Below are 142,380 nucleotides of genomic sequence, written 5' to 3' on the forward strand. Positions count from 1 at the left end.
CCCACCCTGATATGTCTCACACAGGAATGGCCTTTCTGCGATCTTCGTCACACTCGCAGACGGATGACCCTTGGCTGGGTTGTATCCTTCATCTTGCCAGACAACTGATTCCCCTAAAATGAGTTCAAACTAAATACTAACAAAATACTACAATGGCAGAACCTTTATCAATTACAAAGGTTTACTCCACATCAAATATATGGGTGGCAAGTGTTTTGAGGATATGTACCAGCAGCAAGTAATAATGGCTACTGAGATGGCAATGAGAGAAAAGCCATTTTCATTGTTTACATTAAATAGTAGGTAGAGAGTGCCGTTTATCTGAAGCCTACTCAGAGCAGACCCTAGCTCATGCAGCCAAGCTCCCGCATCCTCATCACATGACTGTCACATGACCGTCACATGATCACTAAGCCTTACTAAGTGGTCCTGAGAGTTATGTAATCCAGGAGCTATATTAGCACCCCGGCTAAAATGGCAGGATTTTGTGATGCAAAAAAAATAATCAAAGTTAAATCATGTCAGGACGTTTTCCACTTTTAACGTGAAATTGCATCCTATACAAATAAGGTAAAAAAAATGAGGAATTTTATTAAAAACTTACAATAACCTGGTTGTATAATTGTGCACACACATAAATGAATACTTTGTTGAAGCACCTTTTGATTTTATAACAGTACTCCGTGTTTTTGGATTGGAGTCATTCAGCTTGGTATTTTCCCACTGTCCCTTTCAAAAATGTTCTAGATCCGTCAACTTGTGAAGGTGGGCATCTCCAGTGCAAAGCCCTCTGCAGGTATTTTCAGCTGGACTCAGGTCTGGGTTCAGGCTGTCCCATTACAAAACATTGATCTTCTTTTGGTGAAGCCATTCTTTTGCTGATTATGTTTTTTGTTGTTGTCATGCTGAAAGGTGAAATTTTTACATGATTGTAAGGGAAGGTTTTGCTCCAAAACCAACTAATATTTGGAGTAATTTATGATTCTTTCAACCTTGTTCTGGCTGAAGAACAGGAGCCCCAAAGCATGAAGTTGCTACCAGCGAGCTTCACTGTGGGTTTGGTCCTCTATTGGTGATGTGCTGTGTTGTTTTTGTGTCAAACATACCTTCTGGAATTCTGGCCTAAAAGTTCAACCTTGGTCTCTTCAGAGCATAACACGTTTTACACGTGGTTTTGGGATACTGGATTTAGGCAAGTTTGGGCTTTTATTTTTCTGAGAAAGGCTTGTGTCTCACTATCTATCCCCAGTATTGAAGTAGCCATTTGGCTGAACAGCACCCAGACCTGCTAGAATCTTATAGACCTGGATCATGTCCCCCCTTAGTCTCCTTTGCTTGAGGTGGAACAGATTCAGTTCAGCTAACCTCTCCTCATAAGACATGAGAATATGAGCACATTTTTGATGCAATAAAAGGACATGAAAAAGACATTTTTGAAAAATCCTTCATATCATATAGACAAAACTGCAAATCTAATCCAAATGGACGGTAGGGTTAGGGTAATGAACAGGCAGTTTCAGCATGTCAGGGTAACAGAGTCTCATGTAAGCATTTCCAAATGTTCAGAGAGAGACAGCTGGAGATGATGAGCGCTCGTTTAGCCGCCGTTACTGCATCCCATAAACCGTCACACTTGCACCCGTGTCCGTCGGCTGTGTTTTACTGGTAGCTTAATAAGCGAACGCAATTTATTTTGACCAACCAAATCCCCTGTAATGGTAAACAGGATAATTACAGCCAGTGTGGTTCTTTTTTTCAGGTTTAAAACATAGATAATTGTCTTCCTCAAAATGAAAACCAGCTTGTGCAGCATTATTACCAGAAAAAAAACTTGTAAGATGTTTCATTTTGAGCAAAGGTTTAGGAGACCTCTGTGGATAGCAGCTGTGGTGGCATTCGCCGGGTGCGTCATGAAGTCAGGCCGGGAAGAATGATATGAGTAAGAAATCCGTATGAAAAATCTGCCCAGAGCCTTTGCTGGACATCCAGCTGAGCGCGCTCAGTGAGCGATGTTTCAGCGTTCAGCTCTACAGGTCCACGTCATGTTCACCCTCTGCAAAGTGAAATTGTATACCTCTGGATTCCACACACTACCCCCACCCCGCCCCACCAAAGTGTGGGGGCTTGTCGTGTGTTTAACTCCTTCTGTTTAATGTTACCATGAGGAAATGGCAGCCTGTCCTTCTTGAATGCCTGCTTTGCACATCGGCCCTCGTTTCATCGAGACCACCGTGTAGGTCTGGCCAGGTGACGCCTAAAGCAGGGAATCCCCCCCATGCCGCTGACAGTCACGCTTGTAGGACACACCAGCACGCCTCTGCTGTGCTCTCTGTCCACAGGGAGCATTTCCTTAAATTTACAGTGTCTAATTAGGGGATGAGTGTAGGGACAGTATGATAAAATATATAAACATATGAACATGTTGTGTCTTTAAAAGGCAGAGCTTCCAGTTATAAATATAAAGGATGAAGGATAATAGATTGGCTAGAAGTGCCCTCCCCTTCATCCCACCCCCACACACGAAGAAAAGGTAAATCCGAGCAAACAAAAGCCTCGATCTCCTCTGTCTCCGCATACATCACCGAGGTGACTGTCCTGCCACAGCAAATGGCTGCTGACTGCGGGCGTAGCACATCCTGTCTGCAAATGCCTGCTCCCACCCTCCCCCCCCCCACCCCCCACGCCCCAGGAAGTGCTCTTTACATCAGGAATCTGCCTGGATCGTCTCGAAAATTGTCTGCCTTTGGGGAAATCTGCAGTTCGGGCGTGGATAATGTGTTTTCTTGTGGTTTATGCAGATTACATTCTGTCTGAAACCGCTCGCACCAGACTTGGCACTCGAGCGAGTCTAAACAAAGCCTGAAACTCACCGTGAGAGTATCGCCGGGCGGTGAACAGCATGGGCCGCGTTGTGCCGAATGACTGCAGGGAGATGGGAGCTAGCTAACGCACCAACGCTGATCAGCAGCTCCCAGGAGACTGGCTGATCGTCTCATTGGCCCCTAGAGAGATGAAAAGGAATGAACTCTGTGCCCAAATCCTGTGACAAAGGCTCAGTCCTTTAATCATTTCCTGCTGTGTAAGTATGTTCAAAAATCACAAGAACTGCTCAAGTTGGCTTGCAGTTAAACCTCGGAACCAAAACCAGTGGAAAAAGAAACATAAATCTCAGAAACTGAAGATTTACCTGCTCAACAGAGGCAGCTACTGGTTGGTTGATGCCAAACCCATATTATAAATGCACTTTTGGGCACAAGACACAGGGAACTGAAACCTACAAACATAAATGCTTCAGGCAGCTTATGTGTGAGGAGAGTTCGCATCAGTATTTAGTGTAAACTGTAATTTTGCACTCAAACCCGTGATAGTATATCACTGCACGGAGCTCTTCAGAAAATCTAATTACGGGATCTTTTCAGTAGCTTAACCGCGTGGCTATTTTTATATGGCCGTCCACACAGGCAGTGTAAAACGAGGGCGCCATGGATAGAGCAGCACACTGCAGTTATACCTTACAGGAGTTCACTATAGCATGGCATGCTGGGTACGCAGTGGAAGCAGTGACAGTGTCACATCACATGACCTGGTCACCTGCTCTAAACACAGTAGAAATGGTTCTTGAGGAGTTTGACCAGAGAGTGATGGAAAAGCAGCCAATGACTGCTGGTGTCCCATGCAGGGTGTACCCTGACCTGCTGCCCTGCGATGGACTGGTGTCCATCATGGTCTGGATTTTTACTTTCTGGACCTGAAATTGCCACCTCTACCCATCCCATTGTGAAGATGGATGCCTATAAATGTATATATGCTGTATATAGGCATATTCCACTATTGAGACAAACCCCCTGAAATGTGCATCCTCCCACGCAGAAGCGCATGCTGATGTAAACCTCAACTTAGAATGCCGGTTACCCCTCATCTCACTGGCACGCATGCCGGTTACCCCTCATCTCACTGGCACGCATGCCGGTTACCCCTCATCTCACTGGCACGCATGCCGGTTACCCCTCATCTCACTGGCACGCATGCCGGTTACCCCTCATCTCACTGGCACGCATGCCGGTTACCCCTCATCTCACTGGCACGCATGCCGGTTACCCCTCATCTCACTGGCACGCATGCCGGTTACCCCTCATCTCACTGGCACGCATGCCGGTTACCCCTCATCTCACTGGCACGCATGCCGGTTACCCCTCATCTCACTGGCACGCATGCTGGTTACCCCTCATTTCAAATGGTCACATGAGGGCTTCACGGGCACTCAGCAGCTGAGCGAGATCCAGGCATCATGTGGGAGTTACAGGACCGTCTGCGGGCAAACAGGAAATCTAACAGTGCCCGGGGGGGGGGGGGGGGGGGAGAGAGGGTACTCCGGGGTCTCCTTGGCAGCCTGGCGACACTTGTGTGTACACAGTGGATGGTTGCCATGGAGAGACCACCATTTCCTCAGCGCCTGTTTAATCACTTCCTCTATCAGAACAAAAAGGCACCACGTGTCTCTCTGCTTGCAGACGTCATTTTTCTCACCGTGATGCTGCTGTAGAGACCCTCAGCCATGTCTCAGAGGCATTAGCTGGTCCTGCCAATCCTCAAGCCTGACCTTAGCTGCATCTAACTCTACATCATAGTCAGGATGCTTTCTCCACTCATTCAATGAGCTACAAGGTGGCGGGACCGACCCTGGCTCTGCTAGATGAATAGTAGATGAATGAAGGATGTGAATTGTGATGGGAGGTTCAGCTAAAGCACGAAAGAGCCTCTGGACATGGACGTCAGGGGTGTACATGCAGACATGGAACCACATTCCTGGATTCTCCTGGATTAGTGGGCCTTCTGAGGCTGCCCATAGAGCCAGGAATGTGTAACATAGCTGAGAAGGGTGGGAGTCACAACCGCTGATGTTCTGGGATACTGATTCTGGGGGGCATACAGTTTGTCTGACCCCTTCCAAGCTGAGAGTAAAGCTGAGTCACCGTTCCAGACGGGAGTCAAAGGGCTACAAACAGCGAGGAATCACAGATGAAACTGCGGAGGGCAGAGGGCCCTAGATAATGGGCAGCAAGTACGGCTCCTACAGGGAGAGCCTGGCTGACGCCCTGGAATCGCTCTCCTCAGGGCCTCTGGTATCGCTCTCCTCAGAGCCCTGGTATCGCTCTCCTCAGAGCCCTGGAATCGCTCTCCTCAGGGCCTCTGGTATCGCTCTCCTCAGAGCCCTGGTATCGCTCTCCTCAGAGCCCTGGAATCGCTCTCCTCAGGGCCTCTGGTATCGCTCTCCTCAGAGCCCTGGAATCGCTCTCCTCAGGGCCCTGGTATCGCTCTCCTCAGGGCCCTGGAATCGCTCTCCTCAGAGCCCTGGAATCGCTCTCCTCAGGGCCCTGGAATCACTCTCCTCAGAGCCCTGGAATCGCTCTCCTCAGAGCCCTGCCTGAATCCTCCAGGAGTCAACAAAACAGGAACCATGGTGACAGGAAGCTGTACTCACTGTCCATACTCACTGTATATCGAAATCAGCATCGAGAATAAGGGCTCAATAAACAGAAACATAAAAATATTATGTGAATGTGGTGGGAGCACACCCAGAGAAGGAGGAAGTCGGAATTACAGTCACAAACAAAGCACATTTTTTTGAGGACATTGTTTTATTGTTCTTCATGGAAGTATGAAAGGTCCTCCTTGCTGGGAAAGCTACCAGAATGAGTGTGGGACCTTTATGCAAGAGCACAGAGCTGAAGGCCCCCAGCAGGAAGGCGTGCGACTTCCACTCAGGGTACAAATGAAGCATCCGGCTGCCAGTCCATTGTTTAGCATAAAAATAACCTCCCATTCAACAGCTCTGCTCAGAGACCCTTAATACACTTAATACAAGATGCTTTTGGGACTTGAATAGAAGCTTGACAAACATATTATGTGACATATAAGCAGGGATGGACATAACTGGTACGCAAATACGCATTCACCTTTAAAAACGATACGTGCGACAATCGATTGTGCTAATAGTGTAAATGCACACTTATTTTATGTGCATTTGCACTGATATGAAAACAAAATATAATGCATTTTAATCTTTATATGCTAACTCTAGTTCATTTGTGGTTACAGGTTAAAATGCAAGGTATTTTCTTGTCATAGCAGCACATGCACATAAAATAAGTACGCATATGCGCTTTTAAAAACAATCAATTGTCGCATGTATCGTTTTTAGAGCTGAATGCGTACTTGTTTACCAGTTATGTCCATCCCTGCTTATAAGCATGACAGGAGTGGTACTGTTCACGCCTTGTAACTTTAGCGACAGTTTATTAGGGACGGGTTGCGTTATGTAACTTCAGTTCAACTAAAACTTGTTTTCTGTAATGGGGAAGTCAGTAGAAAGGAGATTCTGATTAAATTCACAGATCTCTGGGGTTTTATGTGTGAAATTAACCTTGCAGAGCAGTAGACAATGCTTACATCTGATGTGTTTATATTGTCTTTTTTAAATATGCAAATGAGAGATTACGAGGCAGTATATCTAATAGGAGCGTCACATTTCTATGAACAGTGAAACATAATCCTTACAGTTACACAAGCCCCATATTGCACTGTCAGCTCCTTTACAAAAACAACATTTTAGCTGTCTGTTTTATAACAATAGCATGGAAAAACTGGTTCTCTCAAACATGTGTTTTAATGTAGCCTCAGGCTTTTAAAGGACGGTGATGCCACCTTCAGCAACTCTTCCAGATCCCATCTTGAAATTCATTAAGACTGTTTTACTAACCATGTGCTCCAGTCTAACTTCATATAAATTAAATGAATTCTTCCTGGAAGCCCACGTTCTCTGTGATGACGTCTCAGGTTTCGTGCTGTGGGTCTCCGTCAAGCTGAAGAATTTGGCTTCCGTTCTGTGTCTAGCTGAGCATGAGACAGGCCTGCACGTTAGTTCCTGCGGAGCTCTTCTGGACTCGTGATCTGTAGGCCGGTGTTTCTGCAGCCAGTCGGCCTGAGCTAAATCAACTGGGAAGCCAAGGAGCCTGTGGGATCAATGTGGTTGGAGGTCAGGTTTTGGGCTGTTAATGTACAGACTCCTATTTAAATGGTTTGTACCCTGCAATGTATCAACCTGAGAAGGTTTTTGTTGGCAGAGCTTGTCGGCGTGTAGCTACAGTATAGTCCACCAACAAAGCTCTGGAGGGTGTATTTCTGCATTCACAACCAGATCACCGGAGTTGTTATTCACGGTCTCCCAGCTGCACTTTCGCTGTTTCTTAGTTTCTAATTCAGGGATGTGCACATGAGTAACCGCGAGTCACGCATGGTCAACGCTTTGCAGTAACATAGCAGGTCTAGAGCCAGCCATCCTGCAGTCAGGACCCCTGGGGACAGAGCTACTGAGTTGCCTACAGAGGTACTTACAGAGGTGTTGCCTACAGAATTACCTACAGTTATCTGCAGAATTACCAACAGTTACCTACAGTTACCTAGAGAGTTACCTAGAGTGTTACCTACTGATTTACCTAGAGAGTTACCTACAGAATTACCTACAGAGTGACCTGCAGAGTTACCTAGAGTGTTACGTAGAGAGTTACCTAGAGTGTTACCTACTGACTTACCTAGAGAGTTAGCTAGAGTGTTACCTACTGGTTTACCTAGATAGTTACCTAGAGTGTTACCTACTGGCTTACCTAGAGAGTAACCTAGAGTGTTACCTACTGAGTTACCTAGAGAGTTACCTAGAGTGTTACCTACTGGTTTACCTAGATAGTTACCTAGAGTGTTACCTACTGAGTTACCTAGATAGTTACCTAGAGTGTTACCTACTGATTTACCTAGAGAGTTACCTAGAGTGTTACCTAGAGAGTTACCTAGAGTGTTACCTACTGAGTTACCTACAGAGTTACCTACAGAGTGACCTGCAGTTACCTAGAGAGTTACCTACAGAATTACCTATAGAGTGACCTGCAGTTACCTAGAGAGTTACCTACAGAATTACCTACAGAGTGACCTGCAGTTACCTAGAGTTACCTAGAGTGTTACGTAGAAAGTTACCTAGAGTGTTACCTACTGAGTTACTCTCAGAGTTACGTAGAGAGTTACCTAGAGTGTTACCTACTGCTTTACCTAGAGAGTTACCTAGAGAGTTACCTACTGAGTTACCTACAGTAACCTCTTCCTCCAATCGTTCTCATGTGGCAGCCACACACTTCCAGAAATGCAAAGTACCAAAATAACTCCATAAAATCCAAAAATATCCCTTGATGGTGACAACAGATATATTTAGTGGTTGCTTTAGTGGTTTTTATGTGGCTCTTGTTTTTTTGTTGGGTTTTATGGTGTATTTTCCTTTCTTCCTCACATCAATACCTGAAGATGGAGGTGAACAGGCGAGTCACGTCATCCTACCTCAGTCTTTATAGTGAGCGCCATGAATCCCCAGGAGCTCACTGTCACACATGTGTGACGTATGACTTTCATCACTGTAGATTTTTACATTTCCTCAAAACCATATTAGTCAAGCCTGTGATCATGGAAAAAATGTTATTCATTGTTTAGTTCTACTTACCTCATTTTCATTCTGAATATCTGCTATTAAAATGCTCAGTGACCCCATCAGCATCGGGGTCAGTCTCTGCATTTCTCTGTGAAATCAGTTGATGGAAACAGTGTAATCCAGACATGTGAATGTGCTTTGCAAGGCTTTGTTATCCTTGTAGCTTACTGAAATGGCTTGTGCTTCCCCTAGTGGTGGGGAGAGGTATCACACCCTAACAACAGTATACCAGTTGCTAATGTAATTAGCAGCAGTCAGTTTAATTATTGGGTAACACAAAGTACTGTCATCTCATAAATACTCACAAATGCTCCCACCCCCAGACATGGATCTTCATATTTAGATGATTAAATTGTGTCCCGCCATTATCAAACTCCTACGTCGCTGTGTGTGGTCTGTGCCGGACTGGCATCTCATCGCAGACATACCTCCTCACACCCTCTGCTGCCTTGGGTAGATTCCAGTCCCCCCACAACCTTGCACTGAACAGCTTGTGCAATAGTTTGTGCCTCCAGTGGCCGACATTCTTTCTTCTTTACCTGGCAACTAAACCTTTGAGGTTTTCTGTTATATTCTGCATGAACAGAGTCAGCCAGCTTTAAAATATGCTTGCCACGAAAAAAAAATTATAGACCACAGCACAATTGTTTGTTTGACTCATTTGTCAATTTATGGCTGTGTGACTGTGAATAATATATATTTTTTGTTGCAAACTGCAGTCTGGTTCTTCCCTGTTTCTCATTAATGAAGCGCTTCTTCCTTACTTTATGGGACTTCAGTCCTGCTTCTAGGAGCCTGATATGAACTGTCCTATCAGTGCACTTCACACCTGCACTTAATGTTTCCCATTTCCCATTAACGGTTATGTCTGGCATTAGAAAGTCTCTTCCGTCCTTTACCTGGCTGGTTTCTGGTTGAACCCAGTGTCTCCTGCTTAGCAACCTGCTGCTCAGCGTTGCCTTCTGACAGCAGAACCAGGATTAAACCAGGATTTAAAATGCAGATTGCTTTATATATGTGTATATACAGTATATATCTATCACATTTTACAAAAGTCCTTGGGGCCCTTCCTTTAATACACTGAAACAATCACTGATAGAAAGTGTCCAGAAGTTTGTGTTCGAAGTGTGGGGGTGTGAAGACTTATGTGGAAAAAGCCCAGACATCTTCTGCTGAGGGCACCTCCTCTGAGTGAATTTTGAACGTCTCTCTTCATGCCTACGTGTCTCGATAGCCAAGATTACTGCTGTGTTCTTTACTCTTTAGCAGGGAAGGTTTTTTTAACAACACACTCAATGCCAGAGAAGACGATGCCGTTCCAGAAACACTGAAGGTTCTGGAGGAAAATGCAGTACTGCAGTCTGGTGGCAGTTTCTTTCTAAACACCGTGATCTTCAGTGACGTTTGGAGCTGAGCGTGTATTATAGCAGCTAGCGGAGATGGTGCTGGGCGTGCTTTGCAGAGATTAACCAGATGGGACTGATTAAAGGGACTTTCTTGCACACATGTTGTTGAGATGAGAAGCCGGGTTTGCAGGCAGGATGGAACTTGATACGGCCCTGAAATGGACCTCTGGCTGGCTTGCAGCCCCCCCCCCAAAAAGGTGGCCCTCGTCACCCAGTGGGTCCGTGATTTAATCAGAAGGAGGAGTCTAAGAGTTTGCGATCGATACGAGACATCCTTGTGGTTCCCAGGACATGCAGACCTTGGGCTCTCTGAGCGAAAGTACCTCTCCCCAAAGTTAGAATCCTCGTACATTAGAGCAAGCAGTCTGTCCGATCTACTGCAGTGATAGCTGGTGCAGACTGACTACTGATAAGAGGAAAACATGACCTTCAAGAGGCCATTTGACTTACAGTATGCACAGAAAGGAGAGATCTTAGGAGAGATTTTACTAAGCGTGACTGGCACATTTTGGTCAGATTTATTTACATTATATATAAAGCCATTTACCATGTTTACTCTAGTTTGTTCACCTGTCGCTGATGCTTGGGTTTTACCTCACTGGATTAACACTATCTGAAACAGAGGCTGTGAGTGTTATTCCAGAACCTCAGCAATTAGGATTAGCCTGCTGTAGATCCCCATCACTATCAAAAACAGACACAGTCACTGTCACGGGATTTACATTTGTCCTGCACACACAAAAGAACCATAAGAACTTTATTTAGAGAGTGATGAATGACTGCGTAATTTTTATTGGAACTCAAAAGCAACATCAACCACTGGTTCCAGTGATATTAACACTGAATAATGATGTCCAGTGATTAGTTAGTTTCACCTGAAAAACACTGGCTAAGCACACAAGCCAGTGCAGAAACTGCAGTCTGTTATTTGGTCATGAAAAGTTGAAAGTGACCATGAGTTTGTTTATTCTGCGTTTATTGTAAAATAGTCCAACAGAGACATCTGCTGTTCCTCACAGGACACAACCACGTCTTCAGTTTTGTGAGGTAACATTTAAATCCCTCTTTTACCACAGCAGCTACAGTGAGGGTTAGAGCATCGGCTGGGCACTGTCTAAAAGCTGCTTCACGGCTAGTTGGTCAGCTGTCATTGATGACAATGATGACACTCGGTCACATGGCTATGTGGAGTTTGAGAAAGGTCCCTTAAATCACAGCAGCCTCCAGGGGAAATGGCTTGTACAACAATGGACATTTTTGGCCTCCAGGGTAAGGAGATCAATCCTCAGTGTTTCTGTGTAAGAAACGACAAGCCTGCCATGTTTGTGAACAGTCCAACCCTGCAACCTCTCCGTGCTTCACTTTGATGGCCACGCCTCTCTGTGCTTCACGCTGATGGCCACGCCTCTCTGGGCCACGCCTCTCAATGCTTCAAGCTGATGGAAAGGCCTCTTTGTGCTTCATGCTGATTAAGATGTGCTGTGCATTTTAAGGTGTCACCAAAATAGATACTCTTCCTCAAATAGATATTCTTGCTATACAAGAATATCTCCACAGCATTCAAAGGACACAAGCATCTTGGTTTAAAATGAACAGTTTAAGGTCTATGTGTCTATGTGTGCATGTATGTATACATTACATTTTGTTATTTTGACATTGTGGGGACCATTTTTTCGGTTTTATAAAAATCTAACTGCAATAAAAAAAACTAAAAATGTGAGACCTATGAGGGACTATATTCAGAATATCTCAAACCATATGCTTCTTGGGAAAGTTTCCAAGTCCTCTTGTGACCTTGTTCAGGATAAAGATGGATGGATGGATTATTATAAATAAGATATCCTCTTTTCAGTTTTGTCCTGTCTATGACATTAAACTGTATCTAGCCCTGCAAGCAGTCCTCCAGCTTGATAGATACTGGGGCAGTGACACGGCAATCTCTGAATGAGGAGCGGAAGATGAAGGTAAGGCTTCACATTTTAAGCATGCGGTCATGCCAGGAGAGAAGGGAAGGACACGGCAGGAGCAACGTGCTGGAGAGGAGGTCAGGAGAGAAGGGAAGGACACGGCAGGAGCAGCGTGCTGGAGAGGAGGTCAGGAGAGAAGGGAAGGAGACGGCAGGAGCACGTGCTGGAGAGGAGGTCAGGAGAGTAGGGAAGGACACGGCAGGAGCAACGTGCTGGAGAGGAGGTCAGGAGAGAAGGGAAGGACACGGCAGGAGCACGTGCTGGAGAGGAGGTCAGGAGAGAAGGGAAGGACATGGCAGGAGCAACGTGCTGGAGAGGAGGTCAGGAGAGAAGGGAAGGACAGGGCAGGAGCAATGTGCTGGAGAGGAGGTCAGGAGAGAAGGGAAGGACACGGCAGGAGCAGCGTGCTGGAGAGGAGGTCAGGAGAGAAGGGAAGGAGACGGCAGGAGCACGTGCTGGAGAGGAGGTCAGGAGAGAAGGGAAGGACACGGCAGGAGCAACATGCTGGAGAGGAGGTCAGGAGAGAAGGGAAGGACACGGCAGGAGCAACATGCTGGAGAGGAGGTCAGGAGAGAAGGGAAGGACACGGCAGGAGCAGCGTGCTGGAGAGGAGGTCAGGAGAGAAGGGAAGGACACGGCAGGAGCAACGTGCTGGAGAGGAGGTCAGGAGAGAAGGGAAGGACACGGCAGGAGCAACGTGCTAGAGAGGAGGTCAGGAGAGAAGGGAAGGAGATGGCAGGAGCACGTGCTGGAGAGGAGGTCAGGAGAGAAGGGAAGGACACGGCAGGAGCAACGTGCTGGAGAGGAGGTCAGGAGAGAAGGGAAGGAGATGGCAGGAGCACGTGCTGGAGAGGAGGTCAGGAGAGAAGGGAAGGACACGGCAGGAGCACGTGCTGGAGAGGAGGTCAGGAGAGAAGGGAAGGAGATGGCAGGAGCAACGTGCTGGAGAGGAGGTCAGGAGAGAAGGGAAGGACACGGCAGGAGCAGCGTGCTGGAGAGGAGGTCAGGAGAGAAGGGAAGGAGATGGCAGGAGCAACGTGCTGGAGAGGAGGTCAGGAGAGAAGGGAAGGAGACGGCAGGAGCAATGTGCTGGAGAGGAGGTCAGGAGAGAAGGGAAGGAGATGGCAGGAGCAACGTGCTGGAGAGGAGGTCAGGAGAGAAGGGAAGGACACGGCAGGAGCAATGTGCTGGAGAGGAGGTCAGGAGAGAAGGGAAGGAGATGGCAGGAGCAATGTGCTGGAGAGGAGGTCAGGAGAGAAGGGAAGGAGACGGCAGGAGCAACGTGCTGCGTCTGATCCCCAGGCTGGCTGTCACCTCTCAGCTGACCCCCTTTGTATGTTTCCCCCCTTTTGCCTTAATACATCTCCCCCCTCGGGGTATTTGCCTGCACCCTTGTCTGAGGAGCCTCCTTGCTCTCTACAGTTAGTGTACATACAGACACACACAGAAACACACAGACACACACACACAGACACACACACACACAGGTTTGTAATTATATGTTTGTGGGGACTCTGCATTCATTTCTATAGGGAAAATGCTAACGCTAACTATGGCAACCTTAACCCCTACCCAGCCCTAACCTTAACCATAAGTAACCAAACAAAATAGGAGACTTTGTTTTAGTTTTTTTGATTGCACTCCACAAATCTTTCTGCGGACTAGAAAAATGGTCCCCACAACGTTAAAGCAGGCTTTTATTATTTGGTCCCCACAATGTAATATAAACATAATCCACTCACACACACACACACACACACACTACAGGTAATTTAGAGACGCCAATCATATCTTTGACCTGCAGTAGGAAACTAGAGCAAATTTGTTTCACTTTAATCTCAGTCATGTGAGACTTTTAAAAAGTATGTAGGAAGCTTAAATAATCAAATAATCAATTTAGACTTGCAGTTAGCATGCAGTGCTTGGCAGAGTTAATGAACATGAAATTGATATTCTGTCCAGGTAAAGCACATGAAGGGGTTGCCCTTGGCAACCATCCCTTTATAAACAAGTACATCATCCACTGAGGCGGGCCGTGCCGCTGCGTGTCAGAGCCACAGAGCCGATTGGCTGTCGAATATGGCGCTGCGCTGAGGGACAACGTGCACAAGCATCACACATAGCAGGTGCCAAAGCAGCGCGAGGTCTAAGGACCAGCATGTCGTGTCAGTCAAGGCCACACTGATCATATTGATTGGTTATATCCCTACAAAGAGCTGATTCAAATGTCCAGGACACCTTAAAATATGGATAAGAAACACCTGTGTATTTAATTCTGTACTCAAATTCTGTGAAAACCTGTTAATCAAACTTTGATCTAAATATTAGGTTTTCCAGTTCCAGTCTGGGTCATTGCTGATGTTCTTGCTGGTAATTTATGTCCAGTGGCAGAGCATTTAATGTCTTCAACTCCATTCCTCCCAACACATACCTGAAAACCAGTGCAAGAGCAAAAGGAACTTCTTACAATTACATGGTCAGCAAACTCATCCAGGTGGACGGTCAGACTTGGCTGGGATGAGAACCTCTGGGATCTTAACATCATCTGTGCACAAATCATTAAAACAGAGTTTATTGCCCATTCGAACGCAAGTAACATTGTTATCAAAGTCTGAGGATGCGCTCGGCCGGCTCCATAAGCCGCAAAGTAAAGATGAGGCTTTCTCCTCTCAGACCTCCATGGGTCTGGCTACCGTTCACAGGGAAAAAGACCAAGTGAAACAAGCTGTTCTTAACCACCTTGGCCTCAGTGTAGCAGTAGCAGGTGTGAATCCCAGCTCCACTCCCATGCCGTCCTCAAACCCTCAACCCTTCAAACCCTGGGGGGAGGGGTGGCTCTGAGGCTAGGGATCTGTGCCAGCAACTGGAAGGTTGCCGGTTTAAGTCAAGTGAATGTCTGGAGTAATTCTACCCCATTGGGCCCTTGAGCAAGGCCCTTAACCTGCAATTGCTTTGTCGTGGGTATGATGTTAATCTACATCCTGCCCTATAAGGAGGTCCTCCAACTTACAGGGAAAAACTTGGGGGTTGGTGTCAGGATTGGCACTCCAGTCACTGGAAAATAAACTCACACTGGTGTGGTGTGAGGTATCGCCTGCCACATGGCTGCATTCAAGTTCTCACCCCTGAGGTGGTTTGTTATGTAATGGGTGTGGCAATGCACTGTATTAATCCATGTTCTTCATAGACTGTATCAGTGCATGTTCCTTACACACTGTATCAGTGCATGTTCCTTACACATTGTATCAGTGCATGCTCCTTACACACTGTATCAGTGCATGTTCCTTACACATTGTATCAGTGCATGCTCCTTACACACTGTATCAGTGCATGTTCCTTACACACTGTATCAGTGCATGTTCCTTACACACTGTATCAGTGCATGTTCCTTACACATTGTATCAGTGCATGCCCCTTACACACTGTATTAGTGCATGTTCCTTACACACTGTATCAGTGCATGCTCCTTACACACTGTATCAATGCATGCTCCTTACACACTATATCAGTGCATGTTCCTTACACACTGTATTAGTGCATGCTCCTTACACACTGTATCAGTGCATGCTCCTTACCTCTCACTCCTCAGACATGCCAGCAGCCATGTGTTTTATAGGAATGCGGATTGGATAAGGCAGCCAAACATAACCTTGTTTCCATCTGTCTACCGCTGCCTGACAAGAACTTGGGTGTTCCCCTAAAGAGATTGCAGAATAAACTATTCCAGTGTAAGAAGCTAAGAGCTTCAAAGCTGTCCAAACCGATGTGGCGTCCTGGGCGCACATCGGCAATGGTGCCCCCGTCCGAAGAAAAGTGAAACTGGCTGGCAAGTTGCTAACCTAGGCAGCCGCCTATGTCGCTTATAGGATTTTCCAATGTGCACGTGTATACGTATTTCTCTGCACTGTTTGATTTTGTTTTTAAGACATTTTACTTATGTAATGTATTACGTTTCCTAAACCGCACAAAACATTGTAACTGCTACACTGTAAACACAGTAAATTGTTAGCTTATCCAAATCCTTTGTTACTGCTTTAGTTCGCAGTGCGTTATGCAGCACTAGATGGCAGTAGAGCCCCGTATAGGACGATGGTGTAGCCATTAATAAGTAACTTTAAAAAAAAAACTTACGGTAGCGTAAAAATACATTCAATTAAATCTTGAAATTGTAGCTCACGAAATATAGTTAGTGTTGGATCGGAACTTTAAAAAAAAATCGTTCTTATAAGCTAAAAGTATAATTAAGTATATGGTATTCATATCGCGTAAATATGTAGATGGATATATGTGGAAAAAATGAATTCGAGAATAAGCAAGAAAACAGCTTTACCTTGAACTGCTATGGTGAATACTAACCGTATGTAATTCTGTGACTATATAAATGGATTGTAACTTGTGACTGTGGCCAGTGTCCCCGCGCTGACATTAGGCAGGCCGTCATCCAAAAAGGCAGCATCGTCATTTTAATATCTTATATCAGAATAAATCCATGTTCGCCCCACTTGTCCTGGTAAGGGACACGGCGAAGGAAGCCCATGCCTACACATCACCTTCTCCGGCAGGGTCGCCACCTGCTTCTATACTTCATTTCTTTCTATTTAAAATTTCTGTATAGCAACTTATAAACCTTGTGGCTAAAACAGTGCTATATCAATAAAGACTTGATGTGCTCTCAAGTCTAAAGGAAGATGGGACAGCGGGGGGGGGGGATCATCCTCACAAGGTGCAAGAAGCATGTCAGTCGGCTCATCTGGATTTTACAGAGTAGGGGAGCCAGGGATGGCTGTCACGGGGGGGGGTTAGGGTTAGGGGGGTTTGCTGTCACACTCTACATACGCAGGCCACTGTGGGATACCGATTAAAAAATTGCATGTCACATTGGTCTAAAGTGAGACATCTTTGTTTTTGGGGGTCAAGGTTACACACCATTGACGTAAGGATGATTTTTCTGCTTTTCTCTACCTTAAAGTAAAACTTAAAAATGTGGATTATTTTGTAATATAGGCTCAACACAACCATCTCCTTAATGTGACAACCACATGCTGTCAAAGAGTGTTTGAGCCTTTAAAACTTAAACAAATAAACAAGACAAAGACAAACAGGATACTCAGTAAATAGGGCTTGAATTGAAACATGTGATTAGTTAGGTCTGAGTAAAGCACGTGAGAGATAAAAATGTGACGACCAACCCGGTCTCCCCTAAACGCAGCTTCATACAGGGTCTCAAACATGTCACCATGTTGCATATGGTCATGAAGGACCCAGTCTTACCTGGTCCCTGTAAGATCCAGGTCACAATATTGCTCTGCTGGCCTTGCCCCCCCCCCCTTCCCATGGGGCTTAAGCTGACTAGCCTGGGATTGATGGTCATGATTCCCAAGTATTTTTGTGTATGAACCAATTCATTTTTTGTATGTATGTTGGCTTTACAGATAAATACTGATTTTTATGTCTAACAGTCCAAAATGTTGAAACGTCAAAGTGACCTTGGGGGTATCGTGTCTTATCTGAAGACAACAAATAAACAATAAAGTGGAGAAATTCACAGTCTCCTCCAAGTCTGGCATGAATAATTGCTGCAGCGCGGCCATGCAGAGGAGCACCTTGTGATTAAGTCCTGAATAATTGCTGCAGCGCGGCCATGCAATGGAGCACCTTGTGATTAAGTCCTGAATAATTGCTGCAGCGCGGCCATGCAGAGGAGCACGTTGTGATTAAGTCCTGAATAATTGCTGCAGCGCGGCCATGCAATGGAGCACGTTGTGATTAAGTCCTGAATAATTGCTGCAGCGCGGCCATGCAGAGGAGCACCTTGTGATTAAGTCCTGAATAATTGCTGCAGCGCGGCCATGCAATGGAGCACCTTGTGATTAAGTCCTGAATAATTGCTGCAGCGCGGCCATGCAGAGGAGCACGTTGTGATTAAGTCCTGAATAATTGCTGCAGCGCGGCCATGCAATGGAGCACGTTGTGATTAAGTCCTGAATAATTGCTGCAGCGCGCCCATGCAATGGAGCACGTTGTGATTAAGTCCTGAATAATTGCTGCAGCGCGGCCATGCAATGGAGCACGTTGTGATTAAGTCCTGAATAATTGCTGCAGCGCGGCCATGCAATGGAGCACGTTGTGATTAAGTCCTGAATAATTGCTGCAGCGCGGCCATGCAATGGAGCACGTTGTGATTAAGTCCTGAATAATTGCTGCAGCGCGGCCATGCAATGGAGCACGTTGTGATTAAGTCCTGAATAATTGCTGCATCGCGCCCATGCAATGGAGCACGTTGTGATTAAGTCCTGAATAATTGCTGCAGCGCGGCCATGCAATGGAGCACGTTGTGATTAAGTCCTGAATAATTGCTGCAGCGCGGCCATGCAATGGAGCACGTTGTGATTAAGTCCTGAATAATTGCTGCAGCGCGGCCATGCAATGGAGCACGTTGTGATTAAGTCCTGAATAATTGCTGCAGCGCGGCCATGCAATGGAGCACGTTGTGATTAAGTCCTGAATAATTGCTGCAGCGCGGCCATGCAATGGAGCACGTTGTGATTAAGTCCTGAATAATTGCTGCAGCGCGGCCATGCAGAGGAGCACGTTGTGATTAAGTCCTGAATAATTGCTGCAGCGCGGCCATGCAGAGGAGCACCTTGTGATTAAGTCCTGAATAATTGCTGCAGCGCGGCCATGCAGAGGAGCACCTTGTGATTAAGTCCTGAATAATTGCTGCAGCGCGGCCATGCAGAGGAGCACGTTGTGATTAAGTCCTGAATAATTGCTGCAGCGCGGCCATGCAGAGGAGCACGTTGTGATTAAGTCCTGAATAATTGCTGCAGCGCGGCCATGCAATGGAGCACGTTGTGATTAAGTCCTGAATAATTGCTGCAGCGCGGCCATGCAATGGAGCACGTTGTGATTAAGTCCTGAATAATTGCTGCAGCGCGGCCATGCAATGGAGCACGTTGTGATTAAGTCCTGAATAATTGCTGCAGCGCGGCCATGCAATGGAGCACGTTGTGATTAAGTCCTGAATAATTGCTGCAGCGCGGCCATGCAATGGAGCACGTTGTGATTAAGTCCTGAATAATTGCTGCAGCGCGGCCATGCAATGGAGCACGTTGTGATTAAGTCCTGAATAATTGCTGCAGCGCGGCCATGCAATGGAGCACGTTGTGATTAAGTCCTGAATAATTGCTGCAGCGCGGCCATGCAGAGGAGCACGTTGTGATTAAGTCCTGAATAATTGCTGCAGCGCGGCCATGCAGAGGAGCACGTTGTGATTAAGTCCTGAATAATTGCTGCAGCGCGGCCATGCAGAGGATCACGTTGTGATTAAGTCCTGAATAATTGCTGCAGCGCGGCCATGCAGAGGAGCACGTTGTGATTAAGTTCTGAATAATTGCTGCAGCGCGGCCATGCAGAGGAGCACGTTGTGATTAAGTCCTGATAAGCAGGACAGACTTGTGTACACAGTAAACCCAGGGTAGTCTTACCTGTTGGATTTATCTGCAGGCCAGTTATGTTGGATTTTCCATCGTTTTAAGAGGGCACTGTTTCTACCAGTCAATTTCTGATGCTCACTCCATCCCTTCTGCACACCTCGGTGTCGCAATGATCAAAACTATCCGTGTTTGATCAGTGTATATGGCTCTGCGGGACTAGAACTCATGATTTGTTTCAAAATTACATCCATCCCACTTAATAACCAGTCAATCTTTTTTTCATACTGCATGATAGATAGCCCCCACATAAAGCACTCTATTTCCACTGCCATGTATGATTAAATACATAATATTCTTAAAAGAACTACACCATCAGAAAAAAGTACCAATATGTACCTTTGAGGGTACCTTTATCTCTCACTGAGGCTGTACCCTCAAACACCTGCCAGTTCCACCATAGCTGTTGGTAAATGCACCTTTTGAGGTACAGAAATTGACTTGAACATTTTTGCACAATTGGGGGGGGACGGGACAATAATGCTGTCTGTAACCACAATGGCCAGTATGTTTGTTGACAAACGCAAGTTTCGTGGATAACGGAAGGAAAGCGACGCTGGTGCGCTGCTATAGCGCTGCCTATCGGAGGCGCAAATGAAGGGGCGCTTATGGCCGGGGATCTGGGCGCTGACAGCTCCAGTCTGAGAGTCATTACAAGCATCTCAGCCTGTCGATGGATATCAGAGCCTGTCCTCTGACAGCCTTCCCTCGGATGACCGGCGTGTGCTCACGAAAAACATAATCTGTCGGACAGAAATTCATCATTGCAATCGATAATGGCTGCTGTTCAATTGGCACACCGAATACGGGCTCTCAGAAGCGTTTTGCCTCCCGTGTGATATATCTATATTTAGGCAGGTATGAGACACAGGATCAATGTGCTACCAGGAGCTAATATTTCACGCCGGGGCGAGACCAGTTGTTGGATCTCCCAGCGCCCAGGGACGATCCGTCACGTGGCGGCGACCCTCGCTGTGCCGCTGTGGATGCGCGGGTTTAGCGGGGTGATGGGCTTCTCTGAAAAAACCATGCGGTGGGGGGGGGGGAACTAATACCAATACCGATACTAATTTATTTATAAAGCACTTATAAAAACAACCACTTGGCTGACCAAAGTGCTGTACATCATATAACAAATACAAATATAAACACAACTAAAAAAAACACAAAAACAAATAAAAGCAAAAGAGTAATCAAACACGAAAGAAAACAGTGGCTGGTACATTTGAATACAATCAGCGGGCAATTCTGACCAGTTGTGTCGTAATGCTCATTTTTTTATTGTTTTAATTTCGTGCTGTATATAAAAGCAAAACAACAGTTAAGCAGCCATATAAGCTAATATAACGTTATACCTGACCTTATGCATCGTGCTTCCATTAGAGATCAGCACAGTGTAATGACGCATGAAAGTTTGGAATTTTATTGATGAAGCTGTTTTGCTCATCTGAAACTGCCCATTTAAAAATGTGAATTTGATGGCAACCTTGTGCTCTCACGAGTTACTGAATCATACTGTTAGTCTGCTGCTGTTCATATTCAACGTTCCGTGATGTAATTTGTTTTAAGTTGATTAACAGAAATTGTTTGCAAGAGATGGGACACCACTTGACCTCAGTGTCATAAATAATTAGAGTCCATGTCAATAACGGGATGGCTATGCTTTCCACATCAAAATTAATAGCCATTACAGATGGCACAGTCGCTAATTACTTTCCAAAAGCTGCTCGCGGTTAATGACCCATGCAGTAATGCAGGTTGAAAGTTTCAAAACATCCTGGGCCATTTATGGGTAGGTGTAGAGATAATTTTTAAAAGACATTTCATCGATAGACCTCCGCTGAGTATCTATGCAATGCATGTACTAAATCATCCGCAATACTATTGAACAAATGTAAAAAAAATGATATTTTTAAAATAAACTTAATCTAAATATGAATAATACAAAGCTTTAGTATAAAGCCATATTTGTAACTTGTACAGTTTAAGCAAAATTGAAAGACATGTAACCCTAGGTTAAAAAAGGAAGATGGTTGGTGAAAAATAAAAATAATTTAAAAAGAACTTGGATATGAATTAAGCAAACGGAAGGGTGTCCATATATCAGCTGTCAGGTCTGTGCGTTTGATAATGTCCCCCTCATCATAATGCGTTTGATAATGTCCCCCTCATCATTACCTGCACGTGGCCACGGCACGGCTGCTCTTATTATGACAAAATAGTGTCTGAAGTTCCTGCTTAATCCTCAGCTCTTCGCCCTTCATTTTTTCAAAGGAAGCCTGCAGGCTAGAATTGGCCTCGCTGACTCCGGGCTGACAGTGAGTAAGTTTCTCTCTCCTCAGTTTACTTTTATCTCTGAGATCATACTTTGAGTGGGTCAAGATCAATGGTGCTCTCTACAAATCTGCTGAGAGGGAGGGTGATTCTAATTGACCTTACAACCGGTAACCCTACTTTGCTACTCAGCCAGCTCACTGGGGATTCTGCTTCTCTCGCTGCTGCACTGAAAGTTCTTCTGGCATAGTTGAGAGGAAAATTTCAAATGCTTTTAGGTTTCTTGTAGCGCTGTGTAGTTCCAGCAGAAGTCTGTGACTTAAAGGGCAGGCTAATGTCAAAGCTGTTCTCTTACGGTTTTGGTTTGTTTCTGAATTTGTTTCCCTCAGTGGCCTTCAGCAGGAATAACCTACTCCATTTGAACTCAAGATCCCACAACTCCTCAGCATGGCTACTGTGAAGACACTTCTGGCCAAAGCTATTGTGTGTTATCTGAGAGAGCAGAGTCATCCAGGACCTCACTCAAGAGCCCATTGGTGACATCACTGCTCAACACAATGACTGTCACAATTAAATCACTGTCCACCCAGTTAGACCAGTGAATGAATGGACCAAACCTGGGGATATTTTACAATGCACATGATGCATTTATGTAACTTTCAGTGATGCAGTCAAAGTTGGCAGAAAGGTTATAAATGATATTAGAAAAACACTCAGACTATCTTTGTGGCTCTAATTATAATTTCACAGACTCATCTATTTTCCAAACCACAAATTCGGCGGCTGTGAATTTATTTCACAAAATAGATACATTTTAGAAAAAGATTAATGTGCAGTCATTTAGAACCGACAGTACAGAAAAGTGTACTGAAGTAGTTTTGGTGAAATTCTGATTAACTCACATGTGGGATGGATTTATCAAGCTTTTTGCAGCAGTGAAAAAAACACCAGTTTTTGTTTTCCACTGGGTAAAAAAACATCAAGGAAATGGAAAAAGTAGAGTTTTATTACGGACACCTGCTGTGTAATCCTTCAATTGTGATGGGTGTAAATTTGCATAAAAAAACAAACATTTGATTAATGGGGAATGTAATCGACTCCATCCTAACAAACCGCATACAGTTTTATAAAATGAACTGCATGTAGAGAATAATTTTCTCGAACTGCATACAGTTTTATAAAATGAACTGCATATAGAGAATGATTTTCTCAGGCTAAAATAAAACCAGGGAGTGTAAAATGTGAAGGAATTCACGTGTCTGAGACTAGCAAAAAAATGACACAGGAAAGAACAGGGTATGACAGAATGATAGATTACACACTCCATTCATTGATTAGACTGAATTCAAACACCACTGTTCCACAGTGACACAAATCAATCCTGGCCATAAAATGAAATCAATCCAGTGCAAATTGACTGACCCAGGAAAGACTGTGTTCATAGTGAATGAACAGCTATCTTATCAGCACTATGACCTTCAAGGGGGGGGGGGGGTGGAGTCAGCTTAATTAATGTCACAAATTTACCTATACTTATTAATGTAAAGAATTTTGTCACGTATACCTCGGCAACAAAATAAAAGATATTTGTATTCTAGCACAGTCAAAAAGGTGAGCACACTTGTCTCTTAAATGCCTACTAGAAATCAAATGCAGTGCAATGTGTCTTGTTGAATTGATTGCTTGATTTACATGAACTATTTGCTAGTATTTCACAGAATGCTTGAAGAGGAGACATAAGAACTGTCAGAATCGGAGTTGTGCTCTATGAGACTGAAGATGCCTTCATTTGAATCTTCAAAAAAAAATACTTTGTCTACACTTCAGAGCTCAGTGACTACCAAGAAGTAATTTCCTGGTTGTTCAGGTGACAGAACACCAACAGATATACCAATTTTACTAACATTTAGTGAGAACTGAGATTTTATTTCTGCATGTTAGACTTTGATGGAGGGATGCATGGCATTTGCGCATAAACCATACAGTATGTTTTCCCAACATGACTCAAAGGACTGGAGAGATTCAGAGCATGACCGGAAAGCAGACACATCCCTGCTCCCTGCACATCACGTAGCATGACCGGAAAGCAGACACATCCCTGCTCCCTGCACGTCACGTAGCATGACCGTAAAGCAGACACATCCCTGCTCCCTGCACATCACGTAGCATGACCGGAAAGCAGACACATCCCTGCTCCCTGCACGTCACGTAGCATGACCGTAAAGCAGACACATCCCTGCTCCCTGCACATCACCTAGCATGACCGGAAAGCAGACACATCCCTGCTCCCTGCACGTCACGTAGCATGACCGGAAAGCAGACACATCCCTGCTCCCTGCACATCACGTAGCATGACCAGAAAGCAGACACATCCCTGCTCCCTGCACGTCACGTACACCCCATTTCCAAAAAAGGTGGAATGCTGTGTAAAATGTAAATAAAAACAGAATGAAATGATTTACAATTAATTTACACCGTAATAGAAAATAGAACAAAGACAACATATGAAATGCTGAAACTTAGAAATGTTGTTTTCTGACAAATATATGCTCAATTCGATTTTGACTGTGTGGCATCACCTATTCTTTTAACAACACTGTAAACATTTCTGACAATTGGCACTCCAGACACCAGAAAAACCCCAGACTGTTCCATTCCATTCGGACTCGTGTGGTGCTGAGGTATCATTACGCCATACGGCTGCACCCGGCTTCTCATCCCTGAGGCGGTTTGTCGGATGGTGCGTGCGGCAACACGCTGTAATCAGCGCATGCTCCTTACCTCTCTCTCTCTAACGTTTGGGGACTGAGGAGACAAGTTGCTGGAGTATTCAAAGTGAAATGTTGTTCCATCTTTGTCTGAAGTTACAGGATTTTATCTACTCAGCAGTTTGGGGTCACCTTTGTCATATTTTTGGTTTCATGATGCGCCAAATGTTTTCAATGGGTGACAGGTGGGATTCCAGGCAGGTCACTCTAGCAGCTGGACTCTGGCATTGTCCTGATTAAATACACATTCCCTGGAAGAGACGTTGTCTGGATGGCAGCACATGTGGCCCCAAACCTGTATATATGATTCAGCATTAATGGTGCCTTCCCAGATGTGCCAGCTACCCAAGCTATGGGGACTAACACACCCCCATACCATCATGCTGGCTTTGGAACTGTCTGCTGATAACAAGATGGATGGTCCCTCTCCTCTTTAGCCTGGAGGATGCAGCGTCCATGATTTCCAAAAAGAATCTGAAATTATGATTCGTCAGGACAGGACAGTTTTCCTTTTTCCCTCAGTCCATCTTAGATGAGCTCAGGCCCAGAGAAGTCAGTGGTGTTTCAGGATCATGTTTAGATATAGTTTCTTCATTGCATGTTAGAGTTTCCTCCTGCGTTTGTGGCTGCAGTGATGAACTGTATTCACAGAGAGTGGTTGTTATGAGCCCATGCAGTGATTTCCACTATAGAATCATGTCTGTTTTAATGCAGTGCTGCCGGAGGACCTAAAGATCACAGCTATCCGATTTCATTTTTCAGCCTTGTCCCTTGCACACAGAGATTTCTCTGGATTCTCCAAATATGATGTACCATAGATGATAAAATTCCCAAATTATTTGCAGTACTACATTGAGGAACATTATTCTTAAATTGTTGCATTTGCCCATGCAGTCTTTCACAGAGAGGTGGACCTCTCCCCATCTTCACTGCACAGAGCGGTGAACCAATCCCCATCTTCACTGCACAGAGAGGTGGACCTCTCCCCATCTTCACTGCACAGAGCGGTGAACCTCTCCCCATCTTCACTGCACAGAGCGGTGAACCTCTCCCCATCTTCACTGCACAGAGAGGTGGACCTCTCACCATCTTCACTGCACAGAGATTCTTCCTCTCTGGGAGCCTCTTTTTATATCCAGTCATCTTACTGGCCTTTTGCCAATTAACCCAAATAGTTGTGAGATATTCAGCCAGGTATTTTGTCTTAGTGTTACTAAACTTTTCCAGTCTTTTGTTGCCCGTCTGAACTTTTTTGAAACGTGTTGCTGCATCAAATTCAAATAGAGCATATATTTGTCATACAACAATACAATTTTTAAATGTTGTTTTGCTCTACTTTCAATTAAATATGGGTTTAAATTATTTGCAAATCATTACATTCTGATTTATTTACATACTACATAGCGTCCAAACTTTTTTGGAAAGGGGGTTGTACAAGAGGACAGAAGCCACCCCCTTCAGCGGCCCCGGGGGGATACCTCAGGGAGCTGTGTCATCAAGGTGCAGGCTTGACCTGGAGCGTCGAACAGTGTGCTCGTTTCCAATATAAAACGTCAACACGCGGAGGCATGGATGGATGAAAAAGCTACATCCCACCTCCCTAAGCACATATAAAAAAAAAGGAGCTGGGTATGCCGATGCAAGAGGCGATTAACAGGGAGAAAATGCCACACTGTCTGGATGTAGTGCCCAAACACCCAGGTGACAATAAACTGAAAGATGGGGAACGCGAAGGAAATAACGATACCTTGCTGTGTTGGGTTCTTAATTAATCTACATTTATACGAATGCATTATTCTAGTAGTGTATATGCCCCCCTTACGCGGTGATCAGACACTACGCACAACCATGCATACCACTGACCAGCGGTTCTCACTGTATGAATTATCTTTCACTCGATTGGACGTCTTGGAACATGTGACCTCGTGTCATGCGGAAGCGACCGTACCGACAACATGGCGGCGTCCTTGAAGCACACGGTTTGCCTTCGGTAGGCAGCCAGAGACAGGCAAAAGTCATGGATAATGCGAGGCTGAATGCGAATCAAAGTGTAATTCCCGTTAATACCATGGAAAGAAGAGAATTTACTGCTTCGCTCGTGGTAATTTTCCTTTCGTTAGTAGTTTATTTGTGTGAATGTATGTTTATCAGCATTGTATCCCATGTGTATGTATTTGAGTAACTTTGCATAAATGTTTATAAACCAGCAGTTATTGACAGTGGTCCTCTGTACGATTTATTTTTAAAGCTCCATATCAAATCACGAGTTAGATAGCCAGAGAGGTTTTTCAGTGACACAGTATGGTTCATTTGGGAAAAAAGCAGAAATTGTTCAATTAAAAATGGCGTTAATATATTTCAAATAATTTCACCTTTTACAGAGATTACGCTTTGCAAATCATGTCACTTCTCAAGGGGACACCGCGTTGTAGGTTAATGGGTTACCCTATCAAACAGGTTTCCTAAACATTCAAATTGTTGCAAGCATAGTGGCTGGGATAGTGTTCACATACATATTTGGGTAACACTTTACGTGATGGGGCACTAATAATAGTTTTATACTATTACTTGTATATTAATATACCACAAACTAAGTCTCAGCTACATACTGATTGCATGTTAATTAATAATTAATGAGCCGTGACGCATGATTTATCTTAGGCATTACTATATGTGATGGTTACTTTGTTACTATATGGGTAAATTCTACAAACCTTTGTCAACTACTGAAGGAACAAGTCACGAATAACACGTTAGATACTAATCTCGTATTTGTTTATTAATGCGAGATTTTCAATTCGAGACAAGTCTGCAATTCGAGACAAGTCTGCAAACACATACACACGGATTTACATATATGTAAGAGTTTTATTACCTCGTCAATAGTCTGTAGGATTTGCAAAATACCCCGACGCTTTTGATGTAGCTCATTTTAGGTTTATAATGGAATATTATAATTTCCGTAAGATTGCTCGCGTTAGTCTGAAAGCGTGAGTGTCAGAGTTGCCAGCCGTGAAAACGTACGGTTTTTTGTTTCACCTGAGTTGATTTGTTGTTAAATAACGTAAACTTTGACGAACATGAAATCACCACTCGTAGGAACATCACGGCTTTTCGGTTCAGGCTGTTAGTTTCGCTGCTGGCTCATTACAGCTCCTGATGGCTAACGAAAGGGCTGCAAACCCCGAAGTGCGTCTCGCTTGGGGGTTAAAAGAGTTTGCTGGTCATTGGTGTGGGAAAGGGGCGCTTTTAGTGTTAACTGGGCAGTTGTGCCTTTTACCACACAGCGGCACGTATATATGCTGATTTGGCGAATATACCGTACTTTTTAATTTGCTCATATACATGTGTGGAACTGGGTTATTTTTGTTTAATGTGTGCAATGACACAAAATCTGTTTATTTTGAATTTGTTAATTTGCTGTCAGGACGTGGCGTCAGAGTGATCGATAGAAAATTCACACAACAGCTAAACCGGTTACATATACTACACGTACAAAGCTTGGCCAAGCCAGTTGGACTTAATTACAGTATGGATTGTAATGTGAATAAGATAAATCATCAAAAGAAATCCAAAATACGAAAATAAAAATGTAGTTTCTTATCAGTTTTGTCTGTCCTGCTTAACCTTTCCATTCCACTAGATTGTATGTGAGATTGTACATAACAGCCGCTCATTATAATGATGCATTACGTTTTAAGCTTAAAAAACAGAACTGACAGTACTCTCAAATTTTTGTCTGTGCTTATAAATTTAATTTAGGGGCACAAGTGCTCCTTGGAAAGAAAATCCCAAGCAGTTACTATATGTTATAATATCTATTACCTCTGTAAACATCTGCAAAGTACTGAAGGAACAAGTCATGAATAACACAAGTAACTTAAGTAAGTTGAATACTGATCTCATGTTTGTTCACCATTAATGAGTCGTAACGCATCTTTTATCTCAAGTACGTAGAAACTATATTTGTTCATGTTCATAATTTGTACTTGAGTAGTGAGTTATTACTATTGCTGTTAAGTATTTGTGCCCCGCCAAGTAAAGTGTGACCAGCATTTGTACTGAGCCTGTCAGAGAAGTTCCGTGACCCCCGGAAATTCGACCGTCTCCCTCAGGATTCTTGGTATCAAGATTGTTATTCATGAAAACCGGCAAAAAAAAAATAAGCTAGAGATTAAACAAAGCTATTTATTTAAAACTCTATTGAATCCAAAATACCCCTGTTGCAATAGTTTATATGTATATTTTTATTTTAAAATCTCGACAGGATTATTGGTAATAAAGGCCATCTTTACAATTGGTTTTAAAATGCGTCTTGGGCGATCGGATTACAAGTAGACAGCTGAGACACATCGCTGTTTGCACCAGCGCCTGTCACACGTCTCCAGGGTGTCCGTGTCCAGCTCACCACTTGTGTTCAGATTTCGTTACTGCACTGTTATTGTGAATTCCTTGTGGGGGATTAACCAAGACACATTCGCGTTTAAACTACAGAAGACCTGTAGTCAAATGCGTCCCAGACCACCTCGATGAGTGGTTTGAGTGATCCTACAACAGTGCGTCTTGTTGGTAGTTTACACTTGTATTTAACACTGTCCACTTGTGATCCGATCATTAAAGACGCATTTTAAAACCAAACGTAACGGGACCACAAAGAAGTTATCCTCATGTAGGAACAGGTAGTTATTAGATGGTTTGTATGTGATTTCTTCAAAACCTTGTAAAGAGTGTTTAGTGAAATTCTTCTTTAAAGGACATTAACGGTGTGGTGGGAATTCTGAATATTTTTAACTCCAATTCCGGCCCCCGAATATAGGCCAGGACTGATAGCGTGATGGTAAGGTGAAGTAGGATAGGCCGGGACTGATAGCGTGATCGTAAGGTGACGTAGGATAGGCCAGGACTGATAGCGTGATGGTAAGGTGAAGTAGGACAGGCCGGGACTGATAGCGTGATCGTAAGCTGACGTAGGATAGGCCGGGACTGATAGCGTGATCGTAAGGTGAAGTAGGATAGGCCAGGACTGATAGCGTGATGGTAAGGTGAAGTAGGACAGGCCGGGACTGATAGCGTGATCGTAAGGTGACGTAGGATAGGCCGGGACTGATAGCGTGATCGTAAGGTGACGTAGGATAGGCCGGGACTGATAGCGTGATCGTAAGGTGACGTAGGATAGGCCGGGACTGATAGCGTGATCGTAAGGTGAAGTAGGATAGGCCAGGACTGATAGCGTGATGGTAAGGTGAAGTAGGACAGGCCGGGACTGATAGCGTGATCGTAAGGTGACGTAGGATAGGCCAGGACTGATAGCGTGATGGTAAGGTGAAGTAGGACAGGCCGGGACTGATAGCGTGATCGTAAGGTGACGTAGGATAGGCCAGGACTGATAGCGTGATCGTAAGGTGAAGTAGGACAGGCCAGGACTGATAGCGTGATGGTAAGGTGAAGTAGGACAGGCCGGGACTGATAGCGTGATCGTAAGGTGACGTAGGATAGGCCAGGACTGATAGCGTGATCGTAAGGTGAAGTAGGACAGGCCGGGACTGATAGCGTGATGGTATGGTGAAGTAGGACAGGCCGGGACTGATAGCATGATCGTAAGGTGAAGTAGGACAGGCCAGGACTGATAGCGTGATCGTAAGGTGAAGTAGGACAGGCCGGGACTGATAGCGTGATCGTAAGGTGACGTAGGACAGGCCGGGACTGATAGCGTGATCGTAAGGTGAAGTAGGATAGGCCGGGACTGATAGCGTGATCGTAAGGTGAAGTAGGATAGGCCGGGACTGATAGCGTGATCGTAAGGTGAAGTAGGATAGGCCGGGACTGATAGCGTGATCGTAAGGTGAAGTAGGACAGGCCGGGACTGATAGCGTGATCGTAAGGTGAAGTAGGATAGGCCGGGACTGATAGCGTGATCGTAAGGTGACGTAGGATAGGCCGGGACTGATAGCGTGATCGTAAGGTGACGTAGGATAGGCCGGGACTGATAGCGTGATCGTAAGGTGACGTAGGATCTGCCGGGACTGATAGCGTGATCGTAAGGTGACGTAGGATAGGCCGGGACTGATAGCGTGATCGTAAGGTGAAGTAGGACAGGCCGGGACTGATAGCGTGATCGTAAGGTGAAGTAGGACAGGCCGGGACTGATAGCGTGATCGTAAGGTGACGTAGGATAGGCCGGGACTGATAGCGTGATCGTAAGGTGACGTAGGATCTGCCGGGACTGATAGCGTGATCGTAAGGTGACGTAGGATAGGCCGGGACTGATAGCGTGATCGTAAGGTGAAGTAGGACAGGCCGGGACTGATAGCGTGATCGTAAGGTGAAGTAGGATAGGCCGGGACTGATAGCGTGATCGTAAGGTGAAGTAGGACAGGCCGGGACTGATAGCGTGATCGTAAGGTGAAGTAGGATAGGCCGGGACTGATAGCGTGATCGTAAGGTGACGTAGGATAGGCCGGGACTGATAGCGTGATCGTAAGGTGACGTAGGATAGGCCGGGACTGATAGCGTGATCGTAAGGTGACGTAGGATCTGCCGGGACTGATAGCGTGATCGTAAGGTGACGTAGGATAGGCCGGGACTGATAGCGTGATCGTAAGGTGAAGTAGGACAGGCCGGGACTGATAGCGTGATCGTAAGGTGAAGTAGGACAGGCCGGGACTGATAGCGTGATCGTAAGGTGACGTAGGATAGGCCGGGACTGATAGCGTGATCGTAAGGTGACGTAGGATCTGCCGGGACTGATAGCGTGATCGTAAGGTGACGTAGGATAGGCCGGGACTGATAGCGTGATCGTAAGGTGAAGTAGGACAGGCCGGGACTGATAGCGTGATCGTAAGGTGAAGTAGGACAGGCCGGGACTGATAGCGTGATCGTAAGGTGACGTAGGATAGGCCGGGACTGATAGCGTGATCGTAAGGTGACGTAGGACAGGCCGGGACTGATAGTGTGATTGTTAAATAACAGTGGGTAATGCTGAACCTGCTTTAGGGCTGTATGCTGTTCTCTGACTTGGGTGGTGGGAAGGATTGTGTTTCAGATATGAACCATCAGAGAGCAGTTGTTCCCTTTTGGATAAGTGGGGGTTGATTGTGTATGATTATCTGTTCCTCTGTAATTTCTGTTGTGCTCTGCTGTGTGAGTGTGAATGAACATGCCCACTAGTCTCACCCAGTGCCACGTACGGTTCCCTTTGTCTGGCAGGCTGGGGGCATCGCGGGCATGTGCGTAGACCTCACCCTCTTCCCGCTGGACACCATCAAGACCCGGCTTCAGAGCCCGCAGGGCTTTGCCAGGGCGGGAGGTTTGCGTGGCATCTACGCCGGGGTGCCCTCAGCCGCGGTTGGATCTTTCCCCAACGGTGAGTCCTCGTACCCACGCGAGCGTTAGCCTTTATAGAGCAAGACGAGGAGGAAAGCTTGCAGTCGTATTATGGATAGATCCTAAGACAGTGTGCTATGCCCTGTCCTAGATTAGCACTGTCAGTGACCTGAATGAAATTATTATGATGTTCTGTTAAATTTGGATACTTTTGTAATTCTGTTATAACAAAGCAGATTATCGTATCTCATGGTGGCTGTGAATCTATGCTCCGGTGTCCTGTCCCGAGCCCGCAGGCGGGGCGCCCTGAATTTGATGGATTCCTCGGCCTGTTTTAAGCCCCCGACAAAGTTATTAATGCCTTCGCTTTGACTAATTGGTCCTGAGTGGTTTGGTTCTGCTTGGTTTTCAGCCTCTGCGTTCTTCGTCACCTACGAAGCCACCAAATCCCTGCTTGGGGCATGTGGGCCCCCACATGCAGCGGCCGCCACACACATGCTAGCTGCATCCTTGGGAGAAATCGTACGTCCAGCTGCCCCTCCCTCTCTCTGTCTCTCTCTGCCCCCCCCCACATGCTAGCTGCATCCTTGGGAGAAATCGTACGTCCCGCCGCCCCTCCCTCTCTCTGTCTCTCTCTGCCCCCCCCCCCACATGCTAGCCGCATCCTTGGGAGAAATCGTACGTCCAGCTGCCCCTCCCTCTCTCTGTCGCTCTCTGCCCCTCCCCCCCAAAATGATACAAACGATACATCTGTTTACATAATTCCCAAAGATTTCACAGATAAATAAGCAAAAGGCTCAGCGGGTTTGGCTCGGGATTTTGAGTCTGGTTGGGTGAGTCGGAGACCCCGCCATCTGAAAATATCCCCCATCAGCTGGGTGAATAAGATCTCATTACTGCCTATTGACTTAGCTGTTTCCTCAGCAAGACCCCAGACTCTCTCAATTTAGCCTGAGGATTTGGCTTTAAAACGGCTCACTTTTCCCTCCCGATAAGCCCTAATGCATCCTAGGCCTGCTGTCTGCGGTTCCTCTCTAGACGTTACCCAAAACACGCACGTTTAAGGTATCTGGCCCAGTATCTTTAAATGTGTATCACCCTGCCCCCACCCTGCCCCCAGCTGCCCCCAGCCCCACTCCCAGGGCAGCCTGAGGCTAGGAGGCTGAATGCAGGATGCAGCCTTCCAGACCCAAATCAGCCATCGCTAACTTTTACTTGTTGCCCAGCTGTAAATACTGGCCATTCTGCTTCTCTCAAAGTTTAATGTCCTGCCTGGTTTTTCCTGCAGACCTGTAAGGCTGTCGTCTGTAAGGTTTAGACGTTGCCATCTGAAGTATGCCGGTAATCCCTGTGACTTCTGTGCCGGAAAGCTCCGCTGCAGCCCAAGACCTCACGCGCCTTGCAGAGTTTGAGTCTGGCTGCTGTGTCCTCCTCCTCCTCCTTGGATGGCGGCCATTCTTCTCACCGTACGGCCGGCTGGTCTTTCTGCGGCGCCACTTGGTTTGACGGTTTTGGAGGGTCATGAAATCGCTCAGCTCGGCTTCCAATAAGCACGCCCTTTCCCCCGCCCCGTCCTGAAATTGACGGGAAATTGAGTCTGAGCGCAAGGTGGGTGTTCGTCCCGGCCAACTGGCAGGGAGGAGATTACACGCAGAGACAGGGCCCACAATCCATCTCTGCCTATCTTCCACCCGGCGGCGAATACAAATCAGCTCTTTTCCATCAGTCTATAATGGGATTCCTCTCCTCCTATCCCTTGTTTTGCCGTTGAAGCTGTTTGTGACGTCCCGCTTGGGGAGAGCACGGTGGTAAAGTTAATCGGGTCTCCTGCTCCCCGCTCAGGGCCAGGTCTCAGGCTGGGGCAGCCAGATCCGGACGCGATCCGGTACGCCGCCCTCCTCACGGATACGACGAGAGAGTCGTTTTCAGCCCCGCCCAATCCCATCGGGCCCGTGACGCTGTGAAGATGAATGACCTTTATAGGGCTCGACGAATTCTCCACATACAGTTATTTCCTGGCCCTGTTTTCATTTCGCTGTGGTCTGTGTATATACAGACGTCCCTTTGAGGGTCTGCGTTACATTGCATTTGCAGATTTGCATTTGTTTCTCGCTAGATGTGGGAATTAAATGGGAGGGGGGTCTCTATTCTAATCACATACAGTCCTGTCAGTGGAGTGCTGGTTGCTGCTCTGGGTTCAAGGACCACCCGTCCCAGACTCCGCCCGTGAGCTTCTGTCATTGGTCGGCTGCTGACCCGCCCCTTTCTCCTGTTGTCTCCATTATCTCCGCATGTCTCCCATTTCAGACGAGTCCACAGTGAGGCCCATTGTGTTGCAAATGCGACCCGGTAACGTGTGGACGCGCTGATCGTGGCCGTCAGCCACACCAAGGTTGCTATTCAGCCATTATCTCAGATTTATCTTCATTGCCGTCTGCCTGACGTTTGCTCTGAAAGCTCATTTGTCAAGCTGAAGGAACAGTTTTCTTGCATTTCCAAATGGCGTCTCTCTCAGGGTTTACTGGAAAATGCAGTGACATGACAAGGGAGGGCAACTGGCAGACACTTAAGTTGGCGCGGCAAATAATCCGTGCCTCACCCACAAGGTGACGCTGACTGTGATTTATTGCGAGACACTAAGGAGGACTGCCCCCCCCCCCCCCACCCCCGATCTATCGACGTGCCCCACTCCCCGTTCTGAGAGCCCATTGCTGTTTGTGCTGAAGGGCCAGCATCTGCACAAATGGTTCAATTTAGGAGGTTTTCGTCGTCCTGACAAGAACGCCCGTACGCGTATCAGCCCGGGATGGGGCCACGGTTGCCGGGAGCGACCGCGGGATCAGGCACGGCGGAGGTCATGTGCGCCATAAGCGTTTTTACCGTGCTGAATTATTGCGTTTGTTAACGTTTAACTCGGGGTTAAAAAGCCAGGGATGGAGCTGTACAGGAATATATGTCCTAAAAACGGACCTACATCCACACCAGCGCTCTGTTCTGGGTGATAAATAATTAGCTCATATTTCAGGCTGGGTGTGTATTATTGTGTTTCTTTAAGAACCTGAAGGATTTTGTGACTTCCTGGTTTACTAGACGGAATAAGAACATAAGAAATTTATATTGAAGTAACTACTTGGTTGAACAGCATCCAGACTTGCTAGAATCTTATATACCTGGATCATGTCCCCCCTTAGTCTCCTTTGCTCGAGGCTAAACAGATTCAGCTCAGCTAACCTTTCCTCGTATGACATTCCTCTAAGACCAGGAATCATTCTTGTAGCCCGCACTGAACCCTCTCTAAGGCAGCAATGCCCCTTTTAAGGAACACTGGCGATGGGCATAGTGACTTCTGTATGGGTGTGGTCTCGGGTGATGCGGCGATTTGGGGCAAGGCGTGTGCCCTCTGTGAGGACTTCTCAGACGAGGTGTGGCCAGCAGGTGGAGGTGGCAGTGACAGGTTGCCGGAGGGTGGGACAGCGCTGGGAGAAGCAGTGCTCTGCTTTAGCCATAATTTCTTAGTCTTTCCGTGTCCTTACTGGGTGCGGGCCAGCGTGCTCCGGGCCGGAAATTAAAGCACCGTCATTAGGATCTATGGAGATGAGGCTGGAAATGGGCTCACACTGGCATCTGAAGCGAACCCTAATTAACGCCAACCTTCCAAATTGGCCGTAAATGAAGACGGATGGTGGAGGGAAAGCGAAAGACGCTGCCAGTGCATCCGTGGTGCGACCGGAGGCCGGGCTGTGAGGGTCGGGGTTAGCTCTCCTCTCCGAAGCGTCTGCAGCCCCCACTGCATTTCCCCCATTCATACCGGGCTGTGAGGGTCGGGGTTAGCTCTCCTCTCCGAAGCGCCTGCAGCTCCCACTGCATTTCCCCCATTCATACCGGGCTGTGAGGGTCGGGGTTAGCTCTCCTCTCCGAAGCGCCTGCAGCCCCCACTGCATTTCCCCCATTCATACCGGGCTGTGAGGGTCGGGGTTAGCTCTCCTCTCCGGAGCGCCTGCAGCCCCCACTGCATTTCCCCCATTCATACCGGGCTGTGAGAGTCGGGGTTAGCTCTCCTCTCCGGAGCGCCTGCAGCCCCCACTGCATTTCCCCCATTCATACCGGGCTGTGAGAGTCGGGGTTAGCTCTCCTCTCCGGAGCGCCTGCAGCCCCCACTGCATTTCCCCCATTCATACCGGGCTGTGAGAGTCGGGGTTAGCTCTCCTCTCCGGAGCGCCTGCAGCCCCCACTGCATTTCCCCCATTCATACATTGAGTGATGTATCTACAAGTGGCACTTAGGCTACAACAGAAGTTCCCCTTCTCAGTCTGACTCTGTAATACCTTCTTCCCATCCAGTGTCTCTCTCGACAGTCGTAACTCCCATAAGATTACATTGGTAGTTTATTTTTACTGCTGCGTTTACTTTTTATGGGCCATTGTAGCTCACCAGAGCTCTGACCACAGTCCGAATGAAATTAGTTATTCAGGCCCGCATCCAATTTTCACTTTTCAGACTGTAACTCCAGCTCTTTGGAGGATTACTTGAGGGAAAATGGAACATTTCCAGTTTACCGCGATTGTGTCATAAGTGTTAACGACGCCTACAGGGAGTTAATGATTTAAAAAAAAAGGGATGGCGTTTGATGTTGGGAGGATGGCAATGCAACGAAGAGCAGACCACTAGGTGGCAGTCTTGGCACATGCTTTTGTACCGTGGGCTGAAGGAACTGGGCACCGGGTGGCTCTGTTCGGCGGCTGCCCCGTGGAAACGCCAAGCTGTGATCGTAAGAGATGGACACAATGTTTGTGCAAATTAGGCTGTGCTGCTCTCTTTATCATTTAAAAGCTTTGGCCAAGACAACCTTTAGCTATTGTGCGTACAGTAAGGATGATGAAAAGCATTGTGTTCTGTGACTTGTGTAGTTGCAGTTAGGGCAGTGTTGATAACATGTAAGAATATTACTATTATTATTAAGTGATGTCAAGCCAGTGCTGGACAGACTGGACATTCCTTCCAAACTTTCTGTCGTCTGTTTTTCTGGGCTACAAGCTCCCCAGAGGAATGTCCATTGTTGTAACGCTTGAGACCATCTCTCCTGTTGTGGATCTCTTAATTTTTGCATTGTTATCTTTTCCAACACACTGTGTCGTCTTATAAAATGCCCAACATTTTTCATACAGGCCTGGATATACTACTTAGCTGAGGACTGACCCCTCACGTTAGGGGCTCTTACAGTTTGTACCTTATAAAGTCATACAGATGCTTTACGTGTCAGTGTTAAATGGCCTTAAATGGCCCAAGCTGTCTGATTTGGTTTAAAGGCGTCCTTCCCAGTCACGTGATTGGCGGTCCTACCGGTGCATGAAATGAGGACCATTCTCAGGCTGTGTGCCATGCAGACACTGCGTTGATGGGGTGGGGTGGTGCACGTGGGACACTGCGTTGGCGGGGCGGGGCGGGGCAGGGTGGGGGGGGGGGGTCACCTGCTATGGCTCTGTCCTTCCTCGATGGGGGGCTGTTGACTGAGATGGATGGGCCAGCAGAAGACGTTTCTCTATTCTGTGTTTCTGCTCTGCCACCGGGGGGGGGGCCTTAATGGGACTGTATGGCAGTGGGGGGGGGCACCCTCGAGAACACAAGGCTTTTCCCAGGTGTGAGATGCCATCAATATTAATGTCAAACTTCAGCAGTGGACAATGCATGTTTGTTGGTGTGTTGCTGTAGCGTGTGGCTGTCTTTGGCATTTTTAATTTCTTTTGGAGGGGAGGTGTTGGCAGGATGTTGGGGGTGTGAGGCACAGATGAGCAGAGACAGTAACCTTTCCCTCTTCCTTTAGGTGGAGTGATTAATAGCCATATTATCATCTGTGTGTGGTGGGTAATTAGTTACCTGCTTGGACTCACATTCGCGCTTGCAGATAAAGACACGGATTACTTAAGGTACGAGTCTGTCAGGATGTCACTCCGTCGGGGAGCGGGACACCAGCTCTGAGTGTCGGGTTTCACCACAGCGCTGATTCAGGCCCAGAAACAGGCATGGGGCTTATTTCCGAGCAGCACGGGGAGTCTCTCTGGATCAGTACCGGGTGACCGAACCACCGCACCGCTCTGCTGGGCGACCAGGACCATGTGCCAGCCCAGACTGGGGACAGGAGATGTTCACCTGGCAGTCTGGTTCCCTTACCATGCTCGGACTGGTATCTCCTGCGTGCTCGTAATGCGCTGAATGATCAGGGCATGATAAATTGGGGAATAGTAGAAAGAAAATAACTTTCATGTCGAGGAAATGGTGAGTGCAGCACGAAGGTCATTCATCTTTGTAGCACAAATGAGTGTCAGAATGTCTGGTACGTGGAGGCGGGGGCCTGCTCCTGTGTGTACCGTGCTAAAGCTGGTAATGTTAGCCCCCACTGCACCTGCGTGGGATAACCTGCCCCCCCTCCAGCCCAAACTCGGATCCTGTAGCAATTGAGGTCTCACCAGTCTGCCAACTTTACTTCACAGTAGGAAAGTAAAAGGGGGAATAATTCAAACGTAGACCCCTCCCCCATCTCCACAGGTCTAATTCTCTGCTCCAAGATTCACACAGTGAAGCATTGGATCAAGGCCGGCCTCCCATGGCACCTGAAAGTACATCTCTCACATTTCCGACTTTCCTGCGGACAGGAATTTACATTTTCTACCTGGAATATTTTAGTTGGGTTTTGGCTAGAGCTTCCTGTCCTCTGTAAGGTGGCAGTATGATGACTCTGGGGGGGCATTACGATGGCATGTACTCCAGCGACACGGCAAAGGCTTATTAAATAAATCATCCTCTGGATAAGCTGCTCTAATAGCTGGATCTGCATGAAAATCTCACTTAAACTGAACAGAGGTCTTGTTATGATGATACTTGGATTTCACCTCCTGGAAACAATATTAAACTGAACCCCTTGCTTAGAGGCAGACTGAGATGCTGGGCAAGCGGCTCTCTGCTCTCGTCTCTCGCCTTCGTCTCTCACTCTCATCTTTCACACTCGTCTCTCGCTCTCGTCTCTCTGCTCTCGTCTCTCACTTTCTTCTCTCACTCTCGTCTCTCGCCCTCGTCTCTCTCTCTCGTCTCTCACTTTCTTCTCTCATTCTCGTCTCTCACTCTCGTCTTTCACACTCATCTCTCGCTCTCGTCTTTCACACTCTCGCTCTCGTCTTTTACACTCATCTCTCGCTCTCGTCTCTTTGCTCTCGTCTCTCGCTCTTGCCTCTCGCTCTCGTCTTTCACACTCATCTCTCGCTCTCGTCTTTCACACTCATCTCTCGCTCTCTTCTCTCATTCTCGTCTCTCGCTCTCGTCTCTTTGCTCTCGTCTCTCGCTCTCGCTCTCGTCTTTCACACTCATCTCTCGCTCTCGTCTTTCGCTCTCGTCTCTTTGCTCTCGTCTCTCGCTCTCGCCTCTGGCCCTGACACTTCCCCTGTCATCCTGCAGGTGGCCTGCTTGATCCGCGTGCCCACAGAGGTGGTGAAGCAGCGAGCACAGGCAGGCCCGTCCTCCGGCACGCTGCAGGTGCTGCTGCGGACTCTACGCCAGGAGGTAGCGTCTTATCCTGACTCAGGGGGGTGGGGGACACATCCCAGCATGGCCCCAGGCACATTAAAAAGCCATTCGTCCGGCGGGCGCCTGACTGCAAGAGAAGCTTGTTCACCTCAGACCTTCCTCTCTCCCTCCCCCCCCCTCCCAGGGCTTCTGGGGCTTGTACCGAGGCTACGGGAGCACCGTGCTCAGAGAGGTAGGCCCCCGCTTCCCACTCACCTCTGTGTCTGCCCCCCCCTCCCTCCTGCAAATGGATGCCCTTTGTCAGCCTTATGAGACTCTTCGCCACGGTGATATCTCTCTCGGGCCGTCAGTCGTCCTCCGCTGTGGGGGGGCCATCTGCCCCACCCCAGCAGGACACGTTTCCGCCGAAATCCAGGGCAATTCCTGGGAACTGTCCCCCTATGCCGGCGCACTTAGCCTCATGCTCTGATTAATTGTGCCCCCCCCCGGATGTCGCGTGGACCCTGATGATTTCTGCCCGGGGCATCAGAAATCCACTTACGGATTTTGTCCGTTTCCACTTAAAGCCACGGCGGGCCAGGCTGGTGGGGGGCATTAGAACCAGGGGGGACACGGGACTGGAAGGTGACCCCCGGCTTTTCGTGGTATAGTCTCTCACCGTCATGCTATCCTGTACTTATTTTCCGCCTCACTAAACAGATGTTATTCACGCAAATCCCATCTGGACAGCGGGAGGGAAGGGGACAACAGGCCTCTCTGATTTCTCCAAGGGGTTCAGAATAAATGAATACATTTGGAAGTGTGTGAGCAGCCTCCCCGCATACTAACAGTGTGGGGGGCGGATCTGGGGGTTCTCCGCATCCTCTTTGCTATTGGTTTTGACATGTGTCAGGAAGGTAATTCATTTTCTGGACGCTATCTGATGCCGGGATGCGACCCTGTCGAAATAACTTTGTTTACCCTAAATGCCACTGCTGTGTTCTGCCCTTTAATTGGGGTCCTTTCTGTTATGTACATTCATTAAAGATCCTTCAGCAGTGATTTCTGATGAGACGGCCCAGCTTTGGGGGAGACAGACCCAGGAAAATAGGCCTGCATGATGAGACGCGTGCCTGGTGACCATCACTCACAGGGTGGGCGGGGGGAGAATGAGAGGAAAGGTTTCCTGTGACCTGGTGTTTGGTGGCGGGGGGCAGCATGCAGGAATCAGAGCAAAGATGTTTAAATTCACTGGAGGTCCAGACTACAGAGCAGAAAGGGTGTGTGTTCATGGCTCAGGGAGGGGGCTCCACTCTTCTTTTCCTTTGAGGAACCCACATAAAGCACACATGCACCTACACACGTATGAGGGCATGCAGTGCACACACATACACACACACACACGCACCCACAAACATATGAGGGCATGCAGTGCACACACATACACACACACACACGCACCCACAAACATATGAGGGCATGCAGTGCACACACACACACACACACACACACACACAGAAACACACACATGAGGGCATGCAGTGTGCTCACACAGACACAAACATGAGGACATGCAGTGCACTCACACAGACACAAACATGAGGACATGCAGTGCACTCACACAGACACAAACATGAGGACATGCAGTGCACTCACACAGACACAAACATGAGGACATGCAGTGCGCTCACACAGACACAAACATGAGGACATGCAGTGCGCTCACACAGACACAAACATGAGGACATGCAGTGCACTCACACAGACACAAACATGAAGACATGCAGTGCGCTCACACAGACACAAACATGAAGACATGCAGTGCGCTCACACAGACAGAAACATGAGGACATGCAGTGCACTCACACAGACACAAACATGAAGACATGCAGTGCGCTCACACAGACACAAACATGAGGACATGCAGTGCGCTCACACAGACACAAACATGAGGACATGCAGTGCGCTCACACAGACACAAACATGAGGACATGCAGTGCGCTCACACAGACACAAACATGAGGACATGCAGTACGCTCACACAGACAGAAACATGAGGACATGCATTGCGCTCACACAGACACAAACATGAGGACATGCAGTGCGCTCACACAGACACAAACATGAGGACATGCAGTGCGCTCACACAGACACAAACATGAGGACATGCAGTGCGCTCACACAGACACAAACATGAGGACATGCAGTGCGCTCACACAGACACAAACATGAGGACATGCAGTGCGCTCACACAGACACAAACATGAGGACATGCAGTGCGCTCACACAGACACAAACATGAGGACATGCAGTGCGCTCACACAGACACAAACATGAGGACATGCAGTGCGCTCACACAGACACAAACATGAGGACATGCAGTGCACTCACACAGACACAAACATGAAGACATGCAGTGCGCTCACACAGACACAAACATGAGGACATGCAGTACACTCACACAGACAGAAACATGAGGACATGCATTGCGCTCACACAGACACAAACATGAGGACATGCAGTGCGCTCACACAGACACAAACATGAGGACATGCAGTGCGCTCACACAGACACAAACATGAGGAAACCGAACAAAACTTTATTTCTGTTTCCATTGCAACCCAAATTTATACGCATTTACCGAGATGTACTACTATTGCTGCCACTAGAGGGCGGAATGTCCTTAAAATTCTAACAACTTTACGTGCATTTTCCTTGAGTCATGCTGGCACAGACCATTAGAAGCAGACACAACCTCAAACAGTGTTTGCCAAAAGTTCTCATGGTTATCTCACTATGGAAATAATGTAGTATTGTTTTCAGATGGGGAAATTCCAGCAATGAAAACAAAATGGTTTAAACATGGTTTTCGTGGAGATGCCGCTATTAGAGCCGGTTATATGGCTAATAAGACTCTGTTGTCACCATGATGGCCCCCAATGCGACTGTTCTGCCACCTGCCACGCCCTACGCCCTGTGAAGGGCAGGCTGCCGCCTTGACGGTTCTCCAGTGGCAGTCCCATGATGCCCTGCGGCAGCCCCTCCCTCTTACAAACCTGTCAAATGTTGGACTGACAAGCACAAATACACATGATTTATAGGTTTTGTGCAGGAAACTGGCTCCCTGCACACGCACGACTAATGGCCTGCCAAATGCACAGCAAGCACCGTGATATATTAAAGGCTTGTGTTTTTTTAAAAATATCTGTGTTTTAAATACATGTGTCTGGAGCAATAGAGCGCAGACGCACGCAGGACACCCCCACGCGGGCCCAGTAACGCCGCGTGACGCCTCCGCAGTGTTAGACCGCGGACGCACGCAGGACACCCCCACGCGGGCCCAGTAACGCCGCGTGACGCCTCCGTAGTGTTAGAGCGCGGACGCACGCAGGACACCCCCACGCGGGCCCAGTAACGCCGCGTGACGCCTCCGTAGTGTTAGAGCGCGGACGCACGCAGGACACCCCCACGCGGGCCCAGTAACGCCGCGTGACGCCTCCGCAGTGTTAGACCGCGGACGCACGCAGGACACCCCCACGCGGGCCCAGTAACGCCGCGTGACGCCTCCGCAGTGTTAGACCGCGGACGCACGCAGGACACCCCCACGCGGGCCCAGTAACGCCGCGTGACGCCTCCGCAGTGTTACAGCGCGGACGCACGCAGGACACCCCCACGCGGGCCCAGTAACGCCGCGTGACGCCTCCGCAGTGTTACAGCGCGGACGCACGCAGGACACCCCCACGCGGGCCCAGTAACGCCGCGTGACGCCTCCGCAGTGTTACAGCGCGGACGCACGCAGGACACCCCCACGCGGGCCCAGTAACGCCGCGTGACGCCTCCGCAGTGTTAGACCGCGGACGCACGCAGGACACCCCCACGCGGGCCCAGTAACGCCGCGTGACGCCTCCGCAGTGTTAGAGCGCGGACGCACGCAGGACACCCCCACGCGGGCCCAGTAACGCCGCGTGACGCCTCCGCAGTGTTAGAGCGCGGACGCACGCAGGACACCCCCACGCGGGCCCAGTAACGCCGCGTGACGCCTCCGCAGTGTTAGAGCGCGGACGCACGCAGGACACCCCCACGCGGGCCCAGTAACGCCGCGTGACGCCTCCGCAGTGTTAGAGCGCGGACGCACGCAGGACACCCCCACGCGGGCCTCGGGTGACGATATCCTAACATCCTCACCATCGATTGAAGGCTCTGCAATCAATTTGTTTCTATTGGACTCACTTCCTACATCAATCTCCTTAGTATCTTTTCATAGGAAAAACAAATTGTCGGAGTGATAAATGACAGTGATGTACACAATTTCTTCTGTGTATTCATTAAAATAGATAGGCCCTCATTTGTTGAACTAAAAGGCCTCTTCTTTGTGCTGTTTGGCTGTATGATCTGTCATTAAAATCGTAAAGTGGTAAGTGTCCGCGTGCAGCCTGCCTGAGATGGTGCTGATGTCATCGATATGGCGTCCTTGCAGTCTCACCTTTCAGCAGCACAGACACACCACTGCACCTCACTGACCCATTATGGCTGCATTTCAGCTGGAGCCTTGTCCTGAAAAGGTCTCATTTGCTGGCTTCAAGGGGCTACCTGGGTTAGCGTGTTCAGGGGAGAGAGGGGAAAGTGCAGCCACAGCGGGGGGGGGGGGGGTTTGCCTTCAGGCTTGCAAAAAAGTAACATATAGAGATAACAGTACTCAGTGTAAAAGTATAGGAGGAATATTGCACATTAATTACTGCACGAGATAAATATACTGCACTTGAGAAAAGCCTCAGAGTGCAGCAAATGATCAAGAACAGCCACATTGCAGAGGATAATGGATTACATGGAATACAGTGGAGTACAGTGTCTGATTTGGTGCAGGGGGACCACAAGGACGCCGGCTGCTGCCTGAAAGGTGCACTGACATTTTTGAATGTCCTCTGCTGAATAAGACAGCATTTTCATTACAGCGCTGCTTTGGACCAGAGTTGAACACGACCGGCTGATGTGTGACTTTCTTGCTGCGTATCACCCCTAGTGAACTACTGTTATAAGTCATCAGCTGCTAGTGATGATTTATGATCAGTGCCCAAAAAGCAGCTCTTCATGCTGAAGCTCAGAGGCGGTGTGCTGTCCGTGTAGAGGAGTCAGCCCAGGCGTTCCATGACGGGGATTTCCCTATGCAGGGATTTCCAGTGACGTCCAGTCGGGGCTAAAATTAAACCAAATTGAAAGAAATAGAAGTGCATAAAAATTCAATGTAACATTTTGTAGGACTTGCATGTTAACTATCATATTGGCACGAATTTAATATCTTATGGACAATGTTGAGCATCATGATTGGCGGTGAAATGTGTAAATGTAACAGTTTTTAATAACGATTACATTCTTCCTGGCGTGACTGGGGGCTGTGCAGGGTGACTGAGAAGAGCTGCAATGCTGGGTCACTCATTATCTCAGCCCCTTGTTACTCATCAGTTCCAATCACCCCAGCCGCCTCGCCCACGAGCCCACAGTTGTAAAGGGGATGTTTGGGGAAGCCTTATGAAAGTGCGCACGACACTAAATCACACTGAGGTTAACCTCTAATTAGACATTGCGTACCGCCTCCGTTAGCTGCCTCCCCCACAGCCTGCTCCCCCCCCTGCTGCCTAGTCCCCCATTAGCTGGGGGTCCAGGGCCCACAGATGTGACTATTCTGCAGAGGCCCGTGATTGAAAGACTTGGGCTGCTGAGCTACACATTATTGTTGTTGCCATTGTTGTTTTTTTCCCCAGGATTACTGATTTTAAACAATAAACATGGTTTCAATTGTGCAAAATTGTCCCGATTGTCTCTGAGGTACATTTGTAGACATGTGCATGTCTGTGCATCAGGGCTTTGGCCCGGGGTTTGATGTCTGCGCAGCAGGGCTTTGGCCCGGGGTTTGATGTCTGCGCATCAGGGCTTTGGTCCGGGGTTTGATGATGTCTGCGCATCAGGGCTTTGGCCTGGGGTTTGATGTCTGCGCATCAGGGCTTTGGCCCGGGGTTTGATGTCTGCACCTCAGGGCTTTGATGTGTGCACCTTAGGGCTTTGGCCTGGGGTTTGATGTCTGCACCTCAGGGCTGTTTGTTTCTGACATTCCTGTGTTTAATGTATTTTAGGGCTTATGTGCAAATATTTGTATTTTTTTTTTTTACCTGAGTCAGGTAGATCATTTTGGTACTTCTGCTGATGCTCTGACACCTGAAGTATGATGGGTGGGGGGTCTGTCTCCCCTGTGGGAAGCGTTTGTACTTAACACAGCGTTCAGCTTCAGCCTATCCACACGCGGGACACAAATGGCGTCACGCGGATCGTAGAAACCGCAGCCTTGGATCGGTGCCACAGCGAAATTCCCCAGAACAGGTCCTATTTTGTATAAAATTCTGCTGGCTCCTGCCAAAGCTCATGGCCCCCAGGGGCCCCGCTTGCCTAAACAGACCCACTGCCTCGCTGTTTGGAGAGTGGCAGGTGGGTTTCCTCAGAGTGGTCATGTGTCGCACCCACCACCGCCCTGACGTGATACTCACCCCCCCAACCCCCCCCCCGGTTGCAGAGTGCATGTGTGTGGCAGGTGTTATAAACCACCGCTAACAGGACTGTGTCCCCAGGGCGTCACTGGGGAGAAATGCAGAGCAGATTTTAGGTCTGATATCCCCCCCGCGCCCCCCAGGAAGCTTGCAGTTTATGGGGTGTGTGCAACAGTTAGCCATGGGAAACTATTAAGAAGAGTTAATATTAAGGATGACTTTAACGCCCCTCCTAGGCAGCAGGCAGCATAGCTGTTCATAGCTTCCTCCTCGTCACCGCCATACCCCCCCCCCCCACCCCCACCCCCACCCCGCGAGCCTCCTCCTCCTTCAGCAGGGACCTGTGATCAGACATCTGCTTCCTGTTCAACACCCCCTTTATTCACCCTGCATTTGTCAATGTGGAGCTACCATTTCACACGTTTAGAGGTGCAGGTGATGAGCCTGTTCACACAGAGTGCGGCCCACATCACACTCTCAGGGTGAAGCGGGACACCCACCTGCCCCACGCCGAGCGTTTCCCACTCAGCAGTGATGTGGACCCAAAGGGCACCTTCAGGGACAGTTACTTACACATTTCTTGTGATGTGATCCTATTGCTGGGGGATTCAATGCTCTCCTGCCATGTTCTGAGTGTCCCAGGATTCCTGTGGCATGTGGGTCTCTCTCCTTCCCTCTCTCCCCCCCCCCCCCCCCCATCTGTTAGCCTGATGGATCTCTCTCCCCCCACCGGGGCCCCCATCTCTCTTTCTCAGATGGGGGGTCCTATCTCTCTCTCTTCCTGGCAGGGGCCCTTCATCTTTCTCTCTCTCCCCCCATCGGGGCCCCCATCTCTCTCTCAGGCGGGGGGCCCTCACCTCTATCTCTCTCAGGCGGGGGGCCCTATCTCTCTCTCTTCCTGGCAGGGGCCCCTCATCTCTCTCTCTCTCCCCCCATCGGGGCCCCCATCTCTCTCTCAGGCGGGGGCCCCTCACCTCTATCTCTCTCAGGCGGGGGGTCCTATCTCTCTCTCTTCCTGGCAGGGGCCCCTCATCTCTCTCTCTCTCCCCCCATTGGGGCCCCCATCTCTCTCTCAGGCGGGGGCCCCTCACCTCTATCTCTCTCAGGCGGGGGCCCCTTACCTCTCTCTCTCCCCCCACCGGGGGGCCCTATCTCTCTCTCTTCCTGGCAGGGGCCCCTCATCTCTCTCTCTCTCCCCCCATCGGGGCCCCCATCTCTCTCTCAGGTGGGGGCCCCTCACCTCTATCTCTCTCAGGCGGGGGCCCCTCATCTCTCTCTCTCTCTCCCCCCACCAGGGGGCCACATCTCTCTCTGCTGAGGTTATTTCTGAATGATATAATACTTCCCAGGCCTGACGTGGTCGGTCATGTGACGTCTCCTCTCGGGAGCGTTGGATGGGTATCGCTGCAGTCATCTGAAATGCACGTCTCTTACGTAGCCAGGAGGGGGGGGGTGTTTTTCCACACCCCCAGTTTGTGGTCTTGGCTTCAGAGTCACTGATAGATGTATGGGTGTGTGGTTTTTTAACCAGCTACGTAAACAATAGCTAAATATTCTTACCAGTCCTTGCCCCCCCCCCCCCACTGCGGAGTCACACCCCCCCCTGAAGATTAGTTACAGCAATAAAGAAGAAAAAAATAAGTTATGATTGGAGGCTGTATCACTGGATGAATGGTGCACTTTTAAGGGAAGCATGTCAATTGTGCAGTGACAGTCAGGATCCTTCCTGATGATGCCTGTAATTGTTAATGGTCTGTTCTGGCTAGAAGCGTGTCATGGGACTGAAATGCTGTCCTAATACGTAGCCTAACCCCCCCCCCCCCCATGTGAGTGTAACCCTAACTAATCAGAGCGGTTTGTCTGATTATGTCAGAGGGTTGTATAAACATTTGAACAATGCGCTGTGCCGTGCAGTCTCCCAGCGCTCTGCATAATAGCTTAATTCATTTTATAGTGCTTCGATAAACTGTCCTCTCAGGGATGGGCCAATATGATGAATTGGGATTGTTAAATAGGTTAAGACAAGCCCCCCCCCTCTCTTTCTCTCTGTCCTGGAAGATCAGCGATAAGGGGACTGTGTCGGCACTGAATGAGCACCGACGCCACAAACCGAAATGGGTCAGGGACCAGCTTAGATCCCAGCGCAGGTGGCTTGTCTGTAAGCCAGCTGACAGTTGGGGACGCAGCCTTTGGATTTACCCCAGTGAACAGCAGGCAGTTGCCTGGAGATTCCGCCCCCCAGCAGCAGGGGGAGCCCTTCTGTACCAGCGTGCACTTTACCTGATGCGGGGGGGGGGGGGTCCTTGCCACGCCCATCCTCACTTTGGCCTTTTTCCAGGCATCAATGTACCAGGTGGGGTGCGTAAGTCAGACTGTCAGCATGGATCTGTGTAAGTGACCCCCACCCCACCCCTCCCCTCCCCTCCCCTCCAAAGTCTCAGAGTAGTTCAGAGTCCGTTTGGAGCCCCGCACTGGCCACTCTCTCTCCTTGGCCCCCCTTCCACCTGCCCCGCTTCATTAGCTCCTCCTGAACTCCTCTCTGCCTGTTCTCCTCAGGCTCTGTCTGTAGTTCAGAGTCCATGTGGAGCCTTCGCTGGGCGTTTTCTCCTCAGGCCCCCGTACGGCCACAATGCCTCGCTCCTCCGGGGCTCCTCCGGGGCTCCTCTCTGTCTATTCTTGCCCTGTCACGGCCTGCAGAATGGAGACAGCCTCCGGCTCTGAGGGAGCAAGTGTCTGACACGTACAACAGCATAAATTCCATCTGTCTCCGCCGGCACCGTCATCTCGATCATAAATCAGTGTCGGCCCCATAAGGCCTGCCAGGACCTCTTTCACAACAACTCAGAGAAGTTGGACATTTTCAAACCGTTGATGTGTAATACTCGTGATAAGCTGCTATTTTCCGGCTCTGCTTGTTCCCTCTGCTCTGAAAGAGGCAGGCTTGGTGCGACTGTGCCAGGGAGCGGCCTGTCGGCGCGACTGTGCCAGGGCGCGGCCTGTCGGCGCGACTGTGCCAGGGCGTGGTCATATGGATTCACCCTGTGCTCTCAAGGTGCAGTTCCAGTTTGGTCGCCCCCATGCTGATGTCATGAGGAATTCTTGAAAACTGAAAGAGGAAAATAGGTCAGACTTGAGCCCTGCTGTGCGTCACCGTGACTCAGGCCTGTGCAGGGGCCGTCACTACCTGGGATGCCCCGCCTCCCCGGGATGCCCCGCCTCCCCAGGGCCTCTGCCAGGTGACGGGGGAACAATGCAGGGTGTTGGGTGCTCACACCACTGGCCGGGATTGGGGGGGGGGGGGGGGGGTTCTTGCTGGCCTCCAGTGACTTTTCTTTTTTGTGGATGGTAAGAAAAGGGTCTTTGTCTGGCCAAAGTGCAGCTGGGTCACCGGCATTCAGACTCCCCGAACGGGAGTGACATCGATTTCCGCTCCGTGTCACTTCCTGTCTGAGGACAGTGTGTCCCCAGTGGCAGGTGTCCGTCACGTTGCCCTTGTCCCCGGACCCGAACCACAGGCCTCTTCTCATCAATTAGTCATTGGGCATCGGCTCTGGGGGATTCCGGCGGTAGCCCCACATGGCCGTATTTGGGAGTGATCTTGTTTAGGTTTTACCCTGCCTTTGACCTTGTTTGTCAGTGACACTATGCCCAACCAAAGGGCAAGCAAAAAACCGGAATCCTCCACCCCGTTTATCTTATGAGTATCTCATGAGAATCTTATTTCTTGTGTATATGACGGTACATGTCAAATGTAGGGTTACAGAAGATGCAAAGCTGTGGACCCCGGATACTGGGAAATGGACAACAATGTTCCCTTCTTCTGTTGCAGATCCCCTTCTCCCTGGTGCAGTTTCCTCTCTGGGAGTACCTCAAGGTACGTGGAGCTTCTGTTGCCTGTGTTTGTCAGACCTGTAGTGAAACACGGCAGCACCCCGAGCCCCCGTCTGGGGTTTACGCCCGTGCCCGTCTGCATCACGACATTCAATCAAATAACGGAATTGTAGACTCTGGTTCTTAATGGTCACCACCTCCGTGACTAATGCTGACATCTGCCCCCCCCACCCCCATCCCCATTGTTCTCTCTCGCTACATAAAAGTGAATTTAATGCAGCGTGTGTGAGAATGACATCATGTCTCTCCGCCGAGAGCAGAAAATCCCATCAGACAGGAGGCCGGGCGGCCAGCCCCCCCCCCCCCGGCGATGGGGGGGGACAATGGGTCTCGCAGCTGTGGCAGACACAGGCCGCTCTCTCACCGAGACCAGAAGTGTCCTTCACAGTGGAAGCAGCCTCTTTCAAAGGCTGTTTTGTGAGCTGGCCTCTTCTGGTTCCCGCGCCCAGCACAGAGAGCCCCCCCATGCCCAGCACAGAGAGCCCCCCGCACCCCACGCTCTCATCACAGCTCGATTCTCTGGTAAAGGGTGTGGAGACTCGAGGCCCCTGACTTTTCAGCTAAGCTGGGCAGGGCTGAGGGGCTCTGCCCGCTGAATGAGTGTTTATTCCCAAAATCTGCCAGTCACTCTGGGGGATCGATGTTTGTTTGGCATTTCTGAAAGTTTTGTTGGTGGGAAGGTGATTTTGGAGCCGCCCCTGCCAGGTGTGTGTGGGCACGCCCTGTCCCGTGCGAGGCTGGCCCGTTATTTGCCAGGGGAGAGCGTGCCCATAGCCGTCACACAGCTACTGCCTTTCGGCCTGCAGACTGCCACCGTACATGACTGCCCCCCCCCCCCCCCAGCCCTGGGCGGGTGCCGGCTGCGCCCAGTCCATGCCAGGTCCAAGACTAGCGTGCTCACACTCGCCTTTGAGAGATGGAGTAAATGACTTTAAATTGATTTTGAAGCTGTGTGTTAGTGTTATTGCAGCCGGCCCAGACCGGGACAGGCCTCCGCTGAGATAGGCCTTGTGAGCCGGCCTGCCACACGCATGTAATCTGCTCCCCTTGCTGAGGTGCATGAATATGTGGCCCTTCGGCAGCCATGCCTCGTCAGCCCCCCGCTGCCCCTCCCAGTGCATGCTGAATGGACTGGCTGAATTTCCCCCCCAACACAAATGGTCATTTGAGTGAACATTCTAGCAGTTTCCCCGTGAGCTGGCATCTCTACCCCCACAAGAAGCTACCAGGGGAAATAAAAAAAAAAAGAAAAAAAAATGGAAAAGTTCAGTTCAGATTCAAAAATAGCCGCGTCGCCCTGTTCCCATCTCGGACTAGCCCAGCGGGCCCTGCGATGCCTTTACATGAGCTTAATAACCCCCCCCCCCTCTCTCTCTCTCCCTCCACAGAGCCTTTGGTCACGGAGGCAGGGTCACACGCTGTATTCTTGGCAAGCTGCAGTATGTGGAGCGTTTGCAGGTGCGGGGGATTATACGCTGCTCTGGAAATGGGGGCGGGGGGGGAGGGGGCGCGGGGGAAGAGAAAGGCCAGGAGTCTGCAGTTTACAGGATCTACATTCCTGCAGAATTCCTCACAGGTCGCTTCAGTTTCCACAGGTTTTCTTGTGTGTAACAAAAGGCCCAGACAAGGAGAGGCACTCCTCTATAAACTAACTGCGTGTGTATTTATTCATCCTGCATTTTCACTGGGCGGTCTGTGGGACAGGGCCTCGCAGCTGTCTGACCAACAATGCTCTGGGGCTTGGGGCTGCTTCAGCACAGCGGTCATAACTTTGGGTCTGCGTGACAGCCCGGACGAGAGGTCCAGAATCACAGCGGGGGTGGGGGGGGCGGATACAGGCCCCCGAGGACCGTCTGCGTGGTGGATCTGGAAACCGAGCAAGACGGTGGACACAATGTTCAAGGCGGGGGCCCTTACTCCACATACTCATATTCAGTACGTTTACATGGTGGGGGCCCTTACCCCGCGTACTCATATTCAGTACTCATATTCAGTACATTTACACGGCGGGGGCCCTTACCCCACGTACTCGTATTTAATACTCATATTCAGTACGTTTACATGGCGGGGGCCCTTACCCCGCGTACTCATATTCAGTACTCATATTCAGTACGTTTACACGGCGGGGGCCCTTACCCCGCGTACTCATATTCAGTACGTTTACACGGCGGGGGCCCTTACCCCGCGTACTCGTATTCAGTACTCATATTCAGTACGTTTACACGGCGGGGGCCCTTACCCCGCGTACTCATATTCAGTACTCATATTCAGTACGTTTACACGGCGGGGGCCCTTACCCCGCGTACTCATATTCAGTACTCATATTCAGTACGTTTACACGGCGGGGGCCCTTACCCCGCGTACTCATATTCAGTACTCATATTCAGTACGTTTACACAGCGGGGGCCCTTACCCCACGTACTCATATTCAGTACGTTTACACAGCGGGGGCCCTTACCCTGCGTACTCATATTCAGTACGTTTACACGGCAGGGGCCCTTACCCCGCGTACTTATATTCAGTACGTTTACACGGCAGGGGCCCACTAAGACAATCAAATTGATTTATTAACCTGGAAGTAACAGAAGAAGCTTGGAGCATAGCAGGAGCCATACGAAATGTACAGCACTGTAAACCTGCCCAATCACCGCTCAACTAAAAGGTGCTTTTCCACCACACGAGGTACCAAAACTACGGAACTTCAAGGTGTTGGTTTTCCACTGGTGTGAACACCGGTACTGGCGCCAAATGACATCACAATGCGAAACGGGGTATTTTGTACTGAAGTCAAAATGTTATGCACATCCAATTCTTATATTGCTAGTCAGCTAGATTAAGATCAGGCCTTTTCTTACCTCAATTTTGTACAAATAGTATAGCACAGGGAGTTTCTCGCTAAAACATTTTTATTTTGGCATAGGGAAAAAGGATTGGCACTTCAGCCACTGAAAAAAAACTCACACTGTTCTGTTCGGACTCGTGTGGTGCTGAGGTATCACTGCCTGGCTGCACTGCCTGGCTGCACTGCCTGGCTGCACTGCCTGGCTGCACTGCCTGGCTGCACTGCCTGGCTGCACTGCCTGGCTGCACTGCATGGCTGCACTGCATGGCTGCACTGCATGGCTGCACTGCATGGCTGCACTGCATGGCTGCACTGGGCTTCTCATCCCTGAGGTGTTTCGTCGGGTGGTGCATGCGGCAACGCGCTGTAATCAGCGAGCACTACTTCACTCTCTCTCTATAGGGAAAAACTTACCTAGCTTTGCAATTTTAATTATTATTTCTTTTCAAGATTATCTAGTATGTGTTTAAAATCAGCTTAAAGTTTACCTCCGCTGTTTTTGCATGAGCGCTGCATGTGTTCTCCGAGGCAATCAAAACACCAGCCGACATTTAAAAAATTTTTGTTAGGTGATTTAACCATCATATCACCAGTAACCTGTCATGGACTAATTTCTTGTACAAACTAGTCTGCAGGGTTTACAGGCAGCTTGCAGTTATGTAAACTTACAGGTCTGCTGCTGCAGGTCCACTGAAGCCGACCTTTGTATGCAGAACTGTGGTCCACCTTCCGGTACTGAGTTCTGCATGTGGGCCTTCCGGAATTTCCTGAATTCCCCAATTTTTATTACAACAATCGCAATATTTGAAATATTTCCAATTCCGTGCTGTCATAGTATATTATACAAAATACTTTATTTCCTATGCTATCTTCATCTTGTTGTATCTGTTCTTCTGACCAGATTGTAATTAAAGCTTGTGTCACTTCATTTGTTAACGCATCCATTATTAATAATTGTATATATTTTTTATGTCTATGACGTAAACGGTCGACTGGGAAACACCCAATACTAACAAGCTGAAAGGAGCCATATCACCCCTTATTGTTGCGGAGTCAGACATACTTTGTTCAATAAATCGATTCCCTTCCCATGCATGTATACTGGGACAGGGACAGTAGTCCGATTAAATGCCGTAGTCGTGCTATAACCGTAGCCTGCATGGGAAAATCAACAGCGGTGCATGTAAACGTACCGATTGATTTTTACAAACCTCATTTAACAGCTCTGGAGATATCGATAGCTGGATCTTGGACTATAAAGAGAGAGAGAGGCCCGTTTACATGCCAGTGAGGTACCAACGTCAGAGGTGATTCAGCTGTGGGGTGTTACAGCTCAGGGGCACGTAGCCAACCTGCCGTCCTCGGCAAACACACACGCAGCGGCCCTCATCTGCTCGCTCTGAACTGGAAGCCGCAGGCGCTGGACAGACGGAATGCCATGTGGTGCTGCATGTGGTCTCCATAGCAACCTGGAGCCCCGCCCCCCTCATTTGTGGGCGGTGCTTATTTATCCTACCTCATACACTGACAGCACACAGGGACCAGGTGAGTCAGGAAGCCCCGAAATGTGATCTGCCACATATGTGTGGGAGCGCTCTGATTATTTTTTCTGTCTGGCGTTTCTCCTCGTCCTGCAAGTCAGTGTTCATTGGACGCTGTTACCAAGGGGTGGGGGTAGCTGACATCACGCCCAGGGTGTCAGGAGGTGGGGGCTGCTTGGCCCCTGTTTTCCCGGCTCAGGAACAGGTCCTTGGCCCCTGCCTCAGACCCTGTGTCCAACTTGGACTGAACACAGGACTGTTGTTCCAGCTTGTCTGGACCAGAACACATCAATTCTGGATCGGGGGAGGGGCCTGGACTGTTTGAGCACCCCCCCCCCCCTTCTCGTGACACAGCTGGGATGATTTTTGGGAAGGCGGGCTGAGCTGCAGGAGTGAACCAAAAAAAGCATGAGGTTTTAATATATGTTTGCTTGTGAGATGGCATGGGTCTTTTGCACCACTTTACAGTCTTTACGGCTGAGCTTTCAGCCATGTGCAGCCTCTTCATTCTGGTGTTTTCCTGCCCATGACGCATGACTGTGTGTGTCGCCGTGTTGCTGCAGGGGGGGTGGCTGCGTTCGTCACGACGCCACTCGACGTAGCGAAGACCAGAATAATGCTGGCCAAGGTAAGACCCACGTGGGGATGCCGACTGCCAGCGAGGGAGGGGCCCATCCATCACCCCCCCACTCTCTGATCCCTCCCCCCTTGGCCCACGCAGGCCGGGACGAGCACAGCGAGTGGAAACATCCCCCGGGTCCTGTACGAGGTCTGGAAGAGACAGGGGCTCCTTGGGTGAGTGTGAGGGCGTCCAATCGGCCGCAGCGTCCGCCATTAGCCGCGCCATGACCCGGTCTGGTCACTCTCCAGGAGACCCGGATCAGCTGGCAGGAAGGCAGCATGCAAGCAGCTGCTTGTACTTACTGCACGCCCCCCCCTCCCACCCCTACATTCAGGTCCTCCTGACCGCCAGGCGCATTTTGATTGCAACTCAGTGTGTCTCTGCGCATTGTGCGCTTATAGAAACTCCGGCATGAAGGAAGTGTGAATTATACAATGCACATGAACTGATGGGACCCAGACGTCCAGTCCATCTGTCGTCACACTTGATACTTGATGACCTGAGCACTGCTCTTCTCGCAGCTTTAATGCCTGCAGGTTCAGCTGCTGCTGCTTCATGATGGGAGTCAGACCAGGCAGCCATAGAGGCTCTGGATTCTTCCAGTGTCAGCCACTGCATTTGCTTTGAAGGCCTCTGTTTATCCTCCTTTCTCAGCTGATGGTGGGGGGAGTCACAGAGGGCGGGGCTATGGCTCATGGCCCAGCCCGGCCACTTGTGGAAATTTCCCTCTGCTTTAAAGCTGTAATTGTGGTATTAGGCCCAATTACAGTCCAGTGAATTCATCAAGTGCTTCCATCTGTCCACCCCCCCCCCCCCCATGTGCCCCTGTCTAAGCCCCACCTCCTGTAAGCCCCACCCACATGGCAGTAGCCCCTTGCTTAGTTGTACCTGCAGCAAGCCCCTCCATAAGGCCTCCCCACAGTGGTGGTGATATTACCATGAGTCAGAAGGGTGGCTTGCTGTCTGCAGACAGGTGCACCTTGGGCTGTTGGTTGTGGGAGGGGGGCGTGGCCTTGCTGCGACCACACTGCACCATGCAGGCAGTGTCTGTGGTGCAGCCGCATGCCGCAGATCCCCGGCATGCTTGGCACCTTGTAGAGAGCCGCAGTTGACAAAATTGATGCATTAGCGGTCAGCCCTTCATGACCCTGTTCTATATGGAGAGCCGAAAAAAAAAAAAGAAAAACATGAAAAAAGCCACCTGACACAGGGAGGCGGGGGCCTGTGAAGTGCGGTGACATGAACCATGGGGGCTGGCAAGCTCGCAGCGCTCCTGCGAGGGGGGCCACTTGCGGGGGTGTGCGGCTGTCATCTGGCTCTTCGTCATGCCTGCCGGTCCCGCGCACCGGGATTAATATCGAAAACAGCTGCGCGGAATTTGGCTCGGGGCAGCGGAGCGCACGGTCGGCCGGCTGCACCCGCCCCCCTAAGCCCTCCAACATCAACAGCCCCCGGGCCATGTTCCGCTGGCCCAGAGAGCTGACCTCTCACAGAAGGGGTCTCACTGAAGCGCTCAGAATAGAAACCTGAACGCTTACGGGAAGCAGGGTGACAGCTTTCCAAGTACATTGTTTTCCACGTACGAAGGCCGGCGCTTTTCCCTGCTCCTTTTCTGACACCATGGGTTATTCATACCTTTGTGTTCGCTTGCTTTGCCTGTGCGGCCAGCTGGAAGCCGCTCCGGATCGGTGGCTCTGCCCAGCGCTGCTTCCCGCCAGCCTTCCCGTCTCCGAAGGGGCCCCCGGCCCTCCACCATTAGCGCCTGTAGATAAGAGTAACCCTATCTTCTGCACCTTCCCTGCCTCTCCCCAGCCTGTTTGCTGGCAGCCTCCCCCGGATGGCCTTCATCAGCATCGGGGGGTTCATATTCCTGGGGGCATACGATAAAGTCCGCAGCATGCTGCTTTAGGCAGGAGCCACCCCCCCCCCCCCCCGAAACAGCGACGAACCCCGAAGTGCTGACGCAAGACGCGAGGTGACTGCAGAGGAGCGACGGAGATCACGTTACCCAAAGACCTGCATTCTTGGTTCACAGCTGGCTGCAGATTGAGTTTAACTGTCCTGGTTGTAAAATCACTGGAGTTGAGTCTGTTTTCCAGACTGAAGCCATAACTGCTGTCTGAATCATTCAGGCCCAGGTCTAATACAGACATGTTCCTTTTGATGGTCTGAATGCTCATCCCCTTCATCGGCATCTTCGTTCTTCCAAAGGCTAATGAGCAGCTCTAGTGGTTTTTGAGTCTCACCTGAAGAGAGGGGGCTCTCCGTCGACCCCCCAGTCTTAGGAAATCACAGACTGGACACGTATTAAAAGCCAGGAATGTGACTGAAGCGACGGGCTGGTTAGTACGAAGATCGTTAGCGCAGACATGTTTCACGTGGACAATGTGAATGAAGTAACAGCTTTTTGATTATTTCTGTAATATTTAGAGTTTGTCAAAATAAAAAGTTGGTGATATCAGATTCTCCCCTATATGATGGTCTCTGTCAAATGAGCAGCTGGAATCTCGAGTAATAAATGTGACTTTAATGGACACAGTATCTTTTGAACATTGTCACGGTACAACAGCTTTCAAAGTTCACATAAATAAATAGATTTGTACCGATAGAGAACCAGATGGTCACCTGATCCCTTCACCTGAAGAGGACCTTCCCAAGCTCATGCTGGTGTCCAGGCTGGGTGGGGGGGGGCTTTGAGCGGCTCAGGCGGGCACGTCTGCACTCCCCTATCACTGAAGGGAATGTGCCTCACGAATAGCCCCCCCCCCCCCCAACACAAAAAGTGGCACTAGCACCTACTTCCGGCAAGTTCCGGAATGGCACTTCATCAGTCTGTTTCCTTTAGGGTTCTGAATCAGCGTCTCTCTTGCCCTGCAGGGGGCGCCACACACGCCGTCCGGGGGCCCGAACCACGGGTAGCCGGCCCCCACCCCGAGGTGAAAGATCCTCCAATATTATGTCATGGCATCGAAAGAAGCAGGTTATTCCCACACCAGCACGGTCTAAAATACACTCCCAGTACAGTACCCTTGCAGTATTTAAACCTTTGCTTTTTTATGTTTTTAGTTTTTTATCCTTAGTACAAAAGTGCTTGAGACACGCAGCGTCGCTATTGGACGATCCCACCTCACCACGTCTTCTGGGTATAAGTATCAGCTGAGTCCGTCCTTCATACACAAAGCTGAGAATGGCAGCTGGGACGTCAGGCCAGGCTGAGTGCTATCAAGTGCAAATAAGAGCTGGGTGAGGGAGCAGGGGTGCTGGGGTGGGGGGGGGGGCTTCACGGTTTTTGTTCATGCAATAAGGCACCACAGTTGAGACACTCGATAAACCAAAAAAAGAGCCGTTTAAAAAAAACTATCACCACTCCGTTCTTTCACATGCACTGAATAGACTCAAATACTCTCTGTAAAAGTTACATATATGAAAAATCATATGTACAGGCACATCTGATCCACTGCGCCCCCCGCTGTACGCCACCGGCCACATTCGCATGCTTCAAATGCAGGTCATCTCCATCTGGAAACGGCGCCTCCCATGGGAAGATCTCGGTAAGTATGTACAGCAGGAACGCTCAAGCGGGACGCGGCCCACACAAGCTCGGGCCTCAAGCTTCAGCCGTGCCCTCGCCAGGCCACCAGGGGGCACTTCGAAGTCGAGGTAGCAGTTCTCAGTGCAAAAGGGGGGGGGGGGGGACGACAAGGTGCCCCCGTGTCCACATGCTCAGTCCATGGCACGTCTGAGGGGGGCGCTCTCGTCGCCGGGGGAGTCGCACGACCGCACCGGGCGTCCGTTGGATATCAGGGCCTGTCTCAGGTCCGACTCGCCCCCGGGATCCGGAGAACTTGGGGCATCTGGCCCTAGCATGACCGGTTTATGAAAGGACTCCTCAATAGGTGTGGTGCAGACAGTGGTCAGGGGCAGTGAGGCCGTCACCCCATTCACAGGATGGCCTGGAAGACAGAAAATAAAGGGTTCAAGCCTGTCAGGGGTAAACTAGACACCTCAGCAGCCAGGAAATAGCATCTTAACACAAACCTTTTCTGTCACAGTATTGGCTGATTGATGTCATTCTGTCGTGGTTGCTAGGAAACACCGAAGTGTGAAGTTCCCTGCTGCCTCCCGGTTCTCCATTACAGTGCTGGCCTAACAGGGGCCCAGCATCTCCCCGCCTGGGCTGCCCGCACCCCCGGCCGTGCTGGTCCTGCAGATACCCCATATCCACGGCTCTCTGGCCTTCAGGCATGTAGCTCGGGTCTTGGGAGTAACTGTTGATGTTTTCTAGGAACTCTGGGCAGACGACGGGGCTAGTAAAAGCTGAGGAAGTCGAAGGGAAACGAAATGGCTGCTGTCGGTGTGAAGAAAAACTGTCGCCCCCCCCCCAAAAAAAACGATGAAGATCGCTAGCTAGAGACAGGAAGAGTTCCATTCAAGAGGCTTGATGACAAAATTACTCAACTGCCAGATTGAGTTAAAGAGTCAAATAACCAGTTTCCTCAGTTCTAAAGCAGATTTTGGGGAACCTCCCCACAAGCTGGGAAAAGGGGGTGCGGTTAGGGTTCCTCACCAGGGCCATCAAGGTGCCCGTTGGGCTGGGGGCCGCTTCCAGGCTCCACACGGATGCAGACGTCCTGCCGGTCGGACAGGGTGCCCTGCGAGGACAAGTAGCTGGGGACGTCTGGGGGCACAACAGTCTCATCTGTGTGAGGAGGAGGAGGACCAGAGACTGTCAGACGCCCGACATCCAGAGCCTCTTCACCGTTCCAGCCTGGGTTTGTGCTTCAGTGGGACAGTATTGTGTCCCAGCTCAACACTAAGAGCCTCCGTCTGTACCACTCGCAGGCAGTCTGCAGTCAACGTGCCCCCAGTCAGGAGCAGGTAGGCAGTCTGCAGTCAACGTGCCCCCAGTCAGGAGCAGGTAGGCAGTCTGCACTCAACGTGCCCCCAGTCAGGAGCAGGTAGGCAGTCTGCACTCAACGTGCCCCCAGTCAGGAGCAGGTAGGCAGTCTGCACTCAACGTGCCCCCAGTCAGGAGCAGGTAGGCAGTCTGCACTCAACGTGCCCCCAGTCAGGAGCAGGTAGGCAGTCTGCACTCAACATGCCCCCAGTCAGGCGGGTGGCTACAGGGAGGCTGTGACACAGCTGCAGCCAAATCAGAAATACTGCCAAGTCAAATACGGCTCTTACACCTCAAATTACTGTCTGACATCAGGACTATTCTACAGCAGTACTGGTTATGTTACCGAGCAGGACACCCGAGTGTAAAATCATGTACATGCACGCACACCCCCCCACACTAGGTGAGTCAGTCTGTCTTCATTCTGCGTATACGTGATTACATTACTGCCTAACTAAGAGTGGATTCTGAGTATTGTGACTAAGCATTATGTGCCATATTGATCAATATCCCTGCTATGAGTATAGTGGACTCTGAGTATTGTGACTGCATGATTGGATCGCGCATGTCAGCCCCCAGCCCCCACCTGTGTTGGTCACACTGCACTCCTCGCTCTTCTTCCGCGTCTGGTAGATGATGCAGACCCACACAAGTGAGGTAACGACGATGCTGGTCACCACGGCGATCACGATGATGCCCACGGCGACGGCACTGTCGGGACGGCTGGGGTGGACGCCGCAGGCGGCTGAGTGGAGCACGGTGAGCTGGCTGTGGGCACGCTCGGTGCCCAGCGCGTTGGACATGACGCAGGTGTAGCGGCCGGCGTCCTCTGGCACCACGCCGCGGATCACCAGTAGTTGGTTGCCAGGCGTGAAATGGTGACGGTCGGTGACCCGCAGAAGCTCCTCCCCCTTCAGCCAGGTGACCTTCGGCGGAGGGCTGCCCAGTGCCTTGCACTGCAGTGCCACTGTCTCCCCAACCACAGCACTGCGGTCCTCCAGCTCCTGAGCCAGGTGAGGGGTCTCTGCACGCAAACACGCAGGGGCTCAGAACGCACCCCCCCCTCTCGGTTAACTCTAGACAGATGCTACTGGGGAGAGGGACCCTAACAACAGGGTGAGTACAGATTGTGTCAAACCCTGCGATAAGGTTCAGCGCCAGACCACTGTAGTGCGAGAAGCACGAGCAAAAACCCTAAAAGGCACTGGATGGAGGATCTACACCTAAAAGGCACTGGATGGAGGATCTACACCCAGAACGAATTCCAGAGTCAGCCATTCTACAAGCCAGGGAACAAACAAATAATTGCAATAAATAATAAAATCCCTATAAGACTGCTTGGAAGTAAAAGACTTCACAGGCTGAGTGCGAGGCTTAGTATAGACATCAAATTAATGCCCTCCCGGCTCTCCAGGGCAAAGGTCGGCTTGGTGGGGGGTTTATAGGGGGGGCTGAACCAGGACTGAGCTCGCTGCGAGGCATGGACCTCGTTCAGGAAGCCGAGACCCACAATAGTCACTCCCCTGCGAAGCCCCCACCCCAGTGAGCTTTCACCGCAGGGCCCTAGACATGAAAGAGCAGGCCATGACCGCACACGGGACGGGGGGGGGGCACTTACCCAGCACGGTGAGTGTGGCATTGGCGGAGGCAGCGCCTGCCGTGTTCTGAGCCGTGCAGCTGTACACGCCCATGTCCTCCGCCTTCACGCTGGTGATGAAGAAGACGTCGTCGTCGGGCATGACGTGCATGCGCCGCTCGCGTGCCGCCGGGAAGTCGGTGCCGCCGTCCTTCTGCCAGGCGATGACAGGAGCCGGGTGGCCCCGCGCCGCGCACTCCAGCCTAGCCGTGGCCCCCATCCGGATGGTGATGTCCCGCGGCATCTTCACGAAGGACGGCAGCACTGCGCCCGAGAACACACCGTCACACTCTGGGCCTGGGATCACCACGTCCCCCCCCTCCCACGCCCCCACGTGCCGGACAGACTGACAGGGTGTCATTTGCCGGTAATGTCAGCAAAGGCTCCACCGGCAAATCAATTTGTTCCAAATTCCAACCAAATAAAGAGCTTTTTCACACAGGGGGGGCGATCGGGCCCAACCCGGCCGCAGAGGCAGGCAGCCTGGGGCAGTCCGGAAAGGCTTAAATACGCTCCTCACACAGCTCAATAAATCACAAGCTTTAAAGATACTTCTTTGGGAAAAATGTGAGTTATGTGGAATAAGTGTAAACCACACTAACTGACACACACACACACACACACACAGAGACACACAGATACCCACATACACACTCAGAGACACACAGATACCCACATACACACACAGAGACACACAGATACCCACATACACACACATACACACACAGAGACACACAGATACCCACATACACACTCAGAGACACACAGATACCCACATACACACACAGAGACACACAGATACCCACATACACACTCAGAGACACACAGATACCCACATACATGCTCAGAGACACACAGATACCCACATACACGCTCAGAGACACACAGATACCCACATACACGCACAGAGACACACAGATACCCACATACACACTCAGAGACACACAGATACCCACATACACACACAGAGACACACAGATACCCACATACACACACATACACACACAGAGACACACAGATACCCACATACACACTCAGAGACACACAGATACCCACATACACACACAGAGACACACAGATACCCACATACACACTCAGAGACACACAGATACCCACATACATGCTCAGAGACACACAGATACCCACATACACGCACAGAGACACACAGATACCCACATACACGCACAGCGACACACAGATACCCACATACACGCTCAGAGACACACAGATACCCACATACACACACACAGATACCCACATACACGCTCAGAGACACACAGATACCCACATACACACTCAGAGACACACAGATACCCACATACACGCTCAGAGACACACAGATACCCACATACACACACAGAGACACACATATACCCACATACACACATACTGACACACAGATACCCACATACACACACACTGACACACAAACAGACCCATACCCCCCCCCACACACACACACACACGCAGACAGACTCTTACTGCGGGTCTGAGACCCTTTTGCCAGTCCGCACAGCCATTCCCGACATGTTCCCCATTCCCGAAGGCTACACACCGTTGACGGTGAGCCGGGCCTTGTTGGAGTAGGAGGAGCCGAAGTGGTTGGTGATGATGCACTGGTAGCGGCCCTCGTGTGCCAGTGTGACGGCCCGCAGGTGCAGGATGGTGGTGTACTCCATGACGGCTCCGTCGCGGGCCCGCACATGCGCGAAGTTCTCCACGTCGGCCTCGCGCAGGAACTCCTGGTCCTTGCGCCAAGCGAAGGTCATGGGCGAGCTGCTGCTACTGGCCGCCGTGCAGGTCAGCCGCACGTCCTTCCCGAGGACCGCCACCGTGGTCTCCGGCTGCACCGTGATCTGCGGCTTGGGTAGGTCCACTGCGGGGGGGGCGGGGGGGCGTTATCGCTAGCCGTACACCCCAGACTCGCTGGGGTCCGCCCGCCAAGTCAGAGGGCGCCGGCCCCACACTCACCACACACAAAGCTGTCCGCCTGCACTTCAAAGATGCTCTTGCCCTTCAGGGACTCTGGGTGGGCACAGACGGCCTCCACCCCCGCCTGCAGGCCCCTCGCCGCCAGCCACTCAGGGAACCAGCGCAGCTGGCAGTCACACAGGAAGCTGTCGCTCTGGATCCGCCTGGGGGGGTGGCAGGCAGAGTAAAGTCATGAGGAACCCCTTGAGGAGGAACCAGACGTGCCCGACGCAGGCAGCTGGGATCTGGGCTGGGAGAACTGGCTGGGGCCCGCAGGCTGGGGTGCCCCTATGTGCTGAGCACCGTGTACCCAGCCCCCCCCTCAGCCCCACCCCCAGCAGAACGACCACGCCTCCCCCCCAGTAACTGTAAACCTATGAGGTTGTTGCCCCCGCCACAGGAAGTCACAGATGGTGAGAATAACTTGACATGGAATTACCCCCCCCCCCCCCCCACAAACAGCTTAAGTTATTATGAAGCAACATGTTAAACTGTTCAAAATGCAGCGGCTTGCAGTGTCAAGGAAGCCAGTGCCATCCGCTGGCAGGATAACCCCCCCCCCCAGGACACCGACTGCCCCCTTTCTGGCCAATCATCTGTGGGCATGCTCTACGACGGTCTACATCGCCTCGCCGGTCACGCACACAGCCAGGGAAACTACAGAGAGGACTCACAATTCCCGGAGGCTCTTCATCTTGCCGAAGGCTTCCGGCTGGATGGAGCGGATGGCGTTCCTGCCCAGGTTGCTGTGGAGACACCAAAACTGTCATTTTCAGCCATCAGACTAACAAAAACTGCACCATTAATCTCTACATAACATATTCAGACGTGTCAAAAAACACAGGAAGGGTCTGCAAAACACCTAATATATTGTGCAATTCCTCTATGAAAAAATACAGACCATACAGTCAATAACACTGTTCCCTGCACCCGGGGGGGGGGGGGGGGGGGTTGTCACTGTAGAGGCCGTGTTTAGCAAAGGAGGAAAGCAGCTGGTCCAAGAAACCGGCCATCTTCTCATCTTACAAAGACGCTATTAAATTGCTAGCAGCCCCCTGGAGCAGCCGCGAGCCATGCTGGGAAGCGAGCCATGCTGGGAAGCGCGGCATGCTGGGAAGCGCGGCATGCTGGGAAGCGCGGCATGCTGGGATACTCACAGGTGCTCCAGGACCTCCAGGCCTGCCACTGCCTTCTTAGCCACCGACTTGATCTTGTTTCCAAACAGAGTCCTGTGGTTTCCAAACATTTGGGTCCGAGCAAATATGGGAGAGAGCAGGAAGGGGGGGGGGGGAGGGAGGAGAGGTTTGGGGGGGGGCAAGAGCAGAGAAAGAAGCACAATTAGTTGGTCTGAATCTGATAAGGGGTCTGAGGTATTGGAAATCCGAACTGTGTGGAGATTAGGCAGCCGAGACCCGCGCCGGCTTCAAAGCCCACTTTTATCTTTATTAGAATTTAACGGCGACGACAGGGAGGAGCCGCGGGTCACATGGGCCACGGGTCACATGAAACAGCACGGCTTCTAACTTAACGAAAGTGGCCTTGTCAAGTCCAGCTTCAAGCAGGGAACAAGCCTTCTTGGGGTCTAATCCCTACCACGCTAATGGGACCCTCAGCAGGCCAGGGAACAGGCCCCTGATTCAGGGCTGTGTTCGGGGTGGGGAGGTCAGGCTCCCAAAAACCACCCATGGCTCTCCGAGAGGATCATGGGGCCAAGCCTGCCCCCCCCCCACACAAATGCCTCCATTCATCCTGACTGGGCTGACCCCACCTCCAGCAGAACATCTCCCCGCTCTGCACTGGGTTCAACGGTCTAATCTGTGATGTCATCAATGCCCCCACAGATGTGTCCGCTTGTCATTGAGGCGAACGACCAGGCGAGAACGGCCCTAAGCACCAGCCGTCAGTCAGCAGGCATGTGCGACAGGAAACGGCAGCTTCAGCCAGGACACCGAAGCCCCCCACGGCTGCACCCCGACCACTGGGGCAGGGTTAGCACTCTGAGACAGCGCCCCCTTCTGGATCTCAGCCCCCGATTGCACATGCCGCCCCATCAGGATATAAGCTGGTATATGACAAGCTAATAAGCGGATCAGTCACGGGTCACCAGTAGGGGCCACTGGTCTCCTCACCCGAAGTCCCCAGCTGGCCCACCTCCACCTGCCCTTACCCTCCAGTACCCCCCACTAGTACAGCGCAGGTAGGCCACACATGGTAAAACAAGGGCGTAGGCATCGTTACCAAGGTTACAGTCACCATACCAACCATACCATGCACCAACATGAGGTCTGCAGACTACTGAATTGCCTTTATCTTAAATATGCCCTTTCATAACAGCAAGACCTGCACACCGCCTGCCTAGGATGGAGAACAGCTCAATGGAAACAAAGGTGGAGCTCTGAAAGCCTTTTCAGCCTGTCCAAGCAGAGGCACCCCACAAGTGTGAGCCCCCCCTGCACTCAGCGAGATGCTTTTGAATAGCGTCCCAAACTCTCCCCGGGAGACAGAGGGCAGGAACAATGGCAGGCCGGCAGCGGGCAGAATGGCGTGAAGAACGGGGAACGGCGGGACACTCACAGCTTGGTCAGGCTGTCCAGGCCGGAGAAGGCCCCATTGGTGTCCTCTATTGTGCCGGAGATGTCATTGTGCTCCAGCTCCCTGCCGGCAGAGAAGAGAGAAGCTACTCAGCAGCCGCCCACTGGCTTTGGATACATTCCTGGAAACTTCGAGACGCAGATCGGTCGGGGCAGAGACGGCCCCTCCCTCGTTCCCGAACCCGAGCTTCTGACAGGAGGCCTCCCAGCACAGTGCATTAAGCACACATGATTACCAGACAGGAGAGAAGGCAGGAGCTCACACCGCACACAAACACCCAAGCACTGCCCGTGTACCAAACGGAGTGGGCCAGGCTCTCGCCTTCCCACTCACATGCTGGAAACCAGTGTGGACACAGCAGAGTGACAGAGAGGCTCTGAACCTTAATCAAAGGCACCGGCCCTGCTGAATTATGGGAGCGTTTCAGTAGCCTGGGACCAGGTCAAAGCAAGCGTCTTCTGCACAGAGCAAGGGGGGTTTGAATGAGCTTGGGGTCTGTCAGCTTAGCGTGTTAGCAGTGCGCTAAAGCCCAGAGGCGCTTCGCATCCACCGAACATCCATCCGACCGTCATGGCTCAAAGCATGCAGCAGCTCACGGTCTTTCTGGAACCTTTTGCGGGGCAGCCCTAAGGGGCGCGGTCTCTGTATCCCTGCCCCATTTCTGGGCAGAAGGCCTGATCCTGCCAATTTCCTATTCCTGCCGGCCGGCTGGGCGTGAATAGCTGCTGGCCTGTTAATCAGTCCCCTCCCCCATCTGAATGCCTTGCCATTTCGGCAGTTTAGCGCCCAGCCACAGGATCCCGCGGGTCCAGCCAACAGCGGGGCCCGATTAAAACTTGCCGGGCTCCCTTTCAGCAGGTGCTGGAGCCAGCCGCCCCCCACCCTTGCCAGAGCCCCTCGGAGGGAGAGATGGCCAGGACAAGGGGGCGAGGGACAAAGCCAGGAGCACTGGGATAAAGGTGGGGGAGAAGGTTAAACAGAGGGGCCTCTCAGATGCTGGCCCCTCCCACCCCATATGCCCCGCCCCCTCTGAGACAGTCCATATAAGGCTCAGTGTGTCGCCCCGCTGTGAGAAAACCTTCACAGCACAAGCAAAGGCCTCATTCTTTTCTCTTGCTGGATCTGCGGCCAAAAAGGCGTGAGGACTGACTCTCCCCGCCTCGACACAACAGGCGTTGGGGGGGGGGGGGGGGGGGGGGGTTGGGAGCTCGGGAGAGGTGGGGGGTGGTCTGGGAGCTCGGGAGAAGGGGGGGGGGGTCTGGGAGCTCGGGAGAGGGGGGGGTGGTCTGGGAGCTCGGGAGAAGGGGGGGGGGGTCTGGGAGCTCGGGAGAGGGGGGGTGGTCTGGGAGCTCGGGAGAGGGGGGGGGTGGTCTGGGAGCTCGGGAGAGGTCCATTTAGTCCTTTCACTCTACAGGACAGGAAACACATATGCGTTCAAGTACAGTGGGAACCAGTGACTACACAACTACACAAAAAAGTGGGTGATAATGACACTCTTTCCAGGACATCTTCCCAGTTCCCGCACTGATCTTTGCTGGTGTGGGCGGGTGAGCGAGCTGGGGACTCACAGCAGTCGCAGGGCCCGGAGCCCACGAAAGGAGCCCTCAGCGATGTGGCTGATGGAGTTGTGCCCCAGTCGCAGGGTTTGCAGCTCTCCCAGCACGGCCAGGCTGCCCTCGTCCAGCCGTGTCAGGTTGTTGTGGGACAGACTCCTGCGAGACGGAGAGGCAGGCATTAGGACCCAGGGGGGCACTTTGGGGCAGTCCGGCTCCCTCAGCCCATGCCACTGGCCCGGCCTGCGTGCGCCGTAAGTCACCCCTGAAGCTCAGCCTAATAAAGCTCAGGGTCATATTCTGGGGGGCTATTCAAAGGGTGGCCCCTGGCCATGCCCCCCCCCCCTCCAGAGATGGCCCTTGGCCATGCCCCCCCTTTCCCAGCGATGGCCCCCCCGGCTCAGTGCGCTTGGGCAGCCAAGGGCAACACGCTTCTGCCAATCAGCTACCAGATCATCTTACCGAGAATGTAATAATGGGGGCTTCGCTGAGGGAGGGGTCCTGTCTGTGTGGGGGGAGGGGCTAGCAGAGCTTCCTCGGGCAGCATGTCACAGGTGCCCCCCCACCCCCACACCGCGTGCGCTGAGCAGAGAAGCGGCCCCGGCACTGCCCCCAGGGCACTGCACACTCCTGACTGTCCCGCCTCCCGCCCGTTTAAGAGGAGTGCACCCCCGCCCAGCAGCAGATGTGGGAGCCCCCACCGCTGACAGCCGAAAACCACTGTCTGGCTGTTTGGGCTCCAGCATCTAGTCACAACACAACCAATCACAGTTCCGTGCTGCTGGGGGGGGTTGGGGGGGGGGGTTAATGAAAGACCTGACTTACAGCTCACGGAGGCCAGGGCAGAACTTCCAGCCATCAGGGTTGATCTGCGAGATGGAGTTGTGGTCGAGGAAGAGATGGAGGAGGGCAGAGAGTCCGTACAGAGAGCCGCTGTTCACCTCCGTCAGGCTGTTGTTTTGCAGGTCACTGGGGGTCACATGCTCTCACAGTTAGGACCTGGAATCGGCATGCTGTACACCATCAGAGTCCGGTCACAGCCCAGTGGCCTGTACTATGAAGTGGGGTTACTGGCTTATCGGGGTAACTTGTCGGATTTAAGGTACCACAGTTTAAATGGACTTCATATTTGTTGACTGATATTTTGCCCAGACTACCTATCCAGCAAGTTACCCCGATAAGCCAGTGACCCCGCTTCGAAGTACAGGCCCCAGGAGTGCCACTGATTCAGGCAGCAGTGGAATGGGGCAATCGGGCAATGGGGCAATCGGGCAATCACTCACAGCACTCTGATTCGGGCCAAGCCCCAGAAGGCGCCGTCCGTCAGCTTGCCGATGACGTTCCTCTGCAACCTGAGGACCTCCAGGCCATCCAGCCCCTGGAAGGTGAGGCCCTCGATCAGGCGCAGCCGGTTCCGGTTCAGGTCCCTGCACCAGAGAGACGTGTTAAGCAAGACAGACACACAGAGCAGCAGGCGCCCCCCTCAACCCACCCATCACACATGCCGTCACACGCACCCCCCTTCTCTCGGTGGCCTGTCAGGCTGGGAAACAGTAGCTAGTGTTTCGCCTGACGGGACGACGCGTCACGCCAGGGGACTGAATGGCCAGGGTACGTATAACCAGTTCTTAATACCCGCTGGTTAAGGACGACCTTACGGTACAGTTATAAATAGACATCAGGGCTGAGCGGTTCAGACCATTCGCACACAGGATGGCTGACAGGAACCATGTACGTTTCTGCACAGGCTGAGGGCCACACGTGCCAGGGGAACTTGGGGGTGTGGGGGAGGGGGGGCTCAGAGAACAACCTCCTGGGAAACGTCCCCTAACCCCGATGTTTACAAAGGTGAGGCCCCTGTTGGCTCTGGGAGCCCCGTGTGACTGCAGGCACTCGGGGGGGATGTGACACTTACAGTTGCGTCAGCTGGGGCAACTGGAAGGCCTTGACAGGAAGCTGTGTGATCCTGTTCCTGTTCAGTCGCAGCACCTGCAAACTGCCCGACAGGCGGCTGAAAGCACCAGGTTCCACATAGCTGATCCTGTTGCTGCCCAGGGACCTGCGTAGAAGAGAGTGTCAGTCTGGGGGGGGGGGATCCTGAATGTATTAAAGAGGTAGAAAGCTTAGAGTGTCAACCGTCATCATCATTGAAATCTAAAGATATAGGTACAGCCATGTTTGTGGGGTTCAAATATTCATGGCAGCTACTGAAAGCAAGCGGAAGGCTTTGGTGACCCCATGGGAGGCCAGAGAATCCAGGAGGGGCCACTTACAGGTCTCTGATCCGCAGGCCGGCTGGGAAGCAGTGAGCGCGGACCTCGGAAACCTTGTTGTTGCTCAGGTCCAGTGTCTCCAAGGCACTGAGGTTCTGCAGGCTGGGGCCGTCGATGCTCTGGATTTTGTTGTGATTCCTTGGAGAAGGTGAACAAGAGCCGGTACTGAATAAAGGCAGACAGGTGGTCTGTCGCGGACCTTCGCCGATTATTGGAACGTAGAACCCGCAGTCCTGGGTACGGCCAAATTACGATTCCTGGTCTGAAGTACGAACGGATAAAACCACCAAGATCAGTATTATCGTACATCGAGAGTGGTGGAGAAGAGAAACAGTCAATAACTCGAGACCATTGGTCTGCCTGCCTCAGGCTTGGCCTCGAGTCAGAGACACACACTGCACTGCACGACTGTGTATGGGCAGCTGGGCTGTGACTTATCACTGGTAAATTATCTGCACGTTTTATGCAGTGCGGCAGAAGAATCAGCTCGGTAAAGGAGTGGCCGGGTTTGGAGAGCAACAGTGATGAAAAAACAGAAGAAGAGAAACTTATTTACTGTTCAGATGGTGTACATCATGATTTACTGTGTGCTAATATCTGCTAACAAGTCTGTGAGAATACCCATCTTATGTTAGCCTCAAATGCTTGCAGAATTAGCATATACTTCCATTACGAATCTATTCTGTTCAGGTGCATATCAGTCAGGCTAGCATCAGCAAAAGCATGCCAGGTCAACGTGGACGCCAACCTACTTCATACTGTCAAACATGGCTCTCAATCTCCTGCCACTGCCCTTCTGGCACACGGTGTAAAGAATGTCTTTGCTGCTGTTTTCCATCAAGTCAGTTATCCCGCATCAACTGCTCCAGGGACAGGGAATGGCGGAAACCATGCCAGAGTCAGAACAACAGATGGGGTCCCCAGGACTGGATGGGAGACCTCCAGATCGAGTCCAGTTTTCCAGACACATCCCATTTTCCAGAGTCGTGTCGATGGCTTTGTTCAAGAACCTGGATCTCAATTCCAATTCCAGGCCAAACTGTCCTCATGACCATGGGAAGCGAGGAAAGTAAAAATATCGCGCCTGTATTTACGCTTCCTGCTCACACAGGGCCGTGATCCCCACATCTGCCGGTTATTTTGGTGTTACTGATGATGCACCACTGAGGACGCGATGGGAAGGAGCTGATCTCTTCCCCTCCGTGGAATTCCCCTCTGTGCAAGGCACACGCTGGCGTGAGTAGCTCCATCACGAAAGGTCCCGAAGGTCGATGTCACATGGCCCAAGATGAAAAGCCAGTGCCCCTTCAGAGCAACATGACCCAGCGTTCACCCCCCCATGCAAACGACCTGTAACTCCTGGGTCGCTTCTCTGCCAGGCCAGGCCCAAATAAATGCTTCTACAATATATAGCTGAATGCACGCACATACGCAAGCACACACACAGACCTGTAATCATATCTTTGTGGGGACCGCTCATTCATTTCTATGGGAAAAAATGCTAATGCTAACTGACAACCTTAACCCCTACCCAGCCCTAGCTATAAGTAACCAAACAAAATACAAAAGTTGTATTTTTAGTTTTTTGATTGCAGTCACAGATTTTTTAGAAAAGTTTTCCCTTATACTGGTTCCCATAAGGTAAAAAAAAAGGGTATTCATCACGTTGCGGGGATGATAAGGTATTGATTAGCATTCGCCTGGCACACACTGCCATCTGACTCCGCCTCCCATGACTCTCCATATTTCACTAATGAATCACCAGCTAATCTGTCTCACCATTTCTGGTTGCGCATTCTGGGGTCTCAGCCCAGGCCCACCTGAGTCAACAGCTTTATTTTATTTGTGGATTTATTTTAAAAGGGGAACCTGACCGCAGACGTCAGGGGTTGCGGGAACTTGAGCCCGACAGAATGTTTGTTCCCGCACACAGTCAGGGTCCTGACGTCACACTGAACTGCAGGGTCGGGCCGGGGGACAACAGCTGCGGCCCAGCCTGGGAAACTGTACCATGTCACAGTACTTCATACTGTCAGTGTGGCCAACAGGGTCTGCTCACAACTGCCCGAACTCGTCTGATACACGTATCCAAAGCAGATGCCTTTAACCAGTTCAACTTCACCCGCTACTGCACTTAACTTGGGTTAAGCATCTCGCTTAAACCACACAGCACAACCCATTAAGGGGACGTGAATCTGCTTTAGCCAAACCTTCCACGACTATGTTAATGGCTGAAAATGCAAGAAAGCTGCAGGTGACAAAATGCAGAGGAAACCTGTGTGGTAAACAGAACATCTTCCCCACACTGGAATTTATTAATCTCCTGAACCCCCACCTCCCATGCAGCGACCAGATGAACAGACAAGTTGATTGACAGTGTGATCATCTGCCAGATAAACCACACAACCACCACATCAGAAGACCCGCAGTCGGACTGGGGAATGGGGGGCCACTCCTGCTCATGTTACTTCCACAGGAGTGTCCCCGAGTAACAAGCTGGCACAAATGTGGGCTGTTTCACAGGCGGGCCGTGGTGGGCCCACCTGACCAGCTGCCACTGCATCGTGCACAATGCTAATGGTTCAGTCGGAGAGCTTCTGCTGCCAGTGGGACCAGGCAGGTGAGGTCAGGCCAGGCCAGACCGAGGCAGGGCCACTGTCCAGCTGCCATCCCACTGCATACCAGCCAGTGAGGCAACACCAGCAGGACAGATTCCACCAGTAGGCCCCGTGTCTGCTTCTGATGTCACCCTGACCCAGCAAACCCTCCCCCCCCCCCTCCTGACTGACAGGGCCAGCTGTGGTCTTTTCAGGGAAGCCGCACCTTCCTGCCTCGAGGCGGGACCTCCGCACTCCGTGGCAACAGGCATCCAACCAGTCCTAAAAAAGCAGCGCGTGTCAATACACCGGGACCAATGTCGGGAAGTGATATTTAGGCCAGTTTATTTATACCGGCTTTCTCACGCGTCAGCCCACGTTTAAAGGCAATGCCGTCTCTCTGTGCATAGCACCGATGTAGCAAGTACACATACAGGAATATACAATACTGCAAATTAGTATGCATACTATCTGTTATTTAGTATATTCAGTCTATACTGTCTTAAATTGTCCTTCATATTCAACTTTGCCTTATTGACGATATATACGCACAGCTTATACAGACCTTCAAACTCACCTTATTTACGGTATATACTCAGGCTATACTGTCCTTCATATTCACCTTATTTACGGTATACACACACACACACACACAGCCTATACCATCCTTCACATTCACCTTGTTTACGGTATACACACAACACAGCCTATACCATCCTTCACATTCACCTTGTTTACGGTATATACACACACACACACACACACACACACACACACAGCCTATACCATCCTTCACATTCACCTTGTTTACGGTATACACACAACACAGCCTATACCATCCTTCACATTCACCTTGTTTACGGTATACACACACACAGTCTATACCATCATTCATATTCACCTTATTTACGGTATACGCATATACAGCATAAACCATCCTTCACATTCACGGTATACACACACACTTCATTTTTACCTTATTTATGGCACACACAGTCTGTCAGTCTTTTAGATTCACCATTGCTATACATGTCAAACCCCTGCTCCAACCCCTGACATGTGATCTGTTACGCACAGCTCACCTTGCAAAGCTGACCAGTCACCTCAGCCTGCACAGACCATGACTGTCCTGACAGGCCCACAGGCTGTCACCGTGACAGGACCCTACCCTGGGGCTCAGCTCCGCTTGACTGAGATGCCAGAATTCCCCTGGAAGCCTCTGGCTGGGAAAGACTGAGGCATAGATGAGGTATGTGCACTCCCGCTGGAGGGGCTGGGAAACACTTAGCAAGGCTGTGGGTGAGTCAGGTCTTCAGAAGACATGAAACCACAGGTGTCCCAACAGGTTCCTGGCCAACCAACCAACTGTAGGTATATAATAAAACAACGGAAGCAGCAGAGTGGAATTTTAAAATGGCACCTGGAATTACAGGGAGAGGAGCTAACTGACCACAACACCCTCCTAACTGACCACAACACCCTCCTAGCCCCCAAAGATGAAGCATGCCCTTCCACGGAGATGTGACAGAGGCAGCTAAGACCTCCCCGACCAGTGATTGTGGCCAGCCATCTTCACACACACACACCCCACCCTGGCACAGTTTCCCTACCAGGGTAATCCTTTCCGGTTATTCCCGGCGCATGTAATTGTGAACTGTGATACCTTTTGGATATGGGCCCATCTTCATGCACAACCTAATTCTACTAATGCACAAGTCTCCTTTACAAGTGGTCAGAGTTCTCCAAGCTTGGCTGTACCATATGGACTCCCAAGCCCTGTTCACACCACAGCAGCATTTACATTTACTAAAACCAGCCCTCTCACCAGTATTTGTATACCTGAGCAACTCAAGAAATAACCAATAAGAGAATTCACAAAACATCAGGATAAAGGTGCAACACTTGCTGTGGTTACATGTATCAAGTGGGGGGGGGTGTCACGGTTGATATTCCCCAAAGAAAAAGCCACACGCACAGCGATCCATCAGCACCAATGCTGACCTAGGCTCAGCTGTACTTACAGATAAAGGGACACAATGTTTTTGGACACAGCTCCTAGCGATGGGATCGAAGAAATTTCATTGTGGTCCAAGTGCCTGTGGAAGACAATGAGGGAAAATGAAGGCCAAGGTGACAGAGCCACAGCTTGACAGCAAAAAGAACAGACATGCAAGAGGAGGCAGGACACGGCAGAGGAGGCATGAGAAGCGCGCTGGGTTCGGCGCGAGAGCCGGCGCTCCCAGCCCCAGATGGACCCGATCTCGGTATAAAATATTTACAAGACTGGTTTCTGACTGGTGTCAAATGGCGATGAGGGGAGCTTAAAATAGAAAAGTGCTTCTTTACCTCCCAATTGGTTTCATTTCAAAGTGACAAATGCATGAACGAACGGTGATCCACTTGCCCGCCCCTTTTAAGAAACAATATAATTAAGCAGGAGAGACGGAGAGCGAGGGGGCAAATTCAAACAGGCGCCAGTATGAGTGCAAATACGCCTCCAAAAGCCATCCATCCTGCAAGGAAAGCTGTTACGAGGACTTAGCCTGGACCCTACTGGTCACTGCTCTTTTTAAAAAGGGCAGAACGCTCCTCTGGGGGGGTACCATTTGAGCAGATGTTTGCCCCCATACACCAGTCATTTAGGATCACTTTAAAAAACCAATAAGGAACTCCATGAAGAGGAGCGTCAATGGATTAGTTGCCCATTGTTGATCGATTCGGTAATGAAGATGGGCAGGTAGGCGGGGCAACCAAAGCACCGGCCGGGGGTAGAGAGGGAGGGAGAGATGTTCTGGATACTTACAGCTCGCGCAGGCCAGAGAGCTGGGAGAGGGCTTCCGCATCGATTGTCCTCAGCTTGTTGCGGCTCAGGTTTCTGTTGGATGGGGAGAGGGAATAATTAGAGAGCTGACGGCTTTCCTTTTCCTCCATGAATCTGCCAGCCTAGGGTTCCGTTGCCCCCATCTTAGGCAAGCTAACCCCCACCCCCGTCTCTGGTGCGAGGGGGGCTGTACACTTCAGCACAAATGCTCACAGTGAAGTAGGCAGGCCCGCTCACACATGGGACCACAACCGCCCAATATCCCCATCTGGCCTGGTGTGGGGGGGGGAGGGGGGGGCTTCGATCAATAGCAGCACTGCAGCAGCACGTATCCATTTCCAACGGAGCCGAGAGCCGTTTGTCTTTATGAAAAGCCATCAGCAATTCAGCCCAGTGGTGCATTTAACAGCCAAGTCTGCATCCATACTGTAACTGGAATTAAAAGTGCAATTTGTCTGGAGATTGTGTTACTGTGGGAAAGGAGGCCTGGGCTGGGCTGCAGGGCCTATGATATGGAGCCGCAAGTCAGGGGCTATGATAGAGGAACCATCAGCTTGCTTCAGGTGAATACAGAGGGGCCTCATCTTACAAGAGTTCCCCAATTTCACGCTCAGCACTCTCGTAATGAAATTTGCATTGCACGTCCAGATTGGACCCAGGGCAGTATGAAAATGGGCAATTTTCCATGACATGAATTATTTGACACATTGTATCATGCTCCTTTTAGCCAGAATGATGCAAGACAGGAGCCGGTCCATTTCATCACCCGGCAACAACCTGAACTCACAGCTTCTGCCACTCAGAATGAGGTACAACAATCATTTTAACCAAAACACCAGCTTAGCCAAGAACAAAGAAAACACATCACTGCTGCCACCCAGCTAGATAGCAGATACCCATGTTTATCTGCTATCTCAGGTCATATTCACCCTTTTATGGGCAACGGCAGTGTGGTCCTGCCTTCTTCCCCCTAGTGAGCACTGGCTGGTTCATACACCTGTTCACCAGGCGTCCCTTGGGAGCCTGCTACGGAGAAAGCCCATCACATAACCTGAAGAGGGACAGTTCCTCTTAAAGACGGACCACAGAATGACCTGCAGTTTCATTCTAGATGTGGCACCTTTGATTCCAGAGACTTCACCTGAAAACGAGCCAAAACCTGAACACACGGGTGCATTCAGGGCTGTGCTTTGGGGACATCAAGTGGCTTGAGACGGCATCCTCACATCCAGCTGAGCGTCACCGATCTACTGTGGGCACACCTGATCTCTAAACTCCCCCTTACATCTTCTATCCTTTTCAACCATTACTACCTAACTGCATAGATGGAAGTGGCCCAGAGGTTGGGGAGGGGGGGGAGGTTTCACAGAGACCACAACGGAAAATAAAATAACCACACTGTGCTCTGCTGTGATTTCTGTAACCAATGGGAGCCACCAAGGGCCCCCAGAGACCAGTACCTGTGTCGCTCAAACTTGCATATGAAATGTGAAACTTGCATATGAGGCTGCTAGCTTTGCTAGACCTGCAGAATTAGACAACCCCACAAGTGACGCGGGATCCGCTATCCAGGGCTACTAGGTAAACACAAAGTGCAGGGTGGCCTCTCATCTGAGAGTGTTTTTGGTCACACCTCTGGCACTGATCCTCTGAGCCCAGCCCCTACCATGTACTTTCTTTTAAATAAGAATCTAATCTGAAGACGTTTCCTTCCTATGATTGAGACAAGGATCAGCCAGGGACATCGGAGAGTAGGTGACACACCAGCTCCCCTACAGCAGTTACCGTCTGCCAGCCAAACAGCCTAACTGTCAAGGGACACATCTGCACTACATTCTGCTTAAAGAGCAAAAAAAAAAAACATTTGTAGTGATGGTGAGCACCTCTGAGGCACTGCAGGCCTCACTCTCGCTTGGCAGACGTGCAGCAGGGATGGCGGCCCAGGCCGTGCCCAGTGTGCCAGCCAATGCCGCCACCGCGCCAGAAGCACAAACCAGGGGCTGTCAGAACACACAAACCTCTCACCTTTATTGGGGCAGGAAGGAAAGCCCCTCCCGTCCCGGCGGTGACGGCCCAGCACCAGCGATGTTTACACAACTTTTTCATTTTTTATTCACTTCCCTTCCCTTCGGCTTGGCTTTCAAGGCCTTATCGGGAGCCTTGCTGTAATTGACACCTACGTCGCGAACGCAAGCTGTTAACGCAGCTCACCTCCCTCTGGTGTGCCGCTGAAGTCCGCCGCTGAAGTCCGCCGCTGACTTTAACCAAGGACGTCATGCCCAGAAACTCACAGGTTCTGGCAACGCCGAGGGAGCGAGGGAGAGGTGGAAGGAAGGAGAGTGGCGTGGGGCAGTGAACTCTGGATTAGAATCAAGTGTCCCGGCAGCCCGATCACAACAAAACACACAAGGCAAACAAAAACGGAAGGCATCTCGGATCACTCAGCCGGCAATTAGTCCAAAAATGCTGCTTTGCGTAACAGCCGAGCGACTGTAGAAGGAAGAGGCTGCCTGTCACCGCAGCCACAATCACAAACCAGCAAACCCTGGATTGTCTCACAAAATCTAAACACCCGTGTTTAAAAATGCAGCATGATAAACAATGGGAGCTCCTCAACTGCGGTCTTCCAATCATCTCTCAGTATGCAGCTTTAACAGAATAGATTCCTGAACATGTTAAATATTTCAAGAGGTGAGCAAACAGCATAGAAATATCGTCCAAAAGTGGTCCTTCCGAATTCCTGGAGGGGCATGTGCAAATTCTCAAATCAGCTCAATGCTAAGAGCAGAAACAAACTACCAGGACCTGACCCGACCCAACAAAGAGTCAGTCGTCTAACTCATTTACTCATCTGAGCTACAGTTGAAGGAAAAGACATTTTCCTAATCTAAAACACAATACATGCAAGATATGCATCCATCTTTTACCTGCTTATCTGAATCGGGGAGGCATGATGCAAGATAACAACGTGTAATCACAAACGTGTAATCACAAACGTGTAATCAGCAAGTTAACTGCCTTAGCATGAGGTCAAGCAGTTTGCTAATCAGGTCACGACACCACCAGACCACTACAAAGACTTCGATTAAAATTGTAGCCCTTTGTAAAAGCCTATGATTCACTGGGAAAATAAGCATTTTTGCCGCCTCCCCTCAGCTTCTCGGCTTCCTATTTGAACAGAAGTCCCAGTTTCACATTAATATTGGATTTCTGGCCACTGACTGGCAGGCAGAATGTGTGCTGAAGGAGAGTGTCGTAATACTTTAAAAACAACCCAGTGAAAATGCCCAGCTGTGACCGGGTCGAGCGAGCGGAGGCAGGGTCGGTGCACGGCCCTCTACTCCGAAACAAGGAAATGGTAATAGAAATCCTTAAAATAGCAGCTTTTCTCATTGCACCACAAGCCTGGAAACCAGCTGGGACAGAACATAGAGGAAAGGCAGGCAAAAAGCATAAAAAAATATGGTTTCAAAATTGTTTAAAATTTGTATTTTTAAGTGGAGTGCAAAGTATCCAGCCCCTACAAGCAGAGTCAGGTTCTCAGTCTTGTAATTACACACATCTTCATAATTGACACCTATTCCATGCTTCAAATTTCTGTCTGCGGCCACCAGGCCATGCAGATTTGCCTCTGAAGCGCGGCTCTGTGAAAGTGAAAGTCAAAAGCTACCTGAGGTTTGTTCCACTACTACAGTGTTATTTTATTTTCATGGCCTACAAAGCCTTAAAGACTCCATTTCTGAAGGCCGAGCTGTTTTGGACCGAAACTAATCCCACCGTACGCCATAGAATCCGAGGGGTGACTGTAACAAATTACCAAAACGCGCCACAAATGAGAAAAGGGCTCGTGTGTTTCCCATCGGGGATCGGATCCGGCTGAGTGCCGCTTACTGCGCCAGGTCCAGCCCTCAGCCCTCAGCCCTCAGCCCTCAGCCCTCAGCTTTGCGGTCCCCGAAAACGGGACCTCTCGGATGCCCCATCCCCCATGCCCAGCGTGACCCCAATCTGCCACTATGCCTGCCCCCTACCCCCGCTTCTCAGACAGACAAATGAGCTGTTCACACCTCCCTACTGTAAACCTGCCCAGAGCAATTACTCTGGCCCCCTCTGGATGGGTGAACCCATTGTGCAGAACACATGCCGGGGACGGCCGCCTTCAGCATCCACCTGCACCTCCTGGGGTCAGTGCAGCAGACGTTTCTTAGAAAATGACAAGCAAAACAAGAAAATTCCTCCTTAATCCACACTCAAAACACTGGACACGGTTCAACACAGGACCCGACAGCTGCTGCAAGTCCACCCGAACGAAAACGAACAACAAGTGAGTGACGGATCTATGCTCTTAAAGCAAGCTAGTCCTGTTTTTCTAGAGAAAGTTATATCTCTCGAGAGACTTTGCATGGAAGCGTCTCCGTACATCCCCCAGGGCAGGACACGTGATGTGAACAGGCAGAACAGAGACTGTATGGTGTTTGGCCCTCACTTTTACAGGACACCCAGGCTTATAAATTTGCCATTGTCACACGACTCAAGACAGGCTACAACCTGATTAAACCTCAAGTCCTTTTTGGTATGTGTGCCTGTGGAGGAGGTCAATATGTTAAAGAAAAAAAAAAACAGGAATTTCCAGAAAAATGTTTTCACTTTCAAGTTCATACAAATAAATGCCCACAAAGGCTACCATCAACACCATGTCACTCAAACACGGAGGGGGAGGGTCCATCCATTCCCTTTCACCTTTCATTAAAGAGATGTTGTCATACATCACAATGCTACAACTCACAGGTAGGGTGCGGGTTGGGGCCTTCAGAGATAAAGGTTATCTGATATCACTGATAAGCGATGCGTGAACTTCAGTCTTTGAGGGTGTGAAATGATGTCGGCAACAGGACCTTACGACAGCCTCCGAACACGGCGGCTTCTTTTATGCCTGTACACACCCCCAGTTCAAACAGCAATCAGCTAGTCAAAGAATAACCCTCTGCAGGAAGCAGGCATGCCCGCTCAGCCTGGGAGGCCCCTCCCCCGGACTTCAGTTCTTCCCATCATTAAGTGACATTTACCGAATGGTGACGTGACGGGACAGGACACGTGACCACAAGAACACGCTTCTCTCGCAGGCAAAACGATCCAAACACGTCAAATGTAACAGAACCAGGCCAGACGAGAATTAAAAACTTAATACAACACGACCAGCTTACCCGAGTGTAACTAGTTCCTAGAAACCGTTGAAATAGCACAGGCTCGGGTATCAGGAAGCAACTGACATTATTTCTTATGGGGAAAATCATAATTAGTTTTAGGTCCATTCAAAAACCTCCAATTAATCTTATTAGAAGATCCCTAACACTTTAAACACACACTATAACACCAAATTATGTAACTGAACAACTAATCACTTCATTAGCAAATAGTTCTGTGTTTATATTCAATTCCTGCAGTACTAAAACACAACCTTTCATAATTATAGCAAAGGACATTCAACAGTCACATGTAAAACCGATATGAGAAAACCAGTAAAATGCAGCTCGCGTCATGGCGGACTCGTGATTCAGCCATGCGCAGACATGCAGCGCATTAAAATATGCGGCTCATTCAGGCGGGAAGTTGAACATGCATATGAAATCATGCATTTACATTATGCATGCATACATACATAATTAAAAGATATATTTGACTAAATCCAGAAACAGCAGAGTAACATGTTGAGAGCACGTGTGCCTTTGACCCCCAAAGCCGGTTCATTACAGAAATGTGCGGTCTGAGTAAATGGGGGGTGGGGGGCAAAGGGGCTGGGCTCGCCTGGGGCAAGGTGCAAAACACAGGGGCCACTATACTGGCCTGGGAGCCCCCCCCCCCCCCGCAAGGAGGGGAACACCAAAAAGCAGCAGACGCTCCGCTACCGTCCAGATGGCCTGCTAGATCCTCTCACGCAGTTAACAAAATAAAAGACTTTGTTTAATCAGTGACAAAACCACAAACTGGCTTGACCAAAAAAGGCTCATTTAAAACACCCCAAGAACAAAATATTCTTTGTGATGAATGTAGCTTAACATTCTTCAAAAGGCAGTTAACTAGTTCTGACTTCCACTAAATACACTTTTCAACTGCAGATAAACACACTAAATAATAATTAAGTGTATCAAAGGAAGCCATGAGCCTAATTAGCTGAAACGCAAAGTATGGGTTTGACCACCGAGAGCCGCATCTTCTAACGATGCGACAGCAGAGAGCAGCAGTTAGTGGCACTGCCACTGCGCCCGCTCCCGATCGGTCCCCAACTGGGCCCGCTCCCGATCGGTCCCCAACTGCGCCTGCGCCCGCTCCCGATCGGTCCCCAACTGCGCCTGCGCCCGCTCCCGATCGGTCCCCAACTGCGCCTGCGCCCGCTCCCGATCGGTCCCCAACTGCGCCTGCGCCCGCTCGGTCCCCAACTGCGCCTGCGCCCGCTCCTGATCGGTCCCCAACTGCGCCTGCGCTCGCTCCCGATCGGTCCCCAACTGCGCCTGCGCTCGCTCCCGATCGGTCCCCAACTGCGCCCGCTCCCGATCGGTCCCCAACTGCGCCCACTCCCGATTGGTCCTCAACTGTCCCACTGCTGGCCGTGTGTTTGCCAGCCAGATATGACTGGGCCTCCCCGCTCAGGGCACCCCGTGCTCCCACCCCCACGAGCTTTAAATGGCTTTTCCAGATTTCAACTCTTACCAGATGTACAGAAATTACGGATGATTCATCTATTTGGACTACCTCAGAGACACCCGATGAAACAAAGGCAGGGGCTTTGAGCTCGAGAGAGTGAGAGACACACACACACACTTTTGTTTTCAATTACCAGATTTCTCAGGAATGTCGATTTCTGGCTCCCAAGCTGTCAGCTATGCATCAGCCTGTAAATCAGTATTGTCTGGGCCGCCTGCAGCGTCCAGGACCTGTAACATGTTCTAATACTCATCCGTTCTGCAGTCCTATACCATAATTTGTCATCCACCATTTTTTGAATCAATCAGTTATATTCAAGACTTAGGTCTTAAAACTTTGCTTGAGGACGTCCTGATATGTAACCGAAACCCGCCTTCATCGAGCCTCGATCAGCAATGATTAATAGTAACCGGTAAGAGCGGAAAACACAAACCATCACTGACATCAGTAGGACAAAATTACTGAAAAGCCTGTCTGTCACCTTTGTACCTACATGCATGACAGCAGAAGCAGCTCTGCTTGGTCTACTAGGACTGACCAGAAACCCTGCTTTGAGTCACTTCCTCCCGAAACAGGCGGTTTCAGTCAGCTTCGTACAGGGTTACCTTAATCAGTCTTTCCAGGCGGCTCATCCCCTGCTCTTCAGTGACTGCAGATCACTGTGGCCCCACAGCCTGCCCACAGTTAGACGGGGCCTCAAGGGCAACGCCACCCCATGCAGACAGAGACCCAAAGCACTCGGGCCCAGTCCGAACAGGAAGAGAACTGACATAAAAATCAGAGTCAGCTCATTCAGGAAAACGTTCAGTAAGTGTCCCATCCGGATGGGATTCGGCCCGCTTCCTTATCCTAAGTCACCGCCTGGCACGAAGTCCCCTACAGTCTGAAGACGACGTCATGGCAAACCTGCCTGCGTGTGGCTTATATCTGACAAAAAGCACACAAACAGCCGTATGAATAAGCTCCTGCAGTATATCACATTATCTAAAAGGCGGCAGGGGGCACATCTCACCTACTGTGTTCCAGAAAGACATGTTACTATTAAAGTACTATCAGGAGACACCCCAAGCAGCATGATTACAAATTCATGGGGACTGTTAACCTACTTGTTAAAAATACTGAAGTGCCTCTCCATAAGATGAGGTCAACCAAAGTGGTGCATTTTGGTTTTAATAAATAAAAAACGAACAGCTGCCGGTACTATAATGGCTTCCTGTCCTTTACAGTACGTGGGGAGTGTTTTTTGCACCAAGACAGTGTAAGTGAAAACACGGTACATGGATGACTCACTACCCTGCAGATTTATGACCCTGCGTGTGAACAAAATGCCATATAGACTATAAAACAAAACAAATCCAGTAATAACTGGATTATCAATCAGTGTGTATTACAGTTCTGCTCTGTTCGCCACATTTAAAGTGCACAAACACTTCAGGACATGTTGGTTTATTAAAAATAAAATTAAAGAAAACTCTTTAATGCATGTACAGCGGATTTAAAAACTGGCAAAGTAAGTTAGGGCCATAATTTTCCTCCAATCCTTTACACTGGCATTTCCCATTCCAGGGTCTAAACACACTGATTGCGTGAAATATGCCAACACCGCCTCATTTCCTACAATCCCCCAGAAGCTATATTGTCACAGGGGAGCCGTTAATAACCAGGGTGGAGGGAGAAAGCGTGGAAAGTATTTTGACAGTATTGTGACAAGTACAGGGCGTCTGAGCTTCTTCGCCCCGACGGTTTGCTCTTAAAGCGCTTTTCCTCCGCTGATTGATTCGGAGCAGATGCGCTCCCAGCGTGACCCGCCGCCCCCCCGCGGGGGCATATCAACCCTAAACCCAATACTCGGGCAAATTTACAACGAAACCAACAGTTACGGTTCCTCTCGACATTCACCCACGATGATTAAGGGTAGGACCGCAAACCCCAATAACTGGTTTACATTATCGGTGCTTAATAAATACCATTCGGTCCTATAGTCGCATTGCCAGGATGCGAGGGAAAATGTCAGCGTGTTTTCATTGACACGGAGCATAAATATCCCCTCAGTCACACGGTTTGACTCAGTGCTGAAGCCACCAGTGCTAAACATAACAGGGACACTTTATGCCCTTCAGTAATTCGCCTGGCAAAATGTCAAAGGCCGCCGGCAGTAAAGGGAGACCGGGGGGCCAAGGCTGCTGCTCCGGCGACCCTAAAATAAGCAGCCGGTCCGGCGCTCGGTTCGCCGAATCAATCCGAACCAGCAGAGTCCATTCCTCCTAAGCCAGGCGGGCGATGCGGAAAAACGCAATCATTTATTATAAGACCCCACCCTGTGACACAAGGCTTCACGAGGGGCCGCAGCAGACGGAAGGCCGCCTACATGACGGGTAACGTCCGCGATACGCAGGGAGAGTCCGCCTGCATCCCCTGCGAACTTTATACTCCATCCGAAGTGCCGAATGGGGCAGAAAAACAGCCCGGCTGCCCCGGCTCCCTCCCCGGCCGAGGGACACGATCCTTTCCCCGTTAAATCCCGGGACCATTCAGGCAGGAAAGGGGGCCCGTCTGCGGGTCACACGGAGCGACGCCAATTAGCAAAACACATTACTTAATATTACCGTATGCAATTCGCCCAGAAAAAAACGAGCATTAAAAGTACTGCAGATATAGACTTGGCCGTAAAAAAGACAAAAAAAAGGTCATAAGTTTTATTGCCAACAGATTACTGTAAGTTTTAGGCCTATTCAATTCAATTTAGGCCTCTAAGCAGCAAAGTGACAAATTTATATTGCCGAGGACGAAGTGCAAAAGATGCCGAGGCGACTCCCGTGTAGCTCCCACCGGGGGTCGGTACATGGACCTGGTTACTCATTACTGCCTTATAACTACCCGGACAGAGGCCGTATTCCTGACTTAAGGGGCATTTTGCATGGACGTCTGCCCCTAAGGAGTAACATTAAACATCGAAACATTCCAATGTCTTAGTTTTAAAGGGACAGAAGAATGAAAGAGAAACTTATTCCAGGAAAATCATGTCATGTCTGGGTTTGTCAGGCCAGGCATAAGCATTTAACATAAGCATTCACATTTTATTTAAAAATCAGTTTATGTTAAAAAGAGACTTGCATTGTCAACTTCCATGGAGGAAAGCGATATCAATTCAAAGCAGGCTGTAGTTTGATAATATTTTAAACGCAGGTACACTGACATTGGGAAATTTCCTGGTGCCCCCTCCCCTCCCCTTCAAACGGGTTTACCTTCAGCAGGGCGGATGACAAGGCATCAGATAATCCGTAAACTAGTCCAACAGACTAATACATTTACAAACTCACATCTTAGAAACAGTAATGTGTTTTGTAATTGTATTTCTGACGCATTGAATCTAACAAAATCGGCACAGTTTCTGGGTAAAACAAAAAGTTACAAAAGCCACAAGTGTACAGTGTGCATCTACGGCGGAATTGATTTATTAAAACAACTATTTATGGTACCATAATGATTTACCAAAGAAATTCATATCCTTAAATTATTAATCCATCATCCACAGAAGCCGGCATTAAACATTTAATTTGCCAACAACATTCAATTATGCGCCTCCTTCTAATGTCGGACGGAAACCTTGGCGGATAGACGATGTACTGTTAGACAAATTGATTAAGTCAATTAAACTCTACCACGGTTTATGATGAAACATCTGTAAAGGTATATTATGCCTCGATTTGAGGGCAAAATTAAAAATGAACCTGGGACCAAGGCGAGGTGGACTCATCCATTAAAAACCCATAAAACATGAAGAAATTACATCATCACACCCACACCCCTTGCCCCGCACACGGTCCATACTCACAGGGAGCGCGTCCGGACCGGTAGCTCCTGCGGCGTGTCCGTCAGCCCCAGCCCGCTGCAGTCCACAGAGTCCCCTTCGCACGTGCAGTTCAGGGGACAGAGCAAAGCGGAGCCGGACCCGGCCAGCAGTCCCAGGGACGAAAGCAGGTACAAGACACACCAAGACGCCGATCCCATGTGTCCCGGCCACGCCGCCATTTTGTATCCAGTTTTATTAGCGCGGCCACTGATTGCTCCTTGTATCCACGGATGGATGGGTAGCGGGGGTGTCCGGCTAACCACAGTACCACTTATGGTCGGTGCACTTCAACCCGGACGCGGGACATCTGCATGGCGAAGCAGCCGGTTGCGATCAAGCGTTGCAGGCGGCTCCCATGCCGGTAAAAGTTACTTTTTAAACTTCCCCCTGGCAGAGTTTGCGACCCCCACCCCGCCGGACTGAATCAAAAGGTGAATCACGATTAACGAAGCAACACAAGAAGCTGTCCGGACGCCAGGTCTCAGTGCAAGTTGCAGGCAGTTGCCCTTAAAAGGCTGAAAAGGAGATCTGTCTGCGAGCCTGGGCTCCCCGTCTTGGGGAGGATTTATCCCCCGCAAACGGATTTTAAGATATTCCCATTAAAACGTTATCGAGTGTAACTTTTTAACATTTCTTTCTAACGACATGCTACGAAATAACTAGCTAAATAGCCCTCGCCCCAAGCATAAGTACGGACGTGCTCTACAATTGTCCATGCAGGCGACCTGAACGCTGTCACCAAGATGCAAAGGGCTTTGAAATATTCACTCCTCCACTTTTTAAATGTACTTTTAATTTCAAGTTTCCGCGGAGCCTAGATCTTCAGGGTAAAGACGCTGATTTTTCTTGCGCTGTAATGCTGCAAAACGGCAAAATGAAACGCCTACTAAACGATATAAACCCAACTTTATCGCAAACGCATCTGAAAGATCTTAAGGGCTACTTATCAGATGCATGCTGTGACTAGCATATCTCAGCGATCCGGTTATTATAGCTAAATCTGCCGCAGCTCGGACAGGATTCACCACGGCACTTTTCCTTCTTTTCCCCTTTAGTTTTTTTCCCCAGAGCAATTGCTCCGGATCCCCACGCTGGAAACATTGCGGAGTTAAGCATCGCCCACCGAGGATTGCAATTGGCTCTCCACTTTGAGTGACGCGCGTCCTCCCAATGTCATTGGTCGATGCACATTCTTCTTGCGCCGTGTGGTTCGATTGCCATTGAGAAGCTGTCAGTCATGCCGCGCTGGCGCCGCCCACGTTTCCCACTCCTGGTGTGAAACCTCACCGCCTCCTTTCACTCTCAACGGTTCTTAAAGGGCCACTAGTCAACGTAATATTACTGTACGACGCTAAAACAGCAGAATTGAATATAATAGCAAATACAATAAAGATGCGATACAATACTTTAATATGCACGCACTTCAGAGTTTTTGAACTCTCTGTGTCTTAAACTGCAGCCCATTAATCTCAACAACAGAGCATTTTGTGACGTGGAAACTGCCATCATTAAAATGGGTTAATTACATAGTACGCGATTCATTTTTAATGACTCCCCGATGTGATACACATTCCTTAATGATCTAATTGTATTTGGTTATAGGCCTATTGGGTTAATGAATTAGGATGTTAGTTAGAGTGTAATAAAACAGTAAATGAATAAAGTATTCCTCGTATATTTTGGATGATAATAATTTATAGCGTCGCCGGGAGCCTAGCACAGGTTACAAGACAAGGGGACTCCCTATGCGGGATGGCAGTCCATAGCAGGGCACGCGGCACGCACCACGCACACCCTGGCACGAGGTCAGCCTATAAAGGCCAATTCAGCTAAATGCATGGCTTCGTCCCGCAAGAGGAAAGCTGTGCTACGCGAAGGGATCACGCAAAGTCCTCACATACTGAGCGGAGAAGTATATACTAACCTGCAACCATACATTTCGCTACACCGCCTCTGCAAACGATCGGCATTATTTATTGTGTTGTGTTACTAGCTGTGCAAATAATGCGTACGGCATTAGGTTCGATGCGTTGCTATTTCCCTACAATATCATGTTGTTAAGGCATTTAGTGGTTAAGCATTTCATTATAATGCTTTCATTATGTGACTAAGTAAGGAAGCTTTCTGGCGTGACTCCTGCCAGGCTAAAATTATTGATGTGAAATTGCGCAAACCGTTGCGATGGTGGAAAGCTGTCAAAAGGCTTTCCGTGCCGTTAATCACGAATGGTGAGACGTCAGGATCGCACCTGTATATCTGGAGGGTGCTGAAGCGTCATCTCTTTGTCCCTTTAGCATTCAACGGCAATAGCTATGCTATCACATCATGACTGGAGGACAGCAGAGCCACGGCGGTTATTACGGAGACACATTTCTGTAGGCGTGGTGGTCGGATGACCTTTTTACGGAAAATTGTTTAGAACGGCTGTCAAAGCCACCGCCATGTAAACTATCCTCCTAATTTCAAAATGCTGTTGCTGTCTGTGTAGTTTTGTTAAGGCCTGGTAGAAAAAAATTGAAACGAACTTAATTCTGAATATAATCAGTCAACCTTTTGTAAATTTATGCATGGTGAAATTAATCAAAGAAGACTTAATAAATAAAGACTAGACACTAGAAAACAACGTGCAAAATTTAAAACGTGAATGTTTGAAAAATATTAAATATTACTACAGTCAGGATACACTTGTATAAAAGGTGTCTTTTAAAAGTAACTAATTATTAATTAAATGTATTTCTTTATGTTTTAGCCCCCCACTGCTGTTGGCATGAACTGTAGACAGATCTTGAGATATTTACTTTATAAACTTTCTACAGTGGTGTGGTAGTTTATGGTCAGGACAAATAGCACTATTCTCTGTGACCATGTGTGGTTGAAAATTTTGAGGCAGTTAATCTTCCAGGAAGAATGAGCAGAAATTGCATCAAGCTGTTGTACAAAGTGGCTGCAGACCTATGTAGAAACTGCGATAATTGCTGCCATAGGCGTGTCCACCAGATATTCAGGTCAAGGGGCCAGGAACCCTTTGGGACATACATCACCCTTCAGCTTCAGCCTGTGCACTCTTCTATACCAGCTGTGCTGTTCAGGCCTTTTTGAGTGATCAAGCATTTGCTTTTAAGTGTTTTATCGAGCCGGGGTAACGGGCATAGCAGATCGGCAAGTCAGCCATCCCCAAGCCCATTCTCTGCACTCGCCAAACCTCCTGAGCTTGTCTGGATGGAGATGAAAGGTCGACAGGGCCTTGAGAAGGTACAAGGTATTGAGATGTTGACTTGGTCGGTGGGGGTGTGGATTATGCAGGGTGAGGTTCTGGTAATTTATCATTCTTGTCCTCAAGGATCTTCAAAGATAACAAGCCATCCGGTGGAGCAATTCATCAACAATAAAGCGGAGAGGCGTGAAACGGGGCCGCCTCATCGCAGTGCCGCTCGATGGCTAACGGGTGGAAATACCTTCCTAATGGGAAGCAGGGTCGCTCAGAAAGCAGGCCTGGAGCCTGCCAACGCAGTGCGTCCGCATGCGATGGGGAAAATGTAGGCCTCTTCAGAGGCAGGAGGCCTGCATTGGAAGCAACTTTGGCTTCTTGGATGGATGGATAGACAGATGGATAGAAACAGAGACAGATTGTGAGAGAGAGAGGGAGAGAAAGAGGGAGGAAGGCAGAATGAGATGGAGGGAGAGACTTTATTAATCCCGAAGGAAATTGTTGGAATGTAGGATTTTGGTGGTTGCATAGATAAAAGATAGATTGAACATTGTCCCAGACACAATTAATCACTTTCTGATTTCACTCTAAAGAAAACCTGCACATATTTTCCCAATGTGTTGTATCGTACGTGGAAGAGTAGTTGACTGTGGGATTATTAAGAAAGCCGTTCTGGGTTCTCAACTTTCCCAGGTGTCCAAACACAATGGCGCTGAATTTCCTTCAGTGTGCACACCGACATTTACATTTTGCACCGCTGTTTGTTTAGCAGAGCGAACACCCTCCCTGCCAAGTTCCTTTCATTTCTTCGGGGCCTAACTGTGGCAGCGGCCTAAAGGTGCTGAAAGACACCTGTGAGCTGTCAGTCGAGCGGGGGGGGGGGGCGCCCCTCGTCCTGGGCCTATTATCCAGGCTCACGGCAGCGCCACTGCGCTGAAGGTATGCATTGTTAGCAGAGCCCTCTGTCAGCAGCCAGTTTCCATTTTCTTTCAGAAAGTGTTTTGCTCATTTGTACCTTTTCACTCACTCCGTACATCGGTGGGGGGGGGGGGGGATGTGTGACACTTTGTTTGCTTGGTTATGGGTGTTTCATTAGAGCTTGGGGCTCAGCTATGTCATAGCAAAAGCAGTGGCCCAGAACCTTCTGGAACAGTCGGGAATGCTGGAAGCTGCGTCCTTTTAAAGGTGGCTGCTTTGTATGGCAGCTTTTGTCTGTTCTTTTTTTTTTTTACCGCGAATGTGACCCTGCCAAGCTGTTCACCTTCCCTGTGGGTCAGTGCTGGCTGGACCACTTTCTGTCGTGTTTCGGGACGCCATATCAGAGCCCTTATCACAGACCAGTCTTTTATCAGAGCTTGATAAATGAAACGTATAACTGCTCTGTGGCCTTTGGAAAGTCACTCGATAACAAATTTCAGTGATCATTTCCGAAGTTGATCAAAAGACCAAGTTTACTTACTTAGATTATAGTCTGTGCTGAAGTAATATAGCACATTTAAGCTCAAGATAATCATCATGGTGTATAGCTTACATATTTTGTACAGTTTTGGCATTTGATCGAACTTTATTTGTCAAGGGAATTCAAGTCTCTTATAAAGAACTGATTGGTGCACAGCCACAAGCTAACAAGTTGGAACTAAATAAACAGAGAGTGTTTTGAAAAGCCTGTAAGGTGTTAATGAGTCTGAATGAGAGTGAGCCAGCTCTGTCAGTCTGATTATGCATTCAAAAGAGGCCGACAGCCTGCTGCCTCAGGTGGAAAATTCAGTTTATCTCCGAACACTCGGGCTTTGTCGTTGCGCTTTGTACACAAAAAGACAAATACTCTTCCTTCACTCTGTGACGTGTGCAATTAAAAGTGCAGAGAGAAGTGTTAGAGTGTGCTATGCATCCCCTGATCAGGTCACCAGTGACACTACAGGACATTCCACACACTAACTGAATCCAGTGAAGCGCCGTACTGGTCTGTGTCGCCCTTTTCTTAATCTGTTGGCATGTTACCAGCTGTAATAAGTTGCTGTGATGTTTTGCTTTTATGTCTGTAGTGTTTTACCGTACACATTTTTCTCTTGACCGTTATTATAGGGTATTATCGACTCTTGTTGATTTCCCACTTTGAAAACTGATGCAGGAGACACTTTCATACCAAAGTTCTGGAACCTGGTCCCAGTTTACGGTTCCCTGAGTGTCTAAACTGAGGAGCTCCAGCCCACTTTTACGTGTCGCTTTCACACCACACAACAGGAACCAGGAGCTTTATGCTGAACTTGGGAGTCAAACTTCAAACTTGTAGGTCAAACTTCGCACATAATTTAATACGAAACTATACCGCCACCCTGTAACAATGGAGGATAATCATATTGTTAGTTATTGGGAGGATTAATCATAATGAAAACCAGACAAGGTCTTTTATTTATGTTTTATTCATGTGATCCGTAACAATGTAATGTTATCCTGCTAATACAATCTGCAGGTTTCACTGCCAGCACCGGCGATATCAGACAAAAGTATATTGGTTATCAGTCAAATATTCCAATGCAGAAATATGTAGTCGCAAGCAAAAAAAAGTATTCATGAAATGTAACTTAAGTACAAATCTAAGTCCATCGGATTAATTTTTGCTCTGCTAATTATATCTTTTTCATGCCCTTCTGCCTCACTTCCTTGTTAGCGGCAGTACTTGTGGTCAATCAATCAGGAATCCATCACTGTAACCACATCTCCAGTAGGTTGTGTTTGAACAAAGTCAGTCTGGAGTAGGTACTAAAGACGGCTTCCAGAACTGCCTCCGAGGAACTACAATTGGGCCGAGTTCCTGCGGTGTGAACGCAACGAAAATTCCTGGTTCCTGAAAAAAAGTTTCTGCAGTGTGCAAGTCCCTAATATACAAGAAAGACAAGTATGGCAGCACACGGGGCACATACTAGAGCTGGGGACACCTTTTAAAAAGCAGGGGAAAGTTCCCTGCAAAGGTCACCTTCGACGACGGGGTAGAGGGGGAGGGGGTGACTCTTCCCAGATCCTGCATATGCGATGCGTCTGAGGAGGGCATCCTGAAAGGACGGCAGGGAGAACCCCAGTGAGGACTCGGGGTCTCTTCCAATCCCCAGTCCCCCCGGCCACAAGCAGTTTCAGCTGGGCTCACCGGCTGTGGGCTCCTTTTCCCCAGCTGAATGCCCCCCGCCCTGATCAAAGGAAAATACTCGTGAATAGACTGAAAGGCGAGTTGGGTGTTTGGGGGAGCCCCCCTCCCCCCCTCGAGTGGAGCTTTATTTGATCACTGATAATAGAAATTAGCATTCTGAAATGAGCCTGTATTTGGGAGCCAGTCCCAGCTCGGCCCAGAGAGGGCGCAGACTTGGTTCTGCCTGCGCTGCAGCGCGGCTGCGCGCTAATCCGCCGCAGAGTCCAGCCGAGGGCCGTCGGCTCTGCCCGCCCTGCAGCCCGGCTGCGCGCTAATCACGCTTCGCCACAGAGTGCAGCCGAGGGCCGTCGGCTCTGCCCGCCCTGCAGCGCGGCTGCGCGCTAATCACGCTCCGCCGCAGAGTGCAGCTCAAAGGCCTTTAGGGAGCAGTTATCCTTCATAATTTAATATAAGTCTGGCCGCTCTGCATAATTCATGCTATTATCCTCCCTAATAATGTAATCCTTGGCATTTAAATGCAGAAAAGGGGGATGTTAGTCATTTCTATAATGGATTGATTTCTGTTCTCCTGAAATTTCTTCTCAGGGCACCAAATGACTCCAAGGCCACACATGACCGGCCGTAAGTAATGAACTTGGTCCTCTGGTCCGCCCTGAAATTGCCATGATTTCAGCAGGCCGTTGATGCAGCTGTGAAGCCTATTACCACCCGCACGTCGGACCTTTTCCCGTGTAATAGCGTAATGATTGCCACCTTTCGGAGCCTCGTCAGCCTGGGCCCTGCTGGCAGTGGGCCGGGGAATCGGTGAGCTCAGCTTTACGCCGCACGGCGATGCTCACGTCCGCTCACGGCCTTTAATGATTCACCCAACTCCACTTTGGAGTTTCATGCATATTATCCCACGTCATTTATATACCTGTCTGCTGATTGGATGTTTACTAAGTAATAATGACCAGAAAATGCACGGATTTGGAACAAACAAAAAAAGATTTGGAACAATACAAATAAATAATGATCAAATTTTTAACTATACAAATATAAAAATATATAATAAAACAGGATTTATAAATATCAAAGAGAAGTAACAAAGACATGGAAACAAATAGTAGCCAGTGGCTGAAACAAGTAAAATTTTAATATTTCCATAAGCCTGTGTCACAATGGGGTAATCTCAATCAAATCACACCTGTTAATTCTACAGCATATGAGTACTAAAGTACATAAGAATGTGTTTGCTAATGAACCTTCTTATGGAAATCCTGGTGCCAAAATTCATTTTTATGTTGGGGGAAAAGCCTCAAATTCTGTCTATTAATAAGTGTACTGCTTGTTTTTTCCATTAAATGTTGCAGGATGCTTTGTGGAGGAGGAACACCCAGCTGGTGAGATTACAGAGAGCAAGATCACGGCCTTTTATTCGTTTCCATCCAGGTTTTCTTATGCATCCTTGTTAATGGCATCATATTTCCATTCTGTAGTTGGGGTGGTCCCTTCCAGGATGTGCCCTCGTACCCTGTGCCTCTCAGGATAGGCTCCAGCGTTACTGGGAGACTGTGCTGGGGAAGCAGTTGTGGCAAAAGGTGTGATGGATTCTGGGAGACGTGTGAACGCAGAAAAAGCGCTCGGAGTGGTAGGGCTCATGCCGGAGCGATACGGCGCGCTCTTCCAGGCAGAAACAGTTCCCTGCCACGTCAGAGTTTCAGTGGTGAAGGTTACAGGTCGGACCACATACCGCAAGAGTAAGGGCATTAAAAAGCAGCCGGGCAGCTTTATGCCCTCGGACGGGTGCAGGAGATGAGCGGATGCAGAGAAAACATGCCTGATAACATGAAAACTCCATAGTAATAATAACAAGACGGTAAACATAGATGCAAATACAGAGAGAGCATCTGCAGGCTGTCAATCAGCAGCAGAACCAGTGACTCACAGGTTCACCACCCGATATTCCCAGCACCTGCATCAGTGTGGAGTTATTGACCAAGGCTTCCTTTGCCCTTCCTGTGCTTTTCCTTTACTCTTCCTTTGCTCTTCCTTTGCTTTTCCTTTACTCTTCCTTTACTCTTCCTTTGCTCTTCCTGTGTTTTTCCTTTACTCTTCCTTTGCTCTTCCTTTGCTTTTCCTTTGCTTTTCCTTTACTCTTCCTTTCTCTTCCTTTGCTTTTCCTTTGCTTTTCCTTTACTCTTCCTTTGCTCTTCCTGTGCTTTTCCTTTGCTCTTCCTTTGCTCTTCCTTTGCTTTTCCTTTACTCTTCCTTTCTCTTCCTTTGCTTTTTCCTTTGCTCTTCCTTTGCTTTTCCTTTGCTTTTCCTTTACTCTTCCTTTGCTTTTCCTTTGCTTTTCCTTTACTCTTCCTTTCTCTTCCTTTGCTTTTCATTTGCTTTTCCTTTGCTCTTCCTTTGCTCTTCCTGTGCTTTTCCTTTGCTCTTCCTTTGCTCTTCCTTTGCTTTTCCTTTGCTTTTCCTTTACTCTTCCTTTCTCTTCCTTTGCTTTTTCCTTTGCTTTTCCTTTGCTTTTCCTTTAAGAACATAAGAACATAAGAACTATACAAACGAGAGGAGGCCATTCGGCCCATCGAGCTCGCTTGGGGAGAACTTAACTAATAGCTCAGAGTTGTTAAAATCTTATCTAGCTCTGATTTAAAGGAACCCAAGGATTCAGCTTGCACTACGTTATCAGGAAGACTATTCCATACTCTGACTACACGCTGTGTAAAGAAGTGCTTCCTTAAATCCAGTTTGAAATGTTCTCCCGCTAATTTCCACCTATGGCCACGAGTTCTTGTATTTGAACTAATGCTGAAGTAACTATTCGGTTGAACAGCATCCAAACCTGTTAGAATCTTATAGACCTGGATCATGTCCCCCCTCAGTCTCCTTTGCTTGAGGCTGAACAGATTTAGCTCAAATAACCTTTCCTCGTATGACATTCCTCTAAGACCAGGAATCATTCTTGTGGCCCTACGCTGCACCTTTTCTAAGGCCGCTATGTCCTTTTTAAGATATGGTGACCAAACCTGTACACAATATTCTAGGTGAGGTCTCACCAAAGAATTGTATAATCTTAGCATTACCTCCCTTGACTTAAACTCCACACACCTGGAGATGTACCCCAACATCCTATTGGCCTTTTTTATTGCTTCCCCACACTGGCGAGAATGAGACATGGAAGCATCAACATACACACCAAGGTCTTTCTCATAATCAGCTACCTTTATTTCAGTAGGTCCCATAAAATACCTGTACTTTATATTTCTGCTCCCTACATGGAGTACCTTACATTTGTCTATGTTAAATTTCATCTGCCAGGTGTCAGCCCAGTCACTAATTAAATTAAGATCCCGCTGTAGCTGCTGAGCCGCTAGTTCAGTATCTGCTACACCACCCACCTTGGTGTCATCTGCAAATTTCACCAGTTTACTGTATATATTGGTGTCTATATCATTTATGTAAATTAGGAACAAAAGTGGTCCTAAAATTGAACCCTGCGGTACCCCACTATGAACGCAGGCCCACTGTGACATCGAGCCTCTTATAACTACTCGCTGCTTCCTATCCGTTAACCAGTTATCAATCCAAGTCGCTACAGTTCCTAAAATACCTGTCGCTTTGAGTTTAAGTGAGAGCCTCTTGTGGGGAACAACATCAAAAGCCTTTTGGAAATCTAAATAGATGACATCATAGGCCTTCTTATCATCAACTTCCTGAGTAGCTTCCTCAAAAAACTCCAACAGATTTGTTAAACAGGATCTACCTCTCCTAAATCCATGCTGGCTATCCCTCAAAATGTTATTTGAGTCCAGGTAATCTACCATTTTCTCTTTGATTATAGCCTCCATAACTTTACCAGTTATACAAGTTAGACTGATTGGCCTATAGTTTGACAAATTACTTCTATCCCCTTTTTTGAAAATGGGCGTTATGTTGGCATGCTTCCAATCAGAAGGTACCACACCTTCAGATAAGGATTTTTGAAACAGTAATGTTAAGGGTCGGCAAATAATATCCCTCATCTCTTTTAACACTATAGGTAAGATGCCATCAGGGCCCTGTGATTTATTTATTTTGAGCTTAGCTAGGCTTTGCAAAACATCAGCTTCAGTTATATATATATTAGTTATAGACGATGTTGAATTAGTAATAAGAACTGGTAAGTTACTAGTGTCCTCGACAGTGAATACCCGTGCAAAACTATCATTGAACTCATTTACTATGTCAATGTCGTTTTCAATTATAAGACCCTTACTATCCTGCAGATTAGTAATTTCAGCTTTTAGAGCTCTTTTAGAGTTAAAATACTGGAAGAAACTTTTAACGTCATCCTTAGCCTCCAATGCGATCTTCCTTTCGACATTCCTTTTAGCTCGTCTAATGTCATTTTTTAATTCAGCCTGTAGATTTAGATACTCTTGCTTTATTATGTCATCATCAGTTATTTTCCATCTCTGGAACAAAGCCCTTTTCCTCCTTACTTTATACTTTATGTCCCTATTAAACCACCTAGGTTGCAATTTCCTAGATTTATTCTTGCTAGAAACAGGTATGAAGTCCTCTTGTACTTGCAATAATGTGCTTTTAAAAAATTCCCATGCCTCTTCAACAGTTTTGTTATTTAACTCCATCCAGTTCACGGTTTCTAGTTTTAATCTCATACAATTGAAGTTAGCCTTCCTAACATTATATATTTTTGATTTGGACTTTGCTCTTCGGGCACTAAACTTAACCTCAAATTTAACCATGTTATGATCGCTACTGTCAAGTGGTTCTAAAACATCTAATTTACCAATCCTGTCCTGGTTATTAGACAAAACAAGATCAAGAATGGCATCTCCCCTGGTAGGGGTGTTAACAAACTGAGTAAAAAAACAATCCTGTACTAATTCCACCATCTCAAGTTCATTTTCAGAAGAGCCAGCAACAATGTCCCACTGTATCCCCGGTAGATTAAAATCACCCATAACTACCACATCATTTTTATTGCTCATAATCCTAATATCACTGTATAACAATCTGCTTTCCTCAGCAGCTACATTGGGTGCTCTGTAACAAACACCGACAATTAGGCTATTTGAGTTTGTAGCATCTAATTTTACCCATATAGCTTCCGTACTTTTACTTATATCAGTAAGCTCCCTTGCCTGCAAGATTTCCTTTACATATACTGCAACACCACCTCCCTTCTTACCTATACGGTCTTTACGGAACAATGTGTAACCATCCATATTATATTCTTGTCCATCCTTATCACTCAACCACGTTTCAGTTATTGCTATAATATCATAAGAGTCCGATGAGATAAGAGCCTCTAAATCATGAATTTTATTCCTAATACTCCTGGCGTTTAGATACAGACAACAAAGGGTAGGCTTATTACAGTGCCTACTTATAATATGATTTTTTTGGGCTTTCCGTTTCCCCCCAGTTACATACTTAACTAACCTCCCTGCCCCCCCAGTCCCTAGTTTAAACATTCCTCAACTACTCTACAAATACGCCTTCCCAGTACACTGGTTCCCCTCCGGTTCAGATGCAACCCATCCGGCTTGAACAGGTCCCACCTGTTCCAGAAGGTCCTCCAGTGCCCCATAAACCTAAACCCCTCTTTCCTACACCATCCTTTTAGCCACGCATTTAATCTCCTTATCTCAGCTAACTTAGCCTCACTTGCGCGTGGCACGGGGAGTATTTCGGAAAATACCACCATGGACGTTCTGCTTCTAAGCTTATTGGCGACTTCTATAAATTTATCCTGCAGAACAGCCCTTCTACCCTTGCCTATGTCGTTGGTGCCAACATGCACCACGACAACTGGATCCACCCCAGCTGGGGCCAAAAGCTTGTCCACACGATCTGGAAGGTCTCCTACCTGGGCACCAGGCAGGCAAGACACCGTACGGGACCCTCTATCACGCGTGCACACATAACTGTCTACTCCCCTAATAATTGAATCCCCCACTACCACAACCTCCCTCTTTCTGGGGGGAGGGGGCTCCTCAGTGCCCAAGGGCCCACCTGCTTCCCCAGTCCCTTCCAGCTCTAAAGCTGGAAGCACCTGAAACCTGTTAGACACAGACACCTCAGGTGATGCCGCCTCTGTAACGTGTGTACGCCTTTTCCTGCGTCTACGACCTACGGTCACCCAGCTCTCTCGACCTCTCTGCTCTTCATTCTCCCTCCCCCCCGTTAGTGGCGTACACACCGTCTCCCTAAACGGCGTATCAACTAGCTCATCTAACTCACTGTTGCATTGGATGCGAGCCAGTTGCTCCTCAAGGTCGCGAACCTTGACCATGAGTGAGTCCACTAGCTTACATCGCTCGCAGATGAAGTCCGACTGGACACTAACGTCCAGAAGGGCAAACATCTTGCAAACGCAACACTGAGCTGGCCCCATAATTAACTAACTCACTATGACCCCGTACTCCCAGCCCAGTAAATTTATATAGTGTATTTAACTATAAAGATTAATTTGCGTAACAATAAATGCAGTAACGTGCGGAGTACACTAAAATAAGTTATTACTTGTGTTAAAACGGAACTTAATTATTATTTTATTAAAAATTTTAAACCTGATAAACTTACTACTACTTACCAGAAGAACTTCTGCCTGAACCAAGTATGAACTAAAAACAAGGCGAAATCGAAGTTGCTCTTGGGAGGTCGAAAAACCACAAAAACCCCCTCACAGCAGGCTACTGCCGGAGCGGGAAAAAAGTGGAAAATGTCCTCCCGGCCCCGACTGGCGACCGAGCAAAGCTCAGGAGCAACTGTCCTTTTCCGACGCTTGGTAGCGATACCGACGTTAGATGTTATTAGTTATAATCGCCCCGCGGGTGTTTGTTACGGAGTTTAAACGCGGACAGAAAAACGCCGCGCACGCGACACCCGCAGCTCTCTGTCGGTAATAATCGCGCTGTTGATTAACAGACAGGACAGACAAGCACTCACGCTGACCGAAATAAGAACAATAAATAGAAATAAACAGCCACCCACGTAAACAGGTAAAGCACACAAACACTCAAAACACTCCAAAAAAAACAATCCCAAACAATCGCTGCAGCTCAACACCACTCTCTCGCAGCAATCCCAGCAATCCTCGCAGCAATCCCAGCAATGCTCTTCCTTTCTCTTCCTTTGCTTTTTCCTTTGCTCTTCCTTTGCTTTTCCTTTGCTTTTTCCTTTGCTTTTCCTTTACTCTTCCTTTCTCTTCCTTTGCTTTTTCCTTTGCTCTTCCTTTGCTTTTCCTTTACTCTTCCTTTCTCTTCCTTTGCTCTTCCTTTGCTTTTTCCTTTGCTCTTCCTTTAGTCTTCCTTTCTCTTCCTTTGCTTTTTCCTTTGCTCTTCCTTTGCATCCTGGTGTGCATTTGGCATCCTGGTGGCAAATCGCCACCGGCTGTATCTGCTTCACAGCACACCGGCATGTATGAAAAGGTAAGATGTTATCGTTTGTAACGCGACACCGGCCTTAGGACAGAGGACCTGCTGTAGATATCAATGTAAAAGCACAAAGTGGGACAACTTACGGAAGAGTATTAGGGCGACCTAAAAGGAAAACAAATTATAAAGCATTTTGAGACTAAATTTGAATGAAAATTTCGAGAAAAATTCAAAAGTTAAACAGTAGAAACCTGTGAGTAACAGTTCTGTGAAAGACATTTCACATTCTGCTGCTTTCTGAGCTTATTCCACATGAAATGAATGTTTAGGGCCTCCCCATTTCATAGAATGGTGAGTTTACAGCCGCTAGGTTTACAGTAGTGATCTCCAAATTTTAGTGCACTGCTAGCCAACCGGTGGGGGTGGGGGGTCAGATAATCTGTTTGCAGTAACAGTAGAAATGGTATATTTCCCACGTTGTGTTTATAGACACATTATGCAAATCACCTTACGGCCCCCCTACTCTGGGAAGTGATGTCTCCTCTAAAATAACACATAAAATTATGACTTTATTCACATACTATTATGACATTTTTCTAGTTAAATTTATTCTTGAAAAATCACATTTTTTTTCTCAGAAAATTGCAACTTTATTCTCGTTGTGACTGTAATATTATGACTTTATTCTTGAAATTCTCAGTGTCACCCCAGTACAATCATTATAGGATTATTATAGGAAATAATCCTATAATGGAATATTATAGGAAATCATTATAAAATCATTGAAATCAATTGTTATCCTGGATGAATCGCAGTTCCCCCTGGGCAAAACATGAAGCTTTCAAGGTACTCAGCCTTGGGACTTGCTCACTAATTTTGTGTTATTTCATGCATAAAAAAAACTTTTAAAAGATTCTGTCACTATATTCTATGGCCTGCTTAAGGACAACAAGCAGAAATTTACACCACCCTACTGCCACCAGGACCAAGAGAGGAGCAGGATAGAACCCAAGTGGGATAGAACCTGAGTGTGACAGAACCCAAGCGGGATAGAATCCAACTGGGCTAGAACCCGAATGGGACAGAACCCGAGTGGGACAGAATCCAACCGGGGTAGAACCCGAGTGGGATAGAACCCGGGTGGGACAGAACCCCAAGCAGGATAGAATAAAACTGGGATAGAACCCGGGTGTGACAGAACCCAGGTGGGACAGAGCGCCAAGCGGGACAGAACTCGGGTGGGATAGGCCAAGCATTTGTTTACGGGAGGGCCCAGCTTTTCCTGATCGTTCTGCCTTTTTATAGTTTTACTCTTCATGCTTTGTTGCGTTTCAGCCGAAGAGGCTCTGTAGACGAGGTGATATCAATCAGAGGCCATTGTCCTCTTTGGTCTCGGTTACTGGAATCTTCTAACTAGGGGACATGAGGTACCTCTGGCCAGGTCTCCTGTCATAATTCTGCTTTGGCAATGTGAAGGTTTTTAAACAAAAGTTGCAGTCAGGACTGGAGTAAAAGCAGATCTGCTTTGTGTTGGGTTCTGTGACTTGTTAACAGTGTGTTGACCATAAGAATATTTTAGATAAGGCACAGCCTTATTTGCTGTTGAACCTGAAGGAACGGCGATAATCCCCACATTATTTGATGTGCTGAGAGTAGAGATAAACAGCCGCACTTCCTGCTTGCCTGCCCTGCCAGCCATCCGCCCACAAACACGAGTGCGAGGCATGTACGCTTTAGTCTGCTCTGTATGAATGGCACGAAAGACCGGTTCTTTGAAACTCGTCAGGTACACTGCTCAGATCAAAAAAGCTCCCAGAGTTTTGGAAAATTTTACACGCTTCACCGCAGTACCAAATATGCCAGTTGGTCATGGAGCTGCACAAATTTGAAATAAATAAATAAGTTTGCAGAACTTTGAAACACTCCCAACGTTCCTCTCATGAAAGCACGGGCATGTCTGAATGCTTGTACTGGTAAGGAAGGGGGTGCAGCCGCAGGAGACGCCGGGAGAGCCAGGGCATTCTGCCTTCGAACTGAAATCATTTCATAAATGATGAGAACGTAAGCCGATCAGTATATGCCTAATCTCTGCAAGAGGAGTATTTGCTCAGCAAATAAAGAGTGGCTTAAATCATACCGGGAGGTTCACTTGTGCACGTTAATGAATATTTCAGACCTCGCAGTGATTTTCAGGCAGTCCCTGGGGTAGTAATGCAGGTTGCCCAAACCTCCCCCCCACCCCCCTGCTTCATTCAACAGATGTGCTGCACTCCTGCAAACTCCAGGATGCCAGAGGGCGGGAGGACATCTGCCAGCCACACCCTCTCCAGAGTGCACACCTCAGACCACAACTGGAACATACCTGTCATACCTACTACTTTATCACGCTCAAGATCACTGCTCTAGATTTAGTTTCATTGTTTCAATGAATAAATTTGATTGAGTTTCATTGATTTACTTCAGTTTCTCAACTCCAGCCCTTGAGGGTCCCTAACAGTCCAAAATTCTGCATCCTCCCCTAACAGCCCACAGTTCTGCATCCTCCCCTAACAGCCAAAAATTCTGCATCCTCCCCTAACAGCCCAAAATTCTGCATCCTCCCCTAACAGCCCAAAATTCTGCATCCTCCCCTAACAGCCCACAATTCTGCATCCTCCCCTAACAGCCCACAGTTCTGCATTCTCCCCTAACAGCCCAAAATTCTGCATCCTCCCCTAACAGCCCAAAATTCTGCATCCTCCCCTAACAGCCCACAATTCTGCATCCTCCCCTAACAGCCCACAGTTCTGCATCCTCCCCTAACAGCCCACAGTTCTGCATCCTCCCCTAACAGCCCACAATTCTGCATCCTCCCCTAAAAGCCCACAATTCTGCATCCTCCCCTAACAGCCCACAGTTCTGCATCGTCCCAGCTCCCAATCAAACCTTTTCCAGGTTTGTGGAGTATCTGAGGGTCCCTGCAGACTGGGTTGAAAAATACTGATGTAATGAATGGATTTTAATGATATTTACTCAGTCATTGTATGTCTTGTACAGCCCCTTCATTCCTCTGAAGCATTGGAGGTGGAGTATAAGCCTCTTTGTGCACCTAAACCATTTATGTCCACCATCCCGCTCCGTCTGCAGCTAGCTGGTCAGATAAGATGTCAGAGTCTGATATAAGCCAGACTTCTCCTTGTATTTAGAGGGAGAGTGGGAAAGGTAAACGAACAAAGGTCTGCTTGGTCCAGACAGTGACAGGAAGCCATGCAGCCGACTTGCAGCTCGTATGCATTTCACATGCGCCTGATTCGCATGGCGATTCTGGGAAAGGCTGCATGTTCTCCAGAAGGACGGGCACGTCTGGTGTCAGGCCCACTCTCCAGTTCCCCGGCTTGCATCTTTGAACTCGCCGCCGCTCTGGGAGCATTTCAGACGAGGTCGGAACGGCTGCAGCCTGCACGTGTCCGCAGATATGCGGGAGACATCTGCCCCAGCGTGGGCAGCATCGAGGGACCCACTCTCTGCTTCGACCGGCCGGACGATGCCCGTTTGGAGGGCAGATGTCTCCTGTCAGAGCAGAACCGACAGGAAATGCCAGGCTAATGTGCGGATTAGTGACGACTCTGCCAGCTGTTGGCGAGGGAATCGGGGGCCACTCATCTCTCCGCCTTTTAGCTCTTAACTCTTTCCTCTGAATATGGCTCTGCTTCCTCTGGGGGCCACCTGCCCCCCCCCCCCCCCCCAGGGCTGCCTGCAGAAGGAGTTAAACTCCACCGGTGCAAAAAAAACAGATGCTTGCCTTGTTCTGTAGCCCCCGCACCACAAAGCCTTCACAGGCTGAAACACGAAGATGGGGGCCAAATGTTAGGCACAGTCCAGGCTTCCCAGAACCACCGACTCACAAATTCCCCAGCAATGTGGGACACTTTCTGACTCCCCGCCACCTTGATGAGGAGAAACTTGAAACTTGAAACTTGTATACGTTCCGGAGTTCAAGGGAACCTTTTATTCATCTGCCAGAAGGCAAGAAAAAGGCATGAAGTCACTGGGCTTTGCAGAGGCAGATAGTGCATAAGAGCAAGTGTTGGTTATTGGTCGGGCGTTTTAGTGCAACGCCGTAGCGACCCGCTGGCTGGGCTATGGGATGGACTCGGAAAGGCCTTACCACAGCCATGACTCAGGAGAACAAAAAACAGACAGATGAACCCATGGTTCTGTGAAGCCAGGTGGCCCCTATCATCACTGTTGTTACTTTGTTATTCTTCACATGGTGAATATGTGGTACGTCTAGCAAATTGGAAGAAGACAAATCAATAGGGCCTTTGCATGGGATGGACACAGGTCCCGAATGGAGCAGGATACAGGAGCAGCCTGGGATCAAACATTAGTGAGATTCCCAGCATGCATTGCGAAATGCAAACACTGCTGTCTGATTGGTGAATCTTTCTATTCCAGCATAAAAATGCTGGTTTATCGATTTTGGGGTTAATTACAAGCCCTTTTTTAATTTACTCATTATACATTGTATAATTATTGACATTTACTTAGCAAATGCTTTTAACCAAAGTTCCATACAATGACAGCGATTGGGGTTCAGGGCCTTTGCTCAGGGGTCCAAGGCTGAAGTCACTCTGCTGACCCTGGGATGGGAGACGGCAGCCTTTCGCTCGCAGAGTCCCAACCTCATTTAATTAATCGCTGGACAGTTTCCTTAATTTCTAATGATCATCAAACCACAGATTCTCTGAATGCGCAGGTGGCCATTTGCTTTCGAGATGCATCTAACCAGATGTTTCTGGGATGCATTTTGGGCCGTGTTTGTGCTAGCTGACGGGAGTCTCGCACTCCCTGCATCGCAGAAGACATGCGGCGAGCTGCGCGACTGCTGGCTGCACTCCTCGTGTCGCTAAATCATAAAAGCGCATGTTATTTTTTATGGAAATGGAATAAGGCACATTTGGTGAAGATTCCTGCTACAGTAACCAAGGGAAACAAAAGAAAGCTATGGTGTGTGGGCGGGACAGGGATGGGGGGGGGGTCACGAAGGGGCGTGGCCAGGCAGGGATGGGCAGCGCTTTTTCCACCGCAGCTGGAATGTCGCCGTTCTGCGTGCGGCACAGGTAATGGGGCATAGGTGTTTATGACTTTGGCTTTAAAGCACCCTCCCACCCCCCCAGTTATTTAAGCCCCCCCCCAGCCCACCAGCCCTTGGCTTTCTCCGGTGCAGGTGTGACTTTGGTAAACGCCGTCTGCAATAAAAGAAAAAAACTTTGATGTTCAACAAAAACAAACAGGATGCTTAAAAAGGAAGCATAGTTATGTCACAACACGTGTGCTTCTGGTCACACATTCTCACCTCCCCCCTTCCCCCCCTCTGACCTGTTTTGAGAAGCCTCCAGGCTATGCCCGTGAACCACCCCCACCCTCGTCTGATCTGTTTTGAGAAGCTCCCCCTCCGTAAAAAACAAATCACTACCATCAGGGTTGTGGGTGACCTCTGACCTTTCCTTTCAGCTGAATTGCAAAAGAGCACCTATATCTGTTAGTGTTTTTTCTTCATTCAAAAGCTTGTCCCTTCAGGCAGAAAAGATTCTGAGCAACTTCACACCTGTGACTCAGTCCCCCAGCCTTCGATTGACAGACGGGCTCCTTTCCTTCTTTCATTGCTCCATCATCAAGTGCATCTTTCAAAAATCTGCACTGCCCCTTTCTTTATGTCCGTCCAAAGCCCCCCCCCCCTCACGACTCTCATGACTGCTGGCTGAAGGATTTTCTAATTTTGCATATTAAGCAAATTTATGTGTGTTTAACTTTTTCATGCTGCAATTCTCATAAATGACATTTTCTGCAATGAAATGTTGTTTTGAAATGTGGAGCAAATTCCTCATATTTCCTATTTAGACAGCTGAGTGCTGACAGATGGAGGAATATCCTTGAATTCCCTGAAGAACTCCAACATGTTTCAATTAAATACTCCGAATACAAGAACCACTGGATGCCGAATACAACCGAAAAACACGTTTATTTTTCCACAGATTTTTTTCTCTCCAGATTGACCCCGAATATCGCATTTCAAATCACACTTAACCAGAGCTGCCATGATCTTTGCCCATGTTTACATGCATGCAAGGCCACACAGGAAGCATTACGGCCCACTATCTTCATGGAGGATCTGCTGCGTTAGTGACCAGACAAACACGTCAGGATCCACTGCACAGCCTCAGGCTAAACGAACAATATGCATGATTTTCCTGCTCAGAAGAGTCTAGTGTCAAGATGTGGGGCCACTGCTACTATACTTTAGATTTTTAATTGATTTAGTTTTTATTTTTACATTGTTTTCATTTTCATTTTTAATCCAGTTTAGTTTTAGTTAGTTTTCAGTGTGGTTTTATTAGTTTTTTAAAAGGTATATCTCAGTTTAGGTTTTATATATTTTAGATTTACAATTTCTAGCGATGGACTGAAAGTTTTAGAGCTATTTAAGGCTGGGAACTTGTTGCAGAGTGGCTGCTGACTGGGGGGGGGGAGGGGGGTCACCCTCGGTACATCTTGCTGCTGAACGGCCCTCATTACATTTCCCGACCTTCCCAATGGCCAGTCGATGCCTGATCTTGCACCTGATCTTTAGAGAAGCTACTTGAATCACGGTGCCTGTTATATACTAATGTCATCAAAATGAGCAAAACATCTTCCAAATATTATCAACAGTAATAAAACATGAGCAAATCATTACTTTAGCTGAATATCATTAAAAAGCAGTAGTGGAAAGTTTTTTTTTTTTTATTTCAGTGAATTTTGGAAGCAATATTTATGGATGTTATGTAAAGGAAAGCGTGAGGGAGCTCAGGGCATGGAGGACAGCATGTATCAGCGAGTATGACGGAGTAGACAGAAGCAGCCGGCGGATCGTAAAATCTCCCTGGCAGGTGAAGCCCCCCCCCCCCCCCCCGCTAAATTCCTGAGCTAGGCTGCAGGGAGCAAGTTCTCAAGCGCTTGCCTACAAGGCCTTGGAGAAGGTCACTGCAGATGGTGACCGGCTACGTGGTGAAGGATAGTGGCAGTGAGGTAGGATCCCACGTTGGAAGCGGATTTCGGTCAGAGTCACACCTCGGATCGTCGGACGATCTCCCGGCCGCTGAAGGTTAGACCAGAGGGCGGATCGGGTTCCCTGATACCATTACAGGGATGATACTGGGGCTGGGCGTTTCACTGCGGCTCAGAACACCTCAACAGCTGCTCCTCTGAGAGCTGACAGCTCCATGGGACCACTGGGGGGCCCGTCAACGCAAGGGGGCTAGGAACAGGCAGCCACCAAACAGGGCTGGGGGACGAGGGGAATCCCGGTGGGGTGGACTACAGAGGGTCTGCAGGACAACCGCTGCCATATTTAAAATAACCTCTTTCTTACACAGCCAAGCAGGATACAGGAGAGAAACAGCTGACAAGGTCACATGGCCCAGCAAATTCATTTGGGATGAGCAGTGATTTTCTTCAGCAGGACAGCTAATTTGTCTATTACGTGCTGTGGGTTGATCCGAAACAGATTCTGCATGGGAATCATTGAATTATAGTGTTGGAGGACCGTGAAGCAGATTCAAGTTGAGGCTGTCCTCAAATGTCACGGTATTAATGTTCAAAGTCGATTGAAACCGAGTGTTTTCCTGTCCTTCCCCTGGTTAATGTACATGTTGCCTTGGCTGTAATAAAGTAATATTAATCATAAAAGCTTCAGCAAGTGAATGAACTCTGTATACTCCCTGAATTAAAAACATGATAATAAATCAAAACAGCCCCAAATCGTGCACTGCAGCTTCCAGAAAAGCAAAGCGGAGCTCATGTCAGGATTTTGGTCACATGGTTGCCTTCCAGAGCCAATCGATTTTGAGCACAGCCTGCTCCAGGATGGGACTGTACACGCCGTCCACACTCACCCGGACCGGGTAGCAGAACTTACGGAAAGCCAGACAACAGGCACATCGTGAGCTGTGTTTGGTTTCCGCACTGGGTGAGTTTTAGTAACACTAACAAGTCGACCTCCAGTGTATTAACAGAAGGTCACTGCACATATTCTTGCACCCATTTACCAAGTGAAAACATTTGTGAAACTTTTGTGAAACGTGACCTCTGGGCTTCTGCATCTGGGGCACAATAAAACAAGCTGACACACCTGAGACTTTCTGTCCCGAAAGTGACAGATTAAAAGAGGTTTGTGGAGGGGGGGTCAGAGCCCAAAATCGCCACTCACAGGTACTGGAATTTACAGCAAGGGTGGGCAAACACAAACCCAGTACTGTGAACCCATAAAACCACTCAGAAAAGTAGTTACGGGAAGAGTTATTAATGACCAGTCACGGTGCTGTGAAAAAAGCACACAGAACATTCCGGAGAATCCAGCAGCTTAGTGAATGTGGGCATCGGTTGCTCTCTTGGCAGCATCCCCACTGGAGTGAAGGCCCCACCCTCAGTGACTCACCCTGGCTTACATGTCACCCCATCAAAAGACTCACCGTCACACTCCATTCCCCGTCATGCAGACATTAACAAGAAACACAATGGAGAATGGGATCACCCCCGATGACACCATGACAACATCCACCTTTATTAGTACCTATTGTCCAAGACCTAATTCTGAAGTTCCAGAGAATCCACCTTCACCCCACACTGCTGTCTACCTGCTGCACTTACTAATTCCCAAGATCCTCCTGTTTCACCTACTCTGCTGCTATCAGGAACGTTCTGCTCTCAGAGCCTTAATCTCTCATTAATGAGACAATCTTTCCCCAACCCTCCTGCCTGAAAACACACCTCTTCAAACTCACATTCTCCTAGTTAAACAGAAGCATTCTGTTTATTTTTTGCAGGTTTTTACACCTCCAAAGGCCTACAAAGAGCCATGTACACTTTAGCAAGGGCTTTAGCAAAGCTTAGCATTCCTTGCATTTGTGTTGACGATGATTCAATCGAGCACAGAGGGCATATTATACTGCGCACTGATCCGCCGTGTGGTTTGGCGGATGGCGGCTGCTGAAAGGATCGATGTAAATCCAAATGCATCTTTGTATACAGACTGTGCCGTCCAAGGGTTCTTCTAGAATGGCAGTGCGTTAGTCCGAGAGCCGCATGTTGTCAGTGGACTAGGGTGACCAGATAATCCATGTCAACCCGGACACCTTGAGCTAGGACAGGATTTGTAAGCTACCATTTAAATTAAAAGGACCTGGATCTCACTTAAGCACCGAGTTCTTGCTGTGTGCTGATTGGTCAGTCTCCTATAACCATGCACGTGTCACTAATGTTAATGTGAAACAGCTGGATGAGTCTTTCAGTCAAGGAAACAAACCAGTCAAAGCACAAGAAGAACTTAACAATTTAGCCGAGCGCAGGAACCTTTCGGTTTTAAGGTAGTTTGTAAAACCTGAAGTAGCTCAAGGTGTCCGGGATGACATGGATTATCTGGTCACCCTACAGTGGACGAGCTCAGCAGTGAAAGCTGCTTCTGGTTCTTTCACAGCACGTCCGTTCACCCAACTGCGGTCCTGGTGTACACATGCGGCACAGCTGTTTCCGTTCTGTTAAAAACCAGCATGAACTGGAAAAAACTCCCCACAGGCGATTCCTCCCTCATCGACCCCAAGGGGTGCAGAGTCGAGCCGCCCGTGCCGGATCGCACTTCGCTCGGGCTCAGTCATTTTTAGGCCAAAGCTGTTGCACCCAGTGCGAACCCCAGACATAACAGGCGTCTTTATTTCTCGACAGCTAAAGGCTAACGCGCAGCCGGCAAAGCGCCGGTTGTTGATGCAGTCAGATAAGCGGTATGGGCAGAGAGTGTACTGCCCGATTTCCTCTCCTCTTTCCCATAATGTCCTGCCAAGTCTCAAAACAATTGGGTGCCATGGATCATTAGAATTTAGGAACATGGTCAAATTTAGATAAATTACACAGATGTACTGAAACTAAATGCTAAAAAATGAGTTGAAGGGATTAAGGAATAGGCAGCTGCCCCAGGCCTACAAAACCCTTTGCCAAAGACGAAACAGACACAAACAGCACCTGGATGGATTTGAAGAGCATATGAATACGAAGCCGAGGACATGCTGGTGCCAGATTCCATTAGCTCATCTATCTGATTATTTTTATTTGAATACCTAAGAAAGCCAACGAAAAGCATTCAACACCTACAGACAAGATTATTACAGAATACATACCAAGAGAATCAAGACGTGATGCTTTTAAACAGACCTTCGATGACAGACTTTAAAATTTAATACTTGTTCTGCTTTCTAAGGTGGGCTAAATAGATTTCCTGATGCACGTGCTGGATCTTCAGCACTGCACTTCCACAGGCTAGAACAAGCTTTTCATTTTCAAGGATGGCTGAACGTTTGCTGGCACTGATGGACATCAAGATCCTCAGCTGATGATCCATCCAGCATTCTCACATTCATCCAGAAAAGAACCTTTTGAACTGCTTAGCCGATGTGTTTTCAGAATGTATTTGAAGTACACAGAGTAAATAAATATTTCAGGCCAAAGCCACCTTTCCCCACCGCCGTGGCTCGTGTAAGCAGATCAGGCCCTGACCTTCAGACACCTAGAACCAAATGAATAATTAAAAACAAGTCGTCAATCATCCTGTTTGCTCCAGGTGGAATAAGCAGTTTATCTGCGATCAGATCTCACTGGAGCATCAATCACGCCGTAGGGGTCCCATGGCACGTGAAAGAGTCCCCTGAAAGCCTCGTCAAGCCAGCACCCCTACTGCCATTTCCAGTAACACCCATCTTCAGTAATGTAAATGGAACGAGTATGATTTTTACAGAATTTAGCCAGCAAATTCGATTCAGTTCTTTCAAAACATGAACCAAGGATTAAAATTAAGCCCATAATTCACGTTACCGTTCCTTTAAGAAATGTTCGATTGATAGAGACGAGGACAGTTTTGTTTGGGTGGGTCTCTTGGTGCTTAGATGCTTTTTGGGTCAGGACCCGCTGATCAGTATGTCCGGGACTTCGCTTGGGCCTGGGATTGTCACAGAACTCCTACCACTTGCTGATCCCTGACAGCAGACCACAGCTGGACCTCAGTAACCTTCTCACATGAAGGTGTTGCATTTGATACTTCCTAAAGCCCCCCACCTCCCCAGCGGATCTACACCTTTCTTCCTGTTGATTATGACTCTCCTCCATGCCGACCGGCACGGGAGACGGGTACAAAAAAACAAAGCCTTCCTGTTTGTTTGTGTTTCCACTCGCTTTCATTTCCATGAGTGAAACAGATGCTTTTAAAGACCAGAGACAGGAGTCTTTCCCACAGTAATTGCTGGCAGATCAGATTTATGAAAATAGTTTAGAGGATGCATGTGTTTTGGAAAAAGCAAAACTTAGAGTGTTGTCATGAATGAATGAATGAAAGAATGAATGAATGAAAGACGAAACCTCCTTCCCTGATGATTAGGAGGGCAGTGCAGTCAGCTTTTCCCTTACCTCCTTAGGTCGCTTCAGTTATGCTGTGTGACGTTGGTAGGTAATGGAATGTATCTCATTTTCCCCCCCGTGCAGACACACCGGCACTTTGGGGAAGCCCTATTCTTAGCGTGCAGGTAAGAGGCGCCTGGGACTCTCCGTGTTCTCCTCTGCACGTTTGCAGGGGGCCTGCGCCCAGCTACGCCGGGCAGGGATGTCGAGCCCGGGAGGCGACCCCCAGACCCCTGCATTGTGCCACCCCCCCTCCCGGTGTGCTGATGAGACTGCCAACGGCTTTTCCAGGTGCAAATAAGCTGCCTAAAGGGAGCAAACACATTACCTCTGATTCGCTGAAATGAGCTGAGTGCAGAAAGACACAGTCCTCCACAGCACAGGTCTGCATCTGGCATCTGCAAAGGAAACTCTCAGAGTAGGAGTGAGGACCGGGTCAGGGTCAATTTCACAATGCAGAGATGGTGAACCGTGTCCAGTGTGGCCCCTCCCTTATGCCCAGTGCTTGCTGGGGGAGACCCCAGACTCACCAGCACCTTGGGCTGGACAGTCATCTAGTAACATGAATGGATGCGATGAAACTAGAAAATCAAAATTGCTATGATTAAAAAAACACCCCAACTCCATCCCTGCTGCTCTTAATGTCTTACGCAAGGTGACCCCCCCCCCCCCCCAACGCCAGCCAAGCTTCGACACCCTGGATCAGCATTCAAGCCTGACAGAGAGCGGCTCGTGGACCAGTTAGCCCCTGCGTCTCAAGTTCCTACATGCTGAAGGAGAAACACTTATTTCACAATTAAACAAAGTGGCCCAATTACCCCCCCCCCCCCTTCCCCCACTTCGATCACTCTGTGTTAGGTGGTGACACATTGTCATTTGAACGGGGACCTGGGATGGCGCAGGACCCCAGGAGGACCTGTTCAGCACCAGCTGGCCAGAATCCTGCCTGTAACGCTTCCTTTCTCTTGGCCGCGCTGTTCTGGAAAGCTGTGTGTGTCAGAGGTCTGAAGTTAAATAACACTGATATGTTTTAATATTTACCATAATCAAATTTAATTTAATGTCATTCAAATGTCATCTCATTCATATTTTTCTGTCAGGAAAAACTGAATTGGTTTAAATAATCAGGTTGGACTGAGCTCTTTGTCAAAGCTCATGAAAAATAAAAATGTAAACGGAAAATATGTATTTTTGTCAAGGCCTGATCATCCAGTACAAGGTCTTAGTCAGGCCCCAAAATGTAAGTGAAACCCGGAGAGGAGACTTTGCGTAGGAAGTGTTTGTGTCAGGGGGGCCTTCGCTCAGCTGCTGTCCAGTTTCCCCGTTTCAGCTGGCTGCAGCTGCGGGCCCTTCAGCTCTGCGGGCCCCTGGGAGTGGCCCTCAAGTGGAGTGGGTGGGGCTATTTGTGAGTGATTTCACAGGCAGCTGCTTTCATCCCGGCTGTAACACAGGCACGCCACAGACGGCCCAGTCAACGGCCAGAAGAAACACAGGCATGCAGTGGACGGCCTGGTCACGGCTCCACTGTAACACAGGCACACCACGGATGGCCCAGTCAACAGCCTCGAAGAAACACAGGTACACCACGGACGGCCTGGTCACATTTCCATGGTAACACAGGCACACCATGGACAGCCTGGTCACGGCTCCACGGTAACACAGGCACACCACCGACGGCCCAGTCAACGGCCCCAAAGTTACACAGGCACACCACCGACGGCCCAGTCAACGGCCCCAAAGTTACACAGGCACACCACGGATGGTCGGGAAGGGGGAGCCCATTTGGGGGGGGGGGCATTCTAACTCACAAGGGGGGGAGGGGTGACTCCAGGGGACGGGAAGTCACAGAGACACCTGCGATTCTCATTGCGCTCCCCCTGACCCGGCACATTCCCCACCACTCTGCTCGCCTCAGAATTCCACATTTGATACATCTGTGACCATCGGGACCGGACCCTGTGCCAGCGTGGTCTCACTGGACCTCAAGCTCACCTAATCAGAACCGCAGAGTTCTTCATTTGCTGTCTCTGCGGCAGTTGTGAAGGCTTTCCCACACACCCCCACCTCTGATTCCTCAGATAAGGTCTTACACTTTTTTTTCTCACTCCTCTCTCAGTTTCCCATTTGTCCCCCCCCAATCTCCCACCCTCCCTTCCCGCGACCCCAAAGTCAGCTTTTCCCTTACCTCCTTAGGTCGCTTCAGTTATGCTGTGTGACGTTGGTAGGTAATGGAATGTATCTCATTTTCCCCCCCGTGCAGACACACCGGCACTTTGGGGAAGCCCTATTCTTAGCGTGCAGGTAAGAGGCGCCTGGGACTCTCCGTGTTCTCCTCTGCACGTTTGCAGGGGGCCTGCGCCCAGCTACGCCGGGCAGGGATGTCGAGCCCGGGAGGCGACCCCCAGACCCCTGCATTGTGCCACCCCCCCTCCCGGTGTGCTGATGAGACTGCCAACGGCTTTTCCAGGTGCAAATAAGCTGCCTAAAGGGAGCAAACACATTACCTCTGATTCGCTGAAATGAGCTGAGTGCAGAAAGACACAGTCCTCCACAGCACAGGTCTGCATCTGGCATCTGCAAAGGAAACTCTCAGAGTAGGAGTGAGGACCGGGTCAGGGTCAATTTCACAATGCAGAGATGGTGAACCGTGTCCAGTGTGGCCCCTCCCTTATGCCCAGTGCTTGCTGGGGGAGACCCCAGACTCACCAGCACCTTGGGCTGGACAGTCATCTAGTAACATGAATGGATGCGATGAAACTAGAAAATCAAAATTGCTATGATTAAAAAAACACCCCAACTCCATCCCTGCTGCTCTTAATGTCTTACGCAAGGTGACCCCCCCCCCCCCCAACGCCAGCCAAGCTTCGACACCCTGGATCAGCATTCAAGCCTGACAGAGAGCGGCTCGTGGACCAGTTAGCCCCTGCGTCTCAAGTTCCTACATGCTGAAGGAGAAACACTTATTTCACAATTAAACAAAGTGGCCCAATTACCCCCCCCCCCCCTTCCCCCACTTCGATCACTCTGTGTTAGGTGGTGACACATTGTCATTTGAACGGGGACCTGGGATGGCGCAGGACCCCAGGAGGACCTGTTCAGCACCAGCTGGCCAGAATCCTGCCTGTAACGCTTCCTTTCTCTTGGCCGCGCTGTTCTGGAAAGCTGTGTGTGTCAGAGGTCTGAAGTTAAATAACACTGATATGTTTTAATATTTACCATAATCAAATTTAATTTAATGTCATTCAAATGTCATCTCATTCATATTTTTCTGTCAGGAAAAACTGAATTGGTTTAAATAATCAGGTTGGACTGAGCTCTTTGTCAAAGCTCATGAAAAATAAAAATGTAAACGGAAAATATGTATTTTTGTCAAGGCCTGATCATCCAGTACAAGGTCTTAGTCAGGCCCCAAAATGTAAGTGAAACCCGGAGAGGAGACTTTGCGTAGGAAGTGTTTGTGTCAGGGGGGCCTTCGCTCAGCTGCTGTCCAGTTTCCCCGTTTCAGCTGGCTGCAGCTGCGGGCCCTTCAGCTCTGCGGGCCCCTGGGAGTGGCCCTCAAGTGGAGTGGGTGGGGCTATTTGTGAGTGATTTCACAGGCAGCTGCTTTCATCCCGGCTGTAACACAGGCACGCCACAGACGGCCCAGTCAACGGCCAGAAGAAACACAGGCATGCAGTGGACGGCCTGGTCACGGCTCCACTGTAACACAGGCACACCACGGATGGCCCAGTCAACAGCCTCGAAGAAACACAGGTACACCACGGACGGCCTGGTCACATTTCCATGGTAACACAGGCACACCATGGACAGCCTGGTCACGGCTCCACGGTAACACAGGCACACCACCGACGGCCCAGTCAACGGCCCCAAAGTTACACAGGCACACCACCGACGGCCCAGTCAACGGCCCCAAAGTTACACAGGCACACCACGGATGGTCGGGAAGGGGGAGCCCATTTGGGGGGGGGGGCATTCTAACTCACAAGGGGGGGAGGGGTGACTCCAGGGGACGGGAAGTCACAGAGACACCTGCGATTCTCATTGCGCTCCCCCTGACCCGGCACATTCCCCACCACTCTGCTCGCCTCAGAATTCCACATTTGATACATCTGTGACCATCGGGACCGGACCCTGTGCCAGCGTGGTCTCACTGGACCTCAAGCTCACCTAATCAGAACCGCAGAGTTCTTCATTTGCTGTCTCTGCGGCAGTTGTGAAGGCTTTCACAGATGTCGGCCAGGTTCTCCTGAACCCACTGGGCCCACGCCACGCGAACAGCTGTCATTGGACTGGCACAGAAGCGGCCGGGACCTCGCGGCTCCGCCGGCGTACCGCCAGCTCTGTGTCCGGCTGTCCATATTCGGCTTCCAAGCCGAGCTCCAGCCTGTTTCGGTCCACCTTGGAGGAGACGTCATGGGTTTTGTCAGAAAGGTTTATAACGTGAGTGGAACAGCTGTGAGCCGGCAAGAATCGTATGGCATGCCTCTGGGGGGCTGGGGGGTGTGCAGCTCGGTGTCACACGCCACGGGTCACTGGACGGGTGACAGCACCTCCAGCCAGGTTGTGGCTGTTGCCCCCCCGCACCCCTCTTCTGACACCCCGGCTCAGAGCGTGGGAGGCGAACAGGTGCAGAGTTTTAATAGCACCATATGCGAAACACATTCCTCTGTGTCCCACAGGGGCCACAATGAGAGGTGCTGTGAAGGGCTAGTCAGATGGGGGGGGGGGCTGCTGCAGGAGGAAGCGATCAACACAGCACAGCTTATGAAACACCGACCGAAGACCTGCAACCCAAAACAGCCTTGCTTGGTGTATGATGCTAACGTGCTAAAAGCTAACAAGTAAATGGTGAGTAAATGAAAACACTGGTGCCCTCTTATGAAAGCCAGACAACATGCAAAGGCCTTGATCTGGGGCAGGGGAACAGTAAAGAGAGCCTACTGCCCCCCCCCCCCCCCCCCCCACAGTGAAAGGGGCGCAGGCTGAAAGCTATGCTACTCATAGAATGCTTTCAACACTCTCAACCATCGAGTCTTGAGTGGCATCTTCTGACACCTGTGCCCAGACACCTTCGTTCCCATGGCCGTCTGCAGAGAGCGGGGACCCGGTTGGGGGGGGTGGGGGATGGGTATTGTCCGGCCAATCACAAAGAGGCGGCCACATTTGGGCTTGAGAGTGTAAGGAGAGTGGCCGTCTGCGTCCCACGCTGTGTAGCCCGGTGATGGTATCTGGGCTCTCTCGTGTCGGTGTAGCGCTGATACTCCTCATGTTCCCAGCGCTCTGCACCCCCTCACGTTCAGCCAGGGGGCTGCGGACGTGCTCCGATGGTGCCCTCTGATACAACGAGAACACCGAGCCGTGACGGATAAGCCTGCACCCCCCAGCCCAGGCTTCGTCACTCCACAGGAGCCTCGGAGCAGATCTGATGGGGCTCTGCCCCCTTCCACCCAATGCAGGGTCATCTGGTGGTGGAGTCCCCCCCAGGAGTGATCAGACCTGGCCAAACAGCAGATATCACTCCCTGATCCTTTCACCGTGTGGAGGGGGGGGAGGGGGGACCACCCTCTATATGGGCAATGAAAGCGTTTCTTTCAGGCCCCCTTGTAGCCTGTCTGAAAATGCAATCTGTGGGCTGAGTAACAGGACACACCCCCACCTCTGATTCCTCAGATAAGGTCTTACACTTTTTTTTCTCACTCCTCTCTCAGTTTCCCATTTGTCCCCCCCCAATCTCCCACCCTCCCTTCCCGCGACCCCAAATCCACAGAGTGCTGATCATTTACAGCGCAGGTGTCTAATTTTCATTAAAATTGCAAATTGAAGTGGATGCCCTATCTGATAAGGCGGACCGCCTGAGACCCTGTGTCCCCTTTCAGCCTATGAAGGTGTGCGGGGACCGTGTCGCCCAGCAGGGGGCGGCAGAAGCTCCAGGCCTGAGGCCCTCACTTCAGGCGTGGCAAAGGCCCCCGTCAGCCGGAGCCCCCTTCAGACAGCAGCTAAAGGCACACCTCATTGGGCAGACTCATGGAGACAGAAAAAACACACGGCACTCATGTATGCTTGCAGCTGTCCTGCACAGTTCTGTCCTGCGTGGTGTAAAAAGGCAAAGTTACATGTGTTATAACCTTTTATCCTGGGAGAAACACTTCTGTTCCACCTCACCTGCCAGCCTGCCTTCGGAAACCCCGCCCTCTGTTGTGATTGGCTGTCAACCAAAGTACCAGGATGTGGCACCTGCAAAAGAAGATGCCAGAAGAAAGGAAAGTACTTTTTGCTTACGCGTGTGCTGTCCGATGCAGGTAAATAACTGCTAGGCCTTGCTTGTTGGCCTGGTTCAGTCCAATTATAAGCTTTATGCATTACACCCAAACATTGTAAATAAAATGGTAAGTAACTAGTAACTATTTCTTTAACATCAGCAGTCCCCATATTATTCAAAATCCTATTACCTATTAAGCATTAAATTATCTATCTATTCATCCATTTTATATACTCACTTTTCTATGTAGGGTCGCGGGGGTCCGGAGCTTATCCCGGAGGCTACGGGCGCAAGGCAGGGAACAACACAGGATGGGGCGCCAACCCATCGCAAGACAATTAAATTACGTTAATTTTAATTCTACAGCTTCATGTCATAATGTTTTACTAGCAATACTTTTAAACTTTCACACCAGAACAGAATACAGAGCTAGATAAAAGTCTCCGGGCTGCTGGGCAGGCAGAGACAGCGACAGACAGTAAACATTCAGCCGAAACTCGCCAACAACTGCGCTTCACAGCTCGCAGCACGAAGTGAAATTTCACACTGAATACCTGCACTGAATACCTGCACTGAAACTCCTACCTGATCAATGGGATTCACTCAGTGATTCGACCTCTCAGTTTGGGAAGCTGCTGATTCAGGTTGCTGGCCGTGAAAATCTACGGCACAGCTGTAAAACCCTGGAAGCAGGGTTAACCCGCTAGTTATCTGGAAGGTCCCGCAGGCAGCCTGCGCCTCGAATGGCGAGTCTTCCTGCCTAGGTGAGTAGCAGGTTTAAAAGCACTGTAGGAGTGAGGGCCTGCCAATACACGGTGAGAGGTGTGTTCCCAACATGCCGCTGGGTTTGTTTGTAAAAGGACAGACCAGAGAATAGCAGCAGTTATATCAATATAGACAAAAATAGACAGACTAACATTATCTGGAAAAATTTTAACAAGGGATGGTCACCAAATACAATTGGTGTCAAATTTCAAATACCTAGGACTTCTAATTGACGACCATCTGTCTTATAAGGAACATTTTAAATATTTAACAAAAAAGCTGAAATCCCTTTGAGGATTCTATTTCAGAAACAAATCATGCTTTTCTTCCCATGTAAAACTAAAACTAGTTCAATCAACTTTTTTACCTATCATCGATTACGGTGATGTATTATACATGCATGCATCTGCTCATTGTCTTCACATGTTAGATAGCGTTTATCATGGAGCACTGAGGTTTATTTCAAACAGCGGTTCTCTAACTCATCAGTGTGCTTTATGTCAAAGTAAATTGGTCTTCTTTACAAGCTCGTCGCCTCACTCACTGGCATATGTTCATCTATAAAACCATCAGGGGTAAATTTCCTTCTTACTTATCCTCATTCCTATCCTGGAAGCAAGGACGTCATAACCTTCGCTCGAAGAACTTCTTAAATCTGGTTGTTCCTAAAGTAAGAACCGAACTAGGAAAGAAAGCCTTCAGGTTCTCAGCACCTTACTCATGGAACAGACTTCAAGTTGAACTCCGTTTGCACAATTTAATACCCCTCAAGGAATTTAAAACTCTTCTAAAGACTCTGGAATCGAGGTTTTCTATATGTAATTGTAAATTCTAACTATGTTTTCTTTTCTTTCTTGTATTACTTTGTAAGACTCTGCATTGTCACTGTGTTGCTGCCACCTTGGCCAGGTCTCCCTTGCAAAAGAGATCTGTGATCTCAATGGGACAAACCTGGTTAATTAAAGGTTAAATAAATAAATAAAAAATAAAAAATATGACTAATATGACTAAACTATATCAATATGACTAAACATGCGACCGTCACAGACGGTTGGGACGTCCTGACAGGCCCGGGATGTGCTGGTCCTGCCTCGCTTCTGTGTAGTTTAGCACTGTGTAGCTTTCTGTGTAGCTCAGTCGTCTGCAGCTGCAAGGCGCCATGCATTAGGCCTGGTTCGGCCCATCCTGGCAGTTGGTGGTGCTGGCACCAGGTTCCGCTCCAGATCACCTGCAGGGAGCACATCTGCAGCTGACGCTGTTTCCAAACCACACTGACACGTGCATATCGATTAGAGAGTGACTCCAGATCTCACAGCAGCCCTGCCGCCGTTCTCCTGCTGTTGAATTCCTGCCACCCTACTCCTGCTGCCATACTCCTGCCGCCATACTCCTGCTACCGTCTTCCTGCCGCCATACTCCTGCCGCCATACTCCTGCCACCGTCTTCCTGCCGCCATACTCCTGCTTCCATACTCCTGCTGCCATACTCCTGCTGCCATACTCCTGCCACCGTCTTCCTGCCGCCCTACTCCTGCTGCCATACTCCTGCCACCGTCTTCCTGCCGCCATACTCCTGCTTCCATACTCCTGCCACCGTCAAGCTGGCAAAACACAAAGACAAATGCCTCTGCAGACAGACAGGGATGTGTGTTCTCGCATCAGGGCATATGCAAACCCACTCTTCTTCACCATCTAAGAAAACCACCAGAAGATGTGAGGCCATGACCAGACCTCTGCTTTATCCTTAACTGTGTGTGTTCTCACACTAGGCGAGCTCTACCATATGCCACAGCACATTTTACCCCCAAAGTCAGTTCATTTGATTAGTGTGATTGCTCCTTGCATACATTAAAAAAATCTGTCCAGACACCAGATTTTTGGTACTATATTAATAAAATATTAATGAGAGGTGTATTGTGATGCCCAAAAGTTAGTAATCTGTACACATTCAACCAGGCCAAGTGTGAGTACGCCCTAAGATTCAAATGTTGTACTGTTACAAAACCAACATTTGATTTAGGTTGCACAATTTCCCTAATTGATACTCAATGACAAGCCTTTTATGTGTGTATGTCCTTTTATTCTATATTTATTGTTATGAGTGAATTGTTGCTATGCTACTCCATGTGCCTTTTTAATTGCCCCTTGGGGATAAAAAAAGTAATTTGAATTGAATTCACTTGACAAAACCTTTCTTTTGATTGGATAACTGAGGAGATATGTATTGGACCAATCAGAGAGAGCCCCTGAACCCATATTACTTAGCTATTGGTCCATTTAAACTTGAAACCTATCTTGTAGCTTTAAGAAGGTCCATTCACTCTGGTGTCATTTTGAACTATTTAAAAATGTGTCTTACATTGTTACATTTTTTCTGTTTTACTTTTAATAATAAAATTGTTTTTCTTGAGACTTAAGTCCTTTTACCAAAATTTCCCTGAAGAGGGGATATTGGGAGGGCAATGAAACTGCTGGCCTCTTGGAATTTCAAAGAAAAGCTGAAGAAAAAAAGAAAAGATCCCACGTCTTTGACCATCATTGTTTAGCGACCACAACGCCTTGCTTTCACGGGGCACAGTGCAGCTGTACTACCCAGGCACAAATGGACAATTAAGGATTTTGGTTGCCGTAGCAATATTGTTGCCTACAGAGCAATGTCTTTCCCAAACACACTTGAGCGATTCGAACAAAGGAGCCGCACTCAACAAAAGGCCATTGCTGCTCTCTCTTCCTAAAAAATGATGCGTTCTTGCCGAGTGACTTCAAATAGGTTGGCTACAAAAACATTATTGTATATTTTGCATTACAGTTTTTTCATTGGGAATCAGGCGTTCCGCAGGGACGCCCTGGAGGGCGACCCGCTGATCTCCTTGCCATTGTGAACAGCTGTGAATGGGGCTTGAGTGGGCCGGTGTCGAATCGTGACACATCCCGCGGACACTGTTTGTGTGGGACCACGCGGGTCCATCTGTTTATTGCCAGACTCGGTCTGGGAAACTGCACATGCTGAAGGACTAACAAGCGACACAAAGGTCCGATTATGGGCCTACAAACTGAGAGGAAGAAGGAACTTGTACAAAGATAATGGACGCTTGTCCATCTCAGACACAAGTAAGATGGCTTTTTTTGCCTCTTCCCCCTTTTTCCACCCCAAAGACAAAAACACAGATCTGTTGAAAATGTGATTTTTCTAAAAAGTAGCAAATCCTGAGAATTTTTTGGAAACTAATGGAGACAAAAACAGTATAGTTAGATTTCCTACACTATTTTTTTAAACTATTTTTTTCTCAATAAGCGCCCTTTCAGTTCAAGAAATCTTATAATGCTATCTTCAGACTTAAAAATGTATAGATACTCTAGGTGAATATCCACATTTGAAAAATAAATATTAAAAGTGTTATTATAATCCTAAAAATTAGTTTTTGTTTCGCAATGGGGTGTTTAAAGAAATTAAGTTATGGAACAGTATATTTAAAATACAAAATGTAATGTAGTAAAATGCTAGTAAAATTTAGGTCAACTATCACTTTAACTGTTTCTGGTAATTTTGTTCTGCTAGTGTAAATGTTAGACAAATGAGCTTCCATCTAAATGGCTTGTGTGGTTCTGGGTCATGGTGAACCAAGAGCATAACCCAGGAAACACAAGGAATGATGGGACGCTAATCCTTTGCAGAACACAGGAAGTACAGGGCATGATGGGACACTAAACCATTGCAGGACACACTCATATGCTAAAGGGAATTTAGACAAACTGAGGCAGCAGTATGTTTTTGGAACATAGGTAAAAACCTGCTGAAACAGAAGAGGAACTCGCCCAGAGGAAAAACGTGAAAAATATGAGCTTCAAACATGACACTTTTACAAATAAAAAAAATGTTCATTTTCTACTAATGAGGGAAACCAGAGAAAACCCTACAACAGCACATGGAGAACATGCAAACTCCACACACGGAGAGCTGGGGTGGCAACTCGAACCCGGGTCTCCAGGCGACCACGCTAAGCACGGCACCACTGTGCCACCTCGCATGTCCATACGTCACATGGCATGAGGTCCAACATCTTGAGGATCAAGAGAAAACTGACAAACTAGAAAATGATCAACTTTACTACTGAATGTAGCTGCAGCAGTTCATATCATAGCTGACACCTGAATCAGTACTCCACTTGTATCTGAATCAGTAACTGAAATATTTAAAATGGCATAGTACAAACATTTATGAGCATAAGTCATATTACTTTCTGATCATTCACAGGTACCAAACCTGGCTGGGATGAGAATGAGTTCATCAAAAGAGCTCTCTAATTTGTCCACTGTAGATCAAAATGAGATGCAAAGTTTAAGACAACCTGAGAACGATTTCAGAGCTTGATAAGATCTCCTTTGAAACGTAAAAGGAGGCTGATATGAGATTTCATGTCTTTTTTCTCTGGAGAGACAATGAGAGACAGGAGAAATAAGGCAGAATCTCATTTTGGTTTCATGTAAATCTCATAGATGTCTAGGAAAAATAAATGATACAGTTTTGAGATCTCTTTTCCAATTTTCTTTTCCTCTTTTCCTCTGAATTCACATCGACTTAAATCCGATTTGTAACATTGTGTTGTTTATTTATTTTGTAACATGAAAAAACAGCAGAAAATAGAGCTTTGTTCATGCATTTGAGGTTCAAGGTTTTCCAGCGTGGGATCCTGAGGTAAAGTTTACTGCCCTCAAGCCAAATAAGAAGATAATTGAGCTCAGCTGTGTGAATGCTTCAGTAAATAATCAGCTCTGATTTGGGCTAACTTTGCTCTGTGTAAATGGGAGAAGGTTTGCCGTTCACCTTTGGCACCTTCTCAGCAGGCAAGATCTACAGACACATCAGACCACGATCAAACAGAATTCCCGAAGCCCTCTGGGAAGGGATACAAAGCCATTTCTTGAGCTCTAGGGCTCCATCAAATCACAGTTGGAGCCAAATCGTCCAAGTGGAGAAATTTTGTAACAGCGGAGTCTCTTCCCAGGAGCTAAATCTTTGGCAGTATCTCTGGAAGAGCAATGTGCAAAATTGTCCAGGACGTCACAGAGAGCCCCCAAACCGACATGCAGGGGTCTGCAGGTCGCTCTTACTCTGCGGGGACCAGAGACATCAGGAAAAAACACTACGCTGAGGAACAAGTGAGAAGATGAGTGCTCCCCTCTGGCTTTGTCACCTTGGTGATCCTTAAGAGGCATTAGGACAAACTTCTGTGTACAGTTTAGACTTTCTGACGAGTAGCTAACTCTTTGTTTTACCGTAAAAACCTCGGAGTGGCAGTCAGGCACAATGGCAGGTGCTATGGTGATTTTCTCCATCAGAATCTGGGCTTCCTGCCATCGGAGAAGGAACTGTGGATTCTGCTCTATATGGGAGGATTATAAAGGTGAACGTCGGGCCATCCGTGCTTTAGGTCAAAGATAAAGCACTCGGGGTCCTGCAGGTAGACGGCGATACATACCAGTGAGTCAACATCCTAACCAGGAGGAATGGGAAGGTGGTCGGGATCCAGGCTTAGTCCCTGTCAGGTGCTGAGGGAAGCCCCAAATGAGCATCTCAGGCTTGTAATCCTGCAAATGTCTGGGACAGGAGTGAGTTAGTATGGCTGGTCTGATGTTCCACCATAGTACTGTGAGAATCTGATCACACTAATGGACGCATCAAAGTTATTCTAAGGGAGCAATATAGCTTTTTCACTTTGGCCTTTGAATGTTCTTTACTAAATAGTAAAAATTTAATCAAATTTGAGACTTCTTCACTTTCCTTGTAATCCTTCACGTATAATCATATTTTTACATTTAAGATACAGGAAATGCAAAAAGTCAGAAAGGGTGATATGTTTTTATGTCGGTATTTGTGCGAGTGCGTGCATGCGAGTGTTGTATCTGCACAGCCAGTTCATATAAACGCAGCAGAACAACTTTAAACAACTAACACGTTCACCATTTAAAACGTGCACGGGTGTTTGCTTGCACGTCACGTGCTCCCAGACATCCACCGTTTGTCTTCAGCTGTTAAAATACTCGGCGATGGAGAGAAATGGCACATACTATGGCGCGTGCTCGGACAGCCGTGTGCGCGAGGCCGCGCGCCCCCGCAATCGTCACTGAAGCGCAGCTGGTAAAGTTACTGCGCACCAGGTGGGAGCCGCAGCCTCGCGCGCTGCGTCAGTACATAGCCCCGGCAACATGACACCGTTTAACCAAACACATATGCACATATGTGCATGCACACACACGGAGGAGCTCCTTTATAAGTACAAGCAGCCATGCATCTTTCAAAAAACGAATGATAAGCAATGTCCACTCTTCCGCAAGACGGCATTTTCTCCAAGAAATAATTCAATGTAGAGTTCCTCGCTCTCTGCTTGTGAATTTATGTAATGAATCGTAGTTTATTTACATGTCTTTACCTGAATTCAGCTTTGAGATCGACCTCTAATCAGCGAGAAGCAAGAAAACCGCCTGATGCGTGTGTAGCATACGGAGAGTGATGGGGGGGGGGGGGTGCACAAGTGGCAGAGGCAATACGTACTGCATTTGGCTGCCATCTGTTTACGTGGCTTTATAGCAAACGGCCTGTCGCCTGCTCACATTGTCGACACCATGAACGCATTTTTCACAACCATGTACTTTTTTGCAACCACTGAAAACTTTCTTTTCAAGGGGCGTATCCGCTACGATGCTAAATTCAGTTCCTTTACCCCAGAAGTGCGATTTGCATTATGTGCATTATTATTTTTATGCTCGATTTAAGGCCTCGCTGTTTAGCAGCAAATTTTGGAAATTATCACAATTCTGCTTCATTTTTATACAAACAGTTTACACAAATTCATTTTAGGGGGACTTTTACCCCCTGCTGCCCGGACACTGATTATTTTAAACTGTGTTGTCGTTTCCATCAGACTCCCCACGCAGTAAAGGCGTAGCTCCTCTTTTCATAAACCTCCAGTGAGGATCCTGCGAACCTCCTGCTATAGTTTTCAGCTTTTCAGACCGTAAAGCGGCGCAGAGACGAGCCCGTGTGCTGAAACCATTACTCTCAGGTCTCATTTCCAGATGTTTTACCTAAAAACATGAAATTGGCGAATTAAATACAAATCTGTCAGGAAACAGCGAAGTGTAGCTAATAAAGACGCGTCTTATGGCAGTTCATATTGTTAAAAACAAGGTGCTTTCCTAAATGTAGGAACAACTACAAATAAAATATAAAATTATAAAGATAATATATTTAACTTGTATACTATATGATCGATATGGGAGTAGAGTATAACTTCACCGGTTAGAAGCGGCTAGTTATTTTTAGTTGTCGCTGATTGTGAGTAGTAATTCTTATTACGAAATATACTATAAATTACGTGAATGTCTGCAGGTTATTTAAGCCATTGACATATCAATGACAAATAGCAGATTTTACTACAGTTGTCAGCCATGATTCATAACGTGCTGTTATGAATTTTGCCAGGCTAGCCATTTGGGGAATTCATCGTAATTACGCACAGAAATCTCCACAGTGGCTTTTAAAAGTAAACCCCTCCAGCTATTTCCTTTTGCATTACTGCAGAAAATTCATATATGACGTAGAAGGCAGATACAAATTGGTTGGATTAGTGGGCATACATAACGAAAACATAAGAATAGGAAGGCTTCTTTGGGAATCTCCGGGAATCCCCTAAAACCCAACATATTAATGCCAAGAGGCTGAAAACCCAGAACGATCAAGCAGCGCGGCAGTACAAACCAGGTCCGTGTTGAACAAGGGCAGATAGTGTCTAAAAAAGAGAATCGTTGCTGTATCCACCCTAACCAGCACTCTGTCTTACTGGCTGCAATCCATAGTGAGACAAGGCAACCACTTTTTCCAATTACTCGTTAACAGTAAGTACTTTATTGAACCACGATAATCTGCAGAATGAATCTCTTTTTATAAGGAAAACAGGCCATAGTGATAGGAGGCAGCGCTGACAGATGCAGTAAGACACCAGCGGCTCTCACATGGAGCCCCAGCACTGATTTCCCAATCGTCTCCGAGTTCACATAATCCCGGCAGGAGGATTTAAGGGTTATGGTCAGTGCGGTGCTTCTGCTGTATTCTTTGTTTTGAGGTCAATCGCCAAGTATGGGGTAATTTAGAAGTGAAAATTGAAAAGATGTACGGAGCTTGGAAATATAGTGTGATTACGGTATTTTTTTGAAAGGAGCGACCCCTTTCTGTGACACCTCCTTGCGGGTTTATGAAGAGGCTCCTCATGGGTGAAATGTTATTGACATTCCTGAACCGGCACATCGTGAGTTATGAAGGCTTAACGTCTGAAGTGTACTGCTTGCATTTCAACAAGGCACTAAGATACGAAAATTGCAATGGAAGATAGTATAGCCGTTTGTGTTTAAAAGGTCATAAGCAACACTTGTGCAATTTTAAAGAGGCGGCCTGTGCTCTTGCATTTAAATATATCTTTATTTCTTTTCTCAAAATGAAGGTGAAATATTAAAAGAAATGAAGTACAGCACTATATTTAAGATGCCGAAACACACAGCCCTAGATATTTTAATTATGTAGTTGCTTGTTTATGAATGTTTTATTTTATTATTATTATTATTATTATTATTATGTTTGTGGGCTGGTTCGCTTTTTAAATAGGCCTACATCTGCAATTATCAGTAAAATGTGAAATTAGTCATTTAAAAATTAACTAGCAAATGTAAACGGAGGAAGCACGCCCCCTAGTGCCGCCCAGATTACAGCAGCTTTCACTACAAATTGGCGGAGATTTATTATTCTCTTTCTTCTTATTATTGTACTTTTTCCATGAAATATGAAACGGAACACTCATGTGTATCGAAACTTAGCATCTTTGGGTGGAACAGCAAACATTTTCATTAGACTATTATCCTGGTAGTATGTAGGGTGCAATGCGGTTATATAAATGGCAAATGTTAAATAAATCGAATAATAAAAAGACAATTCAGATCTAATTTCAATTCTTGCGGCATTACAATACGCAGAATCGTTAATATTCTGTTTAAATATATTTAATTTCCTGCACGCGTTAACAAGCGTCTGCCTGCACTGTCTATGATAAACAGCCTAAAGGCGGGATTGCTTTGCAAGTGCATAGAGAAAGAAGAAAGAAAGAAAAAAACTCGCCCCCGCCCCCTTCTTTATTACTTCTTGTTTCTCAGCTGAGTTGTCGGCAACCCAGGCGTGAAACAGCGACTTGTTCGGCCGGGCCGCGTCGCAGATGTGCGGTGACTTGCGTGGTCTGACCGCTTCAGCATGCTAAAGCACTTACATGCCCGGTTAAACATGCATTTCACCCGGATTTGTAAACCAGAAAGTGCGGCGTGTGCTTAACGTGCTCACGCTACTTTGTTTGAGGGGCACACCGACAATTTTCAAAGAGATGATACCATTCTACGAGATAACGCGCTGTTCCTCCTCAGATTACACAAAATTACTCTTTAATTCCTCATCACTTGTCAGCGATGGGAAGTGCTGAAAACCCATATTCGATGACGATTATTTTACTTTGATTTCACTCAGCGCGAGCTTTGTAATCTTTAAATAAGCCAACAACATGCGCCGTAATAACAGCATTGCAGCGTGAATACAGGCTGAACTAAAAAGCCGGACCAGCCTGATCAGCCTGATCAGAAATCGTGTCATTTAAGCCTTTAAAATGTAGCACCTTGCCTTTTATGTTTATGAAAAAAGATACAGATAAGATCAACATCGCTTTGTTTGTTAAACTTGAAATTCACGTAGGTTTGTTTCTTTTGCTGGTTACATTCATCCCATGCATAATTAAAGTAGTAGTTCATATTTATTGTTTTAAAATTACAGCCCTTAAAACATTAAAATTAAAACCTATTAAATGGAGCAGCATGCTCACGCTTTTAGGGTTATGAGTTTGACTCCTGCCCCTGTGTGTGTGTGTGTTCTCTCCAAATTTACGTGGCTTTCCTCTGCGGTCTCTGGTTCCTTCCCACAGCCCAAAAACATGTGGTTCACTGAACTGCTCTCTCTAAATGCTCCACAGGGTGTGAATGCAGGTGCTGTGATGGCCTGGCGTCCCATCTATGGTGTCCCCTCTGCTACCTGGTCTCTGTATGCAATCATGCACAATAGATAGATATGTCTTACAAGTTTACACATGTAACATTTTGTTCCGCTGAGCTATTTAATCAGCTTCTCCTAAATCAGTATTTACTACCTGTATTCTTAAACCTTATATCTACATCTATATCTATATTTTTTTGTTTATCAGTTCCTGGTAACCGTGGTAATCTGTGCCTGGCCACTCTGTCACCTGATGCTATGTGTCATTTGTAGGAATGTGGCTATAGGATACGGGTTTACTCTGCTCTCACAGAGGCCTGTCACCCTGGAGCGGGAACCCAGCGGCATCCTGCCATCTCCATATTGTGCCCCCCCCAGAACACCGTCACACATGGTCCACATACTTCCAGATGTGTGTAACCCCCCCCCCCCCGCAGAGTGGCAGCCATCACACAAGCATTCCGATGGGCCCACGCTCTGATGTCAGCAACCCATTTCTTGCTGGTGAAGTCAGTCTTGAACGTGGGCCAGGTGGGGTCGCGGGGGAACGTTTACTGTACTGGTGACAGCTGCTTGGGCTGATTTGGGTCCTGACACCAAACTGGCCATTGCAGATTCTCTGGCTAGAAATGGAGCTAAAGATTGTGGGATAATGAAAACTCAGACCCTCTGTGGTAACTACCCATGTGCCCTTGTGCAGGAGGTGATGTGTCTAGGTCAGAAGGTGAGGCTGCACTCTTGCTGTGTGTGTAAAGCTAAGCAGATGTTTCCCGTCATTTACACAAAGGAGCTCCTTAGCCTGCTGGTAGATGCGCTGTCAGACTTTAGTAGACATCTTCCTGGAAGCCATAGTATCTCTGTTGCCAATCATTCAGGCCCATATAAAATGTGAATGTAAGATTGTGAGTCTTGTTTTGAGAGCTGGGGTAGCTCAGTTTGTAGAGCATCAGACTTTTAATCTGAGGGTTGACGGTTCCTTTTTGGAAAGTCACCAGTTCAGGTCCCGTGGTTCTTGCACAAGGCTCTTAGCCCCAAAAGCTCCAGGGACTGTCTTAGTGGTAAAGGAAGTTGCTCTGGGGGTAGTACTAAAGCCTCACTCCTCCAGAGTTGTGTAATCGATTCCCTTGCCTGGCTCTGTGTACCTATGTGGAATTTACACTTTTTTCCTAAGTGTTGTTCCAGTTTCCTCTGTGTTCTCCAGTTCCCTCCTGCAGTCCAAACATGCAGTTATGTGAATTTCTCTCTCTAAATTACCCGTAGTGTGTTTGTGGCCCCCGATGGACTAGTGTCCTGTCCAAGGAGTTTCTCTTCGTGTTTCTTGTTGGGATTCCATTCTTCCAAACTCGCCATGACCCTGTACTTGGACAAGTGGACATGGAAGATGGATACATGTGCCAGCAGTATGGGAACACTGGCATATCATTTTCCCTTTTATAAAACCATGAAGGAGCCATTTGTCTGGAGCATGGATTATTGCTAACAGGCAGTCTCTGCAAGCAGTGGATAGGCAAGGTGATTAATCAGGGTCACCCTGCCTGCCTTCACCTGGACAGTGGCCCTGCAAACTAGCCTGGGACGTGTAATTAATTACTCTAATGAAGAGATTATTACTGCGAATAAAGATATTGATCAATGCGGAGACCTTTGGTGAAGAACAGCAAAGCACTCAGTGGAATGAGCTAGATCATGAAAAGCAAGTGCCGTCTACATGCAGACTGCGGGGTCCTGGTGCCGTCTACATGCAGACTGCGGGGTCCTGGTGCCATATACATGCAGACTGCGGGGTCCTGGTGCCGTCTACATGCAGACTGCGGGGTCCTGGTGCCGTATACATGCAGACTGCTGGGTCCTGGTGCCGTCTACATGCAGACTGTTGGGTCCTGGTGCCATCTACATCCAGACTGCTGGGTCCTGGTGCCATCTACATGCAGACTGCGGGGTCCTGGTGCCCTCCGCAAGCAAACTGCTGGGTCCTGGTGCCGTCTACATGCCGACTGCGGGGTCCTGGTGCCGTCTACATGCAGACTGCGGGGTCCTGGTGCCGTCTAAAAGCAGACTGCAGGGTCCTGGTGCCATCTACATGAAGACTGCTGGGTCCTGGTGCCGTCTACATGCAGACTGCTGGGTCCTGGTGCCCTCCGCAAGCAAACTGCTGGGTTCTGGTGCCGTCTGCATGCAGACTGCTGGGTCCTGGTGCCGTCTACATGCAGACTGCGGGATCCTGGTGCCGTCTACATGCAGACTGCGGGGTCCTGGTGCCGTCTACATGCAGACTGCGGGGTCCTGGTGCCGTCTACATGCAGACTGCGGGGTCCTGGTGCCATCTACATGAAGACTGCTGGGTCCTGGTGCCGTCTACATGCAGACTGCTGGGTCCTGGTGCCCTCCGCAAGCAAACTGCTGGGTTCTGGTGCCGTCTGCATGCAGACTGCTGGGTCCTGGTGCCGTCTACATGCAGACTGCGGGATCCTGGTGCCGTCTACATGCAGACTGCGGGGTCCTGGTGCCGTCTACATGCAGACTGCGGGGTCCTGGTGCCGTCTAAAAGCAGACTGCGGGGTCCTGGTGCCGTCTACATGCAGACTGCTGGGTCCTGGTGCCCTCCGCAAGCAAACTGCTGGGTCCTGGTGCCGTCTGCATGCAGACTGCTGGGTCCTGGTGCCGTCTACATGCAGACTGCTGGGTCCTGGTGCCCTCCGCAAGCAAACTGCTGGGTCCTGGTGCCGTCTGCATGCAGACTGCTGGGTCCTGGTGCCGTCTACATGCAGACTGCTGGGTCCTGGTGCCGTCTACATGCAGACTGCGGGGTCCTGGTGCCGTCTACATGCAGACTGCGGGGTCCTGGTGCCGTCTAAAAGCAGACTGCTGGGTCCTGGTACCGTCTACATGCAGACTGCGGGGTCCTGGTGCCGTCTAAAAGCAGACTGCGGGGTCCTGGTGCCGTCTAAAAGCAGACTGCTGGGTCCTGGTGCCGTCTACATGCAGACTGCTGGGTCCTGGTGCCGTCTACATGCAGACTGCGGGGTCCTGGTGCCGTCTAAAAGCAGACTGCGGGGTCCTGGTGCCGTCTAAAAGCAGACTGCTGGGTCCTGGTACCGACCACGAGCAGAGTACCGGGTCTTGGTCCCGTCCGCAAGCATACTGCCGGGTCTTGGTACCGACCACGAGCAGAGTACCGGGTCTTGGTGCCGTCCACAAGCAGACTGCCGGGTCCTGGTGCCGTCCGCAAGCAGACTGCGGGGTGCTGACCATGAGCAGACTGCCGGGTCTTGGTACCGACCACGAGCAGACTGCCGGGTCTTGGTACCGACCACGAGCAGACTGCCGGGTCTTGGTGCCGTCCTGGAAATGTGCATGTGGTCTGGTGACAGACACAATGCATATATGGCTCCCCTCTGTATTGCAGGTTTTGCATAATAATAGTATCGTAGCATTACAGAGGAAGACTTTCTATGTTTTCCAGTTGACATTTCAGCCCTCCCTTTAATGGGTTTAATGAAATGTCATTCGGTCCCTTGCCAATATATACAAAGCTCTCCGACAGCACAGTGCTATATGACTTTCTATGGATCTGCTGCACTTTAACAAGAACACTTAACATTAGTCTGTCAGATTGACGTTACACTCCATTGACTGTTTATTGTTTGTGGGACTGTGCTTTAATGGGCTTTAATGGGCACTTATTCACTTAGCGTATAATTTGTTGCTGGACATATTCAGTTCTGCCAAGTCAGGTTCTCTGCTCCTACCTGAGGAGCTGCAAGGTGAGTTCGGGAATTTTAATTGCATGTTACTCATGCTTTCTTCAAACAGGTGATTAGCAATACTGAAATTATGGCTGAAATTAGGGAAACCACATTAGGCAGCTAGTTAATTGGGCACTTCAACAACCTTTAGAAATGGTTTTAAGGGCCTCATTTTTTATAGCGGACTATATACATGGAGATTTAGAGTGTCCATACTGTCTGGTCATCCTACAATGACTTTTACTACATCCATTTCCCATACTTAATTATCTAGTACAGTGTTAGTTTGGAGCCTACGACACAAAGTAGGGGGCAGCCTGGACAGGGTGGGGGGCCAGCGCCCCATAGACTTAAAGCATAATGCTTTTGGACTTGCAGGGGAAATCCAGGGACACATGAAAAGGCCACAGACACAGAGAGCAGGACAGGAATCCCACAGCCCAGGAGACTGTAAAGGCCACAGACACAGAGAGCAGGACGGGAATCCCACAGCCCAGGAGACTGTAAAGGCCACGGACACAGAGAGCAGGACGGGAATCCCACAGCCCAGGAGACTGTAATGGCCGCGGACACAGAGAGCAGGACGGGAATCCCACAGCCCAGGAGACTGTAAAGGCCACGGACACAGAGAGCAGGACGGGAATCCCACAGCCCAGGAGACTGTAATGGCCGCGGACACAGAGAGCAGGACGGGAATCCCACAGCCCAGGAAACTGTAGTCCCCTGTCTGCTGTCTGTCTTTGCATGGTTTTCCTGTGCCTGCAGGTTTCCTCTGGCCTCCCCCATTTGTGTGCACACCCTGGGTTTCTGGAAAGAGGATACAGTCCCCCCCCCCCACAGTGGCTGAAACATGGATTCATAGATATATATTCTTCACATTTTTTTTTTTTTGTTCAAAAGTCATGACAAAGCGGAGCTGACTAGTGATGACAATAATATGTCCAGTGAGAAAATGGGAAAGTGCGGAATCCTGCCAGTCATGTTCCGTTCAGGCGCCACACGGAGACTCCCAGAGATACACGCACTGTCGTTTTAGCACAGGGCTGTCAAACTCAATTTCTCGAAGCTGTACGTTTGCTAGTTCTCATTCAAAGCCAGTCTTCTGGTAAATCGGCCCAATTACTGGCTAATCTTCTGTAAGATACTATTCATTGCTGTTAATTTCCCTGAAAATCGGGCATTAAAATAGCCCTCATAAAGTAATAACTAAAGTAATATTAGAGTAATAAAAAGTAATAAATAATTATAATAATAATCACAGTAACCACCGATGGATCTTTGCAATTCGTCAGTGTTGCATTTAGTGCATAAGCAGAAGAACAAGTTGAGCTTATATTTAATTAAAAGATAATTACACACATAGGCTCATGCAGAGGGTCCTGTGTGTCTTTACTGCCTCTGAAACTATGACTATTATTAATGAATGAAAATTCTTTCTGGGATAATATATGGATTTGTTTTAGGAATCATGACATACAGCACTGTTTGGCGCCCCCTACCTGTTGTCCTGAGTTCACATTTTGTTTTGTTGGACTTAAAAAGAACAGGGCAGTTGTGAAGAACTATTTGGCTGAAATTAATATTGCTTTGTATCCAATAGATTATTGTTAAATTCCAAGAATGGCCAAGGTACTGCATCCTAAGATATAACTACATGGCACTGATTTATTATTTTACTGATTTTTACTGTGCAATTGTCTTTTTTTATACGGAGCACAAATAGCACAGTTATCAGTCAAAGTATGACTGATGCAGGGGTGACTCTGAGCAGTTCTATAAAATTCTCCTGGGACATTTTGCAACCAGAAGATGGGTCTGTGTCTTGGCAGGGCAGCGTGGGAAGGCGCTGTGCTGTCCCTGCACCTGACCGGCTGCCGTGTCGGGCTGTGAACCTTCAAAACCACCAGAACCAAGGTATTAGTCATGGGTGGCGACAGTTTGACTCAGCTCCTGGTCACATCCAGCTGAGCTGGTCGCCACGGTTACCCCAGTGCCACACCCAATGGCTGGCTGAGCGGCTGTGGTGAGTAGGGGGGTGGACGTCTTCCTTTCTCCCCTGCGACCTGCATGACGCTTGGCAGAGAGGAGAGACTCCCACCACGTCCATCTTTAAGTCCCAATGATAGCAAAGCAGAACCAACGATACAAGAACAGTGCTGGTTATTCTCCCCCGGCTGCGTGTCAGGGGTGGGGTGTGTCTGGGAGTGCCTCAGTGAAAAATAACACACAATGTCACACACGTAGAGGCTGCGTCACTCCATTCACACTGGTGACAGCTTCTGTCTTTCTAAAGTCCTCATGTAGAACGAGAAATGCACGCAAAAATATCTTCCGTAAAAAAAGATGCCTGATAACCAATAGTCTCCGATTTAAATCAATCGCAAGCATTTTTCTGAACGATCGGGTTCTTGTTGGAAGGTAAGTTCTGAGGTGCCATAAATCTTTGGGTGAAGGAGACTCCTATGAACTGGAGAGTAAAAAGTGATACTGTACATGCAGAAATCACAGTGTTTCGCAACTGAAAACATCATGCACACTCCCCTCGACATATTGCCTAACAGTGGCACAAAAGAACATTCACAATGTAATCTTGTAACATCACAGTCAGAATGCAGAATTTTGAGAGGGGGGACACCGATCTGTCACTTGTGGGACTACATAACGACAGTACATTTTTTTCCAAAATGCCCGATTTGTCTCACAGCTTCCATTGACTGAATCTGACTTCTTCACACGTGACACTTAGTGGGTTAATAAAAATAAGCAACAGATTCTAAACCTGGTTTATATATCTGAGATCATACATGTACTTATTTTCCAGTTATACTCCCCTCGCCCCAGTAAACAGCATATTAATGTGTATGATGGCATGATAGGAGAAACGTGTTCTGATATAAATGGCTAATTATTCTGTGAGGCAAGAAATTGAGAATAAGCAGAATGGTTTGGTGAGTTAGACACAGATCCGTCTCTGCTCTATGACTAATAAATACATTAGCTAGCGATGAACAAAAAACACCTCATGAACCATCTGTTGTATTTATTGCCCCCACTAGATGGTGCTGTCCATTGAAAAAAAGGACGCAAAGCGTGTCCTAAAGCACCCATCTAGTGGGGTAGAAAAATACAGCATATGGTTCATGAAGCGTCATTTTGTCCATGACAAATATTAGTCAATCAACCAGTGGCATATAAACATTTATTTAAAATTGAGACTTCATCTCTTTACTCTGATGTAGAATTCCATTAAGTAGAAATATTACAAAAATGTGAGGGAATTACAGTATCCTTTGTTCATTTTATATGCCCGTAATAACAGCTGGGACAGTGCAGGATTTATTCATAGCTGAAGGAGGACCAAGGACATTTCCTTTGTAGACCCATGGAGGGGGCTCACAGAAATTGGGGGGGGTGCAGAGAGTGGCTATTAGTGTCAGGGTCGACACCTGCCTGGCCCTGTCTCATATGTCTTTTCCCTGTCTGGTGTCCCCTGGTGTCCCCTTGCTCCCTGGGCTGCCGGGTAGCTCATGGGTTGAGTCTGTGGACTCTGAGGCTGACTGGCCTCCTGTTGTGAGATTGAGACTGGCCTGAAGCCTGCCTCACCTTTGTGTTATATTTTGGTTTTATTTTATCCCCTGGTGTCTGTATGGTTAATGTATGTCACATAGCGTGTAGTTAGAGTATGGAATAGTCTTCCTGCTAGTGTAGCGGAAGCTAAAACCCTGGGTTCCTTTAAATCAGAGCTAGATAAGATTTTAACAACTCTGAGCTATTAGTTAAGCTCTCCCCAAACGAGCTTGATGGGCCGAATGGCCTCCTCTCATTTGTAAATTTCTTATGTTCTTATGTTCATGGTTACCCTGCCTTGTCTATGATCTGTTTTACTTGTGTTCCTTGATTTCTCTTGGTGTTGATGGTCGTCACTATTTGTTTGTTTCCTAGTCTCTAGCGTCTGGTAATTGTAAAGTACCCCTGTTCCTTGTTGCCCCGAGCCCGTAATGACTGGCAGATTTGGTTACGGTTCTCACCTGTCCCGCGTCGTGTCTTTATAGTGTATATAAGTCCCTGCCCTTCTCTTCCTGGGTGGTTCATTGTGGCTGTTTCCTATGTTGCTGTGTGGTTTTCAGTTGCAGTTACCCTGTGTTAGTTATCCTAGTTCCTTGTGTTCCTTCCTACTCTTGGTATGATTGTTCCTGGTGTTGTTTCTGCCTTGGTTTAGTTTTCACCCCTCGTGCTCCCTTTGTTTTCTGTTTCTCCCTTTGTGTATTGTTAATAAGACCCTGGTTTGTTGGACCCGTTATGTGGATCCTCTCTTCCTTCGTCATGCCCCTCCATAACAATTAGATTTCCTAAAAGAATCTTCACCTCTTGGTATGGGTCTTTATAGGAGATCTTAATAGGCTCTCAGAGAACAATGGTCACTGTGGTCTTTCCATGCAAATTTCCTGTCAAAACATTAGAAGTCTCTTTGATCGAAGGTCATCTCTTCCACTTGAAGGTGTTTGATAAAGAAATTTATATTTCATCTCTGGCTGTCACGGTTTGTTAGAGGAACAGCCTTGTGACAGCGAATCACACTTCAAGTAGGGGTAGGGTGGGGGTGGGGGGATCCCTTTTCATTTATTATGAGTGTTTTAATTTGAATGTTTTCATATTTCTTAAATAGAAGCTAGACCGGTTTCAGTGAGGCAGCGGGGTGAGAGCCTAGATTGTCCACTAATTAATGAAAAGCCAATTTGCTTTGAGGAGATTCCCTGGGAATTTTCATTTATTAAAATCCCATATCCCTCCCGTGCCAGCCCATATTAGAACAGGTTTCCACAGTAACACCCCAGCCCCCAAAACACACACACACACACACACACACACACACACACAGGTTGGTAATTATATATTTCTGGGGACTCTCCATTCATTTGTGTAGGAAAAACTCTCATCCCAACATGACCATAGCCCCCACCCAGCCCTAACCTTAACCATAAGTAACCAAACTAAATCTGAGACTTTTGGCATTTTTTGTTTTTTGATTGCATTCACAGATCTTTGTGGGGACCTGAAAAGTGTTCCCCACAACATGAAAATGACAGGTTTTTATCACATCATGGGCGGTATCTGGTCCCCCCAATGTAATATAAACATAAACCACACACACACAAATTAATATTTATGCTTCAGAAAATATGTCTATTTATAAATATATTATAATAAATATTATTATATACAAACAATTTAATCCACTGCAATATTATGGTGAATTCACAGTGACTATGATTTTCTCATTTTTAGATTTTCTTTTAACCTGACATTTATAAATTTGGAAGTAAACTATATTGAAAATAAGACCTAATTTAAAAGAGGACTATCTGGGTTTAACAAAATGATCCAGGTATGGCTAATGGCAAAGATTAAGTTCACAGGATGATTGTAACTAACAAATTGACATAACAATCCGACGTCAATATTTTGCTGGCTATAATTAATACAGGTGATGAAAAGTTATCAGTGATACCTGTGACTCATGCGTGCATGTACACAGTCCCCATCAGACATTTACACAACGGCATTCCTTCTCCACGGCCAAACCGCAATCACCGCTGGATGCCTTCCCGATCATTGAAGACCAAGCGATGAAAGCTGGCGATTTACCTTCAAACCTCCTCCTTCGCCCTAAGAGCCGGCAGCCCCCGGAGGCCCCGTCAAACACGTTACACGCCTGCAGGATCGCACAAGCACAGCAAAGCAAAGCCAATCTTCCGATTGCAGTGCCGCTTCCAGGCCGATCCGCCAAAATTTTCCATCGCTGGCGCAGAAGCGCTACCGCAGTTACCAAGTAAAAACGATCATACCTGAATAAAAGACAAAGCCATCCAGTAAGAGGGGCACGCTCTCATTTTGGATTAAGTCAGTTTCTTCCTCTTTTTAGTACTTATGCGATAAAGATCCTTGTGAGTGCTTGGACTAACTGTACATTTTCTCACATCCCAATAGATCACTCAGTGCTTAAGCATTTTAAGCATTTACTTTGGAGGTGATAATTCCATATAAACTAAATGGTTCCTTCAGCTGTGAGGAAATTTCCCGGCTGTAATAATAATTTTGAGTGCAGCAGAGCAAGATGAAACCAGCCGTTCTTGTAGAAAGCGATAGGTGGCAGTGTTGCACTTTGGCAGAACAGTGAATACGCTTAGAAAATCAGTGTCTTACACAATATAAAAAAAATCATATCCAAATCTTTCCAGCTGAAGAGAATAATCTCTCTTTCTGTGTTGTCAGTGTGTCATGGATGAAAATGGATGCTGATAATATGATTACTGTGAGAAAAAATATTTGATAGGTTTCATTATAGATTCTGAGTTTTCCGATACAGTAATGTTGGAATAACCGTGTGTATTTTTTGTTATATGGAAAGTGCATCATGTAATTATTTAAAGGTTTTTAACGCTAAAAGCACGTCTACTGAGGTAAAAAAAATACTGCAAATTTGTTTCAAACTATCTCCCCGACTTTTTTTGTTATTGTTTCCACAACAATAATACTTGCAATAGTGCAATTGAACATAATTCAAGCACATAACCATCAATATACAAAGCATTTAAAGTGCTACTTTGAAAATGTTGCCTCTATTTTATGCTTTAATGTCTCATCATCAAACATCTAAAGTGAGTCACTTGGGACGTCGATTCCACCAGACTGTTTATTTCTCAAGAGCAAATTGGGGATCGTAAATAAGATTTGTTTATGACCGGGTTACAAATGATTGCCGCGCCACCTGCCGCGTTCCGTTGAGGGAGGCTGGTGGTGGGTTAGGACACGCCGAGGGAGGCTCGATCCGCCGCTGGTACGCGGTCCTGGCGGCCATGCATGGGTGACGAACCTCACTGATACCACCCTGGAGTAATGACTGGTACTGGGCAACTAGATTAATTACCTCACATACTCAGCCTCCGTGGGATCTGTCATTTGAGATCTGAGAGTTTGATGTGTTTCAAAATGAACAGTAATATCCAGATCGACCCATAAATCGATAGTCATTTTATACGCATGTATTTTAAAACAGAAATTAGCAAGATTAGAGTGGTTCGTTCAATAACCATAATTCTGAGGCCTCGAAAACTAAATTTTACAAAAATCCAGGGGCGGAGAGACGGGCCCGCCTGGCCTTGGGGCTGCGAATGAAAGCTTCACTTGGCAAAGGACTCTCACAGATATGTCCCGCTGTTTTAAATGAGCGGGGAAATACGGCGGCGTAATTTATGGTGGTCACCTGCCTTGGCGATATTCCTCACATTAACCCAATGGCGAGAACATGTGCCGCCCCCCCACCACTTAACGCTCACACACGCACATCGCCAGATGCAGCAGACTGGACGGGCGCCCCTCCGCAGCTGTTATGAAAGCTAAAAATATAACCAACGCCCCCGGCAGCTCTATTATCTGCTCTGAGCTGGACGCAAATTGGAATCACACACTTCATCCTTTTCGGCACTTAAACATTGATTGCGGGAAGGAATTAATTTTTGTCTTTCTCTGTGAAATATCCAGCATGTATAAATAAATAGCTGACAGATCTTTTATGCAATTACAATGCCCTTTATTATGCGAATTGTTTCATTCTAACAATTAAACAATGAAAAAATAATCTCTAATATATATATATGCCGTATAAAGAAAAGAATAAATGCAATGCAGCTGTGTTATAACTAGAAATGAACACAAAAACGGGGTACAATATCATATAAAAAACATGAATGAATGAAGGTTGGTCTGCATTTTAGTTCCTTATTTGTGGTTCATTGGTTTCAGTATTTCAGCAATGGCTGACAGACCTCTTGCCAGAAAAAGGTGGAAATCCATTGTTTCTTCCCTTTCTACAGCGTAATTGGAGATGGGTGAAAGTCACCGGGTTCGTCTCCTCGCCCTCGCTGTCACTTCCGTGTCAGACATACAGCCTCCCCTGCCCCCCGTCTTCCCTTCTCTAGGGGACACGCCGCAGGTAAAGTCACACTTTTCACCTTGAGAGAGTGGCGTCTCTGCCGCTCAGGATCTCTGCGCGTGCCTCAGTCTTTCTGGGAGCCCTGAGCCATCTGGGTCTCCGCCGTAAGACCCTCCCAGGCTGCTGACAGGACGCCCCCCTTACCATCTCTCTGATCCTTTATGGCAGAACCATGGCAACCTTTGGAGACACAGAATGACTCAAGCAATTATTCTATGTCACACAGCTTTACACAAGATCTATCTGAAAGAAAAATTGATAAAAAATTTTTATAGTATATAAAACTCGGTCCTATCAGCACAGCAAGGAGGAAAAGGGACTTCTTTTGGGGACAAGAGAGGAGACAGATTTTGAAAAAACCAAAAGACAGCCTTTTTTGCTGAAGGAGAATTGCTCAAAAAAACAAAAGAGGCATCAGGTTGAAGACTTATAATTCAGGTAAATGATCTTCATCTTTGCCACGCTGTTGCGGCTGCCTCTAGTCTGACTGAAGAGCTTGGCTCGGTCCAGCTCACCCTGGACAGCCTCAGCTTGTCCTGAAGCACGTGACCAGCGTATGATTCAGCTGCTCTCTCCAGGGCTCCTGGTTGCCCTTTCAGAGGTGCGACACTCAGGCTTCATGGCCCTTCAAGCCCAGACAAGCCTGCTGTCCCCCGACTCGGTCAGCTAAGCTAACTTGGCATCTGCAATCTCCCAATCCCTTCACGGCCCAGCTGGCTCCTGCTGGACCTGTTCCCAGCGAACCGCGAGCTACTTCCTCTCTCATTTTGGAGCTGCTGCAGGTTCCCACCAGCGCACACTGCTGTGCCCAGACCTGCCACATGTGACCACACACTGAGAGTCTGATTGGACAGTGGCCATTTTGTCTTTACTCTCCTATCCTGATACCTTTTTTCTTAGGTCTGCACAGATGTTTAATCGGATTACTTGAAATTTCATGATGTGAAGGTGTTCTGCATGTTTGAGCAATCTGCACAAGGATCAGGGGTAAATACTCAATGGGAGGCACATCGCTATTGAGTTGGCAAAGACCAAAGGCCTTAAACAGAAACGACATTACAGGTAGATGATTCTGTTTGCGTGCCTTTGTGTGTCGAGTGGTAAGGTGGCATCCCGCATTCTGCAATGGCGTGGCAGAAATGATTACGCAATAAACTCACGCACTCACTGTTCGATGGGCAAGAACCGGAGCCCCAGAGCAAACGTGATCAACTGTGTGTGGCACATTACACTGAGAGGCCGGAAAGGCCTCTCCCAGGGATAAGATGGAATAATATACGGAGAGAGAGACAGGAGTGAAGCGAGAGAAGCCGGCCCCATTCCTATGGAACGCTGGAATTCTCGGAGCACAACTGGATTCAGTGATGGATCTGCCTATGCCACCACTTCTGTATTGATGACAGGCAGGGTTTTCACGCGCTGGTGGGCGGGCTGGGCACATGGGGGAGTCAGCTAATCTGATTGCGCTGTTAGAACGCAGACCTCCCAGCTGGGCGTCGCCCATCCATGAGGCCAGGACACCGGCTGAGAGGATGACCAGAAAAAAATTAAGAGGAAAAGCTGATCCCTTTGTGAGCCAGTCATAGTGGGCAAAAGACGTGCACTATGGGTAATTAGACGTGCTAAATAAAGACCCATTTTGCAAACTGGAATCCATCAGTCAGACAAGTGGAACAAGTAACACAACCGAGAGGATGGTGCACCCCCGTTTGCCCTTGGCAGCGGGAAGGGCAAAGACGTGGCTGACTGGCCCAGGTACGGGAAGCTCGTCTGCGCAGGCGGATGAGCAACACCATCAGGATCCCGAACTGTGCAGTAATGAGTTCCTCAACAAAATCATAATGAGAAGCAAACATTCTCCTCAACCTCCATTTTAAAAAACATATATCCGAATTCAGAGTGATGTTTTTGCTACATGCTGCATATTTGCATAGACAAAATACCCAGACAAACACACACACGCACACACACACATACACACAGTAGGGTAAACATATCCTTATGGGGACCGCTCATTCATTTCAATGGGAAAAATGCTAACGCTAACTATGACAACCTTAACCCCTACCCTGCCCTAACCATAAGTAACCTAACAAAATACAAGAGTTTTTGCATTTTTAGTTTTTTCATAGCAGTCACCGATTTTTATAAAATAGTGTTTTCCCTTATGGAGACCAGGAAACCGGTCCCCATAAGGGAAAAAAATGGATATTTATCACGTTATGGGGACATTATGTCCCCATAAGGATAAGTAAACCCACTCGCACACACACACACGCACACGCACACACACACACACACACATTTGCCATTTTTTGTTTTTTGATTGCATTCATAGATTTTTTTACAAAATTGAGGTTAGTCTTGTGGGAACCAAAAAAACGTCCCCAGAAGGAAAAAATTTAAAGGTTTTTATCACATTCTGGGAATATTTGGTAATATAATTAATGTAATATATACATGACGACTCACACAAACACAGACACACTCACACAAAGGACAATGATAGACCTTGATATACAGACGCAGGAAATATATAAAAATGTGAGAACAGAACCCATACTGAACAATTCAGATGTGTGCTACGTGTAAATATAACAGATTTATTTACAGTCAGAGATAGAAGATTTCCATTTTCAGGATAAGGGGGAACATCTCAGGCCTGCCTGAGAAAATGACAAAAAGCCACAACTGCCGCCTTAAAAAGTCAAATAGGAAGGATAGAGGCGCAGTGCGTGAGACGGGCATGTGCTCGTCACTGGCTAACAGGAGAGCTAC

The 142,380-nt window shown here is 48.4% G+C and overlaps 2 protein-coding genes across 4 annotated transcripts; one reads left to right on the forward strand and one right to left on the reverse strand.

The window, feature by feature from the left end:
• The first annotated feature begins 26,366 nt into the window (after positions 1 to 26,366).
• On the forward strand, positions 26,367 to 57,148 carry slc25a26 (solute carrier family 25 member 26). 2 transcript variants are annotated; one of them, XM_023793959.2, is made up of 10 exons: positions 26,367 to 26,539; positions 31,645 to 31,801; positions 32,174 to 32,283; positions 39,208 to 39,312; positions 39,461 to 39,508; positions 49,621 to 49,665; positions 51,071 to 51,140; positions 54,629 to 54,693; positions 54,787 to 54,860; positions 56,500 to 57,148. In XM_023793959.2, the coding sequence occupies exons 1-10, from the start codon at positions 26,369 to 26,371 to the stop codon at positions 56,594 to 56,596; spliced, it is 942 nt and encodes a 313-aa protein (XP_023649727.2). In that variant the 5' UTR covers positions 26,367 to 26,368; the 3' UTR covers positions 56,597 to 57,148. The 2 variants fall into 2 exon arrangements, with proteins under 2 accessions (XP_023649727.2, XP_023649728.2); XM_023793960.2 differs by lacking the exon at positions 32,174 to 32,283.
• Positions 57,149 to 57,194: 46 nt separating this feature from the next.
• lrig1 (leucine-rich repeats and immunoglobulin-like domains 1) lies at positions 57,195 to 87,043 on the reverse strand. Of its 2 annotated transcripts, XM_072714977.1 has the most exons (18): positions 85,562 to 87,043; positions 75,010 to 75,081; positions 74,228 to 74,302; positions 69,610 to 69,747; positions 69,252 to 69,395; positions 68,620 to 68,763; positions 68,162 to 68,305; positions 67,352 to 67,495; positions 65,766 to 65,846; positions 64,349 to 64,420; positions 63,866 to 63,937; positions 63,192 to 63,355; positions 62,776 to 63,096; positions 61,203 to 61,484; positions 60,171 to 60,608; positions 59,255 to 59,386; positions 58,726 to 59,004; positions 57,195 to 58,640 (listed from the first exon to the last, which is right to left on the reverse strand). In XM_072714977.1, the coding sequence occupies exons 1-18, from the start codon at positions 85,756 to 85,758 to the stop codon at positions 58,411 to 58,413; spliced, it is 3,129 nt and encodes a 1,042-aa protein (XP_072571078.1). In that variant the 5' UTR covers positions 85,759 to 87,043; the 3' UTR covers positions 57,195 to 58,410. The 2 variants fall into 2 exon arrangements, with proteins under 2 accessions (XP_072571078.1, XP_072571079.1); XM_072714978.1 differs by lacking the exons at positions 74,228 to 74,302; positions 75,010 to 75,081; positions 85,562 to 87,043 and adding an exon at positions 70,362 to 72,140.
• Positions 87,044 to 142,380: the final 55,337 nt, after the last annotated feature.

Source organism: Paramormyrops kingsleyae, chromosome 8 (genome assembly GCF_048594095.1).
Source record: "Paramormyrops kingsleyae isolate MSU_618 chromosome 8, PKINGS_0.4, whole genome shotgun sequence".
NCBI lineage: Eukaryota > Metazoa > Chordata > Actinopteri > Osteoglossiformes > Mormyridae > Paramormyrops > Paramormyrops kingsleyae.

Coding starts and splice junctions, on each gene's coding strand:
- slc25a26 (XM_023793959.2), top strand. CDS start 26,369: ATGCGGAAGCGACCGTACCGACAACATGGCGGCGTCCTTGAAGCACAC. Junction 39,313..39,460: donor TGCGGACTCTACGCCAGGAG/GTAGCGTCTTAT, acceptor CCCCCCTCCCAG/GGCTTCTGGGGCTTGTACCG. Junction 51,141..54,628: donor AGTATGTGGAGCGTTTGCAG/GTGCGGGGGATT, acceptor GTGTTGCTGCAG/GGGGGGTGGCTGCGTTCGTC.
- lrig1 (XM_072714977.1), bottom strand. CDS start 85,758: ATGGCGGCGTGGCCGGGACACATGGGATCGGCGTCTTGGTGTGTCTTG. Junction 75,082..85,561: donor CCGGTCCGGACGCGCTCCCT/GTGAGTATGGAC, acceptor CCCATCCAACAG/AAACCTGAGCCGCAACAAGC. Junction 69,748..74,227: donor AACATTGTGTCCCTTTATCT/GTAAGTACAGCT, acceptor ACCTTCTCCAAG/GAATCACAACAAAATCCAGA.